Here is a 144179-nt window from a genome sequence, read left to right as displayed (position 1 = left end):
AAGGGGCTCAGTGGGTCAGGATTAGGGCACAAGATGGGCCGTAACAGGGCGGAAAATTTCCTTTTACACAGAAATGGGGCTTTAAAATTTTCTCAATCCAATCAGGCTGATGGTCTTCATGCAATTTCGTTCACATAAAAAGAACCGTCACGGACACTTCAAATTGAGAAGAAGACGAGCATTGCATTAATGGGTTGGAAGGGATTTCAGACATCCACAACATCAAAAAGAAAAAACAAAACCCCGTCTAGAGCAATCCCTCCCCCAAGCCCTAGCTCCAGCTCCAGTGGAAGTGCAGGAAATAATATTTTCTTAAGGCATCGCTCCAGTCAATTAGTCTTTCAGCCTGCTGTTGTGTGTTTCCACAGATAAGCCTCATAAGTGAATTTAACGAGTCTGAGGCCATTAATGAGCAGGTGCTGGGGCTGGCTTGTCTTTTTTCATCAGTGCACCATCGTCTGACACCTAAAGGTGTACCTGTGGTCAACACAAAACCTTTGCTAAAGCAATAAGTGCAGCCTACTGGGGTTTTGTAGAATCATAGAATCTCCCCCCCCACACGCATGCACACAAAGCTTAAAAAAGCTTTGTGAGACCTTTGGACGGTGGATTGGATGTTATTTCAAGCAGCTGATCAATAACAATTATAATTTTAATTTAAAGCTTATTCCTTGGGGTTTTGTCATGGCCTGGATGTGTAGTGGCCTAAAGCTCATTTCGCAGCCCTGTCGATAAGAGTAATCTCATCTCATGGCGGTTCCCAGGGGGGTGGCTGCTCTAACCTGTACTCTGCCAGCCCTCTGACACACAGGGCCCTGCCCTCAGTGACACCGGGGCCACTGCCGGCTAACGGGCAGGGGATGGAGCGGCTCAGAGCCAGACCACACGTCACACACAAGTTCCCAGTACCAACGCTCCTTCCCAAGATAATAAGGAACACAGTGAGAAATGGCACAGCAGAGCACACAGGTTAAAACAGCCATCCCCGAGCTCTCCTTGAAAACTCAGATCTGATGTCTTTTAATCCCGCAGCTTCCAGTCTTGTGCTGTAACTCGATGCTGCTTATGCTTCTAATTGTAATCAACCTTTCCCAGACAGAAAAGATAGCAGGTCTTGCTCTTTTGCTGCACTCTGTATTGCTTCTGTAGACACGGACAACTTAAATAATTGTGACTAATCTGGCAGAAACGATTTCTGGATATATCCAGATATACGCACCTGGATATATATGGACGTATATCTGGATATACGCACCGTTGGGATATGCACGGACAAAGCTGTATATGAGCGTGGAGCGCTCTCACAGCCTCCCATTAGGAAGTTCAAAGCAACGCCTTAAAGCGATGGGTTTCAGCTGCCCTCCAAGAGCAGCAGCTCAGACAGAGGATAGGGGTTAAATAAAGGAACAATTAGACATTGATACACAGTGTTCCGGAGAACAGCGACGATACATATTCATGGAGTCAGAACAGGGGCTCAGCTCCCGTCCTCAAGGCTGCTGTCCAGCAGGCTGCACGGTTCTCTCTAAATCTCCAGCTTCTCAAAGACAAATAAAGGCTTCAGCTTAACCAATTCAGAAATTCAGAAGTTCGTTTAAGTAATTAAGGGCCCAAGAGGGAGGGAAACCAGAGACCTTTTGTCCTCCAGGACCGGGGTTGTGTCTCCGAGTCTCTCTGCAGCAATCCAAGCCCACCACTTCATACGGAAGGGCGGTACTGTACAACTGCAGTCCGGGAAGGGCAGACGGCTTGCCTTTTCGTCCGTGCCCACAGTTACCTAACTGAACTTAACCGGACAAGCTGTAGAGTTGTTCTTCAACAGCCGGAGATATAAAGAAACCCGCTGGCTGGACAGCGGCTCCCGAGGAACACCGGACCTACGGGTTCCTGACCCCGACCTCTCCCGCTTCCGATCGCTGCTGCTCGGAAGAGGGGATTTTCCACGAGCGGGTCTGAACACCCGGGCTCCTTTAAGACACGCGGGGGATCTTTAGTCCGCGTCTGCCACAGTTTCCTTCAAGTGATTGAGATAAATGAAGAAAAAACAGACCTCCTGCCATCACCTTATTGAACTAGTCGGTGCTCTCCCTCAGACAAGGAAACCGCAGATCGCTGCCGAAAAAACATTTCACCCTTTCAGCGTATAACAGCACAGAACATAACTCCAGGCCTATACAGTACTCACACACACATACACAGTATAAAGAATAAATACACGCGTGTGAAACTCCACCTGCGCTGTGCAGCGATCGGACAGAAGCCCCTTCAAGACCCGGGGTAGCGCATTCTCCGGCGGATACCTTTCACACTCGTTTATTTTGATAGATTGGAGGGGAAGCCGCATAATAAATCGCCCCAATGATGAATAAGTGCTTTAAATAGGATATTAAGATTTCTATCAGAAGTCTGGTATTTCGTGACAAGTGCACAATCTCCATCTCTCGCTAATTTCCAGTTGCAGAGGGTCTTAGGGTTATGACGGGGCTTTTTTTTTTCTAAGGCGAGAGAATATTATTACTCTTCCATCCATCGAGAACGACACCGCAGTCATCTGGAGTCCAGACCTAGATATTTATTGCAGTTGCAATACAAGACATAAGAGGTGACGTTGTTCAAGAAGCGCACGTCATGAACTACTTTCTTTCCAGCTGTTCAATTAGTCCTGAGGAATCTCAGATGTGTTTGACGTTAATCAGCATCGAGATTGCCTGGTTTGCCGATGTGCGCGCTACTTAACGCATCTCGTGTCTCATCTTCCCCCCAACACCCGATTTTAAACTAGTCTCTCTTATGCTATCAGGTATACTTTTCTGCTTCCTATTTCATTACCGTTCTTTGCTAGTTTGGTCCATCTGCGACTCGCCACAGTTGACTGAACAGACTGCTGTGCTCGTCGGCAGAATGTACTATAATGGCTTGGATATGCGCTGCAGCTAACCGCAGATCCAGGCTCTGTTTGTTTTACTTTGGCTTTTTTTTTAAGTGTGGCTTCCTTTATTTTGGAGCAAACCGGGACCGTGTGCCGAGGTATCTGCAAGCTCTGTTTATGCGGTGGCGACGGAATTTCCTCCGCATGCCGCTGACAGACGCGCCCAAAACCTAAAACATCAGCAACCACAGCCGGGGAACAGAAAGATCGCTCGGGCTAATGAACTATAGAAATCCGCCCACACTCCAGACAGGACCATTTCTAATTGCCACGGCTTCCTGGGCCTGTTTACCACTGGGGCTTCAGATATCCCAGTTATTTCTGAGTGATGCTTTTAATTCCAGTGCGTAATTAAGTCTTGTTACAATCAAGCAATCAAAGTCGGTGCATTTACACGGGTAGCAATTTAAATTAAGTGTCAGAAGCAAAGGAGGGGTTCGCATTGAAGTATAAAACACGACTGAGCAGCGAATTAATTGAATACTCGCTAATTGCACTTTGCATTTTCCGATGGAATGCTGTTACATCAGTATCAACGTCATCGCGTAGCTCTTACTTTCTCCTTCTTAGGGATAGAACAGCTCGTGTAGCATGAGACGCGGGAACTCTATTGTGTAACTGTTTTCTTTTAGATGCAAATAAAGAGTGTGTCCCGTAGGCCGAAAACACATGCAAACGTTACTACACTTCTTTTCATAATATTGCGATCTTTTGTTTATCGCAGCCCAGGACTGTTTAATAAAAAGGTTTTTATTTTTCATTAACAGAGACACGTTACTAACTCGTAACAGAATGTTATGCCAAGCCACTGAAATCTGCATGATCTTTTTTTGTCGTGTGTGAAAAACACGCCTTGTAATTACGTTTTTCTTTAACGATGCTTATGACATTCTCCGGATTGTGTTCTGCATTTTAAAATTCACAGTAAAACAATTGAGTAAACCCGAGAATTCCGACGCGTCTACGTTTTGCAGAGCAATCACACATCCCGAATAAAAACTGCCATCGACATAATGAATAAAGGCAGGTCAGGGAGATGTGGGGAGGGAGAAATCGCTCCCAGGGATAACCTTTCAGAGCCAGAAATTGCAAAACAAACCGCAGCTCACATCCCAGCAGAGGCGGCCGCGAGACGCTCGCCTCGCGCCTGCCGTCACCAGACCTCGCAGGTTCGCGCGCGACTTCCGTTTTCAAGCGGGGTGGCTTCCTCGTGTTGCTAGGGCAACGGGGCGCAACCCAGCCGGAAGCGGCGAGACCTGGCCGAACCCGCCATGTCAGTCAGCCTGCCGTGCTGGTGCCTCCGTATTTCATTCTGCAATCCCCCCCCCCCTTACTAATGAAAGGAGCCCCCTGGATATTGTAACGCTTACGGCCGTCAGGTACTGTGTAAGAGCCGGCGTACCAGAGCAGGTGACGTCACCGCCCTTCCCTATGATAGCAGGACTACAGCTACTGGGCTGGAAAGAGATCTCTCTTTAGCTCACGGGGCTAGGTCACTGCAGAGAGACGCGGAAGTCCCGGGTTCGAGCCTCAGTCGGGATGGGGCCGACCTGATGCGGCAAGGGCGCCCGCCTGAGCCCCCGTTGCGTTACATTGGTGTCAGAAGCGGGGTGGGATAGCCCTTCGCCGGGGACGGCGATTTAAGCGGGGGAGAGTGTAACGCTTACGGCCGACAGACACTGTGTAAGAGCCGGCGTACCAGAGCAGGTGACGTCACCGCCCTTCCCTGTGATAGCAGGACTACAGCTACTGGGCTGTGGAGAGATCTCTCTTTAGCTCACGGGGCTGGGTCGCTGCAGAGAGACGCGGAAGTCCCGGGTTCGAGCCTCAGTCGGGATGGGGCCGACCAGATGCGGCAAGGGCGCCCGCCTGAGCCCCCGTTGCGTTACATTGGTGTCAGAAGCGGGGTGGGATAGCCCTTCGCCGGGGACGGCGATTTAAGCGGGGGAGAGTGTAACGCTTACGGCCGTCAGGTACTGTGTAAGAGCCGGCGTACCAGAGCAGGTGACGTCACCGCCCTTCCCTATGATAGCAGGACTACAGCTACTGGGCTGGAAAGAGATCTCTCTTTAGCTCACGGGGCTAGGTCGCTGCAGAGAGACGCGGAAGTCCCGGGTTCGAGCCACCTATACTTTGGGCCGACCAGATGCGGCAAGGGTGCCCGCCTGAGCCCCCGTTGCGTTACAATATTGATAGCTAATAAAACGTTTCTGTTAGCGTAACATCTGCAGTGTGCACATGGTGCCTGTCGTCTTGACTACAGGGGCTTAAGATTGAGTTTCTCGTTATATAGGGTCATTGTAAGAAGGTCACTAACGCTCTACACAGAGATCGCTCACACAATGAATGGGTAAAGGTATATGCATCACACAGGAGCGGACACCCTTATATATCAGAACCTATTGCACACACACACAGTGACGGATCTACAATACAAACTGGTGTAAAGGCGACGCTAGTAGCTGCAAAGGAACAAGTAACAGGTTTATTCCCTGCTGCAAAGAGAAGAAAGACAACACGACGTTTCGGCTGTGGAGCCTCCTTCGGGTGCAAGTGTTGCCCGACAATTTGACCGCTGTCTCCTGAAACGTGCTTTCTTTCTGTCGGATAGTGGGTAAGATAGTTCATTGATCAATACCAGCAGAGAGTTGGAAAGGTGGTAGTTCTGCAACTGCGTACTGTAGCTTAGTAACTTTACAACTCCACACCAAAATTGCAGATTGATTCGCATTTTTGATAGTTTGTGCTGAACTCTACTGAAATACTGAACTATATTTTTTGTGAAGAGAGCACAATTTAAAAGAACAATAATGAAGCTTAAATTATTTCTCCGATAGAAAAGCACTTAAAAAGTGTTGCGTATTCCACGTACAGTATTTTAGATTGAATTATTTTCATCATTAATTTGGCTTTTATTTAAAGTGACTTAAAGTGACAGAGGTTAGAGTTACCTATTTATATACAGCACCAGTTTATACAAACGAGTTTGCTGCAGTAAACTTTAAACCCACAGACTTCCGGTCCATAAACCAGATCATTAGCTTCTTCACCTCACCGACGACGTGTTTTCTTCGTCGATCCCAAAACGTCTGTTCTGACCGTATCGGTTTTCAAAGAGAAATCAAGTTCTTTTATTATTTGCGGAAATTCATTTTTTAAAAAATACCAGTGCGTCAAGTTATTCACCAATCAATGTGTTATCACAGTTTTGCCACGCCAACATCTTTCGTCTTTTTTTCTTTCTAAGAGATTTTCAAAATTGCTGGAGCAAAAACTCAGCTGTTACCGTTTTCACAAGCAGCGAGTAAATTTAAAGTGTTTCAGGACCTGTGGTGCAGAATTGCGTTTCCACGTCAATGTGCATCGCTTCATCAGCCAGACTGCCTGTGACTGAACCTCTTACTGCAGTCTGTCCCCCGACGAAATCGTACACTGCCACAGGCTGTGATGACACAACTGTTTGTTTCGCCGCAGTTTGAAGCCATTTAAGAAAAAAAATCCCACTTGTTTCCCCTCTAAGATGTCTATTTCTGTGTGGCTCTGAACTCCAAGCTGGCTGGAAGCCGTGTTAAAGCCTCATGAAAGTGTGTCTGTTAGAAGGAAATGAGCAGAAAGCTTCAGGAACAGAGCTCTAAAGCAAGCTACTGTCACCAATACGAAGCAAGAACAAAATCCCACATAATCAATTCTTCTGAACCGGTCTAGGTGGGGAGTACACAGCAGGTCTGTACTCATTCGTCCTCGCTGTGGTGATTCCGAATCGCACACCCAGACTGGGAGGATGGGGACCACCTGTTTCAGAGCCCCGATCTGGCCTAGTCAGAGTTCGTGCCCTTGGAGCTCAAGGTCACAGCCGTAATTCCCCGTCTTGGTGAATGCATCAGGGAGAAGGAAGTTTGCTCAAAAACTGCCAGCTAGATTTCTGTGCTAGAGCTCCACCTGTAGACACTAAGGCCACACCAGACTTCACGCTCAGTCTCGGTCTTCTTGCGATTGGAGCTGGCAAACCTGAGTGCCAGGGGTTTTTGAGGAGGATCTGCGGTGTATTTGGCACACGGTAGACGCGGTTGATGTACACACAGCCTTATCATAAAGGAAACGGGGCCCTCTTAGTTTTGAACCAAATCAAGTATATTATAAACAGGCAGTGAAGAATGTCACAGGGAGGGATATCTCTTGAATCTCCATGACAGTTCACGTGAGCACACAGCTGCTCTGTCTACCATCTGGAGGAGCGAAGCAATATTTCTGACGGCGACTACAATCAGACCAGGGCGGCCCACCCTGCCTGTGTTCAGTGGGGTTTATATCTTTGATGTTATATGGGCTTCAGCTTCGTGAGCGCTGAATGCACCATTTATAGACCACTACTGAAATTGTCACAACCGCCCACAATCAAAATCCAACCATCAGCGACTCTCGCAAACAGCCCCGCATTGTTCCCAATCAGACTCCTGCCCCGTCCAATTCCAACAAACGCCGTTGCGTTAACTAATCCACCAACCAGACCTTTCTTTCATCACCACACCCTCCTCACCCCGGATTACTTAAGCCCTCACCACCTTTACCTCAACGCTCAGTATGGGTTTTCACCTAGCGGAGCTCCCCTTCTCACTCTTGAGACTTCCTTGCAATTTACCTGACTCCTGAACCTTTGGCTTTCTGACCTACGAATCTGTCTTTGACCATGGCCTTTGAACTAAGATTCTTCTAGCTCTTTTAATATCTTTTAGTCACTGCATAGGGTCCTAAAATTCATCTGGCTTGTGTTGTAACAGAAATGGCACTTCAGCATTCACTGCCCTGTGCCGAGGGCTGTTATGGTAGACTAAAGTGGTCCGCAAAGGTTATTGAACTTGTTCCTTGAGTTGCTCACAGCTCCTTTAGACAAGCTCCGTCCAGACTGATGCATTGCTGTAATACCAGGGTGCTTATTCTAAATCACATCATCCTTAAACTGCTTCAGCTTCAAGAAAATATGTTCTTCTGCCTTGAGACCATGTGAAATGATCACAACTGATGTATAATTGTTCATGCAGTCCTTTGCTCCAGCATTTTAAACAAACCGTCATCATACAGCTGACACAAAGCTAGAAAGACAGGCTTTTCATTATCAAACCCATTACTACAGAGATTTTTTTTTTAGTAGAAATGTGTGTTAAAAATATTAATGAGGATATATTTTTGTAAAGGACAAATTTTAAATCTATATTGCCATCTTCTTTTCACAGTCTTTATAAAATTTTTTTTGTTCCTTTAACATCAAACACAGATATAATTAAAATAAATCACAGACCCCGAAGGTCACCTGTTTCAAAGTGCTGTGCAAATGGCACAAACCACCAGAGCAGCTCCATGTTCAAGTTGCTGCCACAAGCAGTACCTTCTTCTGAATTAGCGGCAATTAAATAAGACCTCAGATCAAATGCACATGGTTTAAGGAGAACAGTTGAAGGCAGACAGTCGACGTGATATTAATCCATCCTGTTGCATCAGAGCCGCTTATCAGTCTGGCTGTGTTTGCATTCAAAACATTATACCCCTCCTCCTTATTTACGTCCTCGGCCTTTCTGTCCCCCGAGAGAGCCTCACTCCTAACAGGAGAGACGAATGAAGCCGTCATACTCTCACGGTAACACGATCCAACCCTATTTTCACTAGTTAAGGCGAGAATCTGTCTGCTGCATTGATTCCAAAGCAATACAGTACATTATAACCTTTTTGTCTCCTCATGGGGAAGCATCAGTTGTAGAAGAATGTGTTTTAAGACACACCTGGAGTGGCTGACATACAGTCCAGTCGACCACCGGAAAGATACAGAAAATCCCGACAGAATAATTTCTTCTCCAATAGAGAAGTCACGGTCTTCTGTAAAGTTCAGAGGTTACCCAGAGACAAAGACAGCTGTGAGGCAGGTTTGCTGTGAACTTTAAATAAAATCAAACCATGCTGTTCTCCTGGTAACTCTTTTACTAAACTGTGGAATGGATTTAGTTCTAAATGGAACACATTAAGTGAGATTCTCTTGAAGGAAAAAAAAAATGATGCCTCTCTACCATGTGGGCGCAGGGCTGCTAATTCCCTAGGCTGCTTAGAAAAAAAGAGGATTACATATGTTTAACAACATAAACCAGCTATCGATTGAAAAGAGGTGCTGAAACTTTCTTTCTGTGCCTTTCCCCAGCAAGAGGCAGTCTGTTTCAGGCCTGGCTTTGACAGCTGAGATTAAGAATCGTTTGTTTTATGGACGATCGCTAATTGAGTTTGTTTGATTGCTAACATTTCACTGCCTTGAAGATCGCATATTTCCTATTCTCATCGCGTATCTGCAGCCAGGCAGAGCAATCCATCTCCATTTGCTAATTCTTCCCTCCACCAGCACCCCTAGCTCTGCCTTAATGAATCTAATTAGCTCGTCCCCTCAGTCAGCCCTGTGCCACAATGAGCCCGTCTCTCTCTGATCCTGAATGAGTTAATTAGGCGCATCGCTGGCACACCTCACGGCTTACAGAGCCAGAAGGGCACATGGTGCCGAGCTGCTTCTGGATCTGGGGTTATTTTTAGAACGGGGAAGGCAGTGGAACTCAGCTGAATGTCACATCCACTGTTGAGTGTATTTTCTACAGCTGCCTGGCTGGGTGCCTCTTGTACCAGCGTGCTGTGCCGCAGGGGGAGGTGGTATTTTGCACGGTGGTCAGGCTCACGTGGTAAATGCTACCCAATGATCCAGAGTGAGTGCAACAGCCTTTTTTTCTTGCAGACTCTAAACACCAGTCGCCACAGGCTGCACTCCTCCGTAGGTACCTGCAAGCCTCAAATCTGCTCAAGACCTGTAAAACATTTTAAATTGAATCCAACCATGCAATTCATTATTTTAATTAAGCTGCTGAGAGCTCAGGCTGAGTGAAAGCTCTGGGGGTCTTGAGTGTATGAGGTCAATCACACCCAGGGATGTAATTTGGGAAAAGCTGTAAGGGTTACCTAGAAAAGACCCTGATAAAGTTTTAAGTGACGGCTGGCAAGATAGCTATTTGAGCACTTTGACTCTCGGCAGCACCCACACATTCTCTGCCTTAATTAAAATCCTAGCACTTCATATTCATTGCTAATTAACCAAAACTATTAAGCAGCTCTCCAGTAGACCGCCCATAATTAAAAGACTCCAGGAATGCTTCACCTTCAGAAGGGGGAGGGCCGCTTTTTCATCGCCTGCTGAGGTCTGCTCGGCACTGCGATGACATTTACAGAAGGTCAGCTAGTGCATCATCATAGAAACGTCTTCCAGTGTAACAGGACGGGAGGCATTTCCCTGTTTTTATTCCTCCTTCTCCCTCAGCATCCTTTGAAATTTAAAATCCAAATGACTGATTCCAATGCCTCTGAAGGTGACTGGAAGCACTTTGCACTGGCCTTACCCACAACGCCACACCTGTCGACTGCACACCCACACCTCTCCTGCCTGCTTCAGGTGAGACGCCGATGAAGGCAACCTCTTTTGAAAAAATTCACCCAGCACTCCTCAGCTTCGGTTGCTGGGATAGGGTGAGCCAACAAGACAGGAAAGATAGATCGCACAAGAGCTGGGTTGGGGGTGGTGGGGTGGGATACCACGGCAGCATGGTGGACAGAATCTGAACAGGACAGCAAGGCTGCAGAAGAGAAAACAATAGAGAAGGAGGATATTTTCATCCACTCGATACAATTGACACAAGAGACGTCTCTTTCCAAAACAAACTCATCAGAAGCAGTGCTCATTGCAGGGAATGAATGATTCATTTTTTTTAAACAGTAAATAATCAGAAATAGAGGTACAATTATATAGTAATTACAGAGTATAATGTCCTCACCCACCCCCTCCTCTCCTCTCTCTACCTCTCGTTAATTGCCAACCTGCATCCCTCTTCTTCACTTTCCTAAGAGGGCTCTTTGTAGCTCTAATTAAAGAATTTTGTTAGACACGCTGAAAATCACAAAGCACAGGTCTCTTGCAGACTGTGTAAGAGAGATCCTGTAATTACTGTATAACTAGATTAATAGCCGTAGCCTATTTGTACAGGCATACGAAATGAATTTGAAGGTGTAGCACTTTGGATTCAAAGAGCTGCTGTTTTTTTATTGTTTGTCAGGTTCTCGACTCGACAGTAGTTTTGTGATGCTTGAGGCAAGACAGTGGGGGGAAAAAGGCAGCATCTCAGTGTTAGTAGGGTGTCATGTCTGACGGTATGGCTTGCCTAGGTAAGAGCTACCTGCCGTAAAAGGACAGTGAAGTGTAGCAGAGGGCTGAGACATCACTCTAAAAGCCTGGCGAAACGCAGAAAGGCACAGTCAGCCCCAACAGAAACTGCATAGCAAAGTAAGGTATAGTCAGGGCGGCACTGCAGAAGCAGCCTATGAATTTGCCTCGGTACATGGTCATAAGAACAGTCAGAAGAAAATAAGTCAAACTGGGCAATTCCACCATTACGAACATTTCTGAGAACCTTACAACAACTCCAACTCCACAGCTGGCATAGCTATTCCTACAGACCGGAGAGGAGATTTCATCTTATGTGGTTGCTTTTTGCTGCAGGGGTGACACACACACACCTACCTTACCAGGGTGGTACACACGCCCTACTGGGGTGACAAACATGTACATCGAGTATATTGGGTATTTTGGATACATATATATACCCTACTGGGGTGACAAACACACGTACATAGAGCATATTGAATATATTGGGTATATTGGGTACTTAGAGTACATTGGGTAATATTGGGGTGACACACACACACTTACCTTATTGGAGTGACACACACACATTTGTACCCTACTGAGGTGACACAAACACACTTACCCCACTGGGGTGACGTACGCACCTGTACCTTCCTGCCCTCCTGGGTGACATACACACATACCCTACTGGAGTGACACACACATACCCTACCGGGGTTACATATACGCACATTCCCTATTGGAGTGACACATCTACACGTACCCTACTGGGGGACCAGGGTGAGACTTCATTCATGCCAGACCCAGCCCCTGTCACAGACACCAGCTGCAATCAATGTTCCCCAATACAGGAACATGAACCCCTCTGTTCTTAGGAGCAAATAATGAAGCTTGCAAGCAAAACCCTTATGGAACAAACATGCAAAGCAACTATTTGGCTTAATCGCAGAAAAAAAACTATCAGGTTGATTAAAACCTACTATTTCCTATGGGTATTCCAATGTATTGTCATTTAAATCTAATAAGCTCAAACAAGGACAAAACGTCATGAGTTTTAAAACTCCCAGAGGCAGAAATTTACAAGAACATTAAATATTAAAGTACATACAGCATAGGTCAATTACTCAATAGACTAAACGGTCTGAGCTGTAATTAGATGAAATTCTCTCCTGTTTGGTTTTTGGATTACTGAGAAGTGTCAGTATGACTCCCTTGTGTAGCTCAGGTTACCTTATGAAGCCGCATTTTCAATTTCCCCCATTTCACATGTTAAAAGCCCTGGTGAAGTGATGCAGTACTTACTGTACATTTACAGCGTTCTCCACTACACACTACGCCATGCGCTATGTGTGGTAAATGAAAGGAAACTCAGCTGCACTGATGGTGAATCGCAGGAGCAGTGTTTGCAAAACTGAATTTATTTCATTTATGCCATAAGCAAGACATGCGAGTCCACATTTCACGATCTTGGAGAACACGCCTTTTCCCAAAGGCTTTTCTTACAGGCAGACTTGATGCAAAAACTGGATGGCAATTGAAAGACAGTTCTTTTCATGTAGGGAAATGGAATGCAATGCCAGGTCTTTGACATCACTGCAGTAGTCTCACTACATATTCTGGATGCTGCTTCATATGCAGCAGATTTCAGATTGCATTGCAATTTAAACATACAGTTTATTCTTTAATATTGTTAAATTACTAATAGCCCCCCCTGATCTGAACAGAATGATAGACAGTGGTAAAATAAAAGTTTAAGTGCCGGTATTCTTGAAAACACGTTCTTGTAAAGTATTTTTCTGTACTTATTAGTACTGTCTGAACCACTGAGCGCTGCCATGGGAAATCAGGCTGAACTCTTTAATACAGCTGTCTTCTAATGAGGAACCTCAGTGCTGAAATATGGATGAATGTGGTTAATACACAACAAGGAGACATGCCTGTATTGATTAAGTTCAAACTACCACTCAATCTGTTCTCAGTCTTGAATGATGTTTGTGATGTCTATGAAATAGGTAGTGCTGCTGTTGTCCATCTCCATAGCACATTTTCATCTTGAGTAAATGGTTTGCATGAAACATCTATGTGGCAATGTCTAAATTGCTTTTTTATGGCCAGGTACCCTCTGCAGGAACACACTATCGCAGATTCGTTATTCATTTTTCATTACAATACCCAGATCCTGGGTTACCATGCTTTAATGTTATGTACCAAATATGTTCTATGCCAACCTTGGCAATACATTTATGAGATGACAGACATAACTGCTGGTTGGGTCAAGATTGGATTTTCATACAAACTGATAGCTGGCCAGCATATACAGAGATATACATTATACTGTATACATACATTTACATACATTTCTTGGTGGCAGACAGAACCAGGGCAGTTTTACACACATCTGTTCTAGTTCATACCATTTTAATACCAATACCTTATTGCTTTACTAACATATTGAGCAGGAATGTAAAAAAACACTCAATTTTTTTGAGTAAATGTAAAAATAAATACCCCAAAAATGCTCACTTACGCCAGTCAGTTTCTTGGAAGAGGATGAATAGCAACTGCTGACTTAAAAGCCAATGGTTTAGCTCAAGTTCTGTAAATCGTCTTGCATTATTCCATGTAAAGTACAATGATCTCCAAAATTATTACATCTCTTGAGACTCTTCAGATGCTCGGAGGGATTCTAACTCTGTTGTCCAGGCTTAATACAAGGCTGATACATAAACAGTGGCCTGCCTACGTACAGTATATACCAACAGGGATCACTGATTCTCCTGGTATGAGCCCTCACCCTCGGCCGGGCCTAAAATGCACACTCATTTCAATACCATTTTTATAGCATTTTTCAGCTGAATTAAAATTTGCCTAAAGAAGAGAGATTATTGAAGAAGATATATTTCCAAGAGTCTTTTTTTAATAGTTTTGATTGTTTTAGACTCATGTTTTGGGGGTTTGGGGAACACTTTTTAAATCCGATGACTGGAGGGCTTCAGAGACACATTGCAGAATTGCTCTGTTGACAGGCCAGCTAGGGTTAGGGTTAGCATTCCCACACTACTTAGAGATTTTGTATGCTCAGTGCTGGATTTTGGGTCCTAAGGGAATGTTAGGAAGAGTGGTTATTTGCTCCTATCTTCAACTTTTTTTCATAGACTTTTTGCTTCTTACATGTATATTGTCTATTGCACAATTCAGTGGTTGGAGTCCAAAAGTCTCATGAAAAGTTACAAAAAAACCTGTCCTACTGGGTAAAATCTCTTAATTTTCTCATTTCTGCACCTAGATTTGTAACTGGAGTGAACATTTAATGGTTCTTGTAACCCGAACTGTATACCGCATGCGCATTTCAATACCATTTTAACGGTATTTTGCAGCTAATTGAAAATTCACCGAAAGAAGAGACATTCTTGAAGAAGATACATTTCCAAGAGCCTTTTTCAATGGTTTTGATTGTTTTAAACTCATGTTTTTGGAGTTTGGGGAACATTTTCAAATCCGATGACTGGAAGGCTTCAGAGACCCATTGCAGAATTGCTCTGTTGACACGCCAGCTAGGGTTAGGCTTAGCATTCCCACACTGCCTAGAGATTTTTTATGCATTTAGGGTCCCAAGGGAACATTAGGAAGAGTAGTAATTTGCTCCTATCTTTATCTTTTTTTTATAGAATTTTTGCTGCTTATATTGTCTATTTCACAATTCAGTAGACTTCAAAATTGAGTCTGATGAAAAGTTACAAAAAACCTGTTCTACTGGGTAAAACCTCTTAATTTTCCCATTTAACCTGTCTCTAGATGTGGAGTCAACTTTTAATGTTTTTTTGTAACCAAAACCCTACACTGTTCAATCCGGCCTCAGAGGTGGCTTGTACAGTATGTGTTGTGTCCGTTATTGATTTGGATAGAACAAGCCTGTTAAGATTTTGATATCCTGAAGTCATGCTGAACAGTGGCATTTGGAATGGCAGCTTGTTCATGCACTTCATCATGTCAGCATCACTTGCTACGCAGTCAGCAGAGTGCCGTTTTTTAAGTCGGACCTGATCTTATCTACCAATCTAGATTTAGGCATCAACCAATGTAGATTGTGAACTAGAAAGCAATAGGGACCGTGTTGTTCACAAAAGTGCAGCAGAGCACAATTTTGCTATTCTGCAGGGATGAGGGGGGCCGGGTTGCTTGTGGCTCATCAGTGTAGAGCACAATCCAAGATGTTTGCAGACAATTCCCCTTTGGACTCAATATTTGATATGTTAATTGTCAGTGTCTGTGTCAGTTTTTGTTTTGGCTAACCCCCCCCATGCATCGACCAAGATTTCACTGTTTCTCTTTAATGCATCAAGGGAGAGTTAAATCATTATACATATGCAAATTTACCCTGCTTAAACAAAACACATCAAACATGGGGTGGGGGGGGGGGGGGTGCAACCATGCCTTTTAATCAGCTATTACTGGAATTAAGCTTTGTAATTAAGTCAATCAGAAGAATCCAGTAATGTTGGCTGTATAAACGACGATTTGAGAATCGTCTTTACACAGACATATCGCCAGCTGTGCGGGGAGAAGGGATTTGTTATTTACAAATGCTGGAGGTGCCACTTTATTGCACTTGAAGTACTGTATACCTTGCAAGAGATTATTATGAAGCCACCAGCGATTCGAAATACCTGTAACTAACAGGAATAGTGAGCAGGACTTGTCAAATGTATATACTGTAAAAATAAGTGCTTATTTTACTAGCTTTAAATTGGCGTCACTGTTAAATGCTGTGTTAGATGCTGTGTTAATCTGTATTTACCAAATTCTGGCAAAGAGGAAATCAGAGCCCTGGTACTTTGGATTAAAAAGTGTGTGTGAGAGAGAGATAAAGAAATACCAGATACATGTTTTAATTCCAAGACGTCTCTTTTAGATGAAAAATGGATTTGGCAAATTGCTGCAATACGTGTTCATTGGAGCACCAGTTCTTCCCAAGAAGGGGTCAACTCGGCAGAGGCGCAGAACTATTCCTGCGAGTGCAGACTCATAGCAAAGCCCTGTTTTGTTTGGACCAAAGCTGTATGTTTGACATTCTTTTCTAAAAAAAAAGAAGTAGAAAAGAAAAAGCAGAAAATGAGACCAAACCGCAGCAGAGAACACATCTCGTCTGAAAGCCCAAGAGCCAGGTACTGCTGCCAGACGTCCCTGCTTTTCGGGGATATCTAATATAATCAGGATCCCAGTAATACTGCCTTCCTGCCTGAGTGCTCCATCAAGGCTAGAGGTCCTGTTTTCATGATGGATAGTTAATACCAGCCTTATCCCAGTAATATTGCCTTATCGGCAGGAAGGGGGGGTGCAGCCAGCGTAGGCCTGATATCTCTGATTACAAGTGGCCACTACACTGCTCCAGTAGAGCCAGAGGTCTGGGTTTTGTGGGTGATTGCAAACACAAGAATAATGCCAGAGATATTGCCTCGACATTACATCACTGTATCTCTGTCCCCAGGCATGACTTCTATATGGGCTGGCTGATTCTAGCTGAAAAAAAAAACCCATTTCGTACTCTTATTTTTCCTATATTGCCCACCCCTCCCTTGATAATTCTATGCCTTCCCTCTTACGGGAAGACAGAGGCGCCTTTCTTGGCAATAACTCCCCATCAACTAGTAAAAAATGCCGCTTTTACGAAAACCACTGCAGTGTGCGAGAGAGCTCACATTAATCACAAACACGGGAGTCGTCGTAGATCCTGTATGAATGCGTGGAAGTAATGAACACGTTTTTTAAAGGGCTGGCATTTTCCTTCCCCTTAACCATCTGTGTTAGGGCTGTGTGATCTGTCCCACTCTCAGGACTCGGACTGAATGAGGATCTGGGCAATGCACGTGCACAGAAACAACAGCTGAATACGGATTCAGGGGGGGAGCATGCGAGGTGGTAAGAAATCACATGCTCATGCCAGGCACTTATGGTCAAGTGACACAGGAGCCGGGTCAGCCGTGTCATCTCCAGGCCAAACGCATCCATGCATTTGAAGAACACCTGAGCTGGGTCTTGATGAAGCACGGAGGCCCTTTGTGTGCCAGTACTGCTGCTCTCTTCTTGACTCTCGCGTTGGAGGAAAACAGCCCTCTTCCCCGCCTCACCCCGCACTCCCACCTCCCTCAGTCTCGGGATCCGCGCACAGATGATTGATGTGGTCCGGGTGTGTGCGTGCGTGCGTGCGTGTGTGTGTGTGTGTTTGCGTGCGCGTTGCTACGGCGCTACCTGACTACTGGGAATGTGGCTGGGCAGCAAGCCATCCGTTCTGATGCCACAGGCCGCCTGCCAATAAAAGCTTGGTGAGGCTCTTATTTCATAACGTAGCCATGCGGCACACTCCATTCTGCAGAATTAAATCAGCTGCTCGCAGAGACAGTCTAGTGAATTATGTATGGGCTCCCGTCGCCTAGCTGTAACATAATAAAGTTAGGTCTGCGACTAATTTGCAGTTTGATGAGGTGGGCTTCTAGCAAAGAATCGTGGATGAACATTAAGTATATATTGATTTTACAAATTCTATTATGTCTGTGAATGCATATACACATATGTGTTGGGGTATGTGTTGCATTCACATTTATTCTCCATTGCACACACAATGCAATGAATTGAAATTTACATTTTTTGGGGGGGGCAGAACCTGGAATGTACTGTATAGCGCCTTGCAAAAAAAAAAACTGCTCTCTGAAGGTTTGCAAGTTTCCAGAAAGTTTCTTTGAGACTCATTAAAAATTACTGGGCAATGTAAGCAAGACAGGGCCTGGTCCAGTACAGGGATGGGAGACTTCTAGGGAAAATCAAAATGAATTTTCTAGGGGAAATCGCTGCTGGAAGGGGCTTTTGTAGACCAGTAGGTGGCACTCTTCTGTCTGTACCAGAATTTCCAAATCAATGCCTGTGTATGTTGATTGGGGACACTGTTCTGAAGGAGGTACTATTCTTTAGGTCAGATGTTAAACCAAACTCCTGGCTACTCATTAAAGATCCCGTAATGCTGTTCCTAAGAGTAGGGGTGTTAACCCTGGTGTCCTGGATCAGTTCCACTCTGGGCAGGTACGATCTTTCCTCCCCAGAGTTCCTCCTTAATTCAGCTGCTGAGGCAGTTTCTCTCTCCTGCCTCTGATCTGCGTTGCAGTGGGGCTGCTGGTGCCGAACGGCTGAGCACCTCACTCAGGTGGGGGCTGCACTTCAGTGGAGGATAAAGTGGATCTGTTCCTGGAAGCAAGACGCTTTGGGATCCACTGGGATGAGAGCGGTTATAAAAACGCGTGGAATAATTAAATGAATAAAGTCCACTTGGCTGAAATGGGTAATGGTGATGGCATTCCAGTGCTTTTCAGTGAAGTCCCAGCGCTGTGCGAGAGAATGCAGGCAACACGAGAAAGTGGAAGAAAGAAATGTAAGCTTGCAGCCTGGCGTAGGGGTGGAGACTCAGGCCTGGGACTGTGGACGATAATACAGACCTTCACAAGTCAAGCCTATCAGTTCTGATTGATTTGTTAATGGGAGGTTTTCCAAAAACAGCACCCATTTAGCACCCCACTCCTGCAATCCAGACCTTGTGCCCAGAACCATGTATATATGGAGGTGTGGTGGCTACTTCATTAGACAAATGGCATGTAGCACACGCTTCCTCTTAATCCTCATTCGCTTCACACTCACTCCAGACTCGCGTGATTCCCTGACTAGCGTGCAACCTTGTGCCTCTGCAGAAATATTGACTTGCAATTCCCTTTTGTTTTCCAGCTCAAGGACGTTTCCGAGGCTCAGTGGAAACGAGATCCTGTTCTACGGCAACCGTCTCCGTCTGAATTCATTTGTTACCTCCGCAGCCAGTCACATCTTTTATAATTACTGCCGACAAGGCTGTTGGTGTCTTTTTTTTTTCCAGTGGAAGTGGATTTGAAGCAGCCAGATCTGCTGTGATCCTCAGAGGGCGAGTCTGGAGCATTCTTCCTGCCTTGAAATAAATGCGAAGTAATACATAATTAAATATCATATTTATATAAATACACCGATTTGGTCATTACTATTTAATGCCGGGAAATGCTACAGAAATCCCAGCATTTCCAACCTCCCAGAGATTCAAAAGAAGCCTTTTCTTAGATCAATAAACATGAGACTTTAGATTCCGTCTGAATTAAATGATCTATCTATAGCCTCCATTTAATTAATCAAATTAGGGCATGTGAGTAAAAAGACGCCACAAAGGATAACATCTCTTTCAGCGTCTATCTTGGTGCATTAATTTTAGCTTAACTTCCCAGTTTAACACACAGAGTGTTTTTTTTTTTATTTTAGCATTTTTGTGTACATTCTGCCTACCTTAAACTGTAGGCTGTTTTCATCATACCTTAATACATTTTCTAAAATATACAATCACAGTAAAACAGCTTTCCAGGTTTACACTGTAAAGAACACAGCAATGTACTGTGTACGGCATGGAAAACCTCCCCGATAATAAGCATCTGGCTTACACAGTCGTGTTAGAAATAAAATGTCATAAACAGCACCACTGTAAAATCCAGGTATTGGCATTTTGACCAAGTACAAACTAGCGTTTCCCTTTCTAGATCTGTTTTCCCCTCCTCCCTTTTTTAACTACAATGAAAAAAACGTTTTCTTGCTAGTGTGAAGGGTGCCATCCATCAAGAGCTATTGCCTGTCCCTGTGATAACTCCTAATTCAGTTGTTTCTGCAGTTATCTTCATGATTGAGGCTCTCCTCAAGACTAATAGGAGCTATATTAAGCAGCGGCTGCTCTAACACACACAGGTGTCAGCTACAATCTCAGAGGCCATCTCTGAAATATCCTCTGAATTTCCTTCAATATAAAGCTACTCAGACACCAGCCTCGAGTATAACTATAGCAAGCCCCATTTATTTATGATTGTATTTTCTCTTTTGTTTGTACCCCCAATTTCCTGCTAAATTCAGAATGCCAGTGTGTCCTGATATTGTAGCACGAAGAATTGACATATTGTTGATCTGGCGAAGTCGTGACGCCCAGGTATTTTTTCCCGATGAACCTGAGCTGCTGTGGAATGACTGAGCTTTTGAAAGTGTTGATTCCTCAGTCTTCTTTGCCGCTCAAACCACACCAGGGATGCACCCTGTCACATTACTGCACGACGCTGGGATGACGGAAGTGTGACAGTGATACCGCCAGTAATAAAAGTCCACGTGTTTTAACCACGCAGGTGAACCCGATTCATTATACTCTGATACGTATGACAAGAAACCTGAACGTGTTTGAGCTGAGAGGCCCAGGCTGGAGTCTGTCCTGGTTTCTGAAGGTTACGTGGACTGACATGACGCTGGTCAGTTCTAAGGGCTTCCCTCAGTGTTCTGCTCGACTCCGTGTTTCAGCAAACTGCAGTGATCCCAAGCAGATGGACAAGACGTTTCTTTTTAAATTAAATCAGTAAAGATCTCCGTCTCACACAATATACTGAATGATATTTTGTCCCATCAACACTGAAGTCCAGTAGCTGTAGATTAGGGCTTTACTCTTTTAAAAGTCATTTAATTTAAGGTGGGTACAGTTACTAGCCTTGCTGCCTCACAGTCCCTGGGCCCTGGGTTCAAGTCTAGCCCGGGGCGCCTTCTGTGTAGAGTCTGCACGTTCTGTTCATGGCTACAGGGGCGCTCCAGTTTCCTCTTGGAGGACGTGGGGGCTAGGTTAATTGGCATCATTCATTTTTTCAGCGCATGTTCGAGTGTGTGTGTACTGTACGCCCATGTCTTGCAGTAGACTTGCACCCATTGTCTGCCAGGTGAGGCTCCAGCTGAACCAAGATAGTGGATTAAATCGTTACTGAAAATGGGTATATGAAGGAGTGTAGTATATAATCTACGACAGTGTACAGTACAGGAAGTATAACATTTACAGTGTGTTCCGTGCTTACTCTGTGCATTTATTTGATCACGGCTGAACTCCACATCCTACCCTCTTGTGCTATCCCTGCATTTTAACAGGCCTTTAGCACGATGTATCCCACTTACAAGACCACAGCCCGACTCTCTTGGTGTTATGCAGGGTGATTTTTTCCGAAGGCAGCCTTGCGCACAAGATCCTGCAGACGTGAGATGAGGAGGCCTGTGTGTGTGTATGTGTGCACGTGTGACAGAGCAAGCGTCCTCCAGCACAAGCGAGCCCACAGCTCTTCCCTCCCGCAGGAGCTGTGTGGCTTGTGCTCGCTCTCCATTAGCCTGGCAGAGTCACCTGGGGAGGCAGCCTCTCAACAGCACTGTAAAACAAACAAGTCTACTTCTGCCCCGTACATCTCTCTAGGCACCGGAAACCAGCGCTTTATAAGCCGGTCGATTCTCTTACAGTTAATTTTAATGGAGTAAAAGCATATAGCATATGGGCTTGTGCAAACTTCAATACAGCCGAGCCTGGGTAACAGCGACAGCAAAGGTCACTTGCATACAGGAGCAAAATGACTTTCCCTGCTGAAACGTGCGCCGGACTATGAAAACGTCCAGTGCAATGGCTCATAACTGCACCCTGCAGGATTAATCAGCTCCTATTTAAATGCATAAACATCTATGTATTTATTTACATTGCTGCCAGCTGGCAAATCTTTTCATATGTTCTTTTTGCTTCGCCATTCCTTAATCTCTGCGGTCTTTAAAGTGCTGGATGAATTTCCACATTGTTCGTGCCGGGGGTGGATATAGAGACAGGAATGCTAGAGACTGTCCAAGATTTTACCACACAGCTAGCTCTCCCTTTTTTTCCTCTCTTTTCTTTGGAAAGCTTTAAGCTTCTCAGCCTTCGCCTTTCTGCCTGGTTTCTCTTATTTGTGCCAAAGCTCAGAGAGTCGGAGACAGAGGAGGCTCTGGAGTTGCACTCTCGTCTTTCTGTACAGTTGCTCAAAGAGCTATTTCTGGACAGCAAACAGTAAAGGCTGCTATCATCTCAGAGTTGGTGGCAAAATCCAGTCTCCCCTCCCCTGTCCTTGGCACTGCAAAGCGATCCGAAATTCTGCCGCTGTTTATTAGCCTTTATGATGGGTCTGGTATGCCAGACCACTGAGCCTGTAAAATAATGATCTCTTTCATAAAAGGCACCAGCACGGAGGACACCCAGCTCATTGTGTAAAAGTAGCGGGCAGCTCGTGCAAGAGTGTAGGTGCGCGTGCTGCGTGCTGATCCACCGTGATGGAGGAGGAAAGGATTTAGAGAAAACAAAAAGGCTGAGAGGCAAAAGAGTGGGGAGACTAGTGGCAAACATGAGGGTATCGCCCCAACCAGTGGGTTCCTGGCATGGATTCCTCTGAATAATAATCTTTAAAAAACAGCTTGCATTATAGCTGTCAACTCTGTGCATGGCCCTCAACTGAAGCATGGCAGAAGGAAATGCTGGATCGTCTAATTTGATCGGAGTGATGAAACCCAGAGTACTGTACAAACCTGGTTTGAGGCACATGTGTGCCCTGAAGCATTTCCTTTAACAGTTTTAGGCAGTAGTAGATATCCCTTTTCAATCTTCCCACAGGAATTCGCACAAGTACAGTACAAATCTGGAACACAAACCACACGTAATGGGAGGTGGACGCAGATCAAAACCAACAACATCTTTTGTGTTTCAGTAAGCAAAGCAGAGCAGAGAGAATACCCAACACACAGACACAGAGGAGAGAACGGGAGCACAGTGCATTATTCAGAGACACGCTATAGGAAAGAAAAAACACCAGCTCCAGCCCTTCAGGATAAAACACAGAGGGCAACACATCTTCGGTCTCTTGCTCTCCAAACCGGTCCAAAGCGGCGTTTTGGAGAGCAAGGGGGAAAAAACACATTTCAGCGTCAGATAGAAGCAAGCCTGGCTTCACCCTTGACCCTGTTCCTAACCTGACCGCGCAGTGCCGGTATCTTATCCTAACCACGTGGCAGTCAGTGGCATTGCACACACACATACACACTGCGACGAAGACGTCTCCCCCGCCGAAACGCCGTGTCTCTTTTCTTTTCAGCCTGGAATAAACCTCACCTGTTCATCCAGTGTGATGAGCTGCCCGCCCGGCCGGCCTCAAGCTCATTGCGCCGGTAATTGTGCCGCCTGTCCCACACTTACGCGTTCACTCTCCTCCGGGCTCTGAGCTCGGCGTGCCGAGGGCCGAGGCGCTCCTATCTGGCGGAGAAGGAAGGGCGACCTTCCTCTCAGAGGGTGAACTCGCCCGGATAGGGAGTTCTACCGGCTCCCCAAGGACACCTTGAAGAATGCCAGGCCGACAGACCTGTGGTTTAGACACACGGGTGCCTTCTGCTGTCTTTAGACCACTTCGACCTCGACCTGTCCCGGAAACAAGCCCACAGCAGCCAGGACCTCGGCTCTCGTCACCCACGGGCGTGCACGGACACGCGCGAAGCTTGCCGGCTATTCCTTATGCACGGAGAGGGGGGTCGTGTCCGGATTAATCTGTTCATCTAACTGTATTGATGAGTTTTAAAAGTTCGGTGCGATTATTGAATTTAATGGAACAATATTATCTCTCTGCGGAAAATTACCAATTAATCTGTCATGTTCCGAGGGAGGTATACACCGTTGTTTATGTATGATTTGTTACTGTTTGCTGATGTACTGTATTAAATGTTTAAAAGCTTTTATTTTCTGCCGCTGTGTTTATGAGGCTGTATTGCATAGCGGTTTTTTTAAGTGTAAATAAAAGAAAACTTTATGTAGGATACACTGATTTTACGTTTTAACCTTAAATCAATTTAGATGAGGTTCAATATTAAAAAGCTATCATTTTATTGTGTCCTTGTACCGCCAATGAGTTCTTATACATACTGATTTTATCTGTTACTAAAAACGTCTGCGCAATCTACTCCAATTACAAAAGAGGTCATATAAACTATATTTAATCTCCATTATCCATTTAATCCTTGGTAATGTAAATAAAAATTATTACATTCTGTCGGATGGGTAGCGCCGGTGCCGATCAAGGAGGTAAAAACACTGATATAGAAGACGTGGACAAAATGACAAAACCGATCCCCTTTGCAAAGCTGGGATCGGCGACACACCAAGCAAGACACGGGACTGTACAGTAGTTCGGTATTCTGGGCGCCCTGTAGGAAATTCCTAAAACAAAACAGCGAGATTAACGCTGCGGCACCAACGAGTGTACTGGGTGGGGGGAGAGAAAAAAATAAAAATCACCTTGTGCAATACACAAGATCATTTGCATGACTCATAAAGTAGAAAGAGACTTTCAAATGGCTGTCAGGAGTGAATTTATATATGATTGCCACACAGCAGAGTATCCTAAATCATTTTCAATTAGGTGACACTTCCAATACCGAGCTGCTGATTTAGAGATATTAAAACTTCTCCTTCGTCGCAGTGGAGTTTAGACTGAACTCTCTGAGCAGCACAGACTCCCACCCCCTGCCTGGTGTGTGGTTTGTATCGCATTTCTTCAAGGCCTGTTTCAGGATGCCCCTTCAGTGGAACAGAAAGTACAGGTCATTTAAAAACAGGGCTGTGTATTCTTCTTGTCTTGATTAAGAAAATCTGGTCTAAATTCTGGAGAAAAAAAATCCTCGAAACATCACCTTAGGACAGATCCTACTTGATCTTTTAAATATCCTCCGGGGTAAAGGAGCACAAGATTTAGGATGATTATTTTAATCCGTTTTAGGGGTCTGATCTCTCTACCCCAGTGTAAGTAACCAGTAGTGGTATTCAGGTGAACTGAGCAGTGGGTAGAGCTCTGGACTCATAACTGGAAGGTTATGGTTTCCCTCCAGAACAGACCTGAAATGGATATGCTCCTTCACTTAGGCCACTTCAGCAAAACTATGCAGCTGTTTAAACAGGTACAAATATACGTCACTTGGGATAAAAGGGCCAGCCAAATAATTTACAAACAGAAATAACAGTAGCAGTGTGTATACTGTATATCAAAGCAGCACTTTATTCAATTAAAGCCAAGCTCTCCCCATAACTGAAAAACAATTCCTCCTGCATCTCCAGTGCTGTCCTGACGTTTAATGGTGCCGATGGGAATAGTCAGAACAGATTCATTGCAGTCCGTTCCAGGTCTGAGGTGACCACACGTTGCGATGAAAAGCTCGCCATTAGAAAGTCTCAGCACATCACCTGCATGCCAACAGAAACATCCTCTATAAACATGCAGTGAGCAAGGACATATCTGAGGAGCACACTACAGTAATTACTCCTAGTTAGTAGTCATTATGTGTAACTGCTTGTCTATTCCTCAGTGCAAAGGCTGCTGTAACAATGATAGGCCTTTTAATGAACCTTCAAAGCACATCTAATCCCTCCAACATGTAAAATTGCAAACAGGGAGAAGCAATATTGCTTGTACAATATCATTTTTATTGCTTTTTACATTTGTGCATAGAAGACTAGATTTTAAAGAGCATGCCCTATTGAAATCTGTGATTTTTATTTTAAACTTGCATGTTTAAAATCAGCTGTGTGATTAACTGAATCCTCCTTCCTAAATTAGCCCCCCCATCTAGATAATTCTGAAGCTATAATGTGATTTTAACAAGCCAGAGATGAAATTGTGTTTTTTCCTCTTGCTGTCTGGTTCTCCTGCCTAGTCAATGGGTGCAGTGTTGGCCAGACTGGGTGACCTAGAGTCACCAGCACAAGACAACTCTGTGGACATGATATAGTGAAGGGAAAATCAATTTAAGGTAATTCACTCCTGTCTATTACGCCTCTCAGCCCCCTTCTCTTTCCTCTTGACAGTCAGGGATGATTGCAATAACGTGGTGCCACTGAACAATGGTAATATTGTAAATGTAATGGAACTGCGCTACAAATAAGTATCAGACACATAAATCAGACTGCTGACATTGATGTGGTTTTTTCAATGGCAATAAGAAATGCAATACATCTCCCACCGAATCAAAGTTCTCATTAGCTAGCTACCGATGTTCCAACCTAAACATGACTGGGAATTATCCTGTGTTCACACAAGGACATGCTCTTTTTTATGCTAAAAATAAAAGCTAGAACAAAAATGCTGTTTTTTGTGAGCTCTCAATCAGGCTTCAGAGAAGGTGTAAGTTCTTCCACTAAGTGCCATATACAATAAAACACAGAATTGACCACAGAAAGATAAAGAGCTTATTAGTTATTTATAAAGCTTTGAAAATACTTTTTTTTTAAATATAGTGAACTACTCTGCAAAAGATGATGGTTGTTATAGTGCTTGTTGTGACATGTGAGGCAAACATGTCACATGGCACAGCGTGACTTATCCAAAGTGGTCTAATGTTCTTGAAATCTTTCTGCCAGGTCTTTGTTGCAAAGCGACACAAAACATTAATATCCACGCAAGATGTGTCATAACAGTTTCATGACAGATCTGACGAGGCAGATATCTCGCTGGGACATTGTTGCTGACCTATGACAATCAAAACGCAAAACCTGTCCAGAATCGTAGTGGATCTGTAGAGTCGTGATGCCATGCCTAACTGGGAACACAGCAGGACAGAGCCAGAACACAGTTGCTCGGGCTTGCTTTAACATTTATTTGTTCTTCGCATTAGTTTAATCTAATATACAGTAGATGAGAGACATAGAAAACCTGTTAAATTGTGGACCCTCAGGTCCAAAGTTGAGACCCTTGTGCTAAACGTGGAATCTGATGATGTAGCATGAGCTTCACAAAGATTTATGGAAGCAAACATACCACAGCATTATCACTGCAGCTTTCCAATTCCTATACCATACAAGTCCTCTTCTTTGCCACATTTTCCAAGATGATCAGATGTTTTTATGCTTGAATGTGGTTAACTAATTTCTCCTCTGCTTTTACCGAGGTATTCCTCAGTAAACATCTCTACAGGTCCAAATGCTGTTGCTTTGATCATTCTGGAGAATATGAAGCATAATCATGAAATAGCAAAGAGCACACCTGGGTATTCTACAGTGTGGAGCAGTGCAACATGAATGCTTCTTTGGCTGCAGGAAATAGTCTCGTTTTGTTTGAAGCCTTTCACATGTTCTGAAAATAAAACTCAAGCATGTTATGCATCCTACAACACAATTTTCTTCTTTTCCTAAAAAGATGTCTCTCTTTGCCATGCTCATGAACATTGTTAGGCTAATACTCAGCATGGGTCAGAAAACAGAACTTGTTCTTTTAAAAACAGTGGTTTTCAGGTGGGAAAATGAATGAAACTGCATGGCAAGCTCTGATAACCCCCACTGCTGATCTGAATTCAAGTGGAACGGCAATAGGATTTCAGATACACCATCTAGATTTTAACATATATGAAAATCAATTTCTATTCTATTCCGCATCGATCATTGCAGGCAGGACTGAGCGTGCAGGTAATTCACAGATACCAAAGACAAGATGTGATCCTGTGGCAAGAAAAGGAAAAGATAGCTTGCATTATGCACACAGAGAAAAGGCAGGTGAAGATTGGATTCTCCAGTCTTGTTCAGAAAGACTTAAGACGTACAATTCACCAGCGCAATTTCATAAGAGCTGCCATTGTAGCTCTGCCATGTGCAAACCGTCAGCTTTGTTTAAGGAGAAAGGAACTGATCAGACATGCTCTGCTGGCTTTAAATCTCCATTAATCATTGTTCTTTCATTCACACTTTTGAGTATGACACTGATGAGTCCTATCAAAAAAGGGAAAGATCACATCCTTGTTAAAAATAATAAGCCGCTACAGAATCATGTTGCATGCTGGCAGGACAGGAATAACTGATTAAATTAGGAATATTAAAGTCCCATTAATCAGCCCTTGGCTCCCCACTTCCCTTGTTCGTCTTGCACGGGCAATTATTTTTTTTGACACTGAAAAATATCCAGGCACGCTGCAGTGGCGAGGTCATTCCGGAGGAGTGTGTGGGGCTGGGTGCACAAATTGCCGTGCCTCTCTGAGCCTCCCTGCCTTGCACAGGGTGCCACACATCCTACCGCGCGGCTTTGTCTGGAATTGAGGACATGATGCGCCCCGACTTCCATTCCTTCCTGCGCCTTTTCCTTGCATTGAGGAAATGACAGGAGGCGAAAGCAGCCAGAGGCGTCCTCAAAAAGGCAAGTCAGGCAACATTGGCAGTGATCCTCAATATGTACCGGCAAACTAATATCATCCAGAGAGCTCCACATCTCTTTAGACCAGCTTCAGACGGATTTCCTTAAAGCAGCCCTCCTGTGTGATCATCAGCCCTTTAAAATAAGCTTATTCTTAGCTGAAATCCCACTATGCAGTCTTAGAGTAATTCTTAAATCATTCATTTTTTAAATAGGTTTGGAAGTACTAAAATGCAGAGAAATCATATTTAAGTGATAAGTAAAAAAAAAAGGGAACAAGAGAACAGTGCATTCTCTCACCAGGTCTTAAAGACAACCTTGAGAAATATACTATACAGCACTCCTCTCTGATATAGCCTATACATAATACAGATGACTCGAAAATGTGGTTTTAAATAATAAGCATGGCAAAATACGGAAAGTAAAAAAAAAAATAAAATGGTTTTAAATGTCATGCTTGTGCTTTTCTGCAGCTGAATTTTTTTTTTTAGGAAAACCAGTGGAGTAACCTTTGAAGAATCACGCCATGCTGTGCGCGATTCAGCCTGGGCCCTGGAATTCAGTGGTCGCAAAGCAAAGCGTTTTCCTCTTTAAAGGTCATGTTTAACTGTATGACTTGCCATTGTATCGAATCGGTTATTTAAATTCGAAAGCGTGCCACACACACACACACACACACACACACACCTTGGTGCGATGGACTTCTTTTACACCAGGGGCACGACCCCACTGCCCCTCTGTCCCCACTACGCACCCCCCACAGGGGGGCACCAGGGAAACGACCCCCACATATTTAAGAGCACAGCAGACGGATTGAGAGAGAGAAAGAGATGGAGGGGTGGCCAGGGATGTAGTTAAAAAGAAAATAGAGTGAAGAGGAGATAAAAAAAGAAAAAGACAAGGGACCCAGCCAGGTGTGAAAGACATAATTGAAAATGTCACAATGTGTAAGAAATGATGGCAATCACCAGCACCGGCCCGGCCTCGCAGAAACAGGTTTCTCGCTTGGCTTTCCCTGCGGCTCGTTATCTCCCTCTCGCCCGGCCCCCAGTCTCTGCTCTGCTGCCCCAAGCCGAATCCCTCCTGACACGCTGGGGCAGCTGCTGGAGAGAACGTACCAGGGCAGTGCCCAGCAGGGGGGGTGTGCACACTGGGGGCCTGTCCAGCACGACTCTGGACAACCAGAGTCCACCGCCGACCGATGGAAGCCCCACAGCTCCAGCTGTCATTTTTACAGCCAAGTCGTCAAACCTGGGTCCCGTCGTCAGGACAGTAGTCATGGGCCGGTGCTGCCAGCCACTGTAAAACTGTGAACGCCGAGCGGAGCAGTTCAAAGACAAACAGGTCGCCTTCAATGTCCTCCGTGCTGTTTCGTACTCGCAGTGGCACTGGAGTGGACAACCCTGTCCCATTGGACTGGCCCTTCCAAGAGCTCACCCAAGAAAACCCACACTTTGGCTTGGCCGTTTCCTGTAGTTGATGGCCCTAACACAGCACATTGACTTGGCTCTGCTGTGGATTATGCTTTGTTACAATCAACCCCAGCAGTTTCACAAGGAATAACAATAATGTTCATGGATCTTTACTTCCTATAGCACTGTTCACGTACAACATCTCAAACTGCATCGCAATGTAACGCAATCAAGGCCACTTAATTAAGGTATGCATGCTGAGAACCCCCATTAACCCATTTGTGGCTCGTTGGTGTATCAGAAGCACAAACTCTTCTCCGTCTCTCTCACTTCATGCGTCGGGAAACTAGCAGAAGTGGGACTGCAGTGCCGTGCATCTTGTCAGCCCACAGCTAATTACTGATGCAGCTCTTCACACACAGAGACGACACTCAGAACTCATACAGGCAACGTGCACCAAACTCTAATCCACACCCTGCATTAAATATTTTACATCTTCCAGTACCAGACAGCAACAAAAGTGGGAACATCCGCAGCTCAGACTGTAGCTGTGCAATCGGGAACAGCCACAGTGAAAACTAATTCATTACAGGACTGCAGCACGCAGGTGGCTAAGATAAGCATGATTAACGTTGTACCTGTGCGCTCCTGCAAGATGCAGAACCCTTTTATTTTTAATCAATGCTGTCTGAGAAAAGAGTAGGAGCAGGGTATTTTTGGAAAGCAGAGCCTGCTGGAAAATGAACCATCAGGGACTCCAGTATTGGAAGGCAAAAAGGAAAAACAACAAAAAAAAAGAAATGAGATACACTCTTTAAGTCCCTTGCTAAAATGCCAACATTGACAAAGAAAACCACAACGCAATTCACTATGCCTTCCTTGCAAACCTTGATTAATCAGGAAAATGCTGGAAATTGGGAATTAAATAGCTTGCACATAGAGTTTGCACAATTTTAATATTCTTATTGAAGTATAACAGGTAGCATTCTATAAACCAAGCCTAACTAATGTTCAAACTTATTCATCTAATCCAGTAAAAAGAGTAACATAATAATGGATAACAGTTCCTTGCATTTATATGGCACTTTTCAACTCATCTCTGATCCCGAAGTACTTTACAGACAGGGAGAGACCCACTTTATCTCACACTGAGAGGCAGCCACCACCTGGGTGACCTGCTGTAGCCACTCCGCATCTAAAAGCCCACTGCTCAGCAGACCAGGGGAGAGAAGAAACTGCTTCATCAATGTCCACCTGCTTCCAAGCTCTGCGAATACCGAACTTAACTGAATTACTGCAAAGGGCGCAAGAAAGTCAACTTTCCGATTTCGTGAATGACATCCTAACAGGAGACCCAACCCCAAGTGCACCGGGTGAAGACGACTCTATCAGAATCGGTCAAAAATAAACCTATTCTAAGACTCTTTTTTCATCCCAAAAGCATCAGGGAGGTGCTACAAATGATTATCCGGAACGTCCAAAAAGTCCCGGCTTCGTAAGCTATCTGGGACGCCTTTATCGGAGACTATTGCTCTGCGTGAGGAGGATTAGGAAAACCCGCTGAGAACACCAGAGGAAACGTGAGCAAGACGAGAATGGATTGCCTGTACAGGAGGAGTTCCAGCTCTGAGAGAGTTGCGAGCTTTTTTTTTTAATAAACATTAAAGCTCTCCGCAGGCAATGACTTTCCCTTTTTATTGCTTAATATCTGCTAGTTATCTGCTTTGTGCTTCTTTACCGCAATATTAGCTTCCCTGGAGGAGCTTGCGCCTGGAACACGCAGTGAAACAGGCAGGCTCCTGGAGAAGGCAAGTCGCGGAGTTTATTTAAGGATTAAATTAAATGGCCTGGGCAAAAGCACTTCCCTAAATTAACATTTTAATGATAAATTATGGCAGTTTTAATATTCCCTAAAACACTGACAGGGGAGGGCGGGGAATGGCTGCAGAACAACCTGTTGATGCATTAAATATATAAACATCACAGGATACACAAAGAGACGGATTTCTGGACTGTCTCCCCTTGATATTCTCAGATTTTAGATCCAGTATTCTTAATAGTAGCCTCCTTCATACTGTTCCAGTGCAACATTTCTTTAAAAAAAAAACCGCAGTGCAAACTAACAAACAATTAACCCTAATTAAGGGGAGGGTGCCAGCTATACCAAACTCCTGGACAGGCCCGCTGATCCAGCGGAGGTGTGTCCACACCGTGAGCTCCTCCAGCTCAGCGCAGCCTAGAACACCGCGGGTCAGCCGGTGATCCGTCTCTCACGTAAATGACAGTTCTCCCCCGGTAACGCTGCCCTCCGCGGTCGTCTGTCTTTCTCCGCTCAGACAGCACTGCTCCAGCCTATTCCAGCCAGAACTGTCGAGCCCGCGTCTCCAGTTCCCCGGCGGCCGGCAGGTCTCGGGGCTTGACGCTGCCTGCCTGCCTGCCGTGCGGCACCGCCGGGGTCGGAGGCGCTGCGCTCCAGCTGTGGCGGCGGGCTGTTTCAGGACGGGGCTGGTCCGACCGCAGTCCCCTGGGCCCTCGCCCTCTTCTGGGCTTTGTCCTAGCTGCCAGTGACTTTATTAAAAGCAATTATCCGCCTAATTGGACAAATTGAACATCGTTTCCAGGTCTTGAGCAACTGATCTAAAGGTACCGGTAAAAGCAGGAGTCTGGGGTGTTGATTGCAGCACCCTGTCCCCCCACCCTTACTCGTTCCGTGTTTGAAAATTATACTCTCCCCCCCCCGCCACCGGGCGGTATCATAGCAACAGTCCTGCTATATTGTTCCTAGAGGTGTGCTTTTTTCGGGTGTGCAGTAAAATGCAGATCTATTCCGTGTGTAGCTTGTGTTTAAAGGGTTCTTTCAGGACAGCTAGATGGAAAACCAGAAAAAAAAAGGAAAACGAAACGGTTTTGCGTAAAACTAGGGAGTATTTTTTATTTATTTTTAATTTTTATGATCTTTTCACAAAACACCCCATTCCATACAAATTATTACTATTAATAATTTTGACAACACTGGGGGAGATGGCTTCTGACCATTTTTCGTTTATTTATTTTTTTTAACTGAGGACAGCCGAGCCCAGCGCCTAAAAATTGATTTCCGTTGGAAATCGCCCCACGGTTACCAGGGCAACCCGAATTTACCTTTCTCGTTGTTGTTGTTGTTGTTGTTGTTTTTTCCTTTTTGCATATTCTGCAAGATTTCCATCCGCGCGTCGCGGCTCAGCTCTTGAGCACCAGCGGCGCGCGACAAGGGCACGCTGGCGCCACGGCAGCCACGCGCGGCGGTGCAGTGCAGTGCCACCAGCCCAGGTGACATCAATTTCCGGCTCTTAATTAACAGGTACAGCGGTAACCGGTAACAGCAGCGGCTGCTTGCAATGTGCATCACGACAGTATACAACAAGGAAGCGGTGGGATTTTGTTTTTTTTTTAAAACAACGTTTATTTAAAACATTTTTCCAAAAATAAAGTCTCTGCGTGTTGTAAAACAGCTCAAATACTAGTCCGGCCAAAGACAAAAAGAAACATTTTGCCTCCTCTTGTTTCCCCACCTGCAGCTGCATCTTGCCATTACCTGTCCAGCGATTTAAAATTAATATAGATGTGAAATGTGTTTTTTGTGACAGTAGCCCTGAAACTATTCAGCTTTTATTTTGGTTATGTACCATGGTAAAAAAACGTTCTGGACTGAGTTGCAAACTTATATTAAAAAAGAGATATTGATATTTGCTTTGAAGAAAGAGATGTTATGTTAACTTTCAGCCCCATCGAAAACAATACAAAAATATCGTTTGCAATTCACTTAATTGTTATAATGGCACCTTATCATATCCACAAAATGACACGGTCTGAGAAGAACCCTATTGTAGCGCTCTCAGGTTCACGTGGGTTTGCACCCTCGCCGCTGCCGCCTCAGGTCAGCCCCCCACAGCTGGGGACTCGAACCCGGGCCTCCAGTGTCACTCAACAGGGACCCAGCCAGCTGAGCTAAAGGGAGATCTCCTCTCAGCCCAACGGCTGAGGTCCCTGCTATTCATAGGGAAGGGCGGTGACGTCACCGCTCTGGTAAGCCGGCTCGCACAGCCTGCAATGTCGGCCGTCTGCGTTACACGATGTTTGAACATTTTAAAATGGATGTAAAGGAGTATCTGCAGACTATTTCAAATTGTAAAAAATATGAAAGCGGGTGCGGACTTTCAATCTCTTTATTTAATTTGTTTACACTTTTTCATAATCTGTATTTATTTTGTAATATGTACCCCTGACGATGCTTTTGTCTCGACATGTTATATGTGCTCTTGTTTGTATTGTATTCTTTGTTGTTGTCAACGCTTAAATAATAAGAAAAAAAAAAACAATACTTCCATGGAGCGTGTATTAAGTCTCTCTGGGTGAAGGGGAGACTTCTAGACACAGACATCTCGCTGCTCCGCGCCCGCACGGTGTTCAGACCGCAGTACGGTCCACGCCTGGGAGAGCCCGGGCGGCGGCAGGTCCGACCCGGGAGCCGGGCGGCCCAGACAGCGGAAAAACCCGGAGATCTTCAGGGAGAGGCAGCGAAGTGTGTCAGGGAAAACCCAGGGCCCCGGATCGTTCCCCGCCAGTTCTACACTCCGACCAAAGGGCAGCGGAGCAGGAAATGAATTTCGTACAGTATGACCTGGTTACAGAATTAGGCGGCGCGCCGAGCCGTCTGTGTTGAATATCCCTCACGTCAGCGTTTCGCCCGACGGGGCTCTCGGTCACCGAGGCACCGCGGCCCTTCCCTGGCAATCACACCGGGCACTGGCAATATGTTGTCGGAAAGCACTTTTCTCCGGCAGTATTCCCTTTCTAAGGATCAAAGAAGACAGCATTTGCGCTCATTACCACCGTCCAGGATTAACGCAGCACCCCCAGTTTCCCAAATTACATGTGAATCCCGTAAGTCAACCTTGAATCAACCTTCACTCTCGCCAGGGCACGCAGCGCGCTGGGCTGTAGGCTGCTCACAGCAACCTTTCCCGTTCACCGATATGTTGGTGTCGTGTCGTGTCCACACAACAGGATGTGTTTCAAGCGATTCGAGTCAGTAAGGGTGCCGAGCGCAGAAACCCCCCCCCAGCCTGAAAACCCATGTTTTTGTTTCTCAACCAAATAAGGGGGAAATACATATTGCGCTTTGAAACGGTGCAATAATGGCTTCCAGCGTTTAGTCTAGGAAACGGCCAAAACCTGAAGAAAAAAATATATAATTGGCTATCATTAAATAAAGCTCAAGCCCTAGACTTGGTCTTTTTTTTTCTCTGTCTGGAGGGCAATTTTCATTCCGCGAATTTTCTGAGCTCAGTGACCAAGGCTTGGCAAAATGGCGAATTAGCATGATTTCCACAGGAGAGAAAAGCGTCTGACAATATATATGTAAATAAGAAGAGGAGCTTAATTTAAAAAAAAAAAGTCCATTCATAACATGACTCACAGCACGACCCTCTCCGAGAACTGTCACAGCGCCCACCGATTTCGTCTGAGCAGCTCAGGCTGCAGCGAGAGCTCCCCCACAAGGTGGCGGTGCGACCTCAGCGTTTCTGTTCTACGGAAGAGTTCTGCTATTTTTCCATCCCTTTAACCGGGTTATTTGCTTCCTGTGCAGGGGCGTGTGGCAAATGACAGCGGAGGATGGGAGATTCGTATCGCTGGCTCACTTTCCTCATGGTATAGAAAGGTGCGCTTCCTTCCTCTCTCTCTGTAAAACAGCTCAGACCGCTCTCGGCCCTTAATGGAGCGCCGGCCTTCAGATGCGCTACTCGGTGTGAGATACGGGCTAAAAGTCCAGTATAAGGCGTCTTGTGAACTTCACAGGCATATTGTATTTTTTTAGAAAAACTGTATCATTTTGTAATCGCGGGTGATTACAATTAAGGAGCTAATATTTAATTTACTCTAATTCCTATTCTTATAAATGAGATCCTATACATTATTTTACAATTGAAAGACGAAAATTAATTGGCGCATTTTGGGCGCCTGTTCGTGCTGTCGGCTCAGATTGGAAAGTTTTTCTCTCTTTTCCTGGCTTCTCTGCCAGCAGTAATGTGCAGTTTTTGCGGTCGTGGGATACTTGTTCCCCACTCGTGTTTTCGAACCTTCTCACGGGCAGTTGCTAATGCGGTAGGTTTCTGGTAAACTTAGGCCAACGTAGAATCAGAACAAGTATAAATTCAGTTTCTTAAAAAAAAACATTTACTTAAAGATACAATGAGCTACTAAACCTCACTGTCATTTTTAATTCTACAGAAATGTATTTTATTAATCTCTTAATTTATGACTGAGCTTTCCTAGCCAAATGTAAACATTTAAATTTAAATTTAACAATGGCAATTGTTAAGCGACCTGATTATGGGAGAAACTTGATCATTAGCTGAAAATAGAATTGGAAAACATTTTCTCTAAAACACTTCAGGAAGCATACAGTATGTGGTGTTTTATGTAGTTTGCAAATACTGATTCCATAACTGGCTGTTCTTCAGTTATTGCAGATTGATATATTCGTATCTAAAACGTGACATTTAGTTGCCACATTTAGCTGATGTTCTTATCCAAAGTAACTTACACTGGTGCATACTGGATTCATAAAGGAGAGAAGTAAGTTTTCCAATTAAGTACAGCAACAGCATCACATGTCTGTGATGGTTACAGAAAACTCTTGTTTTGACATCAGTCAGTCATTTTTGAAAACCACTCTCCTGGAATTGAAATTGTGCACAAATCCCTCGTCCGTGTGTGAGAATCACGTGCGAAGAAAACCAAGCACGAAAAAAGTTAAGGCCGTCGATAATGGTGTATCGCTTGGAACTGTACTCTACTAACCCACATCTTGTAGGATTGTATTTGATTGCCCTTCCTTCCTCCCTGTTGGAGACACTGCATGGCCTGGATCAGGGACCGTGGTTTTTGAGCATGTTCCATGTATTCATGGTTCAAAGACACGGTTCATGTGTTCATGGCTCAGGGCATGGTTTACGTATATACATGGTTCAAAGGCATGTTCCATGTATTCATGGTGCATGTTCATATATTATTGGCTCTGGGCATAGTTCTTGTATTCATGGTTTGAGCGTGTGGTGAATGTGTTCATGGCTCATGAAATCATGGTTTGGGGACATGGTTAATTAATTCTAAGCTCGGGGCATAGTTCATCTATTCACATATCAGCGCATGGTTCATGTATTCGTGGTTGATTTCATCTGGTATCCCTGTGCCTCAGCCTCTACTGCCACCTCACACCCCTTCAAACCTTCTTCTTTTTATGGGCTTAACACCCATCTCAATATACAGTACAAAGCTGTACATTCCAGTGAGCCAGGGTGGATGACAACGTGTGGATGGCTATACAGCTACACCCCCCATCACCCTTTCTTAACATTAACAGGTATTCATGTTTGCCGAGTCTCTCCCTGCCTAGAGCGGAGCACAAGAAGGCCGAAGGAGATTCAGCCGGCAGCCCTCAGTCCCAGATGAATAGGAAAGATCACTGTCAGGTTCACCGTCTTGCCCGTATCCTAGTCTTCGCCGGGATTAAAGCGACCAACAGCCCCGACGGATGACCTGGTAAGCCGGCGCTGATCCAAAATCAAACCAAACCGGAGGTGTCTGGGTGCCGCGGTTTGGACGGACAGAAAAACTCGACAGCCCTCTTCGGTTTCCGCCTCAACCTTCTCCCCCTCGCAGGAGGACAGAACCGACCGCGCCGGCAACACAGAACCGCGCGCAGCTGCGCGGAATCGTCTCACTTACTGCCGTGAGAGCACCCGCAACCTTGATTGGTGTAATTACTCCCAGTCATTAGCCTCAGGCACAGAATCACACAGGGGTAATTGGGGAGGCTCCTGTCTCTGTGTCTTTCTCCCCCCCCCCCCTTTCCACGTGTGTGCAGCGCTGAGCTATTTCTGTACCCTGTACCTACAGTAACTGGTGTGCTGGGGACCTGGCAGAATATGAAAGGGCATCACAATGTCATCGTTTACTCCTGCTCGCCACATGTAGGAGAAAGATGAAATTGGGTCCCTGGAGGTGTGGGTGGGGGGGGTTCTTGGGGTTCCTCCTGTGGTCATCCAAGCCAAGCAGAGCTGAGCCATGTGCCAATCGGTTTTTGGTTTCTCGTACCGGCACCAGTACAACAGTCTGGTAACTGTTGCCCCACCCCTCCCCTCTGTGTGTGTGTGTGTGTGTGTGTGTGTGTGTGTGTGTGTGTGTGTGTGTCATTCTCCGTCTCTTTCTAATTGAACCTGCAGCTGCCTTTTCATCAAGAAGAAAGCCATTTGCATAGGGGCGATGCTTCTTCCTCGGCTGGACTGGAGCCAGGAGAGGCGCTCCAGCTCCGAGGGGCTGGGGAGGGGGGTGTGCACGTAGGAAGGGGGCGTGAACCAAAAGAGACTGAAAGGAAGAGCGAATGAACGGAGAACAAGCAGATGGACGGAGGAAATGACAGGCAGGACAGTAAGAACACGGAGACGTGCTGGTAGCAGCGGTGGTGGGGGGGTTAGTGAGAATCTGGCTTGACAGAGGGAACACGGGAGAGTGACACCAGAGAGACAGGCTGATGACGAGATCCGTGCTCTTCCGTGTTTAGCACTGACACCAGCCGTGAGCTGCACACTTTTAAGCGGCTCAGAATAAAAAAAGTCACGCCCTGAGCACGAGGCATCCTTTCTCAAGCCATCACTAATTAGCGGCAAATTACCTTCATGCGGATGAGCCGGGCAGCTACTAGGAGTAGCCGGTTTGATTTTGGTGTTGGAGCTTTGCCCTTTTGTTCCCCCAAAGTGATTTTATTTCCAAAGTCCCTCGCGTTTCACCTCATCTCAGAAGGCGGGAAGAGAGAGGAAAGTCTGACTGACAGGCGAAATATTTACCAGCGAGACCAGGGGCGAAGCTCCACAGGAGACAACTGGATTTTTTCAAAAAGAAGGAATGTTTTTTTTTTCTTGGATGCTAGAGGAGGTTGTGTAAAATACAGCTTCCTCAGCCTAGTGCTGTACACCTCATCCCTCTCCACAGCCTGTCACCAGACTGAATCTGCCGTCTCCAGCACTGACCTCCGATCTCCAACTACTTCAGCTCCAGCTGTCTGTTTTGTCTTTGCTAGACAGTCATCTGGCTTGCATGAGATTTTTGATTTTGAATTCAGCCCCTTAATTCCTTTTCAACCACATTTTGTCTTTGTTTCGCAGGGAAAAATTGTTTAGCAAAGTCTGGAGTTTGTGCATGGTAGATAAATTACAGCGAAGCCTTGCCAACAAACCTGAAATATCATTTTTGACGTGTTTGTCTCCCCCAAATACAGTTTCTGGCATGACCATAAATATTTGATACAATTAGATTTTTTTTCAATGGGCTTAGACAGATACATATTCGCACAAAAGCCTTTTACAGGGAAGGTTAAATTTTCATTATTATAACTGGAAACGTATCAATGTGTGAGTAACACCATCTGAAAAAATCACATATGATACTCAATATTCATTCCGAGTTATTTTAAGTTCACATTTGCTCCCAAGAGGAAATGCTGTATAGATAAAGTGGTTCTTTGGTTTTTAACCATTGTCTCAGCACACAGTGACACTGTCTGATAAGAATTATAATTGCTATAGTTCTTAGGAAAATGGATGAAAGCAAGACCTAAAATATCCCCATTGCTTCTTCTGGCTGCCGTTTCTCAGTCCTGACTCCGAAAACAGCACTGCGTTCAAATTGTTTTTCATCAGTCAAAAGCCCATCTTATCGGTCGCCATTTTCAGTCCCAGTCTTAAGGAACGTGCGCTGATGTTGAAGAAGCAGCTTATGAAAAGGATTTAGGTGTTCATGTGGACTCCGCAAAAGCCTGGATATATTCTGCAGAAAGCCCCAGCTTTCAGCCCAAGCACGCCCAACTTGAAGAGCAGAACACAGCAGGCAGGCAGTCCAGGCCAGCGCACTGCTCAGACAGCAGGACTCAGATCCGTCACAGCAATGCAAGAAACACACACAGTGACAGAACTGGGGAAACACCTGAGCCTCAGTCCCGCTGGGGAATTTTCAAGAGAATCTGGGACTGTTTTTCAGTGCAGGACCGAGACATGGTACCGCCATACAATCATTACCTTTCAGTGCCAATTCACGCGTTTGCCGTGCCTGCAGCTCCTCGCCACACGAACACACAGAGCAGCACTCATAACATACCCACTCCTGCCCACTGGGGAATCGGGCACTGCCATCTCAACACTGCATATGCACGGCAGCTCGATCCTCGCGCCAGCTCGCGCCCCAACAGAGAGACATCACAGGTGCCAACTAGGCAGAACGAGCTGCAGTTTTACTTTCCAGGGCTAAATACGCTCAACCCTAGTCAGTCATAACTGCACTCTGTGGGCTCTTTCATCTGCTTGGAATGCACAGCTAAAGAGAATTAAGTTCCACTGAATGGCAAATTAATTTAATTACGCAAGAATATGGCACCGGTGCCGTGCAAATGGGGGTGACTTGGGGATTTGCTGTGTCGTGGTGCTCCAGCTGTCTCTCTCTCTCTCTCTGAGGGATAGGGAGTCTGCAAGCTGGAGTGCACAATCACTGGTTCTTAACCTGAAGGCAACAGACAGTGTCAAATCGAGAGAGAGTGAGAGAGAATAGAGGGAGAAGAATGCCATCTGTCTGGTGCTGCAAAGGTGAAAAATAGGCGGGCGCCATTTTAGGAACGAGCCCACCGCCTGGTATGACGCAGCATCGCCATTTTGAAGGAAACAGCACGAACACCTCTGCCGCGCCAGCCTGAGCGACAGTCACGACCACTCCCCCCCCCCATCCCTGCCCACCTGCTGTTTCGTTCGCCTGTGGCGTGCACACCGCACGGAGCAGGACTGTGCTGGAATTCGAGCACTTCCCTGGGAAATTTCCTGCGTTGTTAAGAAGCTGTTCACCAGGATGGAGAAAACACGGGTGTGCGTGCCGGACAGGTCATGAGAGGCTGAACAGACAACCAACAGCAAGTTACTGAATGTCATCTTTTAGAGCAGGACCATCTCCCTCCAGACTTCTACGACTTTGTTGAATGCACCGGGCAGGGCAATCGGTGGGGAATCCTGCTGGATACAGTAATTTAGCCAGGACTCCCCGACTGGGTCCTGCTGCACCTGGGAGTCTGCTGTTGTGAGGCTCCCAGCTCAGGACGACACAGGAGGAGCGCATAGGAACCAACGGCCAGGTGGGTCGGGGTTAGAACCAGAACCTACAGCTGTCTCGGAGCTCTCGCCCTCGTGCTGCAGAGTTGCTGACCAGGCTGTAGTGCCACAGGCCTGCCCCGGATTAAGAGATTCAGTAAAACATGTAATTTGACCAGGGGGTACCCAAACATTTGCATGCAACTGTATACGCTGCAGTACGATACGACACTGAGTCATGGGCTTGTCCTTTTGGTCTGTCCAGCCGGTATCACCAGTAGGCTCTTTCAGTAACAGGATTGTTGCCGTTCAGCTCCAAGCTCACAACTCGACCTGCTGTAAGTAACCCAAAACCCGAAGGACCTAACGCAGAAGACTCTGATTCAAAGCCTGCGTGTCTCTCAGGAGACAAGGAGAGTGGCAGGGATACATGTTGTCAGAAGTACTCTCCAGCAGTGAAAATACCTTTAATGTTACACCCTGACCTCATTAAGCAGAAAAATAGTGTTTGAAGTATTTTTCTCGTAATAAGATTTGAATCAATAACATGTTTCTATTTTAATATTTAACAACAAACAAAAACAGCGCTCAGCAAAAGCAACATGCCTGGTGCATTATCTCATGAAAGGGATGTCTGTGAAGAGCTGCTTACTGTAGGTCAGTTCCCTCCTTAAGAGTTACCTGCTAATTATATTCTGCTAATGCTGTTAATTACAGTGCTCCTGCTGATGAGGACATGAATCCCCAGAGTTTTTCTGGCAGCAGCCAAATTGCTTTTATCATTTGATGAAATCCCTCAGAGGAACCACAAGAGAACCAGGGCCCTGTTTGTTAAAGCACATGGAGTTGTTTTTCTGGTGTGCACACATGCGTTAGCGCTCAAAAAAAGGTTCAAGATGGGAGCTGTGTCAGAAAGTGTTGGCTGCAGAAGAACAAGTAAAAATTAATTCCCCACTGGAAACTAGAAGGGAGAAACGCAATATGCAGTATCATCTGTTGAACCTTCTTCAGGATGGTGTGGTTGTTTTCCTTTCTTCTCATCAAGTACATCTGTGAATTAACCTTTATTTGTTCATTTGCAAAATAAGGCCTCAGATGAAGTCAAAATCCCAGCCCGCCCACTGATGTCAAATTCCAAATGAGTCTCTTCACAAATCTTTAGATGTTCCAAAGACTCCATCTCAGTGGAACAGATACTATCAGACAATTTCTAAGCATTGGTCATTAGCAGGAGGGTGACTGGAGACAATTGACAATGTTTCTACATCTTTTTCAATGTTCTAACCAGTACGATACAATATGGAGAGTCTTGGACAGTAAGAGCTCATTGATGCTGTTAAACGATTAAATGGGAAATCTTTTTGCTGAGGAAGCAGAGCTCGTGTCTGACCAATTACAGCGTAATTAGTGGATTTGTATTGTCAACACAGAATTTCTCTTCTTCTGAAGAAGAAAAGGCATGAGGAGATCTCTCAACAGTGTTTTGCTGAAAACAAAAACAAGTAAAATATTAAGAACTAGTCGCATAAGCAAGGTGGGAAAACAATTGAAATAATAAAGATTTCTGTTGCGTACAATAAGGAATCATTAAGATGAGTTAAACTAGCCACACCTGAGTCAGAGATCTTGACAGAGAGGAGATTGCAAGTGGGAGACCTAATTAAATTCACTGTAAAGCTTGCCCCTCCAGCACAATAGCCCACTCTGTAGCTTCTGCTTTTAAAACAAAAAATATCCAAATATTCAATTACTGACTGAATCACTCCCTCTGAAGGGATGGTGTTTGTCTTTAAAAACAGCACTGATATCTTATTTTTGGTTTTTCAAACCCTTCCAAGGAGACTGAATCAGTGTGTACACTAACGCAAACCAGTAGACAACCTAATAAACAGCTTCATGATCAACAGTAGAGTGAGGACTGGAATGTATGCTGAAGTGCATTCTAGACAAAGAGAAGGGCTCACTTCATTGTGCAAAGACTTGTGGGAGTCTGGAATAATATATGCTGAGTTGCTGAAGCAGATTCTCTGGGATCCCTCAAGAAAAAGGTTGATAAGATCTTCAGACCCATTAGCTGCTGTCAAATAATGTTAGTCTCTCATTCATAAACTCCCTTAGATTGCTCTTGAAGGTTTAGAAGTCCAGGTTCCAGAAATCCACAGCTGCTAACATTGGAGACGATTGACAATGTTTCTACATTGTCTCCATGTTTCTAGCCAGTACAGTACAGACAGAGGGTCATGGACAGTAAGAGCTCACCGACACTGCTCACTGCTTATAAGGAAAATGTCCCTACTGACAAAGCACAGCTACAGAGTTCCCCATGGCCAAAGTTAGGTTGTGTCCCAGAAGGGTGGGTGGGTGTTTGTGTTGTGGAACGTTGCTTGGTTCTGCTCTGTAACTGGAATCTGTTTTGCTGAAATGGAGGCGGACATAACCCCAAGTCATCCCTTCTCTGACATCTGACATCATTTCCACTCTCCTTATGAACATGAATTCTTCCTTCCCGTCATTTAATTCCATTGACTTGCAACGCATCACAGCCCCCCCCCCCGGCTAGCGGCAGTAAGCGGTACTCGCATCCACGCAGTCGCCCCACGGCCAGGTCCGTGCCTGTGGTCCCTTGCAGCACCGCGCACAGCAAACGGAAGTCTGGTGTCCCCAGAGCTCCTGCAGTGCCGCTTCCTGAGCTGTTCGGCGGGGCCCCCTGCAGACACCGGCCAGCGCCGCAGAAAACACTTCCTACTCTGCGTGCAACACCGACAAAGCTGTCCGATACCGGGCCTCTGCCGGAACCGGGTCCCACTGCTTAATAACACACGAGCACTTCAAGTCATGAAACTGGCCAGGGCAGCCTAAAGATCTGTTTGAGTGATTGATTGATTTATTAGTTCATTTGTCAGGAACACAGAACATTTTAATTTATTCTTTATGAGGATGGAGTAGGCGGCTTGGAATGTGGTTAATGAATTGCTGAGTACATTGAAAGAAAGCAAAAAAACCAACGACAACACATCCAGTCGGCAAGGCAGGGAAATTATATTCCTTTGCAATTAATTGTGGTGACTAAATGGACGCTTGCGTTATTCTTATCAAATCTTATTTTTATACAAAAATATTTTGACCATGCCTATAAACAACAGACCGTATCAACGTTTTTTTTTTTTCTCCTCTAACCGAAAAGATTTCAGGAGGTTTTGACTTTCCGGCTGACTGATAGCGAAAGAAGGGTGACAGAGGGGTGGGTGTTTTTTCCCCCAGCACTGAAAATGAGAAACAAGATCTGAACGGTTTATAAGCGTCCAGAATGAAGCAGAGGGCGCAAGTGGAAACTGCAGGCAAGTGCGGTTTCAAACCAAGATCAGGAGACGCTTCTTTACCCAAACAAGTGGGGTGGGAGTGTGGATCAAGCCGCCCAGCTGCTGATACTCCGGCTGCAAGAGGTCACTGGATCACTGGAAAGGACCCATTTTGTTTCTGACCTTTATGTTTTTTTTCCAGAATTTCTCATTCTTAAAAAAAAATGAAAGTGGAGGGACTCACAACTTTTGATATTACCAACACCAACAGGGCACAGCAAGAGAGCACAGATGCTAAAGCATCTTCACAGATCGCCATTCTCCTCCCAGTTAATTGTGGTTTTTAAACAGTTTACCTCCAGAATATAATGAGAGGGTCTCTCCCTCCCCTAGCGAGAATACCTTGACATTAAGAAAGGGTAAGCACTCCGTCTAAAGTCGTTGCGCGGGACGCCGAATCGTTTCCCATCTCCACGAGAGCGCAGGGAAAAAGTCAGGAGAGCGGGGGCCTTCACACTGGAAAACCTGCCCTTCGCCCCTCCTCCAGTGTGGAAAAATGGTGTTCTGTCCCTGGGTCCAGACGGCGTTCAAGCGCATCACCTTTATCTCTAGTTGAAAGAACGAGTAAGAAACGACGAGAGAGGTTCGGCTCCCTTTCCGTGTGCTGGCGCCCCCCAGTGGCACATAGGCACACGTCAGACCGAGAGTCTGCAGGCCTGACGGGGTGCCTCTTCGAACATCTCGTCCTTCCTGGCAAATATGTGCTGCCCTGACTCAGGAATGACAACAAAAGGCCCCCGAGTGCCGTTTCTCCACTCCAATAAAAATATTTCATCTCCTCCTATAAGACTGCATGAGCACCTCCTCCACACACAGGAATGTGCCCGTGAAACCAGCAATAAAAACGGAGAGGGAGCAGTCCGGAGTCTCCGGGAACTGGGATCTGAGCTGGGAAAGGAAAGTAAGAGTGAAGATGGGACAGGCGGCACAGACCACAGACTCCATTCAAAGACCAAACACTTCACCTTTCTGGTAAGTATAAATACTATTTTATTTTTTTCGTTTTTTTTTAATCAATTATATATATTTGTTTCTCTTTAGAGCAGAAAGAATGTATTTGGTTTACATAAGGCACAGAGAAGGAAAGAAATTAACATTTGTGTTCCCTGCTTTCTCCCTCCCGCAGATAAACATTACAGAAACAAAAATGTGACAAGTACTGTAAGTCCTAAAGCTACATACTGCACAAAACAACTGCCATATAGTAGCTAGTTTTCTGCAAAAAAGGTCCAAAACGCAAAAGAAACTTAAAATGAAAAAAGCTGCTCCACACTGCTTTGCTTTCTGTCAGCACAGATGTGTCGTTTCCCACTTCACCCCCAGAGTGCTCACCGAGGCCCCACACGACACAAACCGGGCTTCTGCTTCAAGGTTTTTTTTTATTTTAAACTTTACACTTCTCTCTCCTGTCAGTTCACCCGTTAAACCTCCCCCACTCTCACCCAGGCAACAGGTTTCCGTCCAGGTCAGCGGTATCGCCACAGGCCTTGTTCAGAAAGCCCAGAGTGTGCTCCAGCAATCTGCGTTTTTATACATCTCTCAGAGCAAAAAATAAAACTGATGGCAAACTGCTTACAAACTCAATTATCTGTCAGCACTCACGTCTCCAGTTTCCTAAATTGTCTAAGGGGCTTTTCAGTTTTATTCTCTTTACGGGATGTAAGCCTCTAAAAAACAACAACAAAAACACCACCTGTCAAAGCACGTCTGTGCTTTCTGAGGGCCTACGCTGGCACACTCCCACGGACCGGGTCACAGAAAAGTGTCACACGCCCCCTCCATCTCTCACTCTGCCGCTGGGACAGTTTCACCCACACAACCCCGGTCAGGTTCCCCGAGGAAAAACTGAACACTGGAAAAAAACACACGTACTAAATGACAAAAAACACAAAGCAAAGCTGGATGCTGGAAATTGCGGAAGTTGCGCAGCGGTCCTCTTCACTTTTATTTCACCTTCCCATTCCTTCAACCTCGACACGTCGTTAAGGCAGTCTGCCCAGAAACACCCCAACAAGGAAAAACTGTCCATAACTGAGCACTGGCTTTGATATTCAGTCAGGTGACCAAGCACAGAAGTTAAGCATCCTCCTTTGTTTTTTTTTTACGTCACGTATTGTTTGTGTTTTGGAGTTGGTGGGAGGGGGCAGTTCAGAGTGTGTTGGCATGTGGATGCAAGTAGGCTGCCCTCCAATCAGGACGGACAGGGGTCAAACGTCGGAGGTCGGGGGGTCAGGGGTCGGGGTCGGGGTCGCTGCTGGGAAGGCGTTCACATCTCGTTGGAGGAGACGTCGTGCTCGCTGACCCCGTTGGCCTGCATGTTGCTCTCGTTCAGCCGCCTGACTCGGTACACCTCGTAGTGGATACTACTGGTGATGTCCTTGATGTTCTGCATGTGTGTCCTGAAGGACAGAAATGACAGGAAGGAGGCAGACGGGAGACGCCATTAGGCCCTGCTCCTGCTGAAACACGCACACCAGGTGGAATACAGCTCAAGTAACTAGCCAACTAGTTAATTACTCATTATGATAAATAACTTCGTTTAGAACGGCAGCGCTGGACAAGGGGCTTGTTTGGCATCTTAACAGCTGCTGAAACCTGTCGTGTCCTAGAGCTCTTTTTTCGCCTTTTAATCGAATTGTTCTCAAGAAATGTAATTCATTGTGCGGTGAGCTAAACCACGAACAATCACATTAGGGACACGTAACACGATCTCAGCACCAAAGTAACCCAATTGTCTGTACTTCTGCTACAATAACATAAGCTGCATGCCAGACATGTTGAGATCTCCCCGCCCCTAGTAACAAAACCTTAAACTGTCTTTACAGGTATAAAAGGAGAAAAAACACGAACCTTATGAGCAGGTCCCGCAGATAGGCGAACTCACAGTGAGCAATGTTCTCAACTGCAAAGCACATTAAAGAGAAAACCTTAATGACGAGAAATTTTATTTCCTATGATGTATATACGGCTTATAAGAAAATTCTGTATAAATTGCCATATTAAGAGTTCCTAAAGCAGTGCAGCTGTATAGGTCTGCAGACAGACTGGGCTGACTCATTACCTGACATTTTCTTGCTTATTAATGAAAACACAAGTGAGTCTTTAAAGATCATGTATTGACAGCTATTTTGATCAAATACTGTTTCAGGATTGGGCTTATATCTGAAAACTATAATGCAGTTCGTATTACAGGTTCCCCTTCAACCCTCAGGATTCCACAGGTGTGGAAGAGTTTGACCATTTTAACAAAACATTTTGCTCAACCATTCTGCTCTCTTATCCTGGGATAAAAAACAGTCACACATCACCCTTCCAGAACCAGGCCAGGCCCCCCTGAGAAAACTACGTTTGTAATTAGTAAAAAAAAAAAATGTTCACGTCTTTATTAATACCACATCATGAACTAGATTGTGGCTGTCTGGGACTAGTATTGATTGGCCTTTTCAGAACACTATCTTGAGGTGAGCTCAGTCTGGGATCCTGTACTGCTCCTTGTTACGATGTAACAAACTGAGGTGCTGGTTGCCCTAAAGTACTACCCCAGAGAGGACTGGAAGAGCCACGTGTCACATAGCTCCTGCGGTGAACTTCCAACGAGCACATTTAAGGTTTTCCTGTCCTGCCTTTCACGGACACTAGGGGGCAGTGGCGTAACACGCGACCGAGCGAGGAACACGTGACATCCGCAGCGAAGAGCGATGGCTTCCCTGCAGATAAGACATCACGCAGGCAACTCCCGAGTAATTCAATATATTAAAACCCTTTTCAAACAGATAAGTTTGACGGCTTGACAAATTCCGTGTGACAAGCGTGCAGGAGCTCCACGGGAAGGAAGGCCTGTATAAATTAAAAGATTATGTCAGCCTGCAGATGAGAACGGTATTTACGCGACTTCAAACCTTCCGAGCAGGAAATTAAATTCTATAGTAGAGACAGTCTGCAGCCAGCGGAGGGGATTTCGGGTGAGTTAGCCTCCGTCTGTGTCAAACCCGATCTGAAGCAGGGGGACCGGCGGTGCCCGTCAACTGCAGATGCACAAGCCCAAGCAACCAGCGGAAGATCTATGACCCTTTTTCTGTGGGTGGCGATGAGGAAGGAGGAGTGAAATACACGGAGACACTGTGCATCATATATACATGCACGAGACTGTATACTGTACAGGAGGGACTGGGCAGGACTGCCTAGGCTGGCGGCGGCACAATGATGAACGCTCAAGGCTGGCCGGTGGACTGCGAGCTCATCACGAGAACGTGCTGTGCAGCTTGAGGGGTACGACAGTGGCCTTGTGGGAACTGGAGAAAAGAATGCAGCCCAGAGTGGGGGGGGGGGGGGGGGGGAGGGCAACTCTTTTGTTGACTGTATTCATTGCGGTAGTGCATCCATGGGTCACTGCCTCCTCTCCCCTGTATTCTGGCTGTGTGGGCAAAATGCAGTCATTGTGCTCCCCAGGGGAAAGCCACTGCTGTCTGTAGCTCCCCCGCCCAGCGTCTCGTCCCTCTCCACTTCACTCATCCCGAGCAGACAAACACGAGGCGCAGGACAGGAAAGAAGAAAAGGACAACCGGTCCCAGCGCAGGGTCTGCTGGGAGGAGCTTGTCCGCATGGCGTCTGGGCACGGCCGGGCGGAGCTGCAGGGGTGCTCTTGCAGTGGGCCGCCCTCACACTCCTAAACCGCCTACTTATCCTTCCCGATTCCTTTCTCCCCACCCAACGCTCCGTCCCGGCGGATGTGGCCCCACTACGAAGGATCAGGGTCTAACTCTGTGATCTTCCCGCGTCGTGGCTGCAAAGTCAGTTCACTGCAGTGACCCCCCCCAGCCCCCCACAACACCAACAGCCAAATCCCCCAAATTACAGCCGAGAAAGTCTCAAAGCCATCGCAAACAAGAGCCATCCAAAGCCCAGCTGCTGACACGTGACACAGTCTACAAGTCAATAAAACATTTAGGCCCCTTTCACCACAGACAAAATAAACCAACAGCAAACAAACAGAGCATCTTAATGATCTGTGTCCCTTTGATGAACTAATGCGAATGTTAGATCTGTCAGTCACAACTTTGGATACTCCTCGACGTAACTGCAGCTAAAATTCCCGATGCTGGCTTGTTATGGCAGAAGTTAAATGGCACACTGCTGGTCAGTCTCCGTGTGATGCGTGTTGGCAGTCATTATTTTAACACTTCCCCGTTTGGAAAAAGAAGCATGGTTTAACAAGGCTACCTTCTATGGTGCCCCACTTTGTCTTCCTCCCCAGAAGTCTCCTCCCGTTGACCTGGTATTCCTGGTCGCTCCCCACCACGGCAAAGGGAATCATCTCCTGCGATCGGAGCAGAGCGAGCGCAGTGAGCCGAGCGAGAGGCTGGAATTCATTACCGACTGAGTCAATTAAAACAGACCCGATTCCAAATAGAAAAACAGATCCGATCCGTGCTCGCACACATTTCCAACTACAAAGTGAAATATTTCATAAAACATTTACAATAATAACTTCCATCAGTCTCCCTCTAAAACAAAGGGCTTCATTTCACAGATGCAGATGTCTTTCCTTGGGGGAGGGCAACACTGTGCTTACTGTTGGCATGCAGTGTCCTGGACAGTAAGTCACTACTTGGGAGTTTCAGATCTGCATAACAAAATGAACGAGCCCCCTTTGTTACTGGGGGTTTCAGGCGCCCTTCGCAGTATTCCTCACCGTCTTCAACTAGACAACGTAACAGCACCCATTTTGGTTTCAAATGCAAAACTGCAATTCTGTTTTTCGATTTTTTGCATTTTTTCTAATTTAGAAAGGAGGCCGGAGCTGGAATTTTGAACTTCAAGTGCTGCCGCGTCCCACCCAATTAGAACACAAAGTGATTGTTGCTCAAGCCGGTATTCTCCTGTCTAGAATATTGAACTGGGAAGCGTCAGGTGAAGCTCTGCAAGGTTGCCTGAGTCCTGCACAGGGAGCGATGCCTCAGCCCACTCCTGGTACTCACTCTGATCTTCTCGTTCACCATCCTGTCTTCTGCATCCTCATCGAACTCTTTCTGAGGGTACACGTCAATCCCGTTGGCTCGAAGCTCTTCTCTGATCTGCACGAACAAACAAAATCCCCAACAGTGCTTAGTCACATGAACGTTTTCCATGCCCAGATAGGAAAGCGACCAGCATTCTTCGAGGGCACATAACCACCGGACACATACATTCAAACAGGACCCATAACATGGGCCAAATGAATCATGTACTGTATATGAACTTATTTGAATGGTAATGGCCCAATATCCTAAGAAGGGTATATTCCCAATGAAGTAATGCCTGGACATTTCTTAAAATAATCCTCATACTCAGCACAAAACACATCATCACACAAAGCTCAGCCTGCACTGCTACTACAGGAACAGTGAGGTTGAATTGCACAGCTCGCCCACAGTCCAGACCCCCAGCTCCACACGAAGCTGTCCCTGCAGCAGGACTCGAAGTCGAAGCTGAGGAAGAAAGAAAGTGAGGAATCTGGCTGTGGCAGAGAGAGGAGGGACAACCCCAGAGTCAAATAAACAGCATGATAAATCCAGTCTCAGGAGAAGGGAGTGGGCAGTGTGGGGAGCACCCCTCCAAGTCTTGCACACACACTCACACACTGCCTTGTTTTTACACCAACTCCCCGGGAACATGTTGTTTCACAACAACATCCTCCTCTTTGAATGCGACAGTGCTGGTTGTTTTTTTATAAGAGATTAAGGCACAAAATAATTACAGGGAGGGGGGGGGGGGAGGGGGGTGGGATGTTTACCAGTCTGATCCATTGAAAGACTGATGAGAATAGCTCCTTCGGTTATCAACGGGAAAGACATCAGAGAAAACAACCAAGATAGCTCCAGTATTTGAAACGGTGTATGAGTGAAAACATGTACAGTAGTTCGCAGGCTCCACACAAGCACTACTACACTGAAATATATCACTATCATCAAATATGTAATCTCGAAAATGGTCATTTCTTGTGCTTTGTAGTAGAATGCACTAAGAGCAAACGATCTACCATTACACTACTATTATGCAAGCCGACAAATGTGTTAAATTAGTGCTTGGCTCTTGCACTGATTGGTATGATACTGTGGGAGCACAGATCTGCCAAAGCATTTCGCTGGCTTGCAGGGATTGGAGGAGCCATGCAGCACAGGAAGTGATGTCATCAAGCTGCACCGCAGCCACATCAGCAAGGAAAAGATGGTAAGCAGCAGAGAGGCTCCGACACCACAGGGACTTTCAAAACAACTTTTATCCATTCTACGGCTGTGCAGAGTGAAACCACCACAAGCCAGCCAGCCAGCGATATGCCACAGCTCCCTCGTTTCACCCTATTTGGGACTTTTACCTTTTCTAAGCAAACTATACTTTTTATAAGTTTTGAAAAAATGGAATAGTAGCCAAACTGTCCCAGAATGTTTCCTGGTGAACCTGAACTGTACCCAATAAGCTGTCTTGCATTCCCAAATACAAGAGATGGAAGTCTTATATGCCTGCTTTCAGCTCTGCTCAGAAAACTCCAGGAAGTGTCTGGATTTCAAGGACTGGGATTTTTTTACAGTCCGCGGGCACAGCAGTGAGAAGAGAAACTGCAGCACAGAAAAACTGGCAGCTGTGTGGAGCTGTGCCCAATGCTTTTTGATGACACTTGCTTGAACTCATATATCCACTTTATATCCGATTCAGAACATCGTTTGTGCAGAATAACCCTCTGAAACTAGAGCATGCCATGCGACCGAAACCCTCACAGGGGACGATGTCACCCACTACTGACCCATCACTCAGTTTTGGTTGGTACATTGCAGCAGGTTGGTTCAAGTCCCACAGCAACGTGAATTTTCTTACTACAGGAGGCTAACGGAACAGTACACAAGACTCATGGCTCTCAGCAGGCTCACACGGTGATTCAGGGTAGTACAGGGGAAGGAGAAACTGCAGCCAGATGGTTGTCAGTCTGTCTTTCATTGGAAGAGCTCCTTCTTTCAGCGAGAACGTACGAACGTTTGCTGGGGTGAATGTACCATAATTTTCCTGGCCTTTTACTTTATTTTACCCTGTTGTTTCCTAACGCTCCAACACAGCATTGTGGTGCATTACTACACTTGTAAATAACAAGTCTTGCTATTCCACAACAAATGTTTCTGAGCGCTGTTTACTTAATCGTGAGTAACTTATGGTCCGCTTACAAAAAACCGCCTTCGGAAAATTTAAAGGAAGTGGTCAACTCCACAAAATAAACTTTCATAAGAGAGTTAATGCTGAATTTTCACCTCAAGATATTTTTTGCAGAGTCATAGCCAAGATATTCTACTTCAAGCATAAAAAAGTCAACAATTAGTAACCATCTGTTACAAATGCTCATTGCATCTCATATCGGTTTTATAGGAAATTGGAAACCAGCACGTTTGGTGTTTTTTGCGCTGGAAAGTGCTTACCTTCTGTTTGAAGAAATCCCTCTCTTCTAGTGTCAGAGTGTCTGCCTTGGCGATGACGGGGACGATGTTGACCACTTTGCTGAGTCGCCTCATGAACTCCACGTCTAGGGGCCGGAGGCTGGAACAGAGAACGACATCTCCCATCAGGACAGCTGCCCCACAAGGAAGAGTCCTAGATCATAATTCCAGGAAAATGCAATTGCTGCTATATTCAGTAATCATTGAAATGATGATTAAAAATACCCCCGAAAATAATACAACTAATTTTTAAAACGGGCAATGAAATAAAATTGCTCTCAGGCTATTCTATATCACCACCACAAGAGGGCAGTAAGTAACGTGCAAAACTTCACGCAATTTGGATTTAATCCCTTAGATTGATTTACAGTTACTGTTATTCGATTGGCTAAATAGTAACTCAAGTTAATTAGACATTTTCAGTCTGGCTGTTAAGACAGCAGAGTAATCACTACAGACAAGAGAAGCACTGATGGGTCTATGTGATTGTTTCAGGCTTCAATATTTGAAACTGCCTTGTAGACCAAATACTTTAGCAGAAAACATAAAGCATGCAGGTGTAATCTAATCTCCTGGTGATGGTAGAGGAAGATCTCAGCCTGCTTCCTGTGTCACAGCTCTCAGTACAAGTGCTAATTGTTTATTATTACCCACCTATAACCTTGCCTGATGCACTGCAGATGACTACCAGCTCTCTGTTTTTACAAAGTTCATTTTGCAAATTCCAGTCGAAAAGCAAATTCTCAGCCCAAGCCTGCACATTCACTTCCGTTGAATCTTTTTCTTTTTCAGGGGAAATGATTAATCATCTTTAAAACCATTTCTGCCTGCACTGTGGAGTTTAATCCTTCGGACCCTTTCTGATGTCGAATGGCCATTGTCAGGGGTCCCCCAGCACGCCGCTCCACGGCTCAAAGCTCTCAAACAGCTGCAGAGGAGCTCGCCAGGCCTCGAGACCCACATCTGCATTGCTGGACAGGCATGAACCACTCTTCTTACAGAAAGGAACACACACCTACGCACGCACGCTTGCTCGCTTGCCTCCCAGTGAAAAGGTTAAAAGAGGGGGTTCGTGAGCGTTTCAGATGTCTCTCAGCCCCCTGCGCAGTCCTGGAGACGCTGCAGGCTGTGCGAGCATGTGACAGGACCCAAGCATCTCCCAACACACGCTCAGCATGAAGTACAAACCGCAGAACAAAGAGCCTAACTTTTCCAAAAGCTAAATGGCAAGACCAATTTGTGTACAATGATGCCCAGATAAAAATATACATAACAAATGCTCAAAAAAGTCTATTATTTTGACTAAGTACACTTTACAAACCTAACTATAGCTATTCCGAGCTCGGACCTACATTTCTGTTATTTTAACTGAGTGTCTGTAGTGCCACTACCCTTTACTGTCCCTTTTAGCCCATACAGAAGAAATTGTAAATGAGAGCAAGCCACACACCACATCTTATCTTAAGGCTCATTATTAGTTACATTAAAAAAAAAATCTATGACAACTGAAGAGACAACAGAGGAAACACCTTCACTTTGCCAAGTTAAACATTCTCTTCAAAAGGGCAACTTTCCCAAGTACCACCAAGGAAACGTTAGTGAAAGTCCCTACAGAAAAGCAGCGGGGAATCTGGGGCCATTTCTTCCGGCATGATGCGTGATCGCTGGATTAAAACCTGCCTGGTTTTGGACGCAGACTCGGTGAGCACCAGAGCTGCTCAGAGTAGGGTAATGATTCATTCACTAGGCAGTATAATGCAGTAATATATGGCACAGGTATTCTGTTTATTTACAAATTCCTGCTTTCATGACAAAACCTAGGAAAAATAAAAACAGTGTTGGCCACACAGTATTGTTGTAGTAAATGGTTTCAGATCTCGCAGTCCAGCAGCGGAAGAGGAAATGGAGACCAAGAAAGTGGTCTTGAGGTCTTCCCATGAGGAAGAAATCTGACAATTCATTCTACCTGGTTCACCCTCAGGGATTCTCTTCACAAAACCTCCAGTAGCATTTTCACAGGGAAACGAAACAGCGCCCCAAAGAGCTCAAGGGGCTGGAGCCAAACTGGACAGTGAGCTGACCACGTCATCGCAGAAAAGGGGGGGGTCAGTGTGAGAAAGATTTGGGGGGGGTTGTATGCATTTGGCAGCTCCTTTCTCTGCTTAACAGAGTCATGAGCTGGGGAGGTGGGCAGTCCTTAAAGAACTGTCTGGAGTTTGCATGTTAAACGCTCTCTGAAGGACTCAAATCTGGGAGGGGGCAGGTGATTCTCACAGGCTGCCCCCGGAATGAGTCAGAACCCTTTATCGTGGAACAACAAAACCAGTGAGCCTTGAACTGAACTCTTGCTGAAAACCCCGCAAGGAAAAAACAGGTTCTTGTGCGACTACTTCCATTCCCAGATGAAGAGCCCACAGGGAACAGGTGCTCCCTCGTGCTTCCGGTAGGTGGCGCCGGTCACAGGCCTTGGTCCACGCTCCGAGCACCCACCCGTGTTGCCGTGTGGAGAGGATCTAAAAACCGATGTCACGGCCTGGGCAGACAAAGACAGATTTGTTGGGCAGCTCTTGTCCTCTCCTGTCCTCATATACCAAGCGCACAGCCCAGACCAGCTCACGAGCGCCCGCGGTACCCCCCCCTCCCCCTCCCCCTCCTCCAAGCTCCCGGCTTGAACCGAGCCGTTTTAGGCATGGAAACAAGTGGGTAATTGACAATACTGTAGATACGAGAAGAAGATGCTCCGTCACTGGCGGCTTACAGTCACGGCACAAGCAGAGCGGTGCGACGGCACACTCCTCTGCACTTTGCTCACGGAGGCTGGGAAAAAACGGCAATCTAAAAAAAGCACCAGCCTGCCTTCGTGCCGCTCGCACGCCTCACGAGGGCAGCTGGGCAAGGAGGAGACCAGACAAGCAGCAGGGGCTGTCATCAGCCAGAAGATTTCTACACAGAAAACCCCCCTGCTCTGACAAACGGAAGGAAGACGTGTACAGTGCACCATCTTCCAGCACCGATTTTAAATATAAGAGACCCCCCAGAGAGAAACCCAGGAGGGGGTGGGCACCCCCAGGACACTCAGCTTGAAATCTGGGTCTAGTGGCCAAGTAAGAGTTAAAGAAAAGGAGCTGAAGATAATGTAGAAAATCAGATCCAGATGTTCACACAGGAGGCGAGAGAGAGAGAGAGAAACTCTTTGCAGTCATAAGGAAGCACAACATTCCGAGGCTAAACGTGTCGTTTTCCAGTCACTTTTTTCCAGGAAAAACTATTGTTGCAAGACGTCTGCAGAAAAGAACTAAGGGCTGACTGGTGTGGTCACACAATCGCCTCCACGTCTGCGTTCGCCAGCTCATGCCCACCTCAATCGCTAGGCACAGCTGCTCAGCTTTCACCGATTTCTAAGGGCATCGCCTCAAAAAAACAGCCTCGCACTTTTTTGCCACATAAGCAAGTGTTCTCCTCTCCCACTTGCATCAGAAATGCGGCAGTGAACCGCTTTACGGCACATGCGTCACTAGTGTGCACTGAACACGAGTCTGCGCTTTTCACTGAAAGCTACGACTTGCAGCAAGTCTGAAAGGATTCCCTGAACTAATCTGACGACAGAAGCTGTGAAAATGGCCAGTTGATCACTCAAGGTAAATTCACATGCAACGTACACAGCAAGATCACGCTTGACAGGAAGCACATTTTAGCCGTTAAACAGGGAACCTGCTTTTTGGATGGCCTTTATCTCACGTTAGGATTTTGTCCAACTGCACACTGGCGGGAGAGAGGGGGGCAATAAAATATTAATTGGTAATGGGAGTCAAAATCCTCTTTGGTACGCTGCGCTGTTTGTGATGATCCACAACTGCCTGCAGCTCTCCTACCCCAGCACCTGGGAGTCGAGCTCCAGACTCAACAGACAGCCCAAACCAGCTCACGGGCGACCACAGTGCTGCCCCCTCCAGCTCAACCATCAGGCCCGAACTGGTTTCAGGCTCGAAAACCCTGCATAAGTGGCTTTTGAAAGGGAAATTAGGCATTAACTGTCAAGCCATAACATGGAGACAAAACACACTCCGGATGTAATTTAATTTGAATGCAGCCGAACGGAGGACTCAAACTGTCAAACTCTTGATTTTCTACTAGCGCTTATTCCCCGCCACGGTGAATTCCTATAGACCCGTGGGATTAACTTCCTCCCCTGTTCTGAAGCCAGCGCCTGGAAAAACAAAAGCTTATTTAATACGGCGCTCCGCCCCCGCCAGCGAGCAGCGCAGTCTGCCGAGCGGCTCCATGAATCTTCATGAAGGCAGCGCCCCTGTCAAGCGGCTGGAAGGTGACGGAGTGAGGAGCAGTGCGCACTGGGAAGGCCCAGCCAGATGTCACTGGCTCCTCCGCAGGTGTGTGCGTGGGCCTGCTAGCCGCGACCACAGGCACGCACAGCGTCCAGAGATCTCCCTGCACGGATCTGCCGGGACCGTCGGAGCGGCTCCTCCACGGCGTCACGCCGCGGTCAGCTCAGCCACAGCTCCACAGAGATTATTATGCAGAGGTTCGAGTGGGGAGCTAGAAGGCTTCTCAACAGCCGAAACGTCGTATTACCTCTCTGTACTTTTCAGTGTGGAGCTAACCTTTCCTTGTTCCGAGTTACTGTGTATGCATACAAAGACATATACACACACAAACGACACACGCACGCCAGGAACGAAGTTAGAAACAATGCCTCTTTGCTTTTGTTGCTCGGCTTCCAGCAGTTTTATCAATTCGGCTGGATCTGGCAGAACTGTGGCACAGCAGTACACAGTCTGGACTCACGGCTGGGAGGTTGTGGGTTCAAATCCTGGCTGAGATCTGAACTCGGATCATTCCAGTAAAGGATCCATCTGCACACATGGGTAAAGTACTCGCTTTGCATAAAAGCATCAGACAAAACAGATTAGTGATAAAACCAGAGTGCAAATCTTAACGGCCTTCTCCGTCTTAACAGAGAATTTTAACTATAGATTACAGTTCACGTATACGAAGAACCCAGTACTGATAAGCATTAAATGAAGCGTGGCTGCACAATAATAATACAAATTCAGAAATTTGTCCTTAGAAGCCATTTAGTTCCAGATCAGACAGGGGATTATTCCATCTTGGCTGTACATTGATCAAACTAACAGTTTATTTACACAGGCCCACTCAGCATACAGTATGTTTTCCAGGTGGTGAGCTGTGGGTGGTTTAAAGTTTCCTATAGAAAGGTGGATTGCATGGAGCCTCCTGCTCTGTGCTAGTGTGCGCGGGTACTCACGAGTGTCCCGTTGGCGGAATGAAGTATATACAGCAGTGCACCCTGGAGTCGGGGATTCGCTTCTTCCTGTTGATGTTGATCTCCTCCTGCAGGTACTTCTCGTACTGGTCATTGATGAACTTCATGATGGGCTGCCAGCTTCAGGACAGACAAGAGAACAAGCCCGTTCACAGACAACAGCCACAGCAGATAACCTGTCCATACACTATAAAGCAGCATTCACTGCAGTTCAAGATCTCAGCTGGACATCATATGATATCATCAGACATTATCTGACCCCAACCTTCTCTCTCCCCTTCTGTGTGACTGGGCTTCATGGAGAGCAAGCTGGGATATGCGAAAAGACAAATTCCTAATGCAAGAAATTGTATATGGCCAATAAAGTGATCTTATCTAATACCACATGGATGAGAAGCCCAGATTCAGGCACTGAAACACTTTCACCTCTAGGGTGCGACAGCAACAGGAGGGATTCTAGCATCAGTGCAGGAGGCTCATCTTACCAGTTCTCATTGTTGATCTGGTCCCCGAAGCCTGGAGTGTCGATTACCGTCAGCTTCATCCTCACACCCTTCTCCTCAATGTCTGGAAGGGATAATAATAATTATAATAATAATAATGCTTACACTTAAATAGTGTTTTCTGGACACTCCACTCAAAGCACTTTACAGGTAATGGGGATCCCCTCCACCACCCCCAGTGTGCAGCCCCACCTAGATGATCCGACGGCAGCCATAGTGCGCCAGAACGCTCACCACACATCAGCTCTCAGTGGGGAGGAGAGCAGAGTGATGAAACCAGTTCAGAGATGGGGATTATTAGGAGGCCATGACTGGTAAAGGCCAGGGGGAAATCTGGCCAGGACGCCGGGGTTACACCCCTACTCTTTTAGAGAAACACCCTGGGATTCTTAATGACCACAGAGAGTCAGGACCTTGGTTTTACGTCTCATCCGAAGGACGGCGCCTGTTTACAGTATAGTGTCCCCCTCACTATACTGGGGCATTAGGACCCACATGGACTGCAGGCTGAGCGCCCCCTGCTGGCCCCACTAACACCTCCCATCCAGGTACTGGCCAGGCTCACACCTGCTGAGCTTCAGTGGGCTGCCAGTAGTGATTATGGCTGCTGGCGTGCGGGATGAGGAGAAGAACCCAGGTGGAACAAAGAGACCAAAGGCAGGTGCTTTTGAAACACAGTAGAGGAGGGGCTGCTCCACACAAAGGGCTGCTGGAGTCTAGAACAAGCTGCACGGCCACGTCGCCGGAGCCGATACTCTAAATGACTTCTTTAAAGAAAAGGCTGGATGAGATCCTTGCATCCATCAGCTTCCAGCAAAACAAATAATAATCACTAGATGCACTCTCCTTACAGCTCCTGGCTTTCCCCAGAAAAATATCAGAACAATATTCTGAGGCACATTTCACACAAAAACACAGGATACAAGATGGCAAGAGAAAATAATTCCAGATAATTAAGCTCCACAAAGATATTGAGAATCTAACTGAAGCTGCTTGTCAGGCTGTGCTAACACAGACCTAGCAAGTGGCTGAGAGCTGTACCGTTTCATACATCAAACTATCGACATGTCCACTTCAATACCTACATATGGGTATTGATATGCATTTCAATTTAAAAAGTCTAATTTAAAAGGAACCTTCTAAATTTCAGAAAGAGGTTTATAATGTTTGACGAGCAGCTTTAAGACAGGCCGCCTGTGCCCCGAGAGGGGGAGCAGCTGAGCTGGAACAGAGCACCAAGGCGCAGAACGTGCTCGGAGGCGCAGACCCCAGTGCTCACCGTGACTGATGGACTTGATCTCGATGGTCTGGGGGATCCTCTCCTCGGCGGTGGCCAGGACAGACCTGCGGCTCACCTTGGACTTGAAGAGGGTGTTCATCAGGGTGGACTTGCCCAGGCCGCTCTGTCCTGGGCGAGGAAAACGCAAAGCCATGGTGAGCTACAGTGCCAGAAGGACCTACAGGACCCAGATCCCCGGGAGTTCTTACGGCTGCTCGACTTGTCCGTCACTCTCACTGAGGGACCTGCAGCACTGCAGCGTATCAGATTGTTGAAATGAAAAAGGTTTTGCTTTGGAACGTTACAGAAAGAGTTGTAAATCCCAGGCAGTACGAACGGGCCCCCCTGCACCCTCGCTCAGTCCTCCCCCACGCTCCTCATCATGGTACAGCTCTTTCGGACCTTCCCAGGGAAGGCTGTCAAAGGCACGCATGAGGCATGAGAGAAAAGTCGTCGTCTTTTAAGCCGCTTTTCAGGAAGGATCCTGGTTTGCAAGTCCTGTGTGCCATTGCTGCATGCCTGAGAGCAGGAGGGTCAGAGTGAAGCTCTTGGGGGGGGGGGGGGTCACACTGCGTCACACTGGTCAGAGTGCCCGTGCCTGTCCCCCGAGTCAGACCCGCACAAAGAGACGCCGTTTCCCCGGCCAGGGAGTGCTGGGGTCCTCCTCCCCAACCACACCCATCAGCTGCTGACAGGGGCAGCGCAGCAGTCGGACAGAGGGCTTCCCCAGCATCCGCGAGCGAAGTTCAATCCCAGACACCACCGAGAGCAGTGCCCCGGCAAAAGGCAGTAATCAACATCCAGCTTCAGCACACAGAAATAATAAGGATTTATTGCACTGATATTGCACTGCTCATCCCATAAGGTCCCAAAGCTCGTTACACTAGGAAGGGAATCCCTCCATCCCACACGGAAGAGCAGTCCCCACCAGCGTGAGTCACTTGGCCTCTCCGCACCTGCAGTGGACCAGCAGAGCAGGTGGCGAAGTCAGAAAATGCTTTGCTTTTTGAATTAAGGGGGATCTTGGGAAAGCCAGATGGTTCAAGCCCAGAGTGGAATTTAGCCAAGACACTGGGGTTAACAGCCCTACTCTTACAATCGCTTCCAGGAGACCTTCAAAGACTAGTCAACTAGTCAGGAGCTTGGATTAAGGTCCGTAGCACAGCACCTCCTGCAGTGCAATGCATTACTGCTTATGAGCGCCACCTACTGGTCCACTAACACCAATGCCTGATCTTCCTCAGAGGTGTGCCATCCCAGAACACATCAGGCAAACTCAGCTTAGCTTCAAACTAGTAACATCACTGTTTGGCAATACCAAGATAAAACAATGATTAAACCATTTAGTCCTCCTGTGTAAACTGCATACTCCTCTCTCATCCAGAGAGCTATTGAATTATTATACATCAGTACTGCATGTAGTTTTCTGCAGGTATGATGGCTCTTTATCATTTCTTCAGCAGCTGTGGATCTCCAGGGAGTTTTGTATTGTGTTGCGTCTCGCCTATAAAAGCAAAAGCAATTTTTTTAAATAAAAAAAACACATGCTAGTTAACTATAAGCGATCTGCAGGCGTCAGCAGGCCCAATTGGGGGTTCTGAGCTCCATAGTTTGGATCTGTAGAGGGCTTTTAGTACACGGAAGCAACAGGAGAGACAGAGACAGCTACACTAAGAAAAGCCCTCCTGTCTGTTTACAGTCGAGCTAGAGCAGAACGCGCCCTTTCAAAAGTAATGGTGCTACGGTGCTCATATTATAAATCTCCAATGAAACTCCCTGCCTTATAGGGCAAACAGCTTTTAGTGTAGCCTTATAAAGGCACCAGCTGTTACTTCTCAAGCAATGCTACGAAGCCCAGACTCCATTACAACCCATTAGGGCCACAGAGGTCACAGCTGGATAATACCAGTTTCAAAGATATAGCCCCTGCTACAACAACCCCAGGAGAACGTTACCTTGCTGCACAATTGAGCAAGCGGACACCAAGAGGCTACAACTCTTTTTTTGCTGTGGAAACCAACCCACACATCTATACCCTGACACAATCATGGCCAGACGTTTACAGATGTGCAGGGGATACGAATGACAAAGATCTGCCAGAAAAGAGGTCCTGATTTAGTCACATCTCCACAGAGTTGCATGGAAAAGCGGATATATTGTACTTACATACGTGTGTATTTCACTCAAAATTACCAATCCAGTGCTTGCAGTGTAAGTAATACGTATACCCCACATGTGCCAATTTTAGAACTCGCCCTATGATTATTAGGTATCCCACTCTATGATTTTATTGTGCCTTTGACCTGAATTCATAAGGAAGACACATACTGTAGAACACAAAGCTCTTTCCTTTGAATTGTTTTCTAAGACACTGTTGACTGTTGACAGTGTTCGGTATCCAAGGTGCTATATTTGTAAACACAATCCAGAAATTTAAATGATACTGACAGTATAAATCTTTGAATGTCCCAGCACTGGCCTAACCCAAACTATTCCTATGCTCATCGATCCTGAAAATTAACACTAATCTAAACCCAAGTTCCAGAGCCCAAGTTTCAGCTTGACCTTCCTTCTAGTTTAATATTAAAAAACGATCCCAAATGCTAATCCTACACCAGATCCAAAACCTCCAACATGGCAGACACAGCACACCCAGAGGAAGGAAAGGAGACCTGGAGCCATGATTAGAGGCTTAAACCACGGATCAGAAAAGCACCCTTTAGGTGACAGACATCTCCTCCTTGGCTTGCTGCAGTTGGAGGCAGTGGACAGGCTCCCTGAGGGAGTGTCTGGCGCTGTGGAACTACATCCCAAGATCCTCCGGGCACGGTGACTGGTCCTCTAACCATTAGACCACACTGCAGCCTAAAACCGTTAAGACTAACAATATGGTAAACCATATCAGTCACACTTCGCACTCCACAAAAAGAGGTGGCTGGATGAATTAGCAGGCTTATAAGACGTTTTCATATCCTTCAACTCCTGCAGCTGTGAAGTCTGATGTCAGGGATTCACAGATCTTGGGTTACATCCAGGTTCAGACCAAACTGAGTTTTTTTCGCATTATCACAGCTGCTGCGTGCCTCAGTTTATTTTTATGATTTTTTTTTAGCGCCCGTTTTGAGCTCCGCAGAGTATACGAAAGGCTGCCAAAGAATTTAGATCATCATGCAAATCTAAAAGGCGTGTAATTTGACACTGCATGTTTGCACGAATTTTGGTAGAAACGTTTTGTAGAAAACATCCTGTCTTGCAACTCAAAATGGCCACTTCCTGGGTAAGCAGTATCAGCTCAACTTTAAAAAATATTTCACTACTTTAGAGGTAGTGTTTTTGTTGAAAAAAACATTTTAAAGAACTAAACAACTATTTTGACATATGTTATTACCAATGGAAATTCTCTAAACTATGGTACTGTGTACACTGTTCTATTTTTTTCAATCTACTGAAACTGTAGCCATTTTGCTTCAAGATAAAAGGAAATCCTGACAGATTTGTGTTTTAAGGTATTTAGCCTTACGTGTGTGTGTGTAGAGAGAGAAACCAGTGATGTTAATGACAAGGAACAGCTTTTAGAAAATGAGGTCTGACCTGTGAACACGACAGATCAGTTGCTCATGTGAAGATTGACCTGAAGTACTACGATCAGGTTTTTGATTGATGCAAATTAAATTATAGGTGACTGTGTGCCGTGAGAGAGCTGGCGAGCCTGTAAGTCGTGCTGAGAAAAAAAAACATCTATGCAAGATTTTAGATGATGACCCAGTTGCACTCAGAACTTTGGCCCATTTGCCAATGAAAAAAATCTGGAATCTGATACCGGGGGGGGGGGGGGCTGGTTTCTGTTTGCCTGTGGGCTCTTGAGCCCTTCCAGTTGGAAGCTGTCATCCATCACAAGGCTTGTAACTTTGCAATTGGCAGGAGGTTCTAGAGTCATCAAAGAGAACGCTAAAAAAAAAAATATTTTTCTCTTGACAAAAATCTTCAAAGAGCTCCCTTTTCGTCTGCAGCAGAAAGCAGCCTGGCCTGTAATTCCCGGCGACCGTCCTGATTTACGACAGTCTGGGACGGGGCTGGCGCACTGCTGGAACTCACCCACGACCATGATGTTCAGCTCGAAGCCCTGCTTCATGGCCTTCCTCCTCATCTGCTCCAGGATGGCATCGATGCCCACGTAGCTGAAGTCCGCACCTGGCTTCTCGCTGCGCACTGGTGGGGTCGGCCTAGCGCCAGCGTCTCTGGAGGGGTCTGCCATGGTGCCTGTGTAGCTGGGAACGACCTCTGACCCTGCTGAGAAAGACATGCCCAAAGGGAGTAAAAACCGAGCCGTACATTTTTTAAAGCAGAAAGTCTGAGTTAAGTGTACCAAAAAGTCATTTAAAATTAGTACAATTGCATAAAACACCCTTTTTCAAAGACAAGACATGAACTCTATAACTCTGAACACACTTGCTTATACTGATGCATTCAGCACAGGTAGCAGGATCCACTAAGCACAGAGGATTGCTTCTACATACCTCTGAGAACTGAAACATAACCAGTACCAAAACCTGCAAAAGGAGGCGTTCTATTTACAAATGGGAAGAAGCAATCAAAGAAAACAAAGCTTTTAAAACCCCGAACTGATTTAATTTTACAAGGAAGCCACGGGCAGGCTGGGATCTGAATGATCGTAATGTCAGTAAGGAGAAAAGAAACTATCTTGCTAAGGTGATAAGGCACGTGACGAGAGCTTCACCATGACTTCCTTTTCAAATGCATGTGGAGGTGCAAACGTGTGCTTTTGGCTAGCAGTTCACAACCGTACCATGCACTGCCTGGCATCCTGCAGGGTTAAGGGCAACGCAGACGACTTCCACTATAACTCATCTACCTAACAATACCCCCCCACCCCCCTTCACAGACATACTGTATCAGCACAAGTCCAATTCCCTCAGAAAAACAGCTGGAGAAACAGGGGTTCTGTAAACCAGGCCTGGCACAGAACCAGCTGAGACACCACAACTAGTGATAAAGGGGACAAAACACCAGATTAAAAAAAAATACCAGGATTTACATTTGCTGTTTGATATGTTTCAAGCGTTATCTGATTTATTGTCAACACATACACTCGGCTTCAAAACAGCCTGCTATGCCTCTTTACCTTTTTTAAAAAGAAATGCAAAACAAAAATCAGAAGAACAGAGTGCAGTAGGCGATAAGATTTTTCCAGCCTGGCTTTTTAAAAACTTACCTGCCCGCAATAACCTTGAGTCTTATCAGACTTAAACAAACAGTCTTGTGTTTATGTGGGAAAGCCTCAGCCCTTGAGGAATGAGGGCAGGACTGATAAGCAGGACCCTGTCTGGAAAGCTCCTAGACCAAGCACAGCGATCTCCTGCCGCAGAGCAGCACAACAGCTACAACACTTCACAGACAGCGGCCTGCTTCACTGGATAGGCATGAGTGATTATACTGGTATGCGCTATCTGCTACAGCTGTGTTATCTGCCCTACATTCTACTTTTTTTTCCCCCACAAGTTGTTGACAAGAATCTATAAGCGTGTCACCTCATTTTCAGTTCTGGTGCGAAAGAGAACTGCGCTTTTGCATTTGAGTTCAACGAGCTATGAAAACACGAGGAGGAAAGTCTAAAAGACACTTCAACAAAGGCCTGAAGGCAATCGAAACGGGCTGCATACACAACGCCTAAAGAGGCACGGAGCAGATGTACCAGCAACAGACCTACAGGTGGACTGAGATCCTAATCATAACACTGACCAAAAAAACAGAGAAGCGAAGTTCAGGGATTAGACACCCACGTCTTCCCGATCTGTGTGCTCAGATTTCTGTGACAACCCACTCCGAGAAAACAGGTGGCCTTTAAAATCAGTGGGATGATCAGATCATGGATCTGTCGATGATGCTACGAAAGCAGAGTCCGTCCTGGCCAGTCTATCAAGATGACCCGATTTCCGAGTCCACGGCAGGTCGTGAATCGCTGCTTACAAAAATGTTCCACTCTTTCAGAAGACTGCTACAGCCAAGGAAGAACAAAGACGCACATCTCTATTCAGAGAAGGCTTGGGCCCTGCTGCACCCCTGTCGGGGAATCGGTAAAGGGGTCCCGAGCTACAAGTTTGCACCTGAGCTGCCGTGAAGGTCTCCAGCGCGTGCGGACAGCGCCGCGGCTCCGCCTGCGCTCTCGAGATGTGTGGTTGCTGAGAAAGCAGGAAGCCAGGAGGCAGGCTAGAGATAAGCATCTGAACACGAGCTCAAAACATTATCCTGTCTACGCAAACTGAACAAACTGCCACGGTTTTCACTTTGACCCGATGGTTTGGCCAATTGTTATGTACTGTTCCAGTTCTAATGTTTAGGCTGCTCCTTGTGTACAAGCGGACACATGAATATCTGTACAGCTCAAGTGTACAAAATAATTCAACATTTCCTAAACAAGATACTCTGTTGCAAGGGTGTTGACTAGATGATATGTTTTTTGGAGAAAACATTAGATTCAATAATTCATTCATTACACATAAATAATGCTGAATGGCTACGCCGAATGTCTATTCTTTTCAAGTCCCAGAGAAACATTTTATAGATTTACATTAACTCTACTCAAATGATATCCCATTTATTTCCATGTTCTATATCCATGGGAAAACATTTCAACAAACCACACTTTATAAAGCCTGTAAAAACAAAATAAGCAGAGTAATTCACAGCTGATCTCCAGAGATTTTTCTTTTAAAATGATCAAGGCGCCCACAAGGCTTTGATGGAACACTTACTGAAACTCTACCGTTGAGAACGCAGATAATATTTTGAAAGCATTGTCTCTAGCCTACAGGCATTCATGGCCCATTTAAAACTTCAAACCTCTGTTTATTTTTAATGCAACGTTAAAGTTAAGCTTTTGTGCAAATGTTTCGCTGCACATCATTTCACGTAATCACACTGTGCCAGATTCACTGAAAGCTGAACCTGCACCTATCACCTCGCTCATTACAGTGCTGTGCAGATTTCAATACATTTAACTCGGAGGGCCATGGTCCAGATGAATTTTAATCATCAGCATTGTTTATGGTATAGCTGACCTGGATCGGCCAATAGACAGGGGTGCTTTGACTGATTTAGATCACTGGTTCTTAACCTGGGGGGTGCACACAGCCCCCTGGGGGGGCTAGACTGACAGATTTTTTTAGAAGATAAATCATAGAAAACGCAACTCACTTCACTGAATTTGGATAAGGGGTGTGAGAACGTATTTGGAGACCCAGAGCAGTGCAGGCGGCAGTAAAGGTTAAGAACCGCTGGCATGGGTTATTAACATTCACTCGCAGTCCCAATAGCCAGAGGCCCTCAGAAAGATAAAGGGAGGCGAGAAGCCAGGTAGCCGATCCATCAAGATAAGCCATGAAAGTTCATAACCCCAAAGAACAAGTAACCCACAAAGACCAGAGCTGTGAGCTTACAAACGGCACAACACTGCCGAGGCAAGCCTGAGCTCTGGGAGAGGAAAACCCCCCCCCACCCCTGCTGGCTGCAGGGCGGCGCTCATGCAGCCGTGACAAGCCTGCACACCAGACGCGGGCTCTCCTTCGCTGCACACAGGCCGAGACGTTACCGTTCTGATGACGACACTCCTCTTTCAACCCCCGCATCCGCTGAACAGTTTTCATTTCCACCAGTGCGGCTCTGCCACTGCCGCTGGTCCTGGGAAAGGGCACTCCCTCATCCCATTCCGGCCCTATCCCGTGCACCCCCTTCTTCCCAAAGGCGTCGGCTTACCTGCCGGCCCCACCCTCATTTCCTCCTGGATCGAAACGCCAGCTTGCCTTCGGAAAAGCATCGCCGATGCGCGTCTTTTGAAAGCCCGGCTCGCAGATAGACCGGCTAGCAACGCCCGCTGTGTGCCCAGGCCAGAGCCCAGGCCCGGCAAGCACAGCTCCGCGGAGCAGGCCTTGGGAATCGCTTGACGCTTGTCCAGCCCCCCACAGCCTTACTACCTGCAAGGCGGTGGGAAACTAGAACTGCTAGCGGAGGAGACGGGGGGGGGAACCAGAAAGCTTCTCTTTCTGCAGTTCCTCCCGGCGCTCCCCCCAACCATCCCATTTCCAGACTGCGAGTGCGGACAGGACAGGTTAAGGCACGTGGGAGCCCGGTTTTCCCCTTGGTCCCAGTTCCTTTTTGGGCAGGTTCCCACAACCGTAGTTTATTTCCCCTGTTTGACAACTTCACTATCGGAGATCAGTCTTAGTCCCATGTTTCTCCAAGTCAAACCGGTGATGGTGAAAACCCCACCGAAAAACAGGATACAGTCATAATCACCCCCTGTTGCTGGGCAACAAGAAGGGCCTTGGAGGTAAGTGCTATTCAACCAAATCCTGACAAAGAGTAGATTTTAAACAAGCGATTTGCTAGAAAAGCTCTGCACGTAAACCAAAAAAAAGCAATCAAAAATCTAAATGGAAAAAAGATTTAATAGACTGATTTCTAATCAACTGTAATTATACTTAAGAAGTTTTGCAAGGCTCGTAAGCATAGTATTGTTTGCTTTGCCGTTAACATCTGTAGCCAGGCTCTCACTGCCTTCTTCTGGCAGTGGTATTTGATTAACTTGAATTACAATTTTTTAAAAATCCTTAACCTCGTTTCAAATTCTGAACCAACTGATGAGAGAGGGCTGAACAAAGCACGTGCTGTATCCAAAGATGAGCACTGAATACTACAAACTTCCACCAGTTACAATCCGAAAAAACGCAGTTGTTAATAAACAAAAGTTGTGATTAAACAGATAATATGAATTTCGCTGCTTCAAAAACAGACTTTTATCATTCGAAAAGTAACAGACTAGAAAATTAAAATGAAAAACGTTACATGCTTCTCTTACAAATTAGCATGCACTGCCTGGCATCTGCACAGGACAGTACAGGTGGTTTAGTAGACGGGGAAGAAAACTGCAAACATCTCTTCAGCTTTAACTGTGTTTTTGGTGAGCAATAAAAGCACCTAAAAAACATTTGCAAGCGCATTTTCCAAAGCCTTTCGGCAAGCAGAAACTCAAATATCAAAATACTCCCCCCCCCCTCCATTTAGTGCTTTTATTCTGTTATTTTGAATTCGTACTATTATTTAAGACAAAACGTTGAATCAGAAAAATCCAGAGCTCACCTCACCTCTGTGCTCATGGGCAGCGGAGTCTGACTCTAGACTCTCGACAGTTGCTAGAGATGAGTTGGAGAGCAACTCAAATTCCACCACAGGAAGAGAAAGCACATGAACATGCCAAACAGTAACCACTTCACAGCTTTCAAACTGCACAGGCCTTCTTCTTGAAGCCTTTAAAAGGCTTCTTCTAGCTTCAAGGAGGTCGCTTTACAAAACACCCAACACTTAAGTCAGCTTCCCGTCGTTTTAAAGTAAAAACGCAATTACAAAACAAAGACAGAATTTCACTTCAGATCACTTGCAGAGGAAAACAGGATATGACGATCCAGAGCTATAATGGACTTAGAAATCCATGCGTGTGCACAGCAAAGATACCTTAGCTCAGTTTCTGTTCATACGGTCTTTCAGCACAGCTTGAATTCACCTCACTCACTACCCATCGGAGTAAAGAGCGCATTACAACTCTGATTTCATCAAGCCCTGGGAGGCGGTCACCTGAAAACATCCCCCAAGGAGGATGCATGGACACTCTGCAGACACAGGTGCTCACACGATTGCAACCCACAAGAGCTTTTTATAACAGAGTGGTGTGATGCTTTTGTAAATGAACAAATGACTGAGAAGATGAAGCTGTAAAAGGAATTGACAACTTCGACACTTAGCTCATAGACATTGCCATGAGCTGTGAGTAAAAGGTTTAAATATTTTAATACACGTTTAAATGCATACTATGATATATAAATGTGTACTATCAAAACCTTTGTCTCAGGTTTTTTTGTGTAGCGGTTTCTTTAATAGCTTTTAAAAAGCTGAACTAGACAACGGAGGAAATAAGGCCATCTGTTAGTCCTGTGGTGAGACAGAGTTTCCTCAATACCTATCGAACAAAACCACTCATTAACATCAGTTTGTCACAACCACCCCAGAGCCCCTCCCCATCAGCCCACACCAGACCCTGAAAGCAAGCCCTTCCATGTTGTTTTAAATACATTAATCATGTAATAATACCCCTTAAAGTACAGAATGTTGTATGATCTCTTGCATCCAGTGCGTAAAAACCCCTGCTGAGATACCTCCCCTTCTAACAACGAGTCTTACCTTTCTGCAGTCTGAAAGTGCTGAAGAAGTCAGCGCTAACTGCTCCAGGTTAACACGTATACTTTACAATTATGCATCTGAACCAGCAATTTTAGCTGCGCCTTTGATTTTGGCAAGGGGGAGTGAGGAAAGCAAATGAGAACCTTAACTGCAGATCTTAACTGTTAAATTGAACAAAGATGGGGTAGGATTGTCTTTTCTTGATTTCTGCCAAACACAGCCTTTACAACACTTGACCTTTGTGCAAAACCCCTCAGGCACTGCAACCACGTGCCCCCTGTCTGTCTGTCCTTTCTGACGCCAGCACGGGGACGGACTGCTGGCACCGCCCTGCTTCCTCCAGCTGCTGTGGAGCATGCACTCCGAGCTCCCACGACACGACTGCATTCCACAGCTCCAGACCCACACTTCGCCTTGCTTGCATCAGCTCGGAACCCACCACTTTCTTCAAACCAAGTCATACGACATCACAGTCTGAGATTGGTATCCTTTCTTCTTTAGTACAGACTCACCTTGTCCTGTATTTATTTCACTAAGTGCTTTCACCACAATCAATTTGCATCCGAGCTAATGGCAGCAGCACATGATCGTTCCTCGTTCTCTCTCTCTCCTCCAGCACTGGTGACGTTCCCGGCTGTCCTCCTCCACCGCTCTCATCAGAAGTGTTAGAGACTCCAGTTCAGCGCTGTTGTTCCACTGCATTCAGCTCAACAAGTCTAATTCACATGAACAGGCAAATTACCCTTCAGGGACGTTTAACGACATGGTGTGCTCCTTTTCCTGTTTTCAATTAAGGTGCATTAAAAAAAAGTCAGGAAAATAAGGAGAAAAGGAAAAACTACAAAGGCCCAACAGCTCTGTAAAAACTGCCCTAAATCCCAACGCCACAAGGGGGGAAGAGGGCCAACATGGATCCATGAAATGATGACAATGATTCATTTCCAGCACAGCGTGTAATTTGACTTGATGGTTTTACCAAACTGCAAAACAGAGAAATACAGCCGTCACTAGCGCTTCCCAGCTGCTGTTCGGCTCTGTGTAGAGGGCTGTTTGAGACCAGGGCCCCTCTCTCTGGCGGGGGGGCAGGCACATGGGGGGCACACGTGGTCCTGACCGCTGCCTAGTCTGCAGCAGGGGTGCCCGGGCAGCAGGGCAGAGGCAGGCAGCCAGGGAGAGCGCACACGGCTCCCGCTACCGAACAGGTCGAGACGGTTCACTCCTTTCCACACATTTCACTGCACAACCGCTGCAAAATAATCCCAGACTCACTTTCTGCACGGAGCTCTGGGTTTTCAAAACCGATCCTTCGGACCTATAGTGTCAACGACAAGGAGATGGATTTGTTTGGTTTTTTTATTGCAATACACCGACCTCTCATTCTAAAACCCAGATTCTTACAGCCCTGCTGTCCAATGCAAGTCTGTGAATGCTGGGTCAGCGCCAGCCATGAGAGACTCGGGAGGAAAATGTTGTTGCTGCTACATGCACGTGGAGATGGCGGACCAGCAGGGATAACCTTTATGCACAGATAACCTTTTAGGTTCATGCTATAAGGAAGCAGAAAAGCTAGTGTGCGCACAGTTAATTGGGGCATACTATCCAGGATTTAAAAAAAATGTGAATATGCTTCATCAATAATTAATAAAGTCTATCTTTGAAAGCACAGTGAGTATTCCCTTAACTCAGGGGATCTGCTCTCTCCAGGTCGATTAGATTTGCTCAGCTTCAAGCTGGTATCGTTCTTGATGATCGAAGACTTGGATAAACACACACTTATCCATTCATTATTGAAAAAGCTTATTCTCAGTGAGAGCCATGGCAGTCTGGAGTCTAGCCCAGAGGCAGGGCTATCCCTGGATGCCAAATGCCAGTCCATAGCAGGGGGACACACAATGACAACTCCGAGACGCCACCTAACCTACAGAGCACACCTCTGGAAACTGGGAGGAAACCAGAGCACCCAGAGAAGATGAACATGCCCACTCCACACAGAAGGCAGACAAGAGGATTTCACTACAATTCCAGCATACCCTGTACTACAGCAACGTCACAGCACATGCACATGGACACATTGCTCATCGCACATCTATACTTCACAGCCAAGTCAGACCACCTATCTATATTACAGACAAATGATCTGGAAACATTACCTTTCATCTGAAAAGGTCAGGGCAGTTTGAGACACCAGATAAAGAAAGTTGAATGAATCTACCCACCTCGCTGCCCAACCTGCAGGAAAGCTCAGTGCAAGAAGGAAATTGATTCATATTTCTTTGACAGAATCATGCTATATGCTTCCTGTTAGCCACCTCAACACCGCTGTGCTCACACGTGTATGCAGGGCCTGTTTAGACAAAGTCACAAGAATGCTGCCAGGCTGCTCTCTGCCTGTGGGATTCTCAATTACGGCTCGCTGAGGTCACAACCTTTGAACCCTCATGCAATGAAGCAGATGGGGCCAACAGTGTTTTCAGCCTCCTTTCACACACCAGCCTCTGGAAGAATATAACGGCCCAGACCATCGGCACAAAACTGATGGGACTTGACTGGACAGGCAGACAGACTACAAAAATGAAAACGCGGTGAATCACTGCTACCACCACAAAAGAAAAGGAAATATCATTCCTAAAGCTTTTGTGCAACCAAATTTACAGAGCTCCTGTCAGCAGTGATCCATGATGAGCCCATCCAAAACCTACACTTCTGAAGAGTTGGCTCTCCAGGCGTGAAAGCGACACTCACTCCACCCCACCAGCCTTGAAGCTTTGTGATCGGCCAGACTCTTGTAAAACAGCCCAGTCCCATCTCAGGCAGAACCAGAAGCTTTTCCTATGACAGAGGGGAAAACCAGCTGCCATCGGCACATCTCGACGGTCAGGATAGTTTTGGTTTTAGTTTGGGGCAAAAGCAAAGTGCCTGCCACTGAACTTAACTGTGTTTTGTTTTTGTTTTTTTAATATGGGGATTCCAGTCGGGTATGTAAAAAAAAGAGCTAGCAAAGACCAGGAAGTAATGGAATTATTTCTGTGAATTCCCCGGCCTGCATTCTTTCAGTGCTTTTATCCAAAGAGTCCCGATGTCAAGACCCAGGCGGAGGCTGTTATAACAACCAGTGCTTGTCACCACAGAGCAGTAATGCTAAGCAGACCCCGAGGCACAACACTCTCATTGAGGCCAAGGCCTGCTTGTGCGCGAGGTCAGCAATCTGTCTCGGTGCCCTCCTCATCCCCCTCATTGACAGGGCAGAGGGAAGGCTGCAATCTTTAATGCCTGGATAATTTTCAACAGCACCATGATAAGCGTCATAAAACAAGGCTAATAAGGCTAAAAATCTCATGTGGACTGGAATACATATCCAATCAATGCACTCTCCACAACCCCAGGTACTGCAAAAGAAAACACATGAGCCTGTGAAGCTAATTCTGTCAACACACGGTTGGTTAGATAGGCTGTTCTTTTCCCTTCACCAGCTGAACAGTTTAATTGAGAGATAAGACGGTTTTGTGTTAACACTAACGTCAATGACCTCTTACTCTTGGCTAGCTGGTCTGTAGAATAAGAAAGAGAGAAAGGATAAGACGTGCCTCGCCTTGTACTCAAGACTGGCAAAGCAGGAGAGAGAGGTTTATAGTGACACTTCAGAGGCTCTCTCTCAGATGAGCTCTTTTCTCCAGCTGTGTTAAAGTTCAGGGACATTTTTTCTGTCTATTTCATCTCATCTCACACCTCTTAGTCAGTCCTGTTCATTCCTTGACTGTGAGGGGACCTTGAAGAATCCTCAGAAGCCTTGGACAACCCAGTGAATGACTGACGACAGATATAACACAGTGAAACAAGTGGAAATTACAATAAAGTGCAAAGTTAAAACCGAAAGCAGGTGGCACTTTAAGCAAAGGGTGGCGAACGCCTGGAAGAATCCGTCCAACCACGTAATCAAAGCAGCTTCCCAGATGTCTTTCAAGACACAGCTGGATGAGACCCTCCAGTCTACAAGCCTGTAACTATCCAGTGAGCTAGAGAGCCTGGATGTCCAACTCTTACTTAATTGTCCCAGATGGGAAATGTGTTATGTAGGCAGGTAATAATAATAATTGCGTACACTTATATAGCGCTTTTCTGGGCACTCTACTCAAAGCGCTTTACAGGTAATGGGGATCCCCTCCACCACCACCAATGTGCAGCCCAATACGCTCATCACACACCAGCTCTCAGTGGGGAGGAGAGCAGAGTGAGGAAGCCAATTAATAGAATTGATTCTATTAATTGAATTAATAGAATAATAGAATAGAACAGTAGAAGACATAACACTTTTAACATGACATGAACCCGTTAACAAGACATACATGTACGATGAGAAACACAAAATATATATATAGATATAAATCAATAAAGTAAAAAAATGCAGTTTCCAAATTAAGCAGGTTAATAGCTATGAGAATAAAAGGCCGCCTAGATTGAAACACAATAGAACTAAGTTATCCAAATTAATACCCGGATGTTTTTAACCCATATTCATTTTTTAATTTGATCTCTGCACAAGCAAGATTAATCCAGGGGCTGTCAACCTGGGGAGCTCCATTCCATGACATTACAGGAGTTTGAATTCAGTAATTAATGAATCGGAAGGCTCACTAACTGACCAAGGCGCTGAAGGTCACATTGATTATTTACAATTATTGGGATCAAAGACTAGCAATGGAATGAAGTGCCAAGGTCCACCCCCCTTGTTTAAACTAATTAAAACAATTCTCCCCTAATCAGCACAGAAAAAGAGGACAACCAGTACTATTAAATAACAAAGGCACACAACTGTCTTCTGCTTAATTTAGTACAAACGCATCTCTTTTGGATGACTTCACTCACCTATTCATGAAAGATCAATGCAGCTTGTTAAGTATCAACTTGCAGGCTCATTAGCGTTCCAAGACGGGGATGAACACCTCATCAACAAGTGAGCACAAGCTGTGATTAGCTAATAAGATAGCAGAATGAAACATCATCAATTTCCTCCCCCTTCTATAAACAGCAGGTCTGCTCACTTGTTTCTTTTAAAAAAGCTTCTCCTCTTCCTCTCCTGCCTTCTCCGTCCCCCCCCCCAGTCTTTCTTTCCTACTGAATAACCCTGCAGGAACGTGGAAATGCAAACTGCCTCAGGGGTTTGCCCGCTCTGATCACGTGAGGGGCCGGCACAGCCTCAGCACACACATGACACACGCTGTGTACAGAATACCAGCGTGCGCTCAGGTCACGAAGACACGGACAGAGGGCACTGGGCTTAAGCGCTTGCAGGCAGTGCCGTTCCGAGGCTGGATCCCTTCTGATGGTGGAGAAACAGTTGGCTCTGGTAATGCAGGAGAGGGAGGAAAACTCGGCATGGGACTAGGAGCCTCGGCAAAGTCATGACTTCCCTCTTATTTTGCATTGGAAAGTAACCGGCGCAACGGGTAACTTAAACAGCAGTGAGCTTGGATGTGTGATGACTCACCCATGAAAGCCCCCCCAAACCCCACCTTTATTTCTGATACAGGACCTCTTCTCAAAACCGGGGAACATGTCAAGATTCAAGATTTCTTCATGTGCCATATACAACACGTGTATTGGGATGCTTACTCGTTCAGCTGTACCCAGTAACATTAGAGGAAAAAAAAAACAGGCACAAAGGACAGACATGGACAATACATTACAATACAGCCAAGACAGGACAGAGTGCAAATCACACTATGTCAAATCACACGACTTGTTTCTGTTTCGAATGCCCCAGTTTCACAATTGGAAAAAAGCAGCACCACCTGGTTTAGTTCTTGAACACTACAGTAAAACCTTAAAGGGGGTTTAAGGCCAATGACAAACAGCTGTGAGATAAAGCACAATGCAGCAAGGACACAGAAGCACTAGCCTTCAAACCAGTGCAGTGACAATACGTTGTTTGGAATTGCTTCTCAATTGGAGAAAAAAGGGCAAACAACTAATTTCTAAGCAGATGCATAATTGTCTAAAATCAACTGCAACTGTAAGAGTGTAGCACTGGTGTTTACAGACCTTTACTCTCTGTTAAATTACTGCATTGCTAATCTCTGAAGTTCAAAACAAAGACACTGACACTGAAACTGCACAGGACCCCAGCCTGATGAGCAACGGAAGGGAATTCATGGTGCAAACACTCCCTCTCTCCCCAAGAGGTATTAAATAGCTCTGCAAACACAAAAACAAGAAGCAAGGCAGACGCACTCTGCCTCTCTCAGCTGATCTGCATCACTGCACAGGGGGACACTGAGAAACCCAGAGATGAAAGTTCACCCTGCCCTGGAGAGACTGCTGAATGAGCACTGCCAAACACTCCCTCCTCTTCAAAAGCCAAATTAAATCATTGTGCCTCTCTCTCTCAGCATTCACCCGGTGCTACACACCTGATACAATTCTAACATGCGCCAAGCACTTTCTATCCCACTGCTAAAAAGCGTCCCGGCAGCGTTTCCCTGCGAGCGGCTGAAGAGCAATTAAAAGCTTAAAACCAAAAAAAAAAAGGTAGATAATGAACACTTACCCACCCTGCCCTGCTAAGAGACAGTATCCTCTTGCGTGTTTGAGAGGCGCAAGCACACGAAGGCCCCGCCCACCCGCAGGTCATGTGACCGGTCGCTTTTACACACCACACCTCTCATTCACTGTTCGTCAATAGAGTATTGTGGAGCTCAGTCATAGGAGCGAGGATCTTCACTCCGCGGCGCTGCACAGCATGTGTGTTTTGTCTGTTTTCGCTCTGCTCGACTAGAAGGACGCAGGCTTCGCCCTCCTGCCCTTTTCTGTTAAAGCGACGGGGTCCTAGTTAAAGCTGTGTTACCTCTCAGTTTCTTCCTAACTCCCCACAACACTGTGGTGCTCAGTATTATCACTCCGTCTCGGACGGACAGATTTTATTTTGCTGTTAAGCAGAGTTATTAAATAAAGGGTTCGTTTAATTAATAATTAACGCAAATTCTTAATGACAGAGTTTAAGGTTCACCTGGCATTAATCATTAGCCACGACTCCGTATACTTGTCATGACTTCAATTTAAAATTCCTCTGTAAATGCCTTTTAACACTCTGCTAAATCTTGAATTTACCAGTTTTACAAATATACACGGAAACGAGGGGTTAAAGTCCAGGGACGGTTCGGGTGGTTCATACAAACCTACTGTAGTATTTCAAACACGGGCTTATTTTCATAAAGTATTAGGATCCTGGCAAATACACTACAAAGTCAAGGTCATTGTTGTGAGTTTTGAAGTGATTCTCAGAGAAACTAGTTGCTTCACGTACAGTACACAAGACAGAACAGCATCATGATGCTTAGAGGTAAAAGCAACTCCAGACTGCCAGAGGTCACTCAGAGACGCACAGGCAACCAAAACCTGAGGATGGCCCACTGTTGCAAGAAGACCAAGGTGGCACACCACTTGCCTTTCTGCACCATTGCAGGCTATATGGATTTGTACAGTTTCGACAGCATTAACGTGCATGATCACTTGAACTTGTTAAGTCTTACCTAGGCAGCTCTATTCTTCCTGTACTGTACATAACGCGATCAACAAAGCTATTCACAAAAAAGCCGACGATTTGCACAAATGACATTAGCACAAGATATTTTAATTGTGAAGTGAGACTTGGCACCAGGGTCACAAAAGGAAAAGACAGTAAATTAAACAAATTGTTGAGGCTTGTCCAAAACCAAAATGCACGTAAGAATGAAACGGTGAAAGGGTGTAATTTCCACTGATCTGCAGATAATTCCAAAATGAAGTTTTTCTGTCTTGCTTAATAATGCTGAAAAAATGCTGAACAGTTTTGAACAATACAGAACACAGAAACTATGCCAGCTGGCAGAAGGCTAGAAGCTTTGACAGTGTACTCTGGGAGGTAAATTGCACTGAATACATTTTTCAAATAAGGGGTGATGTCTTAGTTCATTCTGCCTTCAGCTAACTGCACCTAATAATAAGGCATTTTTGACAACACAGCCGACTTCCCCGTTATTAATACTTTAAATACTAAATTTAACACTTAAATTACACTGCGGCACTCTCCAAATTGAATTAGCCTGCTTGCTCTGAGGTAACTAGAGTTTGCATCTCTGTGTTCGAATTCCTGGCTTTGCTTTTTACCCCAAAGTTATTGAAGCGGCCATTTTCGTGTTGCTGGAAGTTAGCTCTGCTCGCCAGCGCTTTACGGTCAGGGAACTGGAAGCTAACCAGCGGCAGTCCTCCCCAGAGACTGGTTTCCATTTTACATTAAGAAGATCCAGGTTTAAAGCATGAGGCTCTTCTTTTAAGAATGAGGAGAAATGCTGAGTGCATGGAACAAATTAGCAAGCCAATGACAAGGAGGGTGAGTCACAAGGATATCTTAAAAATGCTCGATGAGGTTCTGGAATCTATAAACAGCTAAGACACAGATTGATTTAATAATGCTCTCTCCCCTAGTTACCTTTCCTATGTTGTTATATTCTTGTGCAGTGCAGAAGACTGTAGCTTTCAAATAAAAAAACTAAAATAAGATTCTGGGTTGTGTCACATGCAAAAGGGAAGGAGAAAAATTAAAAGAAGACAAAATCATTGATTTAAAGCTTAAAGCTCGTCTTTTGCATTAGAGCTTCTGTTCTTTTTCCAAAGAAGTCGCATAGCAGGGAAGAGGCAGGCCGCAGGTCCTTGTTTACTTGAACTGGAAAACCACAGTAGCCTGTTTACTTGATGAGACCATGCAGAGATCAGAGGACTGTTCAGGCTCCAGAATGCAATATAATGCCCCCAAAGTCAACCCCCACCCCCACTTCTTCCAGAACATTTACAATTTATTGCATTAATAGGAGACCGCATGCCAGTTTAATTTAATTGCTCTAAAACAAGAAAAAAATCATGAATCATGAAAGCCAGTTACAGTATTTGCAGAAAAACAACAAATGTGGACAAACTTTTGCCTCACGTGAATTTACTGGAGTTAGTTTCAGGTTTTAAGGTTATGGTAGCGAGGGCTTAAAGGCTGAAGCTCTCACAGCTGGATCGGATCTCTCAGCAGCCTCCCAGCTAAATCCCCGAACATGGGAAAAACGCTATACTGGATTTTTTGTAATCAATAGGCGACCTGCACAGTACTGACAGAACGTGTGCAAAACAGACAGACTACGTCTTTGAAACATCTCTCTTTCTCTTTTTTGTTTTCTTGAGAGGAACACTTTGGCACAGACGTTTTTCTGGAGTAGCTGAGAGAGCACATCTTCTTCGTAACCTTGCAGAGGCCTAGCTGAGGTAAACAGTGGCAGCCTGCCGAGAAACACAGGGCAGCACTGGGTCTTTCCCGGGTTTTCTGGGGTTTTATTTTCATTGTCCTCCTCCGAAAGTGAAAAGGGATGAAAAATCTCTAATGGGAACCACTTGCCAGGCCAAGCTCCTCCTTCTTACACGCTGGACAAGATGATTTTATACTTACAGAGAGTGCCGAGCTGCTCGCTCTCCGAAGGGGGATCCATTTGCCCAGGTTAATGAGTCGCACCCGTGTGAGTTCGGCCTTTTGTCCCAGCCAAGTTTCCAGAGAGAGGAGCAGGAGAGGCTGGAGGCTCAGCACCACGGAGCTGTACAGCCGACAGCTGTGGGGTCTTTGTGTTAGTCACTGCACTCGCTCACGGCCTCTAATCTTAATTACAAACATATTTTGTTTTGCAAGAGGAACACAAAATAACATTGCTCATGGATTGGACTCCCGGGAAATCGCCGCTTCCAGCTCATCCCAGAAATAAATAGCTGGGCATTTGTAAAACTCAAAATCTGTAAGGAGTTATTTTATTTACTTCGGTTTTATTTTTGATTGTGACAGTAGTGACGATACTGTAGTTGGTGCAGCTATTGCTGCACAGCCCCGTTGTCCTACATTTGATTATGGACTGGTGCCCCTTAGGTGTGGAGTTTGCATGTTGCATGTGGAGTTTGCATGTTGTCCCATATTCACAGAGGTTTGCTCCAGGTGCTTCAGTTTCCTCCCACCTTCTAAAAACATCCTGACTGGGGTAACTGCTTTCTCTTAATTGTCCATGTGTATGTATTTATGTGTGTGTCTATAAAGTTTTGCCCTGCGATGGACAGGCTCCAGGCTGGCACAACTGTCCACAGGAATACCCGACTCTCTCGTGGTGCATGGGTGTTGACGGTTCACAACAGACTCTTCTAAACTACACTGACAAAGAAGCAAAAGCTTTCCGCACACAGATGCCTGACCTGAGATGCATAAATACAAGGTCTGTATCTGAGCCTATGCATGGCACATTACTAAAGAGCAGGTATAGTGCACTGTCATCATTATAACACCATGTACATGATAAACACATAGTAAAAGGTACTAAAGCTGCATAAAATCCTGGTAAAACATGGGAAAGTGTATCAAATCATAGTGGTTAGAATAAGAGCAAAACACTGGAAAACCAGACTTTCCAATGCAAATTTTAATAAGGGACAGCAGTGTGTAATACTGGTACTGCTTCTGTAGCTCACCATCACTTAAATATACATTTATAAATATAAGATTAAGAAATAAAATAAAGCATGAACAGGAAGGGACAGCACGGTGGTGCAGTAGTTAGCATTGCTGCCTCACAGCGCTGGGGCCCTGGGTTTAATTCTGGACCTGGGTGCTGTCTGTGCGGAGTCTGCACGTTCTTCCCTGTGTTCATGTGGGGTTCCTCTGGCTGCTCCAGTTTCCTCCAACAGTCCAATGACATACTGCTAGGTGAATTGGCTTCAGGGAAAATTGGCCCTGGCGTGAGTGTGTGAGCACTTGTCCGTGTGCCCTGTGATGGACTGGCATCCCATCCAGGGTGTACCCTGCCGTTACCCCGAAGCTTGCCAGGATAGGCTCAGGCTCCCCCACAAACCCTGTCATGGATCAAGCAGTTTAAAAAATGGATGGATTGATGAACAGTAAGATGTTACTGTTTAGAAATCCAGGATGTCCTCTGCACTTAGCAGGCTAGGAAAGAGTCCTTCACAACAGGAATAGAGACACAGCATCTCTAAACCAGTGTTCTCATTGTAGTCGGTTCTTTAAAACCTACGTTCTGCTTTCCTCAGCCACAAACCTCTACGCAGGGTGATGTTATCAATGAGACTGTTCTGTAAAAGTGCTGTAAAATGTAAATTTCAGCGACAAGGTCTCAGTGAAGGAATAATGAATCCCAGAGTGGCAAGATTTGTTATGCTGGTCTCAGTGGTGTTTGCTGCAATGCAGGATCAGAGCTTTAACACAGAAAACCAGCCGGTCTTTGTATTTGCACTTCATGCCACAGCAGCACAGAGCCCTGCTGGCAGCCGAACTCACAGTTTCGAGGGCAGACCGCAGTTTCTGCAGACGATGTCTGAACAACGCATGCGGCCGCAGTCAGAGCCCCCCCCCACACCCGCCATCCCTCCTCTGAGAGCTAAGTAAAGCTGGCAGTTTCATTAAGCCATCAATATAGCCGCAAAAGCTCCACGCCAAGGCCTGGCTCATCCTAGCCACGCCAACTGCTGTGGAGGATTTGGAGTTACAAGCCACTCATGCAGTGCCGACATCGCAGCCCGGGAGGGATCATCTTCTATCAGTATCCGACAACTGCTGTGGGCCCTGCAGGTTCTGCAGCTAATGCCCAGATAATGCCCAGTTTATCACGCCAAGGCAGCTGTGCACCAGCTAATAAGAGCGTCTGCAAGGCTTTTTCTGTGCTGCCATTTAAGGATAAAACAAAATACCACGGTTGGGCACCACAAATCTTGGGGGGCTGCCATGATGGTAGAGTTGTGACTTTGACAAGACTCCTCTCAGCCAGACTTCACTCTGGTAATCAGCTTCTCCACAGGCTAAAGACAATGACATTGGCTTATAAAGGCAGTGCTCATTTCTCTTTTGTTTACACAACCACCCAGAGAATTATGTTTCAGCTGCTCTTTTTTTTTTCGGGTTTAACTTTCTCTTTATGTGTGTGGTTGTACTTTTGCATTAATCCTACCCAAAACTCAAAGGCCCTGAATACAAAGCAGATACTTTTGACAGCAAATTCATTTAGTTACACACGCTTTGTTAAATCCAGTTTGCATTCTAAAAATGACTTTTAATTGTCATTTATAGATGTAAAAAATGACTTTTAATTGAAAAAGAGAAAGAGGGTAAGGGAACAATACTCAATGTCATTAAATGGATGAACATGGATGTTTTGTAAACCTCTGTCTCTCTCAGTACTGTATGCCTGTTTTGCAGCAAGTCAGGAGTCATTAGGGAAGAGGTCACCACTGCAGAGCTGAACTATAGTGGGAAAGTTTAAAAAACACTCAAGCTCTGACCAACAGCTCAGATTTACTGTTTCCGTAGCCCATCTCTGCTGTTTTCAGTACAGTATTGACAAGAAATGTTTTAATCTCTCCAAAAACATTTTCTTTCTTGCTCATTAAGATGTAGTTTTTCTCGATGTTTTGGACTCGCACATACAGAGAGAATGTGAATCGATATTCCCGATCTTGCAGATTTTAATAAAAGAACTGTGAAGGAAAAATTAGGACTAATATCGATGGGTCAAAAATATTTTTAAATCAATCCGGCAGTTGCACTCTCCCTGGTATACCATCAGTGTTTCTGAAGCCTTTTTTTATCGATCATACTCAGTAAGAGAAAGCATAGAGGTAAAAAGGGGTGTGATCAGGCAGAATGGGGGTGTGGTGCATAGCTCTACAGCCTTATAGCCCCAGTATCCTGAGTCGGATACTGTGCTGGCTGTCTGGGTGGAGTTTGCATGTTCTCCCCCCACATAGTCACATGAGTTTTCAGCCGATGCTCTTGTTTCTCCCATAATTTGGTCAAGCTTGATGTCCCTTTCAGGGGTAGGGGGGAGTTGAAGAGGATTTTGTGTGTGTGTTGTTGGTGGGGGTGAGGTAAAATCAGTGTTGGTTATGAGCCAGCAGCCAGACAGACCCACATGGGCCGAATTGCCCGTGGTCATCTCTGGTCTTCCCGATGTTCATCTCCTCAGCATTTTATTGAACACACACATTTTATTAATTTGAAAATAAGACAGGTCATAAATGTGAGGTGCTTTTCTAGCCCTTTGGTTAATTAGTAGTTAATTGGCGCAAGGAGCTGGTGTGAAGTGAGCATACTGGTGCACTATGCCTGCTGTCGCATCATCCAGGTGGGTGGAGGGGAGTCTCCATTACCTGTAAAGCGCTTTGGGTGGCATGTCCAGAAAGTGTTTAAGTGTAAGCAATCAATTACATATGAGGCACATATAGAATACAAATACAATTATTATTATTAGAAACATCCTGATGTCTATACAGATTTCTAAGTATTTTATTCATCCTAATTCCAGCATTTAAAAAATAACTGTAGAAAATCCCCAGCTCTATTACAGAAGCTGATACTGTGGCTTCTTTCAAGAAACAGGTGGATGAGATCCCTAGATTGATTAGCAACTGGCTACCACATGCTCTGGATGGGCAGACTGGCCTCCTCTCACGTTCTTGAACTGTGCAGCTGGGTAGCTTACAGTTCCAGGGTCGGCCAACACACAAGAGCCTGAACTCCATCTCTCTGGGCTGCGTGGTGCAGTGAGGGGCAGAGGAGGCAGGAGAGAGGGAGAGAGGAAGGGACAAGAGACAGATGATGACAGAGAAGCGGACTAAGACTTGGGCCGAGAGAAACTGCGGGGAAAGGGAGACAAATGCGCAAGGAGGACTGACATTCTCCTCGGGCTGTCAGTCCGTCTAGTGTTGTCATGTTCTCTGAGAGCTGTCCTCTGTGCTTCTGGTATCACAGAATCAGTTCTTGTTCATGCTAGGGGGTGGCTAGGAGTCTCACCCCAGCCAGGTCAAAAGCAGCAAAACTTTGGGGAATTAAAAGAAATGAAGTTCTTCTACTTTTGTTTCTTTAAAAAAGTGTACTTTTTCCAACGTCTTGCTTTCATCTTTGCTCTTCTGCCTTGCATTCAGCCAGGAAGCACTGTTTAGCTCTGCGGAGGCTGGGCTGCATGTGAAGGCTGAGAGTCACACGAGCACAGGGTCTGGGAAAAGAGGAAGCGCTTCCTGCACACGCGGTTAAAAATAGTGGAAGCACTGTACCGCTGTGCGCAGACCAACCGCTCTTCTGACAGAGAGGGCTGAAATGTTGTTGCGGTGAGTGCTGTGAGTCTTTGGGCTGTGGGTTCGAGTCCCCAGTGCACAGACCGCTGCTGTACCTTGAGTGAGGTTCTGTCCCCCAGTTATTCCAGTACACCCAGCTGTAGGAACGGGGACCAGTGTGTGCTGGAGATGTGGCTCTGTGATGGACTGGTGGCTCATGCATACTCTGTACTCCATTTCCCACACAGAAACCAGGATAAGCTCTGGGCTGATAAGCCAATGTCTGTGACTTTAATGTATTTTATTATAATTTAGCCCTTTTATTATTTTATTTCACATCCTTTTATTATTATTAAAACCCCTTTGTCTATTGCCCATTTCATAGTGACAGTTAACAGTTTTAATGCCTGCCTAATGCCTGCTGGTATAGAGAGGGTAGACCGTGTTGAAGTAGGTCCCCTGCTCTTTGTGAAGCACTTTGGAGTCCTTTAGTATGAAAAGTATTATATAAGTGCGATTACAATTATTAATCATCTTTGAAAAGAGTATTATCAAATATCATCATGTCATCATCATCTGCCCTCATGTGCTGTAGTGTACACAACAGGCTTGGTGCAGAGCAGGTGTTCTGTCTGTTTTCTGCACAATGTTGCTTGCTGGAGTCCGGCCTGGACCTCCCCGTTGCAACTGCATCACAGCTTTTCTTTCAGGACGCCAACAGAGGGTCAGGCAGTGTGTCAGGACTGAGAGGAAACAGGCTCCTCTGCTGCTCCCACCAGGGATTAAGATAAATTCTGCATTTGCACAGTGGCAAGAGTAAACAAAACATTTCAAACTCGCAGGATGAGGATGTGCCCATTATAACACCTCTTTAATAACACGAGTATTAGGCAAATGCTTTTCCCTCTACTCGTTTTTGTGCACATGTGACTGATTAGTCAAGAGTTCCTTTCCTGTGATTGTGTTTTACAACCAGGCAAGTACATACTAATCAACTCCTTTTGTCCTGTAGTGACTCCTCCTGGTGGCTGTAGGACTTGCATGAGCTGATTCCCCCCTCCAGCACCCCTCCAACACCCCTCCAGGTCCAGGCTGCCAGCCCCCACTCAGTCACCTTTGCAAAAATCTTACACAAAATACATTTGGAAAGAATGTGTTTTATAAACAGTTCTGTTGCCTCTTATTATGAGTAATCAAACACTGAAATTAACTTATTTCTTGCCGCAATGTACTGAAGATTATTCTTTTTTTTTTCCTCCAGTAGATCCATAATTATATTACCGGTAGTGATGACTAATAGGTTGTGACCAACGGGACATGTAATTAAATGCTATGATTACTGACCTTGAACAAATCAGTTCCAGATGCCCAGAGAAGTTTGTTTCAGGCTAGAATGTCACAGAACACTTATTTAAACAAAGCATAAGTAAGGGGGTAAACTTAACATTTTATCAAGTTTAGCTTCATGTGGTTTCAGAGATGTCCTGACTTCACCCCCTTTTTTGCTCTGGTGATTTCTCAGAAAAAAAGAAAGAGTTCTTTGAACCACCTCGAATAAAAGCCCTCTTTTAATTCTCCCTAATATCACATATATCAGAAATAATTTATTTGGCATCATTCTGGAAGAACGTAATTATTCATAAAAACATGTCCATGTCTTGTGACATGCAAAAGTCTATTAAATTGTAACTTGTAGTGCCTCAGCACTTTATAATTTTGATCCTCACAGAAGCCTTTCACAAGAAACCAGGCAGCCATTTTTGGACACTGACAGACTGAGGCACACTGTGAAGTGCTTTGGTGCGCTGGACTAACGTCAGCGAAAGGATAAGATGGGATGTTTTGGCCTGATGCCTTGGAACCAAACCATTTCCTGACATTTTATTTCCGTGTTTACTGCGTTGAGGACTTTAACGATCTTGGCTAGGGAAAGAAAAAAGAGAGAATCAGAGAAATAAACCCCCAAAAAAGAATCAGAAGTTCTTTCCTTCCTCACACCGAGGGGTGTTCTGCCTCACAAGGGGAAAGGTCACTGGAAATTGTGATTTTCCTGGTCTAGATGACCTCAGGTTCTCGGTCTGAGCTACGCAATAACTTCCATGTGCTGCGCTCGTGAACTGGCCTGACAGAAGTAAATAAACCCTGCAGAGCCGCCCGCACACTGGGTTCCAATCGTCTGTGTTTCGTCTCCCACCACGGTTCAACATGACAAACACAGCCCTCCTGAGAAGTGCCACCAGCAGTGCTACAAACCCCTGCAGTTTCACCCCTTCAGTCCGTTCAACTTTCAGGGCCTTCCTAACTTCTCATTTGCTTTGGAAGACATTCACACAAAGGTTTGTTACTTTGTTTTATGCCCCGAGTTGCTGTGGCTTGTTTTTCTTGCAGACCCTCAGGGAAAGTACGGCCACATCTCTTTCTTTTTAAGCCAGAGCACAAGCCACTTGTGACACAGCAAAAATCACTGTGTCCTCAGCGCTGCCTGCTGCCCGAGGCGATTCCGCCAATCAAACAGGGGTCCTGCCCATCTGTCTCTCTGGAATGTGTGGCCCTGGGGCTTCCTGCTCTCTTCTCCAGGGTTTGTGTGATTGCAACCCGGTTTTCATGTTGTGACACACTGGATGCAAGCTGGGGCCAGACCAAGCATCACAGGAGAGCCGGGGAGACAAATTCCAACATTTTTCCTTCAACATCACGGCGAGCTGCCATTGCACCCCACGAGACACCGCTGTCCTCACTGTAATTTCCACTGCGGGCGGTAAGCTGGAAGCATGGCCGTACGGCTCCTGCACAATCACCAAGCAAGTATGTGTGCAGAAGCAATAAGGCACTTGGTGTGGCGGAGCTTGTTTGGATACGGTGACGTCAGCGCCCTCCCTGCCCGCAGCAGGGAACTCGGCTGCCTGGGCTGGGGGAGGTCTCCTTTAGCTCACATGGTCGGTTCCCTGTTGTGTTACACCAGAGGCCCGGGTTCGCGCCCCAGGCGCTGCGGGACGGAACGGGTGGTGGTGGGCACGACAGCGCGCGGAACCGCGACGGTCACATTGGCACATGGCAAATGGAACCACATCCTTCTTATTTTGTTGTCACTGCTGCTGCATTTCCTCACCGCTGTGGAGAGCTGCTGATTCCTTCAATCGCTACGTCACGAGGCTGTCTCACGAACAGGCCAACGGTGCAAGCCCACTCACGTGGCTTCTCCACAGCCGCTTGCCTAGTAAATCCACTCTGTGAACGGTGCTCCAGCCTGTGGTGCTGCCCTTTCTCTTCACTTAATTACCACTTCCTGCTTTGTCAGCTTCAAACAAAGCATGAGGCTTGTTTCTGTGGAAGGACTAAGTTCCGTGCCACAAGGGCACTCATGCACGTGACTTCAGGGAATACTAGAACTGCTTCCTGAGCCCACCGGAAGAGGGGAGAAAGGGTGAAGGGGCTGGGTTTACAAGTTGTTCCCAGCTCCCATTGTAGGCACTTGTTTCTCAAGGCAAGGGCAGCAGCACATTTCCTGTGACATCATCGGGCAGGATTTCAGCACTCACGCCATGCAGCCGGCTGACAGCTCGCACCAAAGAGCTGCTCTTCTTCTTTTAAAGAGTCGCAATTCGAAACCCCCACCACTCGAAAATATAAAAACGCCATGCATGGAGAAAGAGTGATCGTCCTTCTAACTTTTTAATTGAAGAACTAATTTCCCTATTGTATGTCACTTCATAGCAGGAAAATGGCTGCTAACGTTCACAAAACACTCCCTCTCATCTCCATGCAAAATTGTTTTATACGGTGTCCATTTTCAACTGTTTCTTCAGCACAGCTGACAGAGCCATGTGGCACATGTGAGTGCACTGATTGGATACTGTCCAGATCGTGTTGTTTGGAAGAGAACAGAGGTCTTCTATGATTGATGGCGTTACCAGGCGGTTGCTAGACGTTTGACAGCAGGTTGCTAGGGGCGAAACACAAGCCAATCCGTGGGAGACGGTTGTGAAGTATAAACCTTCCCAGCAGACTGCCTTGTGTAACAAGGGCCCTTATCCTTTCCTCACGCCTCAGATCTTCTTCTTTCTAATAAAGCAGCAACAAAGAGAGCTGAAAGACAATTGAGGATGACTGTGGTCGACGTCTCTTTCTTAACTGGGCCCAGGAATTCATTTTGCTTTGTCCTCAGCGAGTCTTTCAGAAATAATAATTTAGCACATGCATCTCAACAAAGACAATTAAAGAAACTGCAGGGTGAGTCTTGCAAACATGACCTGCTGGCACATTCAATTCCAACAGGACCTCAGGTTCCATTTCAGCAAATGTCCAGAGCACAAGGAACTAATCTGACTAATTCCTTGCTCAGAGCAACTTGCTCAGCGTAACACACACTGAGTTAGTGGCGGAGCCAGGTACTGTTTTCCTTAACTAATGGTTAAAAGCTTTTGCATTTAAAAAAATATTTTAAAAAAATACATCACAGAAATACAGATGAGGGCAAAGGATTCAGGAGAAACTCCTGTGAGGTCAGTGCTGGGGGAACAATTGCTCCGGTGCTGGGTGGAAGGAAGCTGGGGAAGTGTGTGTGCGCGCGCACATGAGGTCATTTCCTGTTGGAAACTTTGCACAGGAAAACAGTTGATCCACAACACTTTGGCAACACCTCTGTTTCCATCTATAACAAATACACAGTACAGGCACCCAGCAGGTGAGGAAAATAAGAAGGCTTCACAGCAGTTAAAAGAGACTACACAGCAAGCTGTGACTGATCTAGCCCTGGTTATTAGATATAGATGTGGTTTCTAGGAAGCGAAAGAGAATGCCTAAAAGAGGTACAGTGTATCTACTGGCAGTCACAACGTTTAATTTGGTTTGCCCTTGACGTTTATGAAAAAAACCCTTTGATGGCACATCCACATGCACGCAGAATCACAGCTCACAGTTCCAAAAGGTGATTCCAGCGTCAGGGTGGCCCTGGGCCTGAAGACAGGTTACACTTAGTCCAAGGAGCAGAACAGGCCAAACATGAGTTTTCAAACATGAGCAACCAGCTGAAACCCATCCTGTGAGCTCAGGAGGCACTGGTGCACTGCAGTAACTGTGAAATACAGTCCCACATCTCCCGGTCGAGGAAAAGTGTGCAGCAGAAACAAAAATGCATTTGTGATTTGCTACCGTACTGTTGCCATAATAGTTCCCCAACACTATTGTCATCACGTTTCTGTGCCACTAAGGCACATCAAAGGGCGGTGATTAAAAACATATGGCCACAAACAAGGGGGGGCCATTAGGTCCATCTGGCCAGTTTTGTTGTTTGCAGCTTCAACAACATGATGAGAAAAGGTTCATCCTCTTCTCAGTTTGAAATGCACAGCCCCTTGGTTTCCGTGTGTGCCCTGTGGTGCACGTTTCACTTCTGAAACGTATCTATTACAGCTGTTCCTTTTCATACTGCCCCTTGATATACAGTATATTAGGAGCTGCGTGGATTGCATGATTACATATTAAGAGCCAGTAGTTCCCTTTTACCTCAGCCCCTGGCTGTTACAGCCTAGGAGGAGAAGGGGAAGGAGAGCTATACTATTATTAGTGTTGTTTTCACTGCTGTTGTAGTTATTACAACTTTGGCACCAGCCTTAACAATATAAGGAAGACGCCACCTCTGTATTCTACGCAATAAAACCTGGATTAAAAGGGCAACACAGTAGGCCAAACCCGAAACAAAGGCACAATCAGACGCTTTCAGCTGACGTGTGCGAAGACAGGGGTCTCTGAAAAGCAGGTCTTCGCCTTGAGAGACTGAAGCTGCAGGTTATTCTGGGCTCTTAGTGACCACTAAGTGAATATGAGAAGTGAAATTGAGGGGAGCTTGCCAAAGGAGTCTTTGTGTCTGGATTTACGCTGAACGCTCACTCAATATTTCACTTTTTATTACAGTGCGGCCTCTGTTTTCCACTCCTCCCCTGCTACGTGGAGCTCTGCTGGCCGTGAGTAATGATGTGTACCCTGGGCGGTCCTGGTACAAGTAATCTCGCCAAGATCCCGTTCGCTCACCAACTCAAGCTGATCGGGTTTTGACCCGGGTACAGCCAAGACGTCCGTCCCCTGCCAAGCCAGCGGCTTCTCTGCACGAGGGCGGGAGTCCCAGACTCATCGTGGGCACACGGGCGAAATGTTACACCCACGTGCCATCTCCCGGCGCTCCAAGACGAGCAGAATCCTTCAAGTTTTGAGAGGGATAACTACCCCCGGCTTGCTTTCGCCCAGCTGTTCTGCATCATGAATCACTCCCAGTGTCGGCTCTCATTATCTGCACACGTCCACCTCGTCCGCAAAGCCCTCCTCTCACATTTCGGTCCATGCTTCCTTCCTCCACGCCATCCCCGCCTCTGCACCCCCCCTGGGTCACCCCTCACTCGCGACGGGGGGCCCTGCATCCCCCTTGATCCACAGCCAGGGGGCTGGCCCTCAGCCAAACGGGTTCGACTAAATCTCACTCTGCCGAGATAAATACCCTCAGCTCTCGGGTTGTCATTACTCCTCACGAAAGCTCTTTAAAAGAGCGATTCGGTGTCTACCCATTAAGACACTAGTTAACTGTAGCCTCGTGATTCACAAACACTCTTTCACATGCCAAACTGCTGAAACGTTGTTTATGTTTTCATGTACAACCCACTATGAAAAACATTTCTACCACCGTAAGAATCCAGAGCCGATTCCTCTATGTGCAGCCTGAGTGAGCGCACTCCAGTTCTGTAACTCCAGCAACCTCACGTCAAAGAAAAAACAAATTATCATCTAAAAAAAAAACAACTTTGGACTTGAAAGCTAAAAATGAAAAACCTCATTTTCATTTTGATGACGTGTCATTCTGTTTAAAGCTACCATTCCCTTTTTTGGGAAAAACCATAATGCCTGATAGCATGATTATATTATTTTTGGTATCTTCACTGTAAGCCCTGTTTACAGCCTCAGTCATACCTAAGTCATACAGATTCACTTGTCAAATCACTATAAATAGTCTTAAACTATAATCAGTGTTCATCACTTTATAGAGAAACCCAGACATATCCCCCTTACCAATGTACTTACTGTACAACTTCCAGTTATTTCTCTCTGTTGAGCTCCATTTCAATAAACTGAGACAAAGGAGCCCCTTTTCCAGAAAAAGGTGCAGTCCTCAGCAAACTTTAGATGCTGACACATTAGCTCATAGTTGGCTCTTAATTTTATTTCTCTTTTTTAAAATGGTTTACAAGAATCCATTTGGCCCAGATTTGTTTTCCCCACTCAAGCTGAGAACTGTAAAAGGTGTTTTCTGTCCTCGCACAGTTTAAGGGAACCAGTAATCAAATTCAAATGTGTCAGACGCTGTTTAAAACATCTTGAAAATGTTTCCCCAAAGACTGAATTTTTCTCCTCTGTCTCATGTTTTTTTTTAAAAAAAGGAAAAGCTGACCTAATATGCTGAACAGATTTCTCAGTATTGACAGTTTTTCCTGCATAACTGGGAAAGCTGCTTGAAGCTGAAGGTTTTGTTGATTTTCTTTAGTACATTTGTTTTCGCCTAAATAAATGTTTAATGCTATCTCTCGTCTCCTCTTTCATCGTGTCTTCTTGCATTTTTTTATTTTTCAGAACCTTATTAAATGAAGGGTAACACAGAGATATGTCTTGCACAATTGTTTCTTCCTTCTTAATAAAAAAAAATTAATTCACAGAACTATACTGCTGTAGGCCCATATTCCCGTATTACTAAAAACACACACTTTTAGAAACTGCACGCTGCATCGCATTACATGACCTGAAAGCTTTCTTAAGGAAAGCAGAAACACTTGCCCTGGTTTATCAGATATTCCTGGCTTAGCAGGGCGTCCTGATGAAGGCCTTTGTGACTGAAATGCTGACAGCTTTGTGTAAGTATTCTCTTCTCTTTTTCCAATAATGTAGTCAATGCAGAGGACCTGACAAGGTGAGACAAAGGGTGTCCCACGATGATAGAGGACAGGTCTGTTTCCACCTCAAAATTTAGTGTGCAAACATGTAAGAAGCCTGATATGAAACCATGCCTCCAGGAACCCCTGATCTGAAATGTCACACCCGTACTACAATATTTGACCATGTGTGTACTACACTGCTTATAATGTCATTTCCCTCCTCAAGCTCATGGAAGACAACCCTACACAGAAAGGTAAATTATTTAACTTTCACTTGGCATTTGGCATAAATGCTTGCTGCTTCACAGCGCTGGGGCCCTGGGTTCAATTCTGGACCTGGGGTGCTGTCTGTGTGGAGTCTGCATGTTCTTCCCGGATTCACGTGGGGTTTCCTCCAGTTGCTCCAGTTTCCTCCCATAGTGCACAGACATGCTGGCTGGTTAATTGGCTTCTGGGAAAGCTGGCCCTGGAGTGAGTGTGCACAACTGTGTCTGTGTGTGTGTCCTGTGATGGACTGGCGTCCTGTCCAGGGTGTACCCTTCCTCGCACCCGTTACCTGCCAGGATAGGCTGCGGCTCTCCCGTGACCCATAATGGATAAGGTAGATAGAAAAGATAGATTTGGCACATCCGAGATTTCTTGTTTTTAAACATGTGAGCATTACTTTGCTCTATGTGGCTTGTGACACCATGCCAATTGTGCACTGGAAAAGGCCTTAGTCAGCTTCAGGTTATGGTGAACCAATGTTGAGCAGTTTGTACAGATTCCGAGGGGAATCTTCTGTTCTGGCCTTGCTGTAAAACTCCTACAGAGACAGCAGAGGGGGAGTGTCTCGGCCAGGGATGTGACATGATATTAATTATTCTTCCATTCATGGGCCAAAGGAGTCCTGCCTGAGCCAAGGCAGCTATACCGTTTAATGTGATTTCCAGAAAAGTCACCAGGCATTCTCTATGCTCTGGCTCTGCAGCTTCGCTTGATAAGCTGCCATTTCTTAAAAGCACATCATTGATTATTTTGAGTTTCACCTTTTTTTTTGTTTACCCAGCTGTGATTTTGCTTCACACTCTCCTGCCATTTTGTAAAAATAGCATAATTCATATGACAGGTTTTAAAGCCAGAAATGCTGTTCTTCAAACAAAACCCATTGTCAACCCACCGCAGAGGACACTGCAGACAATTCTGCTCATGCTATGCATACAGCCTTGCATCTTTTGAGTGCGGTGTGCAGTGATACAGGGTCTGCTGTGGTGCACCATGGTAAAAGACATGGTGAGAAAACACAGTCAAAGCACAGAGAGGTATGAAACTGTGATACAAATCGTGGGGAACCACAGGAAAATACAGCCCGGTAGCCTGTTAGCCATAGGAAAACAGCACAATATTCTAAATCAACACTGAAACCCTCATGTGAGAAAGCAGCACCAGACAGGCAGTTAAACACATGTAGATTGAAAGATGTCTAAATGTACTGGCCACTTGCATATATCCTACAATCTGTGCTGCAATGGTACACAGCACACTATAAGCTTTGTTTTTATGCATAACATACCACTGGCAGAAATCCTGTTTAGTTTATTATTGTTGTTACCTGCTATTTGCAGATGCCCTTTTGATTGTGACTCGCAAAAGATGCAAACTCTAGATATCAGATACACTCCCTCCCAGTTTCTTGTTATTTTCCCAATTCCTTTCAGCACCGTTTTTTAAAGACCATCTTAAAGCACCTCACGCTAAATCTACCAAAGACGTCAAATCAGGACCACGAGGCGTATTGTGAAACCCATCACAGTCCTTAACACAAACTCCTCCATCACCCTGTAACACAAACTCCTCATTCCAGTGCTCAAGGCATAAGGAAACAAACTTCAATTTCTTGATAACGTGTACTTAAGAGTCATCTTGTCTCACCCAGTGCACACCTACGCTGTTTCAGTGGCCCATACAGACTTCACCCATCAACCCGGCACGAGCTCTACTGTTTTGGTTAACTTAACTCCAGGACTTGTCATTCTCACAACTCTACCCCACACTGCCCACCAAGGAAATCAGACATAATGTAGTGAAAACTACCTATAGACATACCTGCATTAAGAAGCTTGGGATTACAATGATTTCTGTATGAAGGTTATCATGGCATTTGAATGAATGAGGGTATGCTATATGGACAGAGGTACTGTACATAAAAATCAGATTACAGATGGACTGACTGGAGTGGTCAGATTTCTCCAAATGCCAATGAAGAGGAAGGCATTGTGCAATTGCTGAATTAATTAATGCCTGTCCTTCTGAAAGATGAATGTCTTGAGCACCAGATGAAGTCACACAGTGTGCCTTCATTGCTGAGGCTGATACAAAACGTTTCTTGGTGAGTCTCACTAGTCTAAGCCTGTGCTCCTGTGGGAGGATTTAAAAAAGCAACACTGCTGTGGTCAGTCATTGCAATCTACATTTGTCTTGATCTAAATAAGACGTGCATACACTCAGAGACACCATGAAGCTCTGATGAGTCGCTCAGACTCATAATGCTGTCAGACAAGCATAGCTCACTATCTCAATAGCTGCTCACACTAAACCAGTAGATCAAGACATAAATGCATGGAGCTTGGGAAACCCTGGAGTCATTTCTGGATTTTGGAAAATATGCAAAATCCATCCTGTCCCCACTTCAACAAGTTTCAGTCCAGTTGGTCATTTAAACATTTTTCAGTCCATTGGCATTAACACATACTGTAAGTCCAGATTGTCAAAAGTTAAAATATTTACTAATGCTTTTTATCGCATTCTGAGAAAACACACCTAATTTCTTGCAGTTTTCTGAATCAAGATAACTTGTATTTAGTTATACTTAGTTCTCCCTTTCAGACCTTATGAATTTTAGTATTTCATACATTTTTTATACCAGTAGACCCTTTTGATTTTTGAATCTCTAACTTGGATTTTAACACAGTACCTACGTTGGAAAATGAAGTCCTAAAACGTTATCGTAAAATAACACTACTTTTCAGGAATTTTCTTTTTGTCTTCAAAATCTGCATCCACTGCCTAAACAATCAGATTTGGGGATAGATCAGGACTCAGCAAGAAAATGCCATTTAGTTGCACAAAAACAGTTGATCTCCAAACACCACAGCCTTTTCTCATGTGTACGCTTTCCTGCGCTGCAAAGCTGTTTTGGACTGAAGCTGCTGCATCTGTGGTAAGGAGGAGCCGGACCAAGTCTGCTCCTTTTGCGTACTTACTGTCGGGACTCCTGACGAAGACCTCGGTGATCACGGGCTGTGCCTTCGGCTCCGTGTGGCTCGGAGGGACGCTGGCTGGGGCGGAGAAGTTATTGGCGGTAGGTGGCCCCTCGGGGGACTTGCTGATCTGAACCTCGGGGCGTTTGGGTGGAGCCTCCACCTGCGAGGGCTGTGTGGGTGGCTCCGCCTTCCTCTGCACGGGCTCTGGGATCCTGGAAGAGGAAGGTGGCGGTTCGGCCCGTCGGGGAGGCGGGGGCTCCTGGATCTTTCCGAGGCTGACTTCTGCCCGCCTCTGGGTCAGCTCTGGGGGCTTGTGGCCCGTGACCTCTGGCCTCTTCAGTCCGAACCTGGAGATGCCCGGGCTGGGCGAGCTGTCCACTTGCTTGGAGGAGATGTCAATGGAGATCTCGGTCCTTCTGGACACGGGCTCCGGAATGCGGGGACCAGAGAGCTCCACGCGCCGCAGGCCGATCTTGGGGGACCTCTGGTTGGACAGTTCCGAGGCCTTCGGGGAGAAGTCCGAGTTTCTGGAGCCCAGATCCTGGAAGCGCTGGGTGGAGGAAGACACACTGGACCGGAGGTGAGGGTTGGGAGTCCGTCTAGGAGGGACGGAGGAGTGTGTGGAACTGTCAACCTCCTCTACCTCAAAAGACCTCTTTAATGCTGAAAAACCAACAACAACAACAAAAAAAAAACGGGCTTGAGCAACAATTCAGCAATTAAAATATTACATGCGGTTCACTTATTTCTTCTAAACACCTTGATGATAGACCAGTACAGCAGGTCCCTCCTGTAAAAGAGCAATAAAATTGCTAAGAATTCTATCTCCTCTATGCAGAGCACAGCGCAAATATGTATCAAATATTACCAAAAGAAGCAAACCACCGTTTGATTAACGCCCTCAGGTGAATGCAGAATATGTGTATGTAAAATCACAAATCTATATGTACGCTGACACCTTACCATACTCCTGCTTAGCTCCCAGGTCAGAGAAAGTTTACTCAACAAGCACTTATGCAGACAAATGGAACTCAGGGAAAAGATCAGTGTGGAAGGGGCAGGCAGGGATAGAACCTTACATCACAATCAGAGAGCCATGGAGACGAGACAGGAGCACTGGCTTCAAGAGCATAGAAAACATAGAAAACAGGAACAACAATTCAATGGGTCTCTAAAACAGGAATCAGGTAACCACACAAACCTGTTGGAATTTTATAAAGCAGAACTATTCATAGAGCAAAACTATGTATTGTCCCTGTCAGCTACTCCTACATTTAAAGTTTTTAAAACAGTTTCAGTCTTTGAAGGTTTTACTGATCATACACACAATCCACACTGCTGATGCTGTTTTTTTTGTAAAGACTGCTCCTGTTCATTCTAATCTGTAACTGTTTAGGACTGAAATTTGCACTCAAGGTTTCGAAAACGAGCCAGACAGCTTCCTTTATCCCCCTGCTTTCGAGGAGAGTGCAACTGCTTCTCTGCATTGCACATCACCTGCAGCAGCTCTTCAGACTAACGTGAGTTAATTTTCTTTAGTCTTCTTCAGACTTTGTCCTTTGAATCTAAATCCATTATCACGCAAAACCACTAGGCCAAAGCAAAGAGAAACCTGCACATGTACCTTTCCAGAATATGATAAACCTAAATCTGGTCCAGTTTAAAAACCCCAACATTGCTCTCCTGCAGCAGGCACTGCAAGGCCTGACTTGTGTTTCACAATGTCACCAGAAGCATAAAAAACACAACTGAACACCCTGAACACCAGTTCAGATGAAAGGGTACTCGTTACCAGAGGATTACAAGCACAAACACTTACTTGTTGTTCGCTGGTTTCTGAAGGAAATCCTTTTCCGAGCGCAGGGCTATAGAAACTGCTCAACTGATTCAAGGTTTTATGTTGATGTGGAGCTAAACTTGGAAAGGTACCAACCTACATCATATCCATGTATATCCAAGTTTTGCTGTGCTGATTTCTGGCATGCTCCGACATCGGAATCGGCTCCATCCTCTCCTGCCAGCGCAGGAGGTTATCCAACAAATTCACAAAGGAGCTCCTGCACAGTCCCGTCTCCCTGCTCTCACCCCCGAGATCCCTTCCTTTAGCAAAGAGGCTGGAAAGCTGGAGAATGGTTTGCGTTCGACAGGTTCTTTGCTTTGGCTTGTAATACTACACTGCGTAGACGCCAGAGCCAAATCATCCTCCTTTATCAATAGCTGTGCCAACAGATGGGCCCAGTCCCCTTCTTTCATCTGCTGTGTATCACTGGGTCAATCCTTACAGATTCTGTTCTTTAAAGTGAGGCCCTGCCAGATCCTCTCCTGCAGCAAGAACCGCAATTTCCAAAGGAGAAGGCAAGGCTTTGCTACCAAGAGGGACATTTTTCTGATGGGAAAACTGCAGTGGTCAGCAGAGCTGGTCAGTGTCACAGACAAGCTAATCTATAACTATCTCATTGTTTTACTATCTGTTTGATAACCTCAGCCTCTTAAACCCATTAGGGAAATCATTGCTGAGACACAGTTTGAGAAGGAAGGATCAAAGCCCTTCCCTGTAATATCAGCCCAGCCCTGTCTGCCTTCCAGTTTACAATGCTGCAGTTCCCACACAGCACACCCAGGTCAGCCACAGCACAGGGCTTATTTGTCTCAACCCTCAGGAGGTGACAGAGGAATCGACAGGAGAGCTGGTCTTTTTACATTAAACAACTTATCTTTCGCAGTGATTTCAACATCTCTGGCAGCTGTACAGCAAACAACAATTACAGCTAATAAAAAGTCAGTCCACTAAAATAAATCCACCAAAAACTGAATCTAAGAGACAGATAATCGCCTGCAAAGATACATTATTAATGGTTTCAAAAGATATTTTCCTGAAGTTCTAAAATCTCACGTTTTCTGCAAAGAAATGACAACAGCTCTGTCAGTGAAGTTTGACAGGAATTGGCCATTTACAATCCATCTAATTGTTCCTCTTTTCAGTACACCACAGGTGTTCCTTGACAGAACTGCTAACGTTCACAGCGGAGGGCTTTACTCCTTCAGACACAAAAGGTGGAAAACCACGATGACACTTGTGCATTCCTCAAGCCGCAGGCTGCAGGCCGCAACGTTCCTCGCAGGACAGCTGGGACAGGAATTCCAGATTCCAAACTCCCCACCTTTCAGCACATCTTTCAGCCCTCTGCAGAATGCGAACAAAGACAATGGCAGGCTTTATTTCAGCACGGCTGCCATTTGCGCCGTGTACGTGCCACTACTGGACGAGGGATTGGGTTTCCGCAGAGAAACGACAGCTTTCAACGGGGCCTGTCAGACCTCTCCTGCTTCCCAGTGCACCTTCCTTCATGGCAGGTGACGAGGGTCACAGGCAGGAACATTCCTTCACCTTCCGCTGCACAGGCGAGGTAAGCAGAGTCTTACCTATACCGACGGAAGAGAACCGAACTGAATATGACTGATCGGGTACTGCAGGACCGGGGTGTCGTCAATGCTGCTCATGTCGGTGCCTCCACACTGACCTGCCAGACTGGGCTCCTGTGGTTGGTGGAGTTCAAACGCCATGCTTTGAAATAAATAGGGCAAAGCTGCCTTGTCATATAACACACATGTCCATCCAACGTCTAGCTGCTTTATCCGATACAGGGTCATGGGATAGCCAGAGCCCATCCCAGCAGACAACGGGCATGGGGCAGGACACAGCCTGGACGGGACACCAGTCCATCACAGGGCACACGCAGACACAAACACGCACACACTCACACTCGCACCAGGGCCAGTTTTCTCAGAAGCCAATCAACCTACCAGCATGTCTTAGCACTATGGGAGGAAACACCTTCACACAAGTACAGTAAATGTGTGTGCTTCTTACATTTGCCCCCAAAAACATTCAGTTTGATACAGGAATGTCTGTACAATTAAACTTAAAACTTAATTTAAACTTAAAAAATAAGGGTGGCTCCTCACACAGGATCAGCCAAGAGTGCTACAAATTGACCAATCCAATGAAGATTAAAATAATAGATAATAGACTTATGAACACCTTTACAGTCTGGCAGGTACTAACAGATTGAAAAGAACTTGCTAACATGTCTCCATTTTTACTTATGCTAGGCTGTCAGAGCTCAGAATCTATTTAAGGCTTCTTTGGATGCCTGCTCACGAAGAAAGTACAACATTCAGAACTAATGCCCGTCCTATAAGCTTGAGATGATGGGAGCTGCTCTGTAAATCCTCTGGAAAGTGTTCAACGTTTGAAGAAGGATGTACTGGTCAGGAAAAAAGGCCTGACAGGGAAAACAGCACAGGAGCTGTGAGAACAGCAAAGGAAAATGGATTCCACATTCCGAAACATTCCACCTTCAATTCCTGCCTCTTTAATATAAAACGCTATAGGGGTCAGACATCAGAGGTGTCCTGCTGCCCACAGAGAAAGAGTCTTTATTCTTTTGTTTCTGACTAGTTTAGACTGAGTCCCTGGGCACCTCGGCTGCTGTCACAGATTAAGTAGGAGGGCAAGATAGGGGAAAGTAGCTGAGCTGAAGAAAGAAACCTGTTAGCGATGTGGATTTTCTTTTTTATCTGCTAATGGGAAGAACAGCCACTGAGAGCAAACTTAACCCTCTGAGCTCCAACTGAGTAGCCAACAAAAAGCAAACAACCCCCCCAAAAGACATCTTGGCCACCCTCACCAAAACTCACGGGCCCCATTATTAGCTGCCCACACTACTCATTCTCATTGCATGTTTATCCTAGAAATGTTTTATTATTATCCTTTCTTGGGGAATAAGCTCTAACCAAGTTAATCAAGATCGCGTACAGGAGGAGGAGGAGATGAAGCAGCTTCACAGTGTGGCACAGACCGACACCTCTCGGCGTTTCCTGTGTTTCAGTGCAGCCAGGGAGAGGAAATGAGAGCCCCCAGGAATCAACCTCTCCTGAGCGTCTGCGCTTTATCGCCAGTGTGCTGGGATCTGTCAGCACTTCACGTCCATAGCAGCAGGAAAACTCATTCACAAACGATGGTATAGTATTTATATTACAAGGGCTCTCCTGGCCTGCTCACAGGAACCACACAAGACATGCTAGATCATGTTATGGCACGGAATGAGACGGTCTTCCCGAGATCTCAAGAGCTCTCTCAGGGGACGACTGCTTTGAAAAAGGAGCCGGAGGGCTCAGAGAGGCTGCGACTAACGAGTTGCATTTCTTGTTGTACTGGGTTTTGTTGAGCTTTTTCGTCCATTCTGCGTCTTGTAAAAACAAACAAACAAAAACAAACAAAAACCAAAAACAGGCGGCCTGACTGAAAGAGGAGAAGAAGAAAAAGAGAAGAAAATGAGGGGAAGGGAAATTTCCCTGGTCCTGGCAGTAGCAGGCGACAGCAGCTCTTGACACGTGGAGCAGAGCTTCTCCTGCCAGTCGCAGACCCAGCGTCTGAACCTGCTGGGGGTACTGGGGCAGAACGTGGGCGCAGGTATTGGAAACTCCCGCGGGCACAGTCAGGACTGGCAAGGAGCTGAGGGCCGGGGGAACGCGGGGGAAAGATCATTTTAAGGAAAGGAAACAAGGAGGAGGAGGGCCAGGGAGCAGCCCGCAGGCTGCGGAATGGCTGCCTCTCTTGTTTCTGTGCTCTGCGAGCGAAGGCCACCGGGCCCCTCCTGGCTCACGGAGCTGGACGGGATCCAGCAGGCAGGGGGCGGAGAGCGGAGAGTGGAGCCGCAGAGGGCCCCGCGGGCAGGCGGGATCCGGAACAATCCCCACCGGACAGCTGCGTCACGGCGTCCGCGGCGCAGCTGCCAGGCCCTCTCCACCGGGCCGAGCCGACGCCAGCTGTGGACGTTTCTCTTCTGATGCCGGGCCACGAAATGAACAGTCGCCTTGCCTGGCATTAGCTCGCCCGCGTGTGTATGTGCGTGAAGGCTCTTACGGCCATCAACGTGAGAAAACAAAACAAGACATAACTCCTGACGAACAGATGATGTAGGGACATCCCCCCAATGTAAATGAATTATTTATGAACCAAGTGCTACCGTCTTTTTAATAGAAAAGTGCCCCAACTATTTGTTTCTGCCTCGTGTGGCATTTCATCTGAATTAAGTTTTAAAAAACAACAGTAAATAAAAAAAGATTGACAGACAATTCAAATAAACATATGTGTACGAGCTTGTGCCTTCTGTATCAGTCACAAATCATTAAAGATGTGGGCCCTATCATCTACCCAGCACATTTTCACTGTGATGTCATGCAGAAAGTGTCTGGGGCTGGACTCTTTAAGGACAAACAGACGAGACTGAACTCAGAAAGGGCCTGAGTCAGGACTCTTTAAGGACAAACAGACGAGACTGAACTCAGAATGGGCCTGAGGCAGGACTCTATAAGGACAAACAGACGAGATTGAACTCAGAAAGGGCCTGAGGCAGGACTCTATAAGGACAAACAGACGATCCTGAACTCAGAATGGGCCTGAGGCAGGACTCTATAAGGACAAACAGACGAGACTGAACTCAGAATGGTCCTGAGGTAGGACTCTATAAGGACAAACAGACGATCCTGAACTCAGAATGGGCCTGAGGCAGGACTCTATAAGGACAAACAGACGAGACTGAACTCAGAATGGTCCTGAGGTAGGACTCTATAAGGACAAACAGACGATACTGAACTCAGAAAGGGCCTGAGGCAGGACTCTATAAGGACAAACAGACGAGACTGAACTCAGAATGGGCCTGAGGCAGGACTCTTTAAGGACAAACAGACGAGACTGAACTCAGAAAGGGCCTGAGGAAGGACTCTATAAGGACAAACAGATTAACAAGAATGTTCAGCTGTGGAGTATCAGTATAAAATTATGTGCAAATGTAGCAAAGAAAATTTTCTTCTCATGTACTCAGGTTTACTGCACTATGTTTTTATTTCTTTCTATACAACTTTTGTCTGAAATGTTCTAAAATAAATATTTTAAAACTATTTAGGCCTTGTATACAGCACATTCTAAAAATATTTATCTTCGCTTTCAGTCTTTTATTCTGTACACTGCCATTCAACTGACTTTCATAAATGTTCTGTACATAGTGTACTTTTTTAACAAAAAATATGCACATACAGCAGTTGCACACAATTCCTGATAGGTTTTCACAAACTAAAAGAGCACTTTTAGGGAAATAGTCTACTGCTACTGTTTATCTACTCATTAAGACAGTTATTGACTAGATATTCAGGCAACTTAAAAATCCCCAACAAGAACCAACAATATATGGTGTGAAAAGATCACGACATCTGCCGCAAAGGAATCTGAAGGAGAAAGTCAGAAAGCTAACACAGGTGTTTAAAACAGGTTTGGTCTGGCTGAAGGCCTCTTCTGAGCAGTGTAAAATGTGGGCAGTGTTATCCAGCATTTACAGACAAGGAGGATGGTCTGTTCTTTTAAACATGAAAGAAAATTAGGTTAAGGAAACTAACCAAATCTTCAAAGCATCCTTCGCATGAAATGCCAGTTCTGTTTTTATCCAATATTAAAACATACAGCATGCAGAGTGATCTGTCAATGTAAGCACAAAAATGACGTTTTATTCTCATGGGTGGTAAAAGTGACCATGGAGCACAGTTCTATTGTGAACATTAAAAAATTCAACTCTAAAAATTAACCTTAGCTTGTCTTTGATAGTAGCCAATCACAGTCCACTCTGGCTGACAGACAGGTGACTTTTTGCACTGCTGACCAGACAAACTAGATGAATGGAAAGATCATCTTGTTTCTTATAACAGGTCACACTTTTAAATATATCCAAGTTTTTCCCAAACCTACTGTAGATTGCGGACTACCACAGAGAAAGAACACTGAATTGCTCTCTCCACATTAGATGTTTCTTCAAGCTTAATAACCAAGACCAGCTTTGCACTTAAATAGTTTTGCGTTTTAAAGCTCATGCCAGCTTTTCTGAGCTTTCAGACCAAAGCCCCTGAGGGATTAGAAGCCCACGCAGGCCAGCAGAAAGTGGCTTTTCCACAGTATCATTATGTAGGTTCTATTATTGCTAATCCTTGCAGTTCATACTGATCTGGTCTGGGCTTGTGAAGTTTGGCTTTAAGAGGCCACGTCCAAAAAACGTTCTTTCTAAATGCACACACGGGGGATGAGTGCATTTTTAACTCCTCAGAATGTCATTCAGCTCTGCGCAACAGGAAGCCTGACCCTTTGCACTTTCTCACTGAGAATGGGGAGACGGTGCTCTTGTCGTCAGTTCCACCACTCGTCATCTCTGCTATCCCAGCACAGTCAGTGGACGCCCGATGCCCAGATCGACTAAATCACACAAAGCACACACTTCTCAGCAGCACTTCCCAGAGGCTGCCAGGGCGCCAGTCCGAATGCAACAGAAATGAGAGGGGCATACTGAAACAGGGGCACGCCCCAAGCAGCTGGAAGGCATGACCAGTAGGTCAAAGGTCATTTGAGTCTTATTAACACCCCTCTTATTGTAATTGCTATACACACACAGCTGCCATTAAACTATAAAGGTATTATTCTGGATTAATAGGGTTGCTGGCAGCATTGTGGAACAATGGATAGTCACCTAAGACAGGCAGCACAGATTGCTCCAGTAAATATCCTGCGGTATTAATGAGTCTCTGGGTTGCTATGATAAATAAGAACATGTTTTCATATTCAACGCATATAATACCTGATGCAAAATCGATAAAACTCTCATTGTATTTCTATCTGTCTTTGTCTATGATGCAAATTACTGACTCTAAGGTACGAAATCTAGATACATACTATATATGACATAAAGATATTTTACAGATAACAACATACTTTAAAACTACAGCACACAAACACTGCCAACAAATCTTCTTAATAGTATCTGAGGCACAACTGCATCTGCCTCTAATCCCCAAACAAACTCCAAACTGTTTCCACATGCAGTTCCCTTCTTTGTTTTGTGAATACTGTCTTTCCCAGCTGTCGAAGTGATGTAGGGAAGCCTTGGAAAAGACCTATGCTAAACAGAGCTGGTGACCCTGTCACAGAGGGAGTTAACTGACAGGGGCCTGCTTCTTCTACGAGCGTTTTAAAAGAGGCCAGGCAGTGAAACGCGCGATCTGTCTACCCAGACATTTTCTGCACCCGCAGAATTTGTGCTTTCCCTGGAATTTCCTTTTTCCAGCCCAAACGCCCTCGTCTCATTTGAAAGCTACAGTGTCTCAGCCTCTGCCTCTCTGCATCGGCCCAGAACAGAGCAGCCAAGTACCAATATTTTAAAGAAATATGAGTTGACAAAAGAAATTAGCGGACCCTTTGAAATGCACACGGCATCTCTCAGCCAGAACAGCACAGCGCCTGCATTAAAATCTAAAGTAAGAGTGGATATAAGACATGCATGCAGCCACTGGAATGCAGGAGTAAAATGACAGCTCTCACTGGCCTACTTCCAGGCTCCAACCATCTAGATACCTTTCCTCCATCACAGGAATGCTCACAGTCCTGCTGGGCTGAGACACATTTCCATCACTTCTTTAGAACTGTTCCTACCTGTTTCCAACAGACAACATTGTATGAGTCTGATGCAGCTAGTAAAGTCATCCTCATATTACTTCTAAGTGCAACTGGTGAAAAATTAAATGCATGCCCAAATTACTTTATACATATTGCAAATTGGATTTTTTTCACTGTGCCCTTTTCTTTAAACACCAGAAGAGGTTCCCTCAAAGGACATGCACGTGTTCTTGCAGCCTATCCTACTGTATATACACAGCACACATGAATGTGCGCACTGTCTCCTTGTATTTCACAAGTAAGAGGGATTTGGCCTCTGATACGGCCCATTTTATTTTTTATATGAAGCCTGTGCCTGTTACATAGAGGGGAGAAAGATCAACAGCTTCCATTAACCGCAGCAGAACCCACATCTTAAATCGGTTTATAATAAATAAATCCCTCCATTCAATATTCAGGCCGCTGCTTGGTGCCTATTAACAAATAATTAACGATTACATTTAAATTATCATTAAAGACCGTTAACACATAATGAGACACACTTGACAAATTCAACATGGTCGGACGAAACAAGTTATTCAAAATAAGAGGTCTTCAGTTGAAGAATGGCCCTGGAAGTATTATAAGAGAGGTGCCTGCGACTGTCACTAGCCACAGAGAGATACTGTAAGTAAGGGTGTGAAAGGAGGTGGCCAAAACAAAAACTGCTGAAGTTGAAACAAAGCAAAACTAAATCTGAGGAGCGAAGGAAGTGAAATGATAAGCCATTGCCTGCAACTTAGTCAGCAGCTTTACCCTTTAACAGAGTCTCATGTATCTGTGCACAGAGATTTCCTGCCTCGCTCCACAGTACCAGTCCGAGTCTGACCTCAGAAGTCTGTAGTCCATTCTACTGTAAAACCAGGAGCCCAACAGCCCCCGAGTTCAAGCACACAGCAGAAAATACAGACACAGGGACAGAAGGCAAACAGAAAGACAACACAAAGAATATAGAGACAGAAGAAATCAAAAGCACATTTCATTAGAAAGGAATTCACTTGGTTATGCTGCTAAAAGAGTTAAACAGTCAAATGAAATAGGCTCATTCAGAACTACCCAAACGTGATCTGTCTGCAGTGTCTCTCACTAATTCTCTTCCCCATTTTGCGATCTTGTAGAGTATACTGCTTGGCTTTGCTTCCAAACTTGCTAAAGTAGGCAGATTTGGTAAAAAGGTAAAGGAAAAAATATGAGTACAGTAAAAAAAGGGAGAAAAGAGAGACCAACCTTCAAAGTCTGATATAATTCCTTCCAGGTGGGCATTCACAGTGGAATCGGACATCTTTTGTTTTAATGTGTACGTAATGAAATCCCTTCCCAATCAAGGTAAAGTTTCAGCGCAGCCCTCCGGGTTTTAAACAAATCCCAAATTAGGAGCGAACGCAAAAAAAGCACGTAGTGGTTTACAGAATCCAAGCCCACAGACGTTTCTTAAAGGACCAACTGGTTTTCTCACTTCCTCTCTCACTTTTCACGTTGCAGCCTCTGAGAGTTCAGAATCGGAGAGAGACGCCAGCCTCCCCCTCCTTCTCTCGCCCTCTCTCACTCCCCTTCACAGGACAGACTGTCCCAGAGAGCACTCCAGCTCTTCAAGCCCTCTAACTCTATCACACCCACTCTCCTCTCTCTCACACACACACGCGCGCACACACACGCCCGCAGGAACGGCCACACTCTCTCCCACCCCCCTCCTCCCCGCCCAGTGCACACAGATTCACGCTGGGAATGAATGGGCCAGCTGGTGCCCTGTCCCGGCCAAGCGATCTGCTTTTCAGACCAGTAGGAATAACGCTCATTCCGTGCATTTGCTGCAATTTGCAGTTTTCATCCCAAAGTGCTTTACGTACAGGAGGGGACCCTCTTCATGCACCACTGGAGTAATTTTCCCCCCCCATCATAACTACAAAAAGAGACTTAAAGAGATCAGCTGTGTGTATTATTAGAGGTGGTGAAGACAGGAAGTGTGTGTGTGTATGAACGAGTGCACTGAAGGTGTACCGAGTCATTATCAGTTTAGCAAATGGCACTTTGAGCTTAAAGAAGGAATTTAAAGAAATAGAGACAAAGTAAGATCTGATGTGAAGAATTGGATATTATTTGCTTACATCTGCACAGCACTTTTAATCTCCAAGGATCCCAATGAACCTCTGATATACAGTATGAAGGGATCTACGTAATGCATCACTGACAGCCTCTCTACACTGTAGAGATGGGTGAACATGCTTCACCGGTTGAATTAAGGAGGAACATCAGGGAGGCCAGACTGTACAAGACCGGGCAGGAATTTAGCCAGGACACCAGGGTTAACAGCCCCTACACTGCCAGAGAGCTGTCTTTACCTACGAACAAGATTGTTAATCACCAAGTAGTCAGGAGCTCATCCAGAGGATCTGACCTGCAGTGGCACAGTGTCCCCCGTCACCATACTAGGACACTGATTGAGAAAAGTTCGGCTCCAGAAGGAAGAGCTCCACCTATTGTACTGCTCCACCAATCCCACTTACTGCAGCAGCCTGGTCTCCCTTTCCATGATTGAAGCTGAAAGATCATCATTCTAGATATATTTTCATTGTACCAAAAGCAGGGTTTTAGTTTTAGGGATGTGTAGAGGTGAACTAAGGAAGTTAACGATGAGGAACACCTGACAATGAGTCGTCTGGATTTGACAGATGAATGTGATGGGTTAGCATTGCAATGTGTCATATTGCCTGCTCGCATACAGTTTAACTTAAGTTGCAATACCCGCGTTGGTAGTGAATTAATGATTCTGTTCAATGTGATATGAATATTCATGACTCAACAGCACTAAATGACACACATGGTTTCTTCTCATCCAAACTAAGCTGTATTGATAACAGTCCCCATTTGTATATCAGCAGAAAAGACCAGGAGAGGCATTGCATAAATTGCAGGCACTGACAAATATACAGGTAGTGCCACTCTTAAGATGTGTGTACACACTCTGGGTACATTACAGCGCACTGCCTGTTCTAGCAGAGAGAGTTAGAGACGATACAGTAATAGTTCAGTGACTTTCAAGATGTTCTCGCAACAGAACACTGCTACTGGTTTTATTTAACTGACTCTATTTTGAGATATGGAGCTTCAGACCAGTCCAGCACCCTTAACAATGGGGCAACCATCAACAATTACACAACACGATAAACACAGCAGCTTTTCCAGTGGCCCGGTATTCTGTAAATCACCATCTAAGGTGCTGAGTTTTCTTTAAAAGAGTACAGGGGAAAAGCGCATGACCTGGGGACTTCCTGAAAGTTAAGTGCGTATCTTCAGCTCATGGAAGGTGTGAACAAGAGGACGTTGTTAATGCTGCCTACATCGCAAGGCCATGCCAACAAACTGTAATAGAGGCAAGTCACATAGTCATGGTGCTAGTTACTGTGCATGCATTCCCATCCTGAGCTACAATTTACTGAAGAGGTGACCTTAACTGATGATCACCTTGTAACCGTGTCTCAAAGAGGACACCCGCTCAGCCACCGTACCTGAAGGAAGAAATGCTTCACTGCTGCTGATTGCAGCTTTAAAAGTCGTTACGTTTCACCATGTTGCATTTCCAGGAAATGCTGCAGTTTTTCCTGTGGTTTTCACCGTACATGTACCACACACTGAAGTGCGTTTTATCACATCTTTCAATGCTTTTTCTGATGATTTCATTCTGCTCTGCAGCGCTACAGTGCTCTTGCCTTGGTTTATCATGGTAACCTTCCAGTAAGAGGCAGCCTGCCTTCATAGCAACTTGTTTTCAGGCTCCCCGACAATTAGGAAGACTGACCGCTATATCCTCAGTTAGACCGAAGCAGACAGAGCCGCCTGAAAACCCTGCTTGCCCCAGTCCCTGAAAGCAAAGCGCCCCCTGTTGAGCTACTGCCTCTGCCTCTACACGTTGGCCTTGGAAACTGCTAAGGAAGTGTCTGCCCTCCACAGTTCAAAATGAGGGAAATTCAGCAGCTGGTGGCAGGAAGACTTGCCCCTGCGGTGCCACACGCGTGTCCGAGCCCCGGGTGGGGTCCGCCAGGCCGACGGCACACCCACGGCACAGGGCTCCGTCCGGTGGCCTGTTCACCACCTGGGGGCACCCAGGAGCGCAGGGCGGTGAACAGCCGGCGAGTCCAAAATAAGGAGCACAGAAAAGAGAGGGCATCTGACGACTGCCAAGGCAGCCAGCTCAGCCACTCGCGGTGGGCAGGTGTGGCACCACGCCGTGCTCCCTTGTAAACACAAGCAGGCGCTGTGTGCTCTATCGCAGACAGGCTGGCACTGAAAACCCACCGCGGTCTGCGAGCTTTGATGCAGAAGCCAGCTAAGGTCACATGAGCAAAACAGTAAATATATAGATTAGCCACAGCACGATGGTTAAGACTAGCTTGCAGTGTTCGGCAGAAGAGAAAACAGTAACCCCTAAAATGCCTCCTTAAGTTCCAATCTAAAGGAAACCAACACGCACTGTGGAAATATGAAGCTTGACGTGAATGTGATTTTTAAAGTAGCAAGGAGCCATGCAGAATTATTTTAAGATAGCTGCCTTCCAAGAACTAGGAAAGATGAAGCATAATACCCCGACTTGAAAAGAATCATCGACTTTCGTGGCGTGACGTAACTGTAACTGTTCGTAGAGAAGAAGTAGGGATTTTATGGATACAGACTTCTCATCAAAGGGTAAACTGGTTTTCGAAAGCCTCTTCTTCTGGGACTGAGAAGCTAATAAAGTCTCCCTTCGCGGGCCCTGCGCTCCTCTTGGAAAGACAGTGGGTTCCAGAGCTGTTCACTGTGCTGTTTTCTCTTTCTGGAAGGGTGTGTGCGTATCTCATGCTGTAGGTCAGAAATGCAGAGCCTCATGCTCTCTCCCCCTGACCTGCGACCTCCACAGATTATAATGAGCTTCCTGTCAGCACAGGACCCCGGGGGACTCTGTACCACTGAGTCATTCCTGCAGGGAAAACAACCCCCCGCATGCACTGTGCAGCTCAGAGATTTCAGTGTTTTTGTAAATGCGCCGTTCCCTATTTAAGAGGTGGGAGGGAACAGTACACAATAAGCAGGGTGAATTGAGTGGGTGTGCAATGCATACACACAAACAAGCACGCATTGCTCATACTTAAAAATCTGGGCTTGGTGGGCCTGTTGATAAAGGGCCCGTCTGTTCTTCCTCTGTTGCTGTATAAAGCAATGTTTTACAGTTCTTTGCAACAGAGTATTTTAAACCTGCCGCTAGGAGAGCAATGCGAATGAACATTACTCTCTCAACCACCAGGGGTCGCCAAAGCCCACATACAATTATTGTGAGCTTTTCCCCAGCCGTTTGTTATGTGCACATCAACGCTTCAGAAATGGAAAGGAAAGTACAGACTGAATACACAATCCTGCTTAAGACAGATCTTGATAATGCAGCATGATAAGGTTAAAAAAACGTGAAGAAGGCAAAGCAAATTAGGAAAGACTTCCTTTAAAAACTGAACTGCAAGAACATAAGTTTTCACACAGGCTTTCTCACCTAAGATACTCTGTTGTGCAATCCTGCATGTTTACATTTTTTTCCTGTTAAAACATCCTAAACTGCACTTACTCTACAAGCAGTAAAATACAGCACAGTGTGCCTGTTGTCCTGGGAATAACAGGAAGCCAAAAACATTGGAAGAGCCTCTTCAGCACAACAATTCCTCTTAGTAACCCTGGAGCCTGGCAACACAGCCAGCAAAGGCTCTTTGACACAGCAGCATGTATTCCCCACACATGGGCATCCTTAAGGAGTAAATAAATAATTCTGGGATTATCAGGCAACACAGAACCTCAAAACAAACATGTCCCTACATTTGCCCAGTCACCACAGTTTAAAAAATTATAATATCAAAGGCAGGAATTAGTGCTGCATAAACACAGTTTAATGTGTTATTCTTTCTTCCTGTTTTCTGTGGTTGTGTGGTTGCAATACTGACAGAGCTAAAAACGGGTATCCTGTCGAAAAGCAGAAATGAGACACACAGCGTGCTCATCTTCAAAGCAAGGGGAGCACATCAAGCACCCCTCACAGATTAACCACAGACCCACTGTAGAGCTGGCCCAAACAGCTTCACAGAAACAGCAGACCGTCTCTGGACGAGATCGCATTTTCCAACTTTTTTTTTCCTCTAGGGATTTTAAGAGTGAAAAGAATCTGGGGGTTTCAGCTCCTGTACAGTAATCAGGACATTTTAACAAAACAAATGCACAATTAGGTGCAATTAAGTGCCAACATATATTGTATAGACATATATATAGTATATGCAAATTTAAAACTAAAATAATGTCCAAAACATAATAAACCTTTTAAAGGGTCAACTTGTAGATACTTCAGTTCAGTTCAGCATGTGTTAACCTGCAAAGACACTTAATCTCTTCTATTTATTGAAAAAAATAGGCTCAAGTCCCATTTTCCTATGTTCCTCCTACTGTATGTGCCTTCAGATTCACGTCACAGGGTCAGTGGACCCGCCTGGTTCTGGTGCCAAACTTTCTTCTTGGAAATTGCCAAGGGAATGAAGCCAACAACTGGGCTTCCTTGATCTGGTATTTCAGCCACGGGTGTCGGCGCCCAGAGGGGACAGTGATTCATCTGCTAGGGGTCAGAAACAGCTATTAGTCCCAGACCTCCACGCCAACTCGAACCCAAACAGACTGAGCTCTGAGGTGTGGAAAAAGTCAGTGTTTTCCCATCACACCCAATAGCAAGCTGGTCAGGAAAATAGACCTTAGCTCTGACACAGAGAGAGAGAGAGGGGAAGGAGATAAAAGTTGAGTAAATAAACTTGGTGAGCTGTCTGAGGTGCAGTAATCCTGCCTAGTGCAGAGACATCCATTGATATGTACACCAAGAGTGCATAACAGAACTGTGCAAACCCTCATTTTCGAATAAGAAAAGAAAATGTTGGGAGTCCAGCAAATGTTCCATATTCCGTAAGATAATGTGTTGGGATCTCGCGAGTTGTTTCTGCAATACGTTGGCTAATATATTGTGCTCCATATGCTCTGCACTTGTTTCTTCAGCCCACAACTGCGCAGAGATTTCATTATGGCTTGGCAGTTAGTTCACAGGAATGAAATCCAAGAATTCCTTTAGGTGTAGCACAAATGTAGCAAAAAAAAAACCAAAGCACTGCAAACTAAACTGCAGGGCATCTACTTGTCCCATACTTCAAGGCAAAGACAGTTTTATGAAGGTATAATTACTAACTCATGCTTGTTTGTAAGTCAAAACAATTCCCCCTTTCTTACATTATGCTGTACGTGTAATAGAGATGAGACAGTCTTGCTGTTGTTACAGAGTGCTCGACCCAAGAGGGGGTGGCATGATGGCGTGGCAGGACTGCTTCTGGCTCACAGCTCTCGGGTCCTGGGTTTGATTCTGTGTGCCGTCTGCTCCCCCTCACCCTGTGTGGGGGTGTCCTCCCACCTTCCAAAGACATACTGAATTGCTGTCTCTAGATTGTCCCAGCGTGCATATTTGTGGGCTCTGAACCCTAACTGGTGCCCCAGCAAGGCTGCCGTTCTGATCGGCCCAGCTGCTTCTAAGATGGGCTTCAGACTGTCACAAATCTCACCCGGAACAAGTGACCTGCTAAATTGTACACTATTTTAACTATCATGACACATGCATTCGCAGCCAGTATTAAATCTGTCTCACATTCCAGACATGATTATCAAATCTGATTTCAAATCATCATATCAAGGAATACATTTGCTCCTTCACTGAAGCCCGTTCAGCTTCTCTTCTTTAAATTCTTAACAGACAAACGGCTGCTCACCAGGCTTAGAGGTCTCGGGCACAAACAGAACTGGTTTAGAAAATTCCACTGCTAGTTCTACTATTATAACAGCTGTGACTCTTATTAGCACAGCTTAGCTTGGGTGCAAAGTAAGAAAGCCCGTCATTTAGAGATCTTTAACTCATTATATATGAATTAACATTTAATACTAAATTAAAGAACATCATGCATCTAAAATAATGAATGAATATTAGTCATAATAAATAAATGCAGTCTTTAACACAGCTACAGATGCATAGTTCTCATGAGGTCACTGCACTCACTCCCTGCTTCCCTTTGCAGACAAATGGGAAAGTCCAAGTCCTTCAAAAATATGGCATTCAAAGTTCTCTAGTGAAAGAGAACTGCTGCAGGTGAAGGACAGTTGCTATAGTCTATCTCTGGGACTTAAGAATGAGAGAGAGGACACTGTGAACATCTGAGAACATGAGGACATAGGAAAGGAGGGCAGGCCATGTGGCCCATCTTGCTTGCAAGCTTTTAAACACCCTGCGTTTAACAAGGCCAGCGAGCAGCGAAAGAGTTCGCTCATGACCTACGTTAACCAAGCTTGATCTCAGGGGACTCAACCTCAAACAGGACTGACATTCAGAGCGTCTCCCCTCCGCTCTTTCACAAAAGCTTGTCACACTGCCTTTTCACACGTCAGCAGTGCCCCTCCATTTCTGTTTCTCTTTTAGCTGAATCAGTTCCTCCAAAGCTTGGTCCTACAATAACAACACAGAGGAAGCCAAAAGTGGAAGTTCACTCCAGAGCTCGTTACCCGTTTTCCCTTAGTTTTCTATGGGCTGAATCCATATGCAAAGAACCCCAAAAAACCTTTCAATAGCACATTCATTCTGTTTTACTGGGCTTGGGAGAGCAGCAGCAACGAAAACATGTGAAGTTGTCTTTCTGTAGACCAGCTCCTCTATCACACATCACAAGCCTGTGTTGTAACCATGTTTAAATGTTCTTGTTTATGGGTCTGCTCTGCGTACGGAAGACTCATGCACCACAGAGAGTTTATTTTTTAGTCCTGCCATGCGTTCACAGTGTGTAGAACCGCACACTGTTAAACGCCTTGCATTGTGCATTATCAAAGGTCAGATAAGACTTGTCTTTCAAAGTCACTGCCCCCACCGCCATCCTGAAATCATTTCACCCGCAATCTCTGGACATCAGCAAGGCCGATCCAATAAAACTGCATGTCTGATCTACGGGCCTAAACAGCACCTGATTAGGCCTGCAAAATATAACACTGGGGTCTGGCAGGTGATATTGGGGGACCTTGGTAATGTCGAGGCAAAATCAGGGCAGCTGTATCCGAGAGGACAAGTGGAGTGAGGGCTTCTGTAAAGCAGATGACAGAGAGAGTTGGGGCAGGAGCAGTCCCTGGTGAAGTGGAAAGAGGAGTGCAGTGAGAGAGTCCACGAGTGGCAGTGGGCATCAACACTCAGTGCGCCAGTCAGCGCCAGCCTGCGCCGGCCCTGGGGCCGGAGAGCCTCGTCCAGCAGGAGTGACAGGTCACGAAACAGCTTTTCAAACGCTTTCACTGCCCTTTATTAGAAAATAAAAAAGTTTAGAAACCCTCCTAACTTTTCTTCTGATCAAACAAGCAAACGTCTGTGTCTCGCATTTCTGCTCTGTCTGCAAGCAAGGCGTTCGCCTGCAGAAACCCACTGAAAGGGCTTCGCTGAACAAGTGACCTGCTTAGGTGCTAAATCGATGTGTGTGTTTAGAAAGATTCTGTTCCAGAGGAACACCTGACAGCGAGTCCATTCGACCTGCTGGGTCAGTGGGTCAAAGGAACAACGGCCACCCGTTTTGCATTGATGGATCTTGTGCAGCTCACCCGGAGCTGCTGTGATCGGGTCTGTGAAGATTCTGATCGATGGGAAATAAAGATCACTAAATGACAGGCTTTGTTTCTTCGCACCCAAGCTAAGCTGTGCTAATAACAGTCATAGCTGTTATAATAGTAGGACTAGCAGTGCCGTCTCCTAAAACAGTGCTGATTGTGCCTGAGACGTCCAAGACTGTTGAGCAGCTGTGTGTCAGTTCAGCCCCTGTCAAAGAAGTCAAGAAGAGAAGCTGAACAGTCTTCGGTGAGTCTGAAGGTGTTGATCACCTGAGCAACGTCCTCAAGAGTTCAGTGTCCCAGCATGGAGGGTCTTTTCTTTGCAACATTTTCTTAACATTATAAGCCATGCGGAAAACTGGCCCATTGAAAATCACCACATTAATTCCTTCAAACCCACAATTCCTTATTTATAGGACTCATGCTGCACCAGTCTGGATTAGCGCAGTCTCTCAGGGTTGAGTTTGTAATCCCTTTCCAAAACAACATCTGGAGAGATCTTCCAGAAATAGACCAGGCACAATAATCATCATGCCCTGAAATGACCACATTATTGAATCTCAGAAAGGGACAAAACAAGATACACCTAAAATAATAACTGCAGAGCACTAGGAAAACATTACGGCACATTTATCACATCGTGGCAACGAAGCCCTGGCCAAGGAGCCGGCACCTGGGGGAAGGTTAACTGTAATAAATACGATTCTTGGCACTAAGCTACTGCACGCTGCTGGTGACTCACCCTCCCTCCCTCCCTGCAGCCCAACCTCACACGCAGCTCTCCAGGCGCGGTGGAGTTTGACTTCTCCCGCCCGCTCGGCTCAGGAGACGGACAGCACCAGCGCCTGTCCCTGGAGGGCCAGGGCCCAGGTGGAGGAAACCGCGCAGGCAGAGCTTCAGGCACACCACTCGCACCACTCCTGGGCTTCATACAGTTACAGGATCGGCCCCTCTTTACTCTTCACTGACACCCCTTTACTCTTCACTGACGCCCCTTTACGACAAGCAGTCCTGAGGCACTGAGGTAACAGATGCTGGAGCGAAACTGCATGAACACAGGGAAAACTCCGCAGACTCCTTACAGACAGGCATCCGAGTCCAGCATCAGACCCAGGACCTTCCAGCTGCGAGCAGTGCTACCCAACACACCACAGTGCCATTCGATTCATTTCTGCAAAGGCTCAGGAACACAATGAGCTGTGACACACCCACCAGAAGGGTTAACCCCAGGAAATCTGTACAGCGCTTTCTCATCTTCCCCTAGTTTTTACCAATCTTTTGTCAAGCTTCGTCGTTGGCCCAAATAATCATAATAATAATAATAATAATAATGAATCTATCATGATAAATAATGACGTTCTGCCATGGCCTGACCTCTCTCCTTCGCCACACCTGGCTGCTTGCGCCCCCTGGCGTGTCACAGGCCTGCAGCTCACATTCACGCAGCCTGTGCGAGAAGGAGTGGCCACGAAATGGACACAAAAAAATCTTTTTAAAAAGCCACTTACGTTAAAACAGGCTGTCTATAAAAACCGTAAACATCCAGCCTTTTATTTTTAATAAACCCAGCATGTGGCGCTTTTCTGAAGCGTGTGCTTCAAAAGACTGGAAAGCCATCAAACACCGAACCATGATTTCAAGACGCGTGTCCAGCGCTTAACGAGCTGTATCCAGGCAGGCGGATCCACAACAGTCTGCGCTGGCCAGGTGATGCAAAATTTACCTGTGCCTCCCTCTGAAACCCACATTCTGCACCAGAGCCCCAGAGCTTTTTCAAGAACTTGGGTTTCCCGCGAAACGCCAGCTATTTCTGAAGCCTTTTTTTTATCTGCTTGGAAACCGTATTCTAAAAAAATAGCCGCAGGGAAAAAAAAAAACGCAAAGTATGACTCACAGAGGAAATCCCATACAGGGCATCTTTATGGAAAAGGGATGGCAGTCCAATTTCCTGCGCAGCCCAGGAGCTGCAGGAGTTTAGCGTATCCCTGCGGTGACGGAATGTATTATATGGGATCATCCTTTCATTCACTTACTTTAGACATCGAACTGTATTTGCAACTGATGAAAATGACCTATAATGTCTCTCGAAAGGAAAAAAAAATAAAAGTGCCAGGGGGTAATAAATGATAAGACAGCAGATTTTAGGATCCATGTGAAATTTTTATAGATCCTGTGAGTCACCGAAACATCGCCTACCACAGCCTTGTGCCAGCTTCCTCTTTTTCAAAAAAAGCAGATGTTGTATCTCTTCAATCCTCTTTGGGAGAAAATATTTCATCTGTGTAACAGAAGGACGTGCCAGAGCATAGACCGACTGGCTACAAAGTGCAGCTACACAGATTTCTGCGCCTCCGACGCAGAGGTGGAGACCTGGTGTTTTCCTTATGAAGCACAGTTAGAGGCAGATTCCTGCAGCTGCCAAGCTTTGCTGTCGTGCACGTAGGGAATATTCGTTTCTGTCCACGAGAAGGGCAAATCGGGCTTTGTGACAGCTCAAGAGACAGCGCCCAGCCCCTGCCACAGTTATTCCACTTTTCACCGTACTGCGACACACTCTGGGTGGGTCAACAGGCAGAAATCCGGCATAGATGATCAGTCAAACATCGCGACTGCATCACCGGCTCTGCCGTGATGATACGCAATACGTATGAGAAGAGGAGGGGGCACAGCAGTAACAGCGGTCAGCTTTGCTGCCTCACAGCACGGGGGCCAGGGCTTCAGTTCAGACCCTGGGGCGCTGTCTGTGCGGAGTCTGCATGCTCTCCCCCGTGCTCACATGGGTTTCGCCCGAGTGATCCAGTTTCCTCCCACTGCCCAAAGACATACAAGTAGGCTAATTGGGTTCTGGGACAAACTGGTCCCCCCCCGCGACCCTGAATTGGAAGAAGAGGTTAGAGAATGGGGTGGATGGATGAAAGTAGGATACAGGATAATGAATCACCCTTCCTGGTCATGTAGTTACGCTGAGAAATAGCTTCCTGGCCCTTCCTGATTAAATTCTCTCTTAGACAGCAGAATCATATTTCTACAGGACGGCAGGCGAAAACGTTTATAGATATAGCAGAGGAGCAGCCCCAGCGCCGAGTAGAAAAAAAAAAACATTTAGTTCTCCGCTTCAGGACCTGTGGTCCGCGTTTCTTTCCGTGCTTTCCTGAATTGTGATCTCGTAACCTTGGCAACCCACCCAAAGCAAAAAGCAGGAACGAGACGTGCTGCTGCTGCTGCTGCTGCCTACAGTTTCCCTGTGTCGGCGGCTGAAATTCCGGCCCTGCGCTCCGGAGGCAGACAATCCCTACAGCAGCTTTGCAGCGGTCCTAGAAAAAATCACGGAGGCTCTCTTGCTGGAGGGGATTTGTCAAACACAAACAATGCCGACTCAGTGACGGTCAAACACACGCTCTACTTCCAATGTCAGCAGGAGAGCTGCAAGGCCCGCGTCAAACGGAAGAAACAGCTGGTTAATGCTGCCACCCAGCGGTGGCCTGTTTGTAACGCGCACTTGCATATGGAGTTCGAAGCGCTATGGGGAGAAGGATCCGAGGACACACATGGAAATTAAGCGGATGCACGCTGAGGACTGAAAATAGGAGCCACGTCTTTACACCAAGGGTTGCAGGGGTCTGCGACGAGCTGCCCCAATCACGATGCTGAAACAGATTCCCTGGGTGCTGGTCAAGAAACAGCTAAATGACGGTCATGATCCACAAAGCTCCTAGAAACCAATCAGGCAAGATGCGTCAGTTGGCCCTCTCTTGCCTGTAACATTTTTTTCTCAGGTTTATAGCTCCTGCAGTGGTAAGCGCCTGGTTAGCACTTGTTAATTCAACTGCATCATAGGTTGGCAACCGCCATATCTTGTCCATTTGGTAGTTACTGTAGTCGCTAGTCGATCCAAGCACGGGTCAGTCACGGGAGGATCTCACCCCGCTGTGTCCTGAAAACAAGCCAGAGTGAAGGCTTCTACTATATGGACAGGCAGCTTGTTCCACACTCCCACATTGCTTGGTGTAAAGAAGGGCCTCCTGTTCTCAGTTTTAAACACCCGTCCATGTAGATTCCACTTGCGTCCTCTGGAAATTCATAAATCTGGACATAACCCAAAATCTTTTTTTTTTGTTTGTTTGTTTCATTTTGTATCTGGCTCTGAGAAAATCTTGGGGCTGTGGCTCTGATCTGCAAGCCTTGTCACTGTCTGCAAACAAGCAGCCTTATAAACATGTGCTGCGCAACACTGCGGTAAAGAGAGAGTCGTGTGAACCTCAGGGGAACGGTGATGAAGCACGTAGCTGAACCACGATATCACCTGTGTGCAGCTAAGACAGAGCAAACACATTCTGTGGCGTAAGCCTGGGAGAACGATCGACTGTCCGCCACTTGTCGGGGTCTCTTTAAAGCATCAGCACCTGACGAGCTGGAACAAGCCGCTGGAATTGGGAAAACTAAGCCAGTATTGAGGTGACTGAGGTTGTTAAGGACTGACAAGAACTGGGCTGGAAGAGAAACCTGGAGCCCGCTGATCGAAACGTACCTACTGTATCTGTCGCTTCTATAAGCATTAAGAAAGTGCAGAACAGATATGAAAATTTCATAGGAAAGGAATGAGTCAGTTTATGCTTTTTGGGCGGCCTCATGTGGAAAGAACGGCAATAAGCCAGTCATTGTGTGTGTGACAATGAGAGTGATGTGGCAAGACTGACTTACAAGGTAAGGCCATTTTCTTGTCAGTCTCTGCACCAAGCAGCACCTTGTTCCTAATTCACTGCACTACATACTCAAAGAAAAGGCACTACTGTTGTCTAAGAGGTATACGTGCTCTGCATTGAATGAACACCTTAAGAGAACAGCCACAAACCAAACAAAATCCACTGACATTCCTCTGCTCATGTTCTTCAGAGATTAGGTTTCATACTGGGACCAGTTTTGAACCTCTGCCGACGGCAACGGTATAAATCGATAATATGTAAGTAAACTGTAATGAAGCTCTCATGCTGTGCGTTGAAAATGTTGATAATACTGGCATGAGTGAACATTAATTTACTGTATTTGACCAATTACAAAACCAATGCAGAACTAAAGAACAAACTATAAACTGCTTTTAGATCTTTAAGAACTGAGAGACTAGGATGTTAGCATTTATTCATTATAATAAACAAGATTAAAAGCAAAGAAATAAACTTCTAATGGATGGCATAACCATACAGTAATACTGAATGTCTGTGATACTGTATATCCACAAGGCTTTAAGGCAGAGACCAGTCTCTGAAAGCTACAAGCGGCATCCATTATAGTCACAGAGGACAGCTGGGAATTCAGTACAGCAACAGGGAGACCCACACACTAAGTGTGGAGATTTATACCTTTTTCCAGTCACATTCTTTGCATTCTCTCTACACGCCTGCCCCACAACTTCAGTTTCTTTTAACAGTGTTAGAAAGGAGAAGGCCGCTTGGCCCTGCTTGCACTGTTGGTTACAAGTACTTCAATGATGCACGAATCAATCTGCAGAAGCTGCTTCTTGAAAGATGCCCAGGTATCAACATCAAGACCACGGCTGGGTGGCTTGGCACAGACTCCCACAACTCTTTGCGTCAAGAAATGCTTCCTGGTCTGGGTTTTAAATGCATTCCTCTGTCACTTCCATTTGTCCCCTCTGGTTCCTGATTTGTTGTTCATTCTGAAAAGGTCCATTGAGTCGACTTGGTTAATTCCTTAGAAGATTTTGGACATTTGGATCGGTTCCCCTCACAGTCTTCTCTGTTGAGCACCGAGAAGATTCAGTTCTTTTAGCCCAACCGTGAAGGACATTCCTGTAAGCCTGGGACAATATTCAGTGGCTCTTCTTTGGAGTGACTGCTTCAACACCCTTTTTTGCAACATGGTGACCAAATGGAACAAAAATGGTTCTTGCACCAAACCTTAGCCCTTGTTCTCCTGCGTTTTTTAAGTGTCGTCTGATCATGACTAATATAGTTTTCATCCTTCCAGCTCCTCCTGAGCGTTATCACCACGTCGCTCCTTCATGAGTACCAAACCTCCGCAGGGGAAGTCACGAATAAAGAGGAGCATGAGTCAGAAATCCCACCATGTCCGATGGGATTGAACTACAGTCCTGATGTAGGCGGCCGATCAGCTGTCTGTCCAAGAGAAACAGTGGGGATGTCCAGTTCAGGTCCACTCATAGTACTGCGGATCGGCACTCCACAAGCGTAACCAGCTCATGACTGACCAATTAAGGTCCCTTACGGAGACTTAGAAAACCTGCAGACACACTGGTTCTCCAGAACCAGGGATGGACACCCATGATTACAGGCTGTCTTCTGATTTCCCATGTTGAAGCACTGGATCGCTGGGGACTGAGTTGTACCTGGTGCTGCTTACTCTGCTTGGAACTGCACATCCTTCATGAAACAATGAGTGTAGGTGTGGCACAGACTTGAAAGGACATAACATACTTATTACCACTCATACAATTACAGTAAAGCATGCCTTACAGCTATGCACATATGCGTTCAAAACACTGAACAGCAGTGGAATGTTCTTCTCATAAACCCAACAATGACCAATTAACTCCAGTTTATATACACATTTGCAACAGTGCGTAACCACACCAAATCTATACCAAAGTGTGTAACAAAGCATATACAGCTGTAGAGTTAATCTGTCCTTTCAAACACTAGAGGAAACAATCTAATATATATGAATAACAACGATAAACAACTGTGCAAGTTCAAAACACCAAATTCATCTGCAACTCCTTTTCTACAAATTAATTCTTTCATGCCAGTAATGAACAGTGCACCAGCATGCACTGACACACAAAAAAGCAATGTATAGACCGCTGTATGTGACAGCCGCTCTCTTCCTGCCTACTCAGCCTTGCTATTTGAACTCAATGCAGAAGTTAAAAAAAAACTCCATAAAGTACAATTCAGACACTGCCCAGAGTCACCAAATACGTGAATTGCTTCAGTGTGAAACTCCGGTAAAAACTCGATCCATGAACAATCCCAGGGAGTCTCTCTGGCTGTTCAGAGGCAGGCAGGCAGGCAGGGTGCATTAGCTTGGTGTCTGCCTGAACACTGCAGCCAAATAAAATGCAGACTGACTGTGTGCTGGTCTGAGACACAGGCAGCGGCTGAACTCTGCCCACTGCAAATTACTCAAGGACAAAATAAAGCAGAGAAAACTTCAACCCTGAAAAGCAGCCACTCAGGTTAAGAAAATAAGAATTTCCACAAACCTACCTGCAATTTTGTCTCCCTCCATAACTAGTTCACACCCTCAAGAAGCCACATGTAATGTCTGCCTTTTTTTCCCCTCAAATTTTTTTTTGGAGACTTCCCCTTTCGCTCTCTCTCTGCCTTCTCTCGCTCACTTGTTCCCTCTCTCTCTCTTTCTCAGTCTAATTTCTTCAATCTGCTGCGATAATGAATGCATCCAAAATTACCACATTGCCATGTGCTGATCATATGGAGTTTTTGCGTCTCTTTCTTTTCTGCCTTGACACTGAAGCAGCATTGTGTCTTTGAAATGGAAAACCGAGGCCATGTGACTTGAACTCCCCAGCCCAAAATAACCCACTCCACTCATCGCCAGAGGGCTAAGAAAATTCAAAACCTCTCCTGTTTGATTTCTCCACTAGCCTTGAATCCAACAAGCTCGGGGCTACTGACAGCCTGCAATAACAGGGCTGAGACAAAGCCACTCAATACACACCACGCTCATGTGAGGGACCGTTTGCAAGCCTACTCGCTAGGAGAAGAAGTTTTTAACCAAGGCTCAGCTAAACAATTTAGGAGCGCCAGCTCCTCTGAAGTGTTGCATCAGGAACAAAGAGAAGTGCAGCGAGGTTATCTGAACTGCACAGATAAGTGGTATTGAAATAGAGTGTTATTATTCAGGCAAGAGGTTATGCACTCTGACCCCTCTGATGTGGCCATTACATTTCACACAGGTTAAAGTTCACATAATGAGACTGTGACTCACTAAGGGCTTAAGACTCAGCCAAACTAGAAATGATCAGTTTAGGAGATTTGATCTTCCCCGGATTTCAGTGGATCCTGCTCTCTCTTGGGATTATTTTTAAGGAGCTCTCTACCGCTCTCTGCAGGGAGGACGACTGCAGCGAAGCTGGCCTGGATCGGATGGCCAAGTTCTTCCTGGACGCTACGTCTATCATCTGACTTCATTTTCAGGGTCCTGGGGTACAGACCTCGTAGATCGGTACCGACAATGGTGGGGGAGACAAGGTGTGGTACAGTTCTGCGTTTTTCTGTTTTTCTTATTCTAAAAAAAACAAAATTGTTCCAAAATGGTTTTCAGAAAAGATCAGCTGTCTGTTAATCACACCACGTCCCCAATGCTGTCTGTGTCACTCTTGAGTAACAGGTATGAATGTGATGATATCCTCCTGAGCATCTTCCTAACTCCTAAATCTCTTGATGAACTCTTCCCATAATAAGACTGATACATTTTAATAATAAACACCCTCTCTGTATAATAGCACACAGGATAAATATCAGAGGCAAAAAGATTTTAAATTACACATGCACACTTTAGTTTTCAAATATAGATCCTAGTAACAGTCGTAGAGGTCCAGTTATGGTGCTGCAGTTAAAAACACACTTGCCCATGGTGTGGAGTCTGATCCCTATCCGAGTCGAAGACTTGAAACAGAAGATTGAAGGTGAACTGCGGGACTATAGTAATGCAATAGCAGAAGAACCTTAAAATAAATCTCTAAATGCTCTGAATTGCACTAGGAGCCAGTGCAATCTATAGGGGATTGGAGTTATGCACTTTAAATAAGTATACAGGCTAGTGCACTCTGGACATACTGAAGCTTGTTTAGTGTAACTGTGGTGTGTCATCCATTGGAGTGTAACTGTGGTGTGTCATCCAAGGCAGAAAAGAAAGAGATCGGAGTCATCTTCTCAAATATGTGTTTTACTAATGAGGATTTCTATCAAGAGAGGTAGAGTTTACTACCTTCTTATCGTGTCTGAATCATGGCCAATCCACAAACCAAATCAAATTAGGCAGCCTATACTGTTTACATACAGGCTTCTCTCCATCACTCTAATTGTTTAAGACAAAAATTGCGCTGTGCTCAGACTAACTCTCTCTCTCCCTCTCTCTCTCTGGAAAACATTCTGGAAAAACTGCTGTTCAAACGATCAAAACAACCAGAAAATGGTACCAGAGTGTGATGCGTTCAAGCTGACAGAGCAAATGGTTTATTTTAAAATGCACGAAACAGATAACCCCGCTCTCCCACAGAAGACAGCATGTTTATTTTATGTGTGTGAGGGGTTACTGAATGGTTCTCAGCTGGGCCAGACACTGTGTCCATGACTTTCCAGCAGGCCTGTAACTGGGCTGCAATTATTGGTTAACAAGGTGGGTGATAGTCTGGTTTTCACTGCTCTGTGACACATGGAACTCCTTGCAGGTGACTCACACCCTCCCCAGAAATAAATAAATCTTGCATTTCCTCCTGACCTTATCCTAAAATTTACCCAGGGGGTCCATAAACCTCACCTGCTATTAAACTCCTCCCGAGTTATGAACACGGTACTTCTCAACTGCATGACTATTTTTAATGACACAATCAGACACTTTTCTTTTTTAATTTTTTTTTCAGGTTTTCATTCAAGGTTTCCAAAATATGAACGTATTTATTTCAGAATCCAGAGAAAGGCTGCACTTAAACCACCAACAGGATGAGAAAAGGCTGCTCTTGCGTGGCACAAAACCCAAAACAGGAGGAAGCTCTTCTAATTATTTTGGTCTCATACTGTTAACACGTGAGAACAAGGGCAGCTACCTGCTGTAAATGCGGCCCCCAGCCAAAGCAAAAAAAAACTTTCAAATGTTTTGATGTGGGTCAGTGACAATGACCCCACAGAGTCACCGGAGCTTAGATGGGAAAGCAAAATCTGTCTGATCCAAGTCCACACATCTGAAATAGTAACAGCACTGCTTACTCTTTAACCGGTAAGCATGTGGTTTTCCGGTGCTTTGCCAGAAGGGGCTTCTGCACTATCCTGTCATGAAGAATCCTGGCCCCGCCCTCCTCTTGAACGGGGCTGACATTCCAGGGATGGTGTGGTCGGAGATACTGGAGGATCGGCCTCAGTCTTTATCGACATGATGTAGCCCTCGCACATACTGTACCTGTCAACACCTCCCTCCAGTGGAAGCTGCTGGCTGTAGAGACCACCGCACACTCTGCCCAACTTAATGACACCCCAGCTGGGAACATGCTAGTTACACAACCACATTACACTGGCAAGAACACGCAAGCCCTCATAATAACAGACAGGTACATTACAAAGAGCAAAAGGAGCCGAAACGCCTAAAGGCTGGGGAACAATTAGCCTCCGCACCGAAGCGAATTCTCTTCTTGAGGGATGACTTTATGTTGGCAGGAGGTCTAGCGTTCTGCACAAGATGGAATGCTTTATTTAAAGACGTGGCGGGATTGGGACAGGATGCGTGTTCCCGACCACTGCTCGAGACACACGGTGCTGGAGACGTCCGTCTTTCAGATGTGAGTGCACGGAAAAAGAGGAAGGAGGGCAGGCTTCACATCTGGACAGCCCCAGCTCGTGACTCCCCGCCCCGCCTCGCTGACAGAACTGCTGATGGTGCAGGAAGACGTTTGCTCTTCCCACCCCAGAAGGCATGCCTCCGCAGTGCGCTGTGACCGCGGACGGCAGCCTCGTGCCAGCATTCCACCCCATTCGTGCACGAGTCCAGCCCAATGGGCCGGCTTTGCTATTCTTAAAGCTCTGCCACCAGCTGCCTCCCATGGAACGATGGATGAATTCCGTCCTGGAAAAACCACACACCGGCAGCGCGTTTCATTTTTATTTGCCCTGTTAATTTTCCTGCTACCTCTTCCCATGCTTATTACTGCACATTTACCACGCTTTGCCCCCAGTCTTCTGTGATGCATATCGTGAAGCACCACAGCTGTATGTGCTGCTTTTTTTCTGCCATTTCCCCAAAAGACAAAAACCTCAGCCGACGTCGAATCAGGACTTACTTGGGCTCGTGGGATCCGACACTTTCCTGAGCCTTCCGCTCGGTGTCCTGGCAATTCCTGAAATTTCAAAGGAAGAAAGATCAAATATTATCTTGGCACCCAGTGCGTAGCACATTGTGGCTTTCAAAGCAGACAGCTGCAGCATGGAGCCAACAGACTCTTCGGTGGCCAGTACCTGCACTACATTGGCCTATCTGGCTTGTCTGCTTATGTGTACATTAATCAATTCAATGCACAGCACCCAGACGACCCCTGAAAGCAGCCTGGGTAGCTCATCCCAGACTCCCACAACCCTTCCTTCACAAGGAAGCAGTCTCCTGGAGTAAAGGCACTTCCCTGCAGTTTCCACCCCTGGCCTGTGGGTCGTGTTGGACAGACTCGTGCTGGCGGCGTCTGGACTGCGGAGTTCTATCTGCACTCCGAATGGCATCGCCCCGGCTAAGCCAGCCGAGAGTCTTGTTTTGTTTATTTCAAGGAAAGAATGATTAAAAGAAAACCCCAGTAAAACTTAAAAGTAATGTGATCAGGCTTTTTTTGCTTTGCTCCACAGTGTAGCTCACTGCACAGCTCTGCTTCGGCTCCAGGTTCCTAATGAGCAGCAAGACCACAGAGGTGTAGTTAGATCTTTCCTCACCATAAGGTCCCCAATACAGCTGAGGAAGCTTACAGCGGAGTCAGTCAAATGGGATACCCTCTGCATCACATCGTGCCTTCCTTCTCACTCTCTAGCTAAGGCGTCAGTTCCCATTTCTAGCTCCAGTCTACTTCATCCAGCCCTGAGAGCACACTGACCACATTTCGCAAGACCTCCACGCTTTCTCCACCCCCCCTGCCTCTTGTTCCTCTCCTCTCGAAGACAGGAGGACAAGACATCCGTAACAGAACAACACGCCTCGCTTTGGAAACCCCCCCCCGCTCCTCGGGCTCCGGCGCCGACGGATGACTTGCTGATGTGGAAGTACACCGCAGCTCTGGAGGGGAGCACAGTCTGGGCCAGAGGTCCAGCTCGGGCAGGCGAGCTCATCGCCACCTCCCAGAGGGATGCAGGACGCTTGGCGAAGGGTGACCCGCAAACCCTGGGACCCCGCAATTCCAAAGACGTGTGCGTTCTGCCAGCCGGAGGACGTGGACAGAGGGCGATAAGCCCCCCAGTTTGGAGTGAACACATCTGAGCAGGACATGACTGTGGTTAAAAGGCAGCACGCGACTTCTTTTTTTCAGCTACAAAACTGCAAATTGCAAAAAAGTTTTTTTTTCTTGTATCGTGCAATGTCGCATCAAAGCCAATTCATTTGTTATCTACGACACAGATAATGTTTTATAACAGAAAAAAGAGAAGCAGTCTTTGTTCTGTGTTAACACCAAGACTAATTTGCATCACAAATCATGTGTGTAAGTTACATTCTCACACTTAACTAAATCTCTTCTGCTTTCAGTCCATCTTTAGGGTTGTCAGTTTAATTTTCGAAATCATTTCTATAATGGCAGGAGTTTTAGACTTCCTTTTTTTCCCCTCTTAAGTGCTGACCATTTTTCACTGAAGGGTATGTGAATTTAAGAGGATATAGATGTTTCTTGATGTGTCAACATTTCTGTTTCTAAATTACCACATGATTGGCACTGATGGCACTGTAATAAGTAGCTCTCAGATATCACACACATCAGGCAGAGGCTAATAGAGAATTAGAGGAGTGCAAGTTAAATCTTTAATAGGCTACGTGTCTAAATTGTAGGCTGTGAGTCATATTTCATTTCCAACCACAGAGAAAGAATAAAACCTTGTGACTTTAGGAAAGAGAACACTAAGCCAGAAAAAACTAGGAAGATCTCCTTTTTTAAAGTACATAATTGAAAGAAAGATGAAAAGAAAGATACCAGTGTAAGTACGTTAATGCAACATATAATTTATCTAGTGATGGTGACTAATGTTTCCAGACATTCCACACATTAACTGCTCCAGCAGAGAGAACGGACAAACATTCATTAGCCAAATTCATTCCTGGGGGAGTAAAACACAGGACATTTAGACTTTCTGATTGAATGATTATTACAAAACTGTATGGGGGGAGGGGCTACCCACCACTGAATTTATTCCAGCTGATTCCTCCAAAACCCCACAAAACGTAAAACCGATTTTTGTGGAAAGCAACCAAAATGAACCAAACACTAAGGGACTAAGGTTCTTGGGCAAAACTCCCTGCCAAGCCAGAATCTTTGATTGCTTTCTGTTGAACACCCACCAGGGGGAAATCAAAGATCTATGCATACTGCGGCTAGGCTTTAGAATATGGACTCATGAGTTTTATACAGTGTGGGTGCAGTCCGTTCCACACAAACTCTGCTGATCCTTTGAGACTAAAAAGAAAGTGAGATGCAACAAAAAATGGATGCAACGTCTACCCTACACTGACAGGTGAATTGAGCTAAATCTTTCTCAGCTTTGAACAGTGGACAAAGCACAAATGGACAAAGTAGGACCTCAAAGGAACTTCAAAGGCTGGCACCACTGAGCACAAAGGGTTGAGGGAGCATGGAACAAACTACTACTTACAGGATATAGCCATATTTTTTATGATAATCGGGCTTCTTCCAAGGAATGGCTAGACAAAATCCACAGCTCAAATGCCTGCAGGTGACCAATAGAGCTAGATGGGACCAATGGCTTCTTCTCATCGCTAAGCTTTGCAATATTCATAAGATGTTTTTAGGACAAAAGGCAGGAACAGACGTTTCTATTGGTGGAAAGGCGTGACCCAACAGGATTCATTGATCCCGTTTAAATTCTCCGTTTCTAGAAGAAAGGCCATTTTTTTGGCTCTTTTACCTTGTGAACGTTCAGTGGAGTGAGAAACGGTTGGCACTGGTCCTCAAGGACTGAAGCACGTTTAGGCATTCATTCAAACCGGTATCGAATGTACTAAATAAAAAATAATTTAATACGCTTGTTAATTCAAAGCAGATTGCCAGGCTGACCTAAAAAAACAACTCCTGCCTCGCATCAGCAGAGGAAAGGGGCTAGGCCACTCCTGGCCTACAGCAAAGGCCACACCTGACCTACATAACACAGAAGGATGCTCCCGAACACTGCCTTCACGGCACACGCACTGCGGGCTGCTCCTTCATCCACTGACGGCCCACACGCAGACGATGAGAAAAGGATAGATATTTCACCCCTCCCCCTAAAAAAGTACTGCAACTAAACCTAAAGTGTACAACAAAAAATATAAACAAACAAAAGTGGGCTCACTACCGACGACATCACACAGCACAATATTTGAATTCTTGAAAAAACAGTGCACATTGCTAATGTAGAAGTCCTGGAAACCTCAGGATGAATTAATCTCCAGCTCTTTCTTCCACATTTTAGGGGTCACGAGGCGGGTGCGCATTCTGATTAGGTGCTTTTGTCATTTCTCCCCTCGTCTGCCCCGAGACGCTGACGCGAGACCAAGATCATGAAAGAAATGTTTGTGCGGTGTCGTACGTGTCATGTGTCTTCTGGGCCTGACGAGCAGATGAAAGGAAGTGAGTCTGCAGTGAGCTGCCGGGCTGCAGAGGCATGAATCACACCCCAGGTATCTGAGCTCTGGAGCCCCATGTGTTGTACCGCTGCCCAGAGGGAACTGCAAGGAAGCGATTGGCTCCCGACAACAGCCGCTGTGCTGGAATTCACTCTGTGGTGAGGAGTGCATAGCTGCAGAGCCACACGGAGGCTTCTTAAAGGCCCAAACGCACATTTTCCAGCCCGGCTGCCAGGCCAGACAGAGGCCAAACACCCCCAGCCTGCACGGCAGACTTGACACGACAGCCTGAGTGAGTCACTCCCTGCTCCTGTCAATCTCGGCTAAGCCCGCCCCCGGGGCCTGCAGCTCACCATGGTCTGACCCCTGTCGCCATAGTGACGCGAGGCCGTGTGCGCTAGCCTACAAGGCTTCGCCGTTTTCCTGCTGGTCTAAGACTTGACAGCACTGCTGTTCCATTCATTTTCGGAGGGCTTAGCCAATTGATATTATTTTATTTAATCTTTTAGAAAAAGTGCCACCAGTCCTGATTTCTTTCCCCTTCATGGGAATGTGTGATGACAAGGCCGGCGTCAGGCCTGTCTTTTTGATCCGAAAGAGTGGCTGAGAGAAAGGGTTGGCGCTCCTAGAAGCCTAGAAGCTCTAAGGCCTTTTTCAGTACCCATCAGAGAGAACCAGTTTTACGAAAAAACACATTTCACTGAAATTAATATCTTCACCATTGTAAGGCTCATCAAACGTCGCTCTACAGGCAAAGAACAGTTTATGTGCTTTGGTATGAAACAGCAATGTGATGACAGCAGAATTACTGAGATCCACATCAACCAGGTTTTAAACAAACGATAAATCAGAAGCCTCTGACCAAGGAAGAACCTTGAGCTATTTGTGATCACTGGGCAGGCCAAAATTTTGATGTAATACTTTAGGCTTTAGCTGGATTGAAGAAAACACAATATGGATATTTATTCTGTTACATGATTAACAAAAGAGGTTTACCGTAGACTGCTTGGAGTTACAAACAGACGTGGCTAGTTCACACATTACAAAGCGTGTCATCCTGAGCAGCCCCTCTGTGTTGGCAAAACAAACACAAGCCTGGAAAAGTGCCATGCCGCTGTCTTGACTGTTTAGAGGTAAACGTCAGGGGTAACAGGTTTTAATCAACTGTTTCCTGTCCTTTATGAATGGGAGCCACACCTATCATATTCTTGTGTCCCATTTACACAGCTGATCTGCTGCAGATATGTACTGGTCAGCTGGAAGCTCAGGCACTGCTTATGAGGCCATGATCGACACTTCTCTTTCATCCAGGAGAGAATAAATGTTTACAAAACACGGGATAGAATATATGAACCAAAGCTAAACCATAAAGCTCAGTCCATTTTTTTTTATATAGGAGGGAACGTTCCCTAACAAAAGTCAAAAGTAGTATAAACAGACTATCTTACGAATTTTAAACACTATAAAAACTAAGAAAACGTACAGTTAGTGCAATCTATTTTGAAACCAGGCGAGCTGGAGATGCAGGCTGAGTTTGTTCAAGTAGGTAGGTCTGTGTGCGGTAACCGAAAAGAAATGAGCCACAGCAGGAGTGTTTTTCTTAAGAAGCAAAGGGGGTGGGAGAGTGTGATCTCATAAATGGTTCCTGTCACTACTTTTTTTAAAGGTTTTGTTCTGTATATTTGTTTAAGAAGATCCCCCCTTCAATTAGCAATGTGCTTGTCCTTCTCTCAGGAGATTACGGCATGAGTCATCCCTACAGAGAGGCTCAGCCACAGACCAGGGAGCTGAGCTCACACACAAAGACTGCAGAGCACAGGACACACAGGAAGGAGCTCAGTGACACCGGGAGGCTGGGCAAAGCATTCCTGAGCCTGCACCTACGCAGGTCAGAGGGGAGAAAGGTGTAGTCGCCCAGCCCCTCAAGACTTCCAGACGCCTGGGCTACAGTAACCCACCTTAGTGCTCTTCTTGAAAAGGCATGTACTCAGAAGAGGCAGTTCAGAGAAGTGGTCTTTTGCACTTGCCTTGGCATGTAAACTAGCCCAGCATTTGCAAAGAGCTTAAAGTCTTCCATTTAACTTTGCTCTACTGCTGTTCTGCAGTTGGTACAGTGTACCACTTCTAAAACAATGCCTCTCTGCCATCGGCAGTACTCGTACTATGATTTTACTGTGATTTATCCACACAGGAGCCAGACCAATGAAGCAAAGCACCAGTGACGCCAAAACAATTTCCAACACATGTATGGGTGTAACAGTAACACAAGTTGTACTATAGACCAGATAGAAATTAATATTAAGTCACACAGAGTCAAAAACCACCTGCAAGTTTTTAAGTACTGTACCTTAACAAGGATGGTTTCAACACCATCCTTGTCCAGACCGCGATTATAACGGCTCAGATAAAGATTAAAACTGCAACTGAGCTGCAACCATCCATTCCAGAATTTTAGCAATAAAAGAACATATTTGGAAAAAGGATTGTTATTACTAAGATTCAACACAGGTGTTAATAGCAGTCTGCAGATTTCAAGGACTCAAGGCCGTTGTTAATGATACACTGGACAGAGAGGAGAGGGGCTAGATGTGATCAGGTGAAGAGAGTCCCACCCTGTCACAGTAGCAGAGCCCAGGGCTGTAAAAAGAAAGAAGCAGGAACATGTGGGAGTGGGCGTGGCAGGGGCGTGGCAGGGGCGTGGCATGACTGGCATGACTGCAGCAGATGAGCTGAATGGTGTATTGTTTACTTTCATGCTGCCCTAAATTGTATCCCACTATTTTTTTAGGCCTGCCCTGCACTTCGCTTTAAGGGATCAGTGAGTTCAACATACTAACACTAAAAATCTGAGAGTTACCTTTCTTGACTGGCCACATCTGACAAAAATACAAAGATCAGAAGCAAAGATAGGATAACTTAAACTTTTATTATCCCCTAGGGGAAAATTTTTGGAGACACAGTGCTTCTGTACATCTAAATACATTGCACATACTGTACATAACTTGTTACAACACAGTCATGACACATTACACATACATAGTTTGTTACAGCATAATTGGTTTATACTGACACAACTGCATTTACCCTTGCCATTTATTTGTTTTAACTGCTTTAACAAATAAGGAAATAAGAATATTTATATCGATTTGATCTACATTTGGGAACCCTAAAACATTAGAGGGAAGATATTTAGAATTAAGAATATGAAAAGGATCTGATTTTTTATTTTTGCCTGTCTAATCATGGATTGTTCAAAACTTGTCTGCAAAGAGGAGTACTGCTTCCTTCTCATTACCTTCACTGCCGTTCGGACAAGAGGGACACAGGGAGATGGCACTGAACGTCTCGATTACTCAGGTATTTCAGTGCAAGATGTATCCCAGCAGTTATCACTGTGTGCGAGTACACAACTACAGCGAAGACGAGAGAAGTTCTATCTACTTTCAGCACATCAGAGGCTGCAAATACGGGAGAGGTCCACAGTATTCTGAACTACTCTGAAGAACTACCGCGCATATCATCAAGAAATACTCAAACGGAAAAAAAAAGTCCAAAAGAAGTTCAGAAGATCCCATGAAGAGAGTAAAAAAATAAGTCACGCTCTAAGAATGGTCCACGAAGCAGCTGTGAAAATAACACAGTTTTACGGGTAATTTCTGATTCACACGTTTGCTTTGGGCAGTGGTACTCTTATTTCCTTTCCTATCAGAGCTTCTTTAGCGAGAGACACCTTTGAGCACAGCGCAAACCAGGCAAGGCAGCGTCAAGGCTGTGTGAGCAACAGCCTCAATCTGTTCCTCTGCTGCTGCGGTCACTCAGGGCCTAGCCAGAGGCCTTACGGTGCAGTCAACCGCTCGCTCCGATACGTTTATCTGGCCCCAGATCTCTCAAAGCAGCGTAAAATAGTATGATTACTGCTGCAGAAAAACAGGGCACTTTAAAATGAAACAAAACGTTTATTAGAATTATATTCCTTACTCTTATATAGCATATAGCACTTTCCTGGACACTCCACTCAAAAGTGCTTTACAGGTAATGGGGATCCCCTCCAACACCACCAGTGTGCAGCCCCACCTGGAGGATGCGACGGCAGCCATAGTGCGCCAGTACTCTCCCCACACACCAGCTCTCAGTGGGGAGGAGCAGAGTGATGAAGCCAGTTCAGAGAGGGGGATTATTAGGAGGCCATTATTGGTAAAGTCCAGGGGGAAATTCGGCCAGGACACACCATCACCCCCGTTTTGAAGAAATTGCACTACAGTGTCCCCATTACTATACTGGGGCCTTAGGACTCAAACACACCACAGGGTGAACATTCTCTACTGGTCCCACTAACACCTCTTCCAGCAGCAACCTTAAGTTTTTCCCAGGAGGTCTCCCATCCAGGCTCACACCTGCTGAGCTTCAGTGGGCTGCCAGTTCCGTGTTGCAGGGTGATATAGCTGCTGACATTTGCTCTCAGAGACAGTTGACGAAACTAGGGGCCTGAAGAACCTTATTGCTGTTAAGAGTCTGAAGCTTCATCTCAGCTGCTGAAATGTGACCATGTCTACATTGAATCAGCTGAATTATTTGGTTCCAGCTCTTACAGCATTTCATAGGCTAACAGGAAGAACATGATGTAGGTTTAACAGGGACAAGGGAGCCTCACTGACATCCACACCTTATCAAAACAACCATGTTCCAAGTGCATTGTCTAAACTCTGTTGCAGAAACAGCAATCTTCATGAATGAATGCTTTTAAAAAAAAGCCATCTTGCCTGGTTTCTCACTGAGGCTTCCTCATTACAAACCTGTTGAACACTAAGCTCTTCTGAATAGGAGAACAAACCTACTCCTTTCATAGCATGTGTGATTTATTCTGTATGACTGAGCAGAACAAATAAAGTCAGAGGAAGCTTAGCAGTGCCCTTCTCTCCCCACACTTAACCCAGCCTTGTTTGCCTGACAGGCTGATCTCTGTTTAAGTAGCAGGGCAGGGCTTTGAGTGAAGAGATCACCCTTCCCCTACATTCATCAAGACAATCGTGTTTTATTAGACTCATTACAGTTGAGAATTTAACAGCAAGTGAATTATTGTGAAAGGGCAGTCGAAAACTGAATGGCAGGAGGTCACTCCTAGATTTATAGATGTGCACTCCCTTCTGACAAGACCATACCTGACAGTCTCCTTCCTGACTCATTGCTATACAGAAAGTCAACAATTAGTGCAACCGCAAAAGTAAATAACTGTCAAGGACATTTTAATAATAAGTATGTAATAGTGCTCTTTAGTCCTTCATCATTTATGTTTTTAAAGTGATGTTTTTCACTGCATCAGATGCCAGATAGTGCAAAGCAATTTAATGCTACTGACTAACAGGCAAACAGAATGCACCTTGTATGGAGTTAATTAATAACATAACATCTGAAAAGTGAACAGGCACTGTATTTGGCCATTGCAGCCAAAGTTAATTTTTTGTGGTGAAGAGTTGTTAAAACTTGATGAGGATAACCATTCAGCTGCAATCTGTTATGAGCAGGATAATGGTAATTAGCCAATCAGTTACTAATTACTCCAGTTTAATGTGGTTTTTGATCAAGCATGTGCAACAATGTGCAATTATCCAAGAGCAGATCACAGATCCAGTCACTCCTCAGGACCCCGATTGCTCCCTTCAAAAGAAGAGGCTTTACTCAAGACACACGTTAGAAAATTCATTTGTTTTTTCTGTTACTGGTGCCAAGACGGGAATGGGATAGGTTTTTCCCTTCTTCAGAGCTGGGTGGGGTGGTTTTCAATTTTAAAAATAGGTTTGGTAAAGGAACAACCAAAAATAACTATCAGGCAAACTTGACCTTCCATTCCACCGTCTGTAAAATTATACCCCCTGCCTGTGTGGACCCTGCTAGGATAATGTCAACATTTTTCTTTCCTCAAGTAGAAGAGTTCTGTATTACTTCACACCTCTCAGAAATGGTTATTATCAGTGCATTCCAGAGGGGTCTTCTGATAACACACTCTACACAGAATGGTCTGACAAATACTGCTTTCCCATGAACCACAGAGCTCAGGTATGCGTCTGACCTCCGCCTCCAAAACCGCAGTACTTCTTCTAACAGAGCTGGGGTTGGCCGACAGTCTTGCAACCTCCTGGGGTCACAAACCTCAATCATTTCCAGGTCTACTGGACAGACATCAGCAGACATGTCTTTATCAAAACATAAAGAAAGGAACAGGCCGTTTTAATACCACATGAGGAACATGATGAATAAGAAAAGGTCAGGATTATACTACTCTCGACTCTCTTTCCCACAACTGCAAACGCCTCAGAACCAGCTGCCGCAATCATTCCAACATCAAAAACTGCTGGATCATACTAAGAAGAAGTGGGAATGCAGCTCATACTCCTGTGACTTCTGATGGGAGTTTTCTGCTTCCAACACAGACTATGCAGAAATTTAGGTCAATTCAAGCTGGCTGCCTGCAGAAACACAGCAAAGCAAACCAAAAGGGATCAGGACGATAAGGGAATCCAAGCCATTTCTTCTGATAAAGAACTGCCAAAGGCTGGAGCTGAGAATTCTCCTTTGAGCATAAGAGCGTCCTTAATGCATGAATGAAGGAAAATAACACCTGCACTGGAGAAAATGACAATTTCACTGTGCTGTACATTGGGGACATTTCATTTTTGGCTGTTTATACCATGCAGTGCAGGGGAATCAGATGTCTGTGCCCTTAGTTATTACTGTAAATACTTTATTTACCAAGCAGCTGGGTAGTTAGCTTTTAGAGGTTTGAGCAAGGCAAAAAGAATCTATAAATACCTTTTGATCTCTCCTACCTGTGAGGTCAGGCTCTTTCCTCCTGTTTACTTATCTCTTTGGTGAGTTAACCATTGACTTACAAAAAGTAATGGTTTACAAGGAAGAAAGCAAGAAGGCTGAGTCTGCAGTACCAGATGAGGCACAATATCAAAGGTTTTGCAGCAAGAACCTCTAGAAAAGTTACCACTTTCTACAGCTGGAAAGCAAAATATGGGAAATATACTGTACACTAATTCATTGATGGTTGACAGTGCAAATAGTTAGGTTGAAATCACAAACCCTAGACATATTTTCTGGAAGATGCTTGCATAAGATTAAAAAGCTGTGAACAAATCACATGGCAATGGGAACAGTGTAAAATTCTGAAAAAAATGCACACATTGAGAAATAGAATGCAAACATGCAAACATCTGCCTTATTTTAATAAATGACATTAAGAGAATTAACTTCTCCTGAGCTCAGCCAGTGTTGGACACACTCAGAAGCTCAGCGCAGGTCACGCAGTACTGGGATAGGACACCTCTAAGCAGAACCAGCTTGTTAGTAGGTGGCATTGGAACTCCTAGCTCCTGCCTCAGTGTGGTGACCAGGGACACTGATAAACCTTGTTTAATGGTCCCACGGATGTTGAACTGAGGTCCTGACTACATGATCAATAAAGATGATTATCACAGCAGGTGTGTGACCTCAAAGGCCTGACTAAGTCCTCTGCCTCTGGGCTGGTACAATCTGGCCCCCCTAAAGTCCAGGACGAGCAGCGTCTTCCTCCAGCTGGTCCGCCGTGCCCAGATGGGTGGTGGCCTTCAGTGGTGGCAACGCTCTAGATTCCTTTGGGATAAACTATCCATCCATTTTCTAACCATCTAATCTGGGGTCACTGGGGAGCCGGAGCCTGTCCCGGCAAGCAACGGCCGCAAGGTGGGGTACACCCTGGGTAGGACGCCAGCCCAAACACGGGGCAGCTTCCAAAACATTGTATGGGTCTGAAAACGGCATGTGGCGACGGTATGTGGAGAGAACCGAAGACGATCTTCCTCCCTTTCTGAGAAGCTCGGAGGAAGCCTGTATCGACCGGGGAGTAGAAAGAGTGTGGCTTCAGGCGCTGTGTCTTTTGAGTTGCAACTTGTTTTGCGGAAAAACAGACAGGCGACAAACGCAGATCACGACCAGTGGGGTCTCAGGCAAGGCCAGGGCTGTACAGTGCAGCAGGGCACAGGCGGCCGCAGCCTGGACGCTCAATCGTGCGGCAGGCAGGACACTGTTAAGCGCACCGTTAACCTAGTATAATGGCCGCAGATTAGAAGTCATAGTCCCTGGAGTGAGGCTCTTTGGTGCTTCTCTGCTGCTCAGAAGAGCAGGAAATAGCTGCAGTGTGACTTTCTTTAACTTGTCCGATGGCACCCTGTGCATGCAGTCGCAGAGCAGGCAATGCAGAAGAAACAACAGAACCACGAATTGGGCAGAGAGACAGACCACATAGATCCTACCGCAGAAAAAAAACAACCAGGAGGAAATTAAAACATGTATATGCTAATAATATATTACAAGTAAACATACTGTATATGATGTAGGTGAACGGCCTACGTAATCTGTTTAACCCCTGCGTGTGGACGATCTGCAGTGCAAATGTAGTCCTTGTTTTAAGGAGAATAGATAGGTATCCTGTAATGTGGAAATCAGGACCGTGTGTCTGCAGAGCAGAGATACTGCTCAGCTTTATCCTGGCTTGTGTGTAACACTCTTCCAATGGCACAATCCAGGCCAGAGCATTGATATAGGATGTTGAAAAAAAACTACTAATAAACAATAATGCAATAAAAATACAGTATAATAATAAATCAGTGTCTTAGAGGGCAATATTTCTGAATATTAAAACTTATTGGTAAACCCAAACACAGTTCACATTTGCTCATTTCTATAAAGTGTTTATCACTGTAATAATTTTAGGTGATATTTTACCCACTAACCCAACATTATTTAGCACTGCGAGTGTGTATTTTTATACTGTATCAGTCTGGGTGTTAGTCTGTTAGCCCAGGCGTGACCACTTGTGAGCTGTGATCTGTTGACCTCAGGTTTTCTAAAGATAAACAGTGAAGTTCTTTACCACAGGTCTATACAAAGAGGAAAAAAAGAGGAATATAATTGCCCTTTTTTTTAAAGCTGTGCATTATTAAGGGGGAACTTTCCAACCCGGACAACTAGTTTGTCCACTTATTTCACAAATTCTGGCAAACTGCTGCTACAACAAATTGTCAACTGTGCTATAAATCACTTACAGTAGGTTTCGCTGTTATTAGAGGCTTTGAAACATTTCACACCTTGTCGTTTTGGTCAGAAGCCTGCTTAACACAGTCTCCTTTATTATTAAAAAAAACTGTCTCCACAATTTCAATGTTACCTGATCACCTTTTATTGGGCTTTTAAATTTACAGCTTCGTGGAAGCACTTTAAAAATGAAAACAGGAGGCCTTTCTTTACACAAAGGGTTGTGGGAGTCTGGAACAATATGCCCAAACATGTCGTTGGAGCCCTCGATTCTTTCATGAAATGGGTGGATAAGATTCTTGAATCAATTCGCTACTAACTACCAAACGGGATAAATGGATCTGACGGCTTCCTCTAGTTTGTAAATCTTTCGTTTGTTCCTTAAGCTACCGCATAAACCGTAAAAGTAACGAACAATGACTTAGGCACAGCAACAGCAAAATAAGTCGAACATGCTTAGACCTGTTACATTTTTCAGGTGTACAGTACTTCATTCTTTGCAGAAAAAAAGGTGGCGCTGATGGCGCGCTTGTGTTAAACCATTTGTGAATACTAACACCACATGAAGAAAAGCCCAGTTTCCGACTAAGTTCGTGGCTTTCGCGTTAAAATACACACGCTACCTTTCTGTTCTAGTGTATGTGCTACTTAACCGTCTAAAATTAGTACAGTCGTAGTATTTCTAAACATTTATTATATATTTCTTCAGGGGGTGCGAAACCAGACCGCTCGCGGTCAGATAACTTGAACTCGCCTGATGTTACTCCAAGGTTGAAGTCCGCGCCTCTCTGTAAATATTAACCCCCTTTTCCACCGGACTGGGCAGGAGACCTCCAAACTCCACGCACAAAGTAAAGAGTGCTGTGACTATCACAGTCAAAAAACACCTACAGTACTTCATGAAAACTGTAGCTGAGAAATGGTTTTAACAAAACTGTTCAATATTTTTATACTGTGTCCACACAGTACGGCTTCCTTCCGTTTATACTCACCTGAAGAAGCGAGGGGGGCGAGTTTTTGCATTTGCTTGGTACATTAGATCATGTAAGCAAATCTAATTATTGGTTTTCGTACAGCACTCGTCTTTAAAAAAAACATGTAGCTCCTCTCTCCTACCTCTCTCAGAAGTCAACCAAGAGTTAGACGATTTTATGGGAAAGTTGCAATAAAAGAAATCCGACATACCTGAATATCCCGTTCGCCTCATTTTTCCTCTTTTTTTTTACGGGAAGACTGGAAAACGGGGCAAGCCCACTGAGTCGACTTTTCCCCTCTCCTCTGCAGTTAAAAAGCTCCAGTTAAAATCCTTCGAGACTACCAGCTCGACTTCGGAGTCAGTCCCATACAGGTATTTCGTGGATGTTAATAATTTCACACAGACCGCTCCCTGAAGTCGATCGCTGTTCCTGCAGGAGCTGCTGCTATTCCTTATTCCCGTCACTGTTTCCTTTCACTCTCATTAGGAGCACCTGCAGGTCCCACAGTGTTTCCAGCGTGGGCTGTTCCTATGCAATCACGCTCCTTATGGAATCAAGGCGCTATTCCACGCTCGCTTCCCTGCAGGTACACTCATTCACTTCTGGAAAGAGGAAAAAGCTTGATTAATTATTGACTTATTTTCCTCTTCACGAAGCACACGAAGCTGCCATTCAAACAAACGGACCACACCTCAGCAGATACACGCTTGTGCTTTGGGGCTGTGCACACACTCGGCTGGAAGAATGTTGCTGCTTGGAAAACATTCCAGACTTCACGTACTGTAAGTTTGAATGCGCGACCTCTTTTGTAACGATCCGACTGTCTGTTGTACAAGATTCTGTCTCTTCTGCGGAGACTGGACTCCTTGAGATGTGTGTTTAGGGAGATGGGATGATAAATTAAGTCTCTCTACGCTGTGTGGTTGACAGGGCCCGTTGTTGCTGTACCTCGAAACCCTGGAACACCATCCCCCAAAAATCGGGGTCTCCCGGCCACATCGACCGCTTATAAAAACTACCATGAAAATATTCAGAAACTATTTGTTGTGATAGTTTTATCTTCTACATCTGCTGTGTACTGAGATATGGTATGTGTTTTCTATGTATTGTAAAAAGCTTTGAGATCATTGTTTTTTAAAGGTACTTTATAACATAGTTCATTGATTTTATGATTACGTACACAACCACAAAAGGTACACACTTTCGTTTTCTTTCACAAGTTTCAAAGCTTGGAAGAGAATGGTATCCCTACCTGATATAATTCAAATGTACCACAGTTTGTGGGACTATGACCCTACCAAAAAGATGTTGGGATTAGTACAAATTCATAATTGGGACAATTCAAATTGTAAAGACTTTATCCAGTTAAAGTGCAATACAAAAAAAAAACTGTAACATTTTAATTCAGCTCTCTGCCTGAGTCTGCATTCAGGTTTCAGAAGGAACGTGAATGTGGAAAACTTTTTAAGGGTCTCATTCATCACTGGGAATGAAATTGCATATCGGATGCCTACATGACACACTTAGCGCAGTGGAAAGTTTAAAGACCCATCTCGCAGGAGGCTGGGGTCTGCAGTAGCAGGGGCTTACAGTTAGAAGACATTTCCTGTCCTCAGCAATTGCATAACGAACCACTTAAAAGAGCCTGCTGCGGTTGTGCTCATACGTTACAAAGGAGTTAGCCGACTCAAAGCCGGTGGCCTCTGACTAAGTCTAACGGGGAGCTCTGCAGTACTGGTCCAGCACAGTGACTGATGAACGCTCACGGACGCCCACGCCATCTGTACCACAGCAGGCACGCAAACTCAGGCACGCTCTCTACGGCGCTGTATCAAAGGTCACACGCAGCTGCGGAAACACTGCGCAAGAAGGTTTTGAGGTCGTGATCCCCTGTATCGACCACGACCCTTCTGCCTGGAAAGCCCTGTCAGTGTCGAGTGCAGAGCTGGGACAGGCGAACTGGGGGTCACGTTCCCCGGATTCATTGAGGTTCCTCTCCTTCCTCTTTTCTCACCCTGCATCACATTTATGAGAAATTATCATTAATAATAATAATAATTGCGTACATTTACATAGCGCTTTTCTGGACACTCCACTCAAAGCGCTTTACAGGTAATGGGGATCCCCTCCACCACCACCAGTGTGCAGCCCCATGTGATGTGATGGCAGCCATAGTGTGCCAGTACCTTCTCCACACACCAGCTCTCAGTGGGGAGGAGAGCAGAGTGATGAAGCCAGTTCAGAGATGGGGAGTATTAGGAGGCCATGATTGGTAAGGGCCAGAAAAGAAAAGATTGAAAAGGCCAGAACACCTGGGCACCCCTACTCTTTTCAAGAAACACCCTGGGATTTTTAATGACCACAGAGAGTCAGGACCTCGATTGTATGTCTCATCCAAAGGACAGCACCTTTTTACAGTATAGCATCCCTGTCGCTATACTGGGGCATTATATATCATATATATCAATTATGCTGCACGCTGATCATAGCGCTGATGTGCACAGCTGTTCACGGCCTCTCCCCCTTTCCCCAAGAACTGCCCCCCCCCCCCCCCAGAACACCTCCTCCCCTCCCCCAGGCTCTTAAAAGCTGTAGCTAACACCAGCTCTTTTGAGCTCTGGACGTCTTTCATTGCAGGGCGCTGCATTCACAGGACACGATAGGCGACTCTCTGCAGTTGTTCTCGCTTGAATGTCTGCTGGTAAAAGTGTGGTAAAGCACAGAGAGGCACTGCAAAGCCTTTCGCTAACTAAGGAGGACCAGGCAACACTAAGCTTAAATGCAATGTGAGCGCTGCAAAACCACAGGACAGTAAAACACAAATTCACTGTGGTGATCTTTAAGAAAGATTTTTTTTTGCAGTGGGAATCAAAAGAAGGGGACAATTAGAATCATTGTAAAATGTTCCCTGCCCTCGACTACTGTCACGCAAACTGAGAGCGCCCCAGTTCTGTTCACCTGTTGACCCCAGTGTCGGCACCCCTTTAATCTGCACACTTGGTTGCTTAACCGAGCCTTTAACAGGTCTAATTATATGCTTGGATACACCTACTGTACTTTAGCTGCTTTCAGCTTCTAAAATGTCGCCATTGCCACTTCACTTGCTAACCTTTAAACATCCTCCTGTCAAGTAGATAGATAGAGCCGAAAGCGAATTCAAGGAAGTCCGATTAGAGAATCGTGAGCTAAATCTCAGCGGGAACAAAAAAACCAAAACAGCAGCAAATACCTGAACCAGCACCGGCAAGCCAGTGGACTCCGGGCCCCCCAGAACCAGCACCGCGCCTCAGCTCGGTCGCAGGGAGCCCGGACCAGACCCGGCACCACGGGGGGGCTAAAGGGGGCGTCGCCTCCTCAACTGAACTGTCCCCCCCCCCTCGGTTTTGGACAACAGGATTTTTGAACACTTTCGCTTACTTAACTTGCGCCCTAAAAAACATTTGTACTTTGTCAACGGTCAGATAACAGTTCACAGTTTTCACAGTTACTACATTGGCCTGTCTGATGTGCTCTCCGTCCAGGAACAGCACCTATTACATAGTGTCTACGCTAGTGGGTGTCGACATTATTACGATCTTGTTTGCTGAGGTGGACCGATTCCTTGCAGTAGTTTATCCTTATACTTACAATTCAAGTTCAAGGTTATTGTCATTATACTCATACACAGGTATATGGTATAACGAGATGCTATTTAGCTAGCTCTCAGACGGTAAGCAGTAAAAAAAAATCAATACAATTGTATAAGAAAGACAGAGACAACAGGCAATGTGCAAAACAACGACAGATAACAGGTAATGTGCAAAACAACATCAGTTGTGCAAAATCATACATCATACAACAACAGAATGAAATAAAGGATAGAAAATTATGGGGAGTGAACTTCTTGACATGTGAGGTAGAGGTAGATTTTAATTTGTGTTTTGAAGAAGAGAGAAGGCACTGTAAGTGTTCGGATCGTAGGTGAGAGAGGCTGGGAGTTTAATAGTTTGATAGTAAGGGGGTAAAAACTGGGTCTGAATCGTTATATAACTAGGACTGTGGTGATAGAAGTTTGTGCTTTCTGTTTGTTTTAAAACTGTTTTCTTTCTTAACGATTCAGAACCTCGTTACTGTCGATATAGCTGCAAAATTGAACGCCTATGATATTTTGTCGCTCCAGACAATAATAATCGCGAGAGGGCTGATGAACTTGAAACTGTACTTCATCGCTAAATACCAGATGGCTCGTCGCTATCTTCTGTCATGAAGCACACATCAGTGGCATGGCTGCGAGATTTCACTTGGGTAGTTGCAACGGCTCCGTTTCAACCGAAATATCGCCCCCGGCCCTGGCCCACATCCGCTGAGCACGGACACCCGCTGCGCCCTGTTCCGAACACCAGGGCCCGGGGTGGAGCGGGTCGCCGGCCGGGGAAGCCCGTGTTCTCGCCGCGCCAGCCCCGACACGCCAGCGCTTGGCAGCGCTGCTAGGCTGCTTTGCATCTTTTGCCCCCGGTGAAAACGTCTCCGCTCTGTCTTTCCCACAGTCTTATGTGCTTTTTTAATTGTCTCCTCTGTGTGCAGCCCAAGGCGACATGGCTGTATAGAAGCAGTTCAGGTGGGTACCCGCGTCAGCAAAGGAACAAGTAACAGGTTTATTCCCTGCTGAAAAGAGAAGAAAGAAAACACAACGTTTCGACTGTGGAGCCAAAAAGGCTTTGTCCAGGTAAACATCCTTTTTCTTAGTTTTTTGGTAAAGGCCACCACGCCAAGAGGCGAGGCAATGACTGAAAAGGTTTAATCTAGTGTTTTGTTTACAGTGTACAATGTTATCCAGTGTTTCATAATGTGAAGGCGATGGATATTTTGCACACAGGTAGGAGCTTAGTGAACTAGTTTCATAGTTTTGGAGGAGGGGGAGGTAAATTGCTGAAAAAATGTAAAATAGTATTTGCTTAAAACACCCAGCGAATAAATAAAATATTATTTATTATGCATAAAATATAAAAATGATAAAAACCTATATGTATTGAATATTGAGGGAATACAGCAGTACTGTATTAGTAGTGTTTAGATACCCTCTTGTGGTAATTGCTGGTATTACATCTTATTTGTGACGAGTGTCATATCTTTGCCTAAGGCCGTTCTTTATAGAGAAGAGTTCGTTCG

At 45.6% G+C, this 144179-nt stretch overlaps 1 protein-coding gene across 12 annotated transcripts; it reads right to left on the bottom strand.

Moving 5' to 3' along the window:
• Positions 1-45118: 45118 nt before the first annotated feature.
• Positions 45119-139747, bottom strand: septin9a (septin 9a). 12 transcript variants are annotated; one of them, XM_088926659.1, is made up of 12 exons: positions 139240-139747; positions 125459-125515; positions 95211-95873; positions 63791-63985; positions 59696-59824; positions 58399-58480; positions 57896-58033; positions 52594-52711; positions 50131-50226; positions 49373-49511; positions 47003-47054; positions 45119-46551 (listed from the first exon to the last, which is right to left on the bottom strand). In XM_088926659.1, exons 1-12 carry the CDS (start codon positions 139259-139261, stop codon positions 46419-46421), a joined length of 1824 nt encoding a protein of 607 aa, XP_088782785.1. In that variant the 5' UTR covers positions 139262-139747; the 3' UTR covers positions 45119-46418. The 12 variants fall into 12 exon arrangements, with proteins under 12 accessions (XP_088782785.1, XP_088782787.1, XP_088782788.1 ...); XM_088926661.1 differs by having other exon boundaries at positions 49373-49469; XM_088926662.1 differs by lacking the exons at positions 125459-125515; positions 139240-139747 and adding an exon at positions 121653-121866.
• Positions 139748-144179: the final 4432 nt, after the last annotated feature.

Source organism: Atractosteus spatula, chromosome 11 (assembly GCF_055471065.1).
Source record: "Atractosteus spatula isolate fAtrSpa1 chromosome 11, fAtrSpa1.hap1, whole genome shotgun sequence".
NCBI lineage: Eukaryota > Metazoa > Chordata > Actinopteri > Semionotiformes > Lepisosteidae > Atractosteus > Atractosteus spatula.
Note: the sequence above shows the minus strand (reverse complement) of the source record. Positions and strands in the feature narration are given on the sequence as shown.

Bases quoted from the DNA above. Each gene is read 5' to 3' on its own strand.
- septin9a (XM_088926659.1), bottom strand. From the start codon at position 139,261: ATGAGGCGAACGGGATATTCAG. The intron at 125,516-139,239 runs GTATGTCGGATT...TTGAAATTTCAG, and splicing joins GAGGCGAACGGGATATTCAG to GAATTGCCAGGACACCGAGC. The intron at 63,986-95,210 runs GTAAGTACGCAA...TGTCTTTCTCAG, and splicing joins CTTCGTCAGGAGTCCCGACA to CAGGGTCAGAGGTCGTTCCC.